This window comes from Mercenaria mercenaria, chromosome 9, assembly GCF_021730395.1.
Source record: "Mercenaria mercenaria strain notata chromosome 9, MADL_Memer_1, whole genome shotgun sequence".
Classification (NCBI taxonomy): Eukaryota; Metazoa; Mollusca; class Bivalvia; order Venerida; family Veneridae; genus Mercenaria; species Mercenaria mercenaria.
In genome coordinates, this window is record NC_069369.1 from 16,420,691 (window position 1) to 16,564,869 (window position 144,179).

Here is a 144,179-nt window from a genome sequence, read left to right on the forward strand (position 1 = left end):
GCGGACAAATAAGCATCATTTCGACATTTCGCCTCGCCGAAACGAACACACGAAATGGCAGAAATCAACCACCATAGTTACAGCTTCTTTTTGTTGTGGGCCTACTTTGCAAATGCGTGGCTCTGAGTCTGTGTTTTTAGTGCTCCGTGCTTCCGAGAAATCTACCCTTACCTATTATTATCTTTTGTTAAAATTGATTGCAAAAGGTGGTCTCTATCGTGTTCTCAAGAAATTGTGGACGGATGGACGACGGACGGACGGATAGACGAAGGACGGACGGACGAAGGGCGATCATAAAAGCTCAGCCTGTCACTACGTGACAGGTGAGCGTACACCAAACAAACAAACCCTGCACGTGAAAGCAAACGCAAGGGAAATCACTGCGTTAGCCTGTGTAGATCTACTTTCATTTTCATTATTTCTGAGAATAGCCGAAGGGTCGTCTGACGTCATTTTCTGTGAGAGTGTAATCTGATTCTGGAGTGAGTTTTGTTTTGACTTTGTGGATCTTTGGATAGCTTTCCATAACAACATTGATGTGGTTACAGTGGTAAGTTAAAGTTTGAACGCAGCTAGAGTTCGAATAGTAGATTCTATTTGTAGGAATCATGCTTATTTTTAAAAATTAGAAATAGGACTTTTTGGCTGTTTTGGGACAAAATATCAGATCATGCGGAGGCGTAGCGTGACCAATTTAGATGTGACTCGATGGGAGAGTGTTGGAGGAGGAATCCCCTCCTCCGGCGGGGTCTGGGGAGCCTCCTACGTAGAAATTTTAGAGCAAACAGAACAGGCACGTAGGAAGCATTTTCAGATTGGGGGGGGGGGGGGGGGGGGGGGGGGGCACACATTTTGAAAATCAGCCGACCTATAACGGACCCAGATCAAAGAAACGTAAAATAGCCTAACGTTTTTTTTGTTTTTTTTTTTTTTAGTTGTGCGTGCTTAGCCCATTTAAAACAATTAGAATCTACAAAACTGCAGGGCACAGCTAAAATTGACTCGCTGTCAAAAAATTGCAAAGATAATTACCGTAATCGGTCAAATTATTGGGGAGGGGTGGGGCGGTCCCCCCTGCCCCCCCCCCCACTCCCCCCGTTCCTACGGCCCTGAAAAAAGAGGGTGGATCCTGGTGACTTTTCTAACCAATACAGTAACTATGCTTCTTCAGTTTAGAACAAAATATTCACAAATAGCGGCTTGGAGTGTAAAGAAAGGTCTATATAAATTGACGAACCTTGCAAAGCTGGGTCGGGAGAGAGTGGTGGGACCTAGTGGAAGGACTTAGACTGTCTATTTATTCAGAACGAAATTTGTTATTCACAAATTAAGCAACATGAGTTCCTTTTCCAAACTTATTTGTTTTATACAAAACTGGGATTCGCTTTACATTTTATATAGAAATATAATCAATGACGGCCATTTCCGCGAGATTGCACGCGTAACCTGAAACCTAGACCTTATTCACATAAAACATGAAAGAAATGGCCTCGTTCCAAATAGTCTTTCAAAAAGAACATAGAGCTATATTTATAGATATAACTAACTACTTTGAAGTCAAATCCTCACATTGTATAAATTTTCACTGGAGTTTAAAATACTTTAATTAAAAACAAGTCACTATTTTTTCTGTAAAGTGAATTCTAGTTAAAAGTGGTCGAGTCTTTTTTATTGTTCTGTTATAAGATGACGAAAAGATTGATATCGTGACATTTATTTTGATTTTCTTCGATCGGGGTATTATCGGACATGGGGGTATTATCGGACAAACCAATGAACATCGGTCATTTTATAAGATATAATCATAAAATTGCATTATTACACCGGTCACGTGTTTTTGAAGTTTTTGCCGCCCTATTTCTAACGACTGCAGAAACAACATCGATAAAAAGTTACAAAAATGGGGGAAAATCACCTATGCAGAATAAATCTACTTCCAGTTACAGATACTAACATTCCGATATTTTTTTTTTGAATATTTCTTTGAAAACAGATACAATTATGTGCTCAAGTGGTGATTTGGCACCAATGTTTACAGTCTGTTTGATATACGAACAATGCAAGGTACATATGTACTCTGTATGACAGAAACGCTTTGCTCTCCATGGAGGCCCGTCAAGGGGTATTTTCGGGCACGTTTTTTAAATTGGGAGACTACATAGTATGTTATAATACCCCGATTGACGTTAATTACTAAAAGTTACTGTCACCATCTGTTGCATGTTTGTAATATCACAATCGTCCTAGCCACGAACATTTGATTTTCAAAACTTACAATGTCCATCAAATTTATCTCTACATTCTTGAAAACAATCAAGTAAATAATGATGCAGAGACAAAAGACTGGTGACAGATGTTTAAGCTGAAATATAAAATCTAAATTCATGAAACGATAATAAAGGAAATGTGTAGACGTCATTAGAAATAAAATATTTGCTGGTTATGAGTATTTATGACTTATGTGTATCCTGTTTTTAAAGAAATCGAGGTATTACCGTATTTTAATGGTATTGAGATGGAAGATGTGTAACTATTTCTTGCGTAAAATAATTTTTATTGATGTAACTTTCGGCAATAAATTTTGGGCAATGAGTGTCAGGGCATAAGAAGAAGGTGGCTGGTGTTGAAATTTGGTTTCGTTTTACTATCCCCTCTCACGACGGAGTGAAGTAGGGTTGAGTAGGCGCCTTGCAGCATAATGACCCGAAAAGTATATTCATAACCGTATGTTTTCCACGCAGAAATTAATGAATCTTTATAGTTTATGACTGAAGTTGAGAGTTATACTATGGCAAAGGCAACGCGGGTGACAACGCCTAAATGTTAATTTATAAATATGTTCCTTTTGCTCCAGTTGATTCTCTTTCATAATGGTACATAGATAATTTATTTTTGTTTGAGCGTAGCGAATTAAGAAATAATTCTTAGGAATTCATAGTTGTTTTAATACAGGCACAGTTGTTGTTTATCCTTCCAAATTTTACTAGCGATGGACGATTGCCATTAAGAAAATGTATTTAGGTTTAAATATGTATTTACAATAACTAGTGCAAGTAGGGCATTAAAACAAAATTTAGAAATTTTGATAGAAATTTTGATAAAAGAGCAACGGTAGTCAGCCGTCACAAAAAATATATAATAAAGTCTAGGGCCAAGACAACAGCATTCTCATATGCTTTGACATTGTCCCTACCCCCATACCCACTCCTGGGCAGTTTTTATTGCATATATGGATGTTATAGCCTTTTTATGCCCCCGAAGGGAGGCATGTTAGTTTTCAACTGTCCGTCCGTTAGTTCGTTAGTTAGTTCGTTCGTTCGTTCGTCACAACGTTAACTTTTTGCATGAAGGCACTTTACTCGCGAACCACTGCATACAGGACCTTCAAACTTCACATGCTGATAGTGCTTATTGAGTATACCACCCCTACTGACGTTGGGGTCACCAGGTCAAAGGTCAAGGTCACAGGGTCCAATGTTAACTTTTTGCATGAAGGCCTTTTACTCGCGAATCACTGCACCCAGGACCTTCAAACTTCACAAGCTGGTAGTACTTATTACGTACACTACCCCTACTGACTTTGGGGTAACCAGATTTAAGGTCAAGGTCACAGGGGCCAACATTAACTTTTTGCATGAAGGCACTTTACTCGCGAACCACTTCACCCAGGACCTTCAAACTTCACATGCTAATAGTACTTATTGAGTACACCACCCCTACTGACTTTGGGATCACCAGGTCAAAGGTCAAGGTCACAGGGGCCAACGTTAACTTTTTGCATGAAGGCACTTTACTCGCGAACCACTGCACCCGGGACCTTCAAACTTCACATGCTGATAGTACTTATTGAGTACATTACTCCTACTGACTTTGGGATCACCAGGTCAAAGGTCAAGGCCACAGGGGCCAACGTTAACTTTTTGCATGAAGGCTCTTTACTCGCGAACCACTGCACCCAGGACCTTCAAACTTCACATGCTGATAATACTTATTGAGTACACTACCCCTACTGACTTTGGGATCACCAGGTCAAAGGTCAAGGTCACAGGGGCCAACGTTAACTTTTTGCATGAAGGCACTTTACTCGTGAACCACTTCACCCAGGACCTTCAATCTTCACATGCTGATAGTACTTATTGAGTACACCACTCCTACTGACTTTGGGGTCACCAGGTCAAAGGTCAAGGTCACAGGGGCCAACGTTAACTTTTCGCATGAAGGCACTTTACTCGCGAACCACTTCACCCAGGACCTTCAAACTTCAAATGCTGATAATACTTATTGAGTACACCACCCCTATTGACTTTGGGGTCACCAGGTCAAAGGTCAAGGTGCTGCGGGGGCATTTGTCACCATTAGTGACAGCTCTTGTTTATCTTTTATGTTTGGATTTTAAATGTTACTCAGCCGAGTAACTGAGTATACCACAGAAAGTCAATGTGCATGTCACAGGCCTAAAATAAATCACCACGATAAGCCAAATGACTCAAATGAGTAAGACTTAAATCTCATATGTTTTAAATGTTTTTGTAAAGTTGGAAATGAAAAGCTATTTTATAGATAAGAATTTATTCATTCCCGCTGTTATTGAAAAAAATGTTTCAAGTTTATTCCATATCAAGGCTTATTACAAATTGAAAAACAGTGCTTTAGGGTATAGGCTTTAGCGAACTTTAGGGTATAGAGGATAGGTTGATAAATTTTGTATTTAGCCCTGAAGTATTTATAAACTCATATCATTCATTTACTGGCATGCAGACAGACAATCTGGCATACATTTTAAATGTTTGCTTGTTATGGTATTTTTCATTACTGACTTAAATCAGTGTGTAGTATGTAAAAACATCAGTAGGATGAAAAGTATTTGATAGAAATTTAAAAAGCTGAATGTTATTGAAAAGAGACTATACATTATTATTCTGGTTTATAGTAAAACATCTTGGGAAGTTAGTTTAGACGTGGATTTTAAACTAATAATGGAAAAAATGACCAAAGACTAAATACGGGATGAATAAACCCAGTAGCCGTACGAAATGCCCAGATTGAAAAAGTACCAGAAAATATATGTTAAAATTTACAATCTTGTCAGTGGAGAATGAGTCAAATTAAAACAAGCTAAATATTCTTTTATAACAACTATCATTCATGAGCTGACTTAACTTTAAAGTATTCGGATGTCTCGTATAGTAACTGGGAATGTACTGTTTTTCTCAAATGATAAAAGAAAGTATTTCTGATCCTTAAAACCGTTTTTGAAAGTCTCCAATAAATAAATTTTATTTTACAAACAAAATAGTAAATGAAATATATCTATGTATTTGTTCTTTTAATAACCTTTTGATTGAAAAATTAAATGCAAATGTTGAAGAAGTCATCTAAAACAACATTTCACAGGTAGGCTTTTAGGAGAATAAATATACCGGAATCACAGTGAAATCTTCTTAAACTTTATACTTGAGTATGGTGTGTGATTTAAAATTGGTTGATAACGGCCCAAATTCGGCCGAAAATATGGACTGAGCTCTAAATTCCGTCAAGTAATTATGGAGAAGAAAATGATCGAAGGATATGTATTGAATCTCAGCATGTTAATTTTCGCTGAAGGCAATACTGTCGTACGAAAGGATAGACAAACGGACAGACAGACAGACCGCACATTATCCCAATAACTCAACCTGTGTTTTGGGGGGCCTAAATGAGATAAAAGAATTCGGTGCCTCAAATATGTCTACCCATTCAAAGCCGCCTGTGTATACTGATGACTTACGTTGCAGCTGCTTGTAAACGGATACAACATACTGACTTTTTTTTAAAGAATAGTTCATTCAGTGGCGGACGCTAACAATGTGGCAGAAACGAGCGACCTTAGAGACAATTATTTATATATTTAAAAACAGAAGTTCAAGGGTTACTGCCGTTATTGAATTATTCCTTTATTCAGTATTGTGTTTAAACTTCGAGTTGTTTTCAGGTGATAAGCTATGTATATATTACATACAGTATTAACAGCTGTGTTACACAAGATAGATAGATATATTTCTTTACATACATTTTACAATGTTAAGAGAGAGTAAACAGCACTTAAAACAGGTACAGATTAATTAATTTCATTTATACCTGAAGTTTTACAATGGGATCTTCCAACTTCCAATTTGGACAAGTCTATTTCTTTAAATAGGGGTGTTTTGCAGGATTCTGTTTCGAAAAGCTTTATATTTAAATCCTGTTCTTGTCGTCTACTTTGGAGGCATACTACAAAACATGGAGTGGAGTCATGGAGTGGAGTCAAAATTGGAGGGGAGTCATGGAATGGAGCCAAATTTGGAGTGGAGTGGAGTCAAAATTGGAGAGGAGTCGTGGAGTGGAGTCTAAATTGGAGTGGAGTCAAATTTGGAGTGGAGTCGTGGAGTGGAGTCAAATTTGTTTTATCTATAATATTTATTTATTTATATTTTTTAACAACCTTTCAGTCCCATTCTAATTACCAAATCAGTTTACAAGTTTAATTATTTTATTAGATGAATTATTTCAACAGCATTTAACTTAAAACAAACAAGAGGAATTTATGCAAGTCAGACAAAAAATAGATATTTAAACTTGTTACATAAATATTTTAACATTTATCTAACTGATTTTGTGATTATGCATATTATTATTAATAATATTTATAATATAATTCTCTTCAAATAGTGGCATTGACCTTGATTCCAATAGCCCCCAGTGGTCTCAAATGCATTTCACAAAAATGTTATGTACATGTATTATGTAAAGTTTCACCTAAAAGTCTGTTACTTTTAATTAACAAGAAAAAAAAAACAAGACAAGAGGGCCAAGACGGCCTGTGTAACACACCATAACAGTGTTAACATGTTTTACTTAGTGATTATATGGAGACAAATATTCTGACCAATTTTCATTAAGATTGGGCCAAAAAACTTGGTATCTTGAGAGTAAACAAGCAGTTTCTTTGATTTGACCTAGTGATCTAGTTTTTGACCCAACATGACCCAGATTTAAACTTGTCCAAGACTTTATGATAACAAACATTCTGACCAAAATTTATGAAGATAGAATAAAAAATGTGCCCCCTAGGGTGTAAACAAGCTTAATTCTTTGATTTGACTGGGTGACTTAGTTTTTGACCCCATATGACCCAGTTTCGAACTTGGCCTAGGAACCATCAAGATAAACATTCAACTCCAAATTTGACTCCATTCCAAAATTTTACTGCACTCCAAATTTGACTCCACGCTACGACTCTACTCCAGGTTTGACTCCACTCCATTCCTAATTTGACTTCACTCCACTCCATATTTGACTCCACTCCACGGCTCCACTCCATGACTCCACTCCACGACTCCACTCGATGTTTTGTAGTCCGCCTACTTTGGAGTGTAGATGCTTGAAAAATGAATATATATTTAATGAACATTAGGCACGAATGGGTTTTAAAAAGATGGGTTTTTATTTAATAGAGGATATAACATGAGTGCTTTTTTCATTAATTAAAATGATAAAATGCGAGGTTCTGTCACTGTCAGTTTGTAATTAGATACTTGTTAATTCTTTTTTCATGCAAACCATGTATAATTTCCATCATGGAAACACAAAAGAATACAGTTTCTTCAAAACCCTGATCTCGTAAGGATACTTGAAGATGACTGGCTTTATTTCACGTCATACAAAATTAAGGTTTCGATGGATATTTGACGTTTTGAAATTCGAACATCGCTTAATCGTAGAAAGGAAGAGTTGTTTTACATGAAAATTGAACAGCTTATAACATAGGGAACTTATTTTAGAAAAACGACCTTTTTTAGCTCACCTGAGCACAATTTGCTCAAGTCGAGCTTTTGTGACCGCCCTGTGTCCGTCGTCCGTCGTCAGTCGTCCGTCGTCAATAATTTGACTGTTAACACTCTAGGGGTCACAATTTTGGCCCAATCCTAATGAAACCTGGTCAAAATGTTACCCTCAAAAAATCTTGGACGAGTTTGATATTGAGTCATCTGGGCGTCAAAAACTAGGTCACCAGGTCAAAATCAAAGGAAAAGCTAGTTAACACTTTAGAGGCTACATTTATGACCATATCTTAATGAAACTTGGTCAGAATTTTAATCTTGATGATCTGATCTTTAGGTTGATAGGTCAGATAAGCGATACAGGGGCTTCAGGACCCTTTTGTGTTTATGTATGTTCGAATTCCAGAAAAGGAACCACATTAAGGGGCCACACATATTTTTTGATTTGGTGACGTTCAAATGTCAAAACATCAAATACTTAACAGCGCAAAGCAAAAGTTAAAGTTTATGTCTATTTAAAACCTCGTGAACAACCGTTTTGTTTCAAATTCCCGACTTGCCTATGAAGTCTGCCGGTGAGAGAGTGTTGAGTTTTAAATGTGTATTACTTCATCCATCACCTTTATTATCCCAACTTATTGAAAACTAGTTTAAGGACTATACGATTGCGCTCTTCCGTCCGTCCGTCTGTCCGTCAATCCGTAATTCCACCCGTCCGCTATTTCGTGTCCGGTCCATAACTCTGTCATTCATCAAGGGATTTTTGTCGAGCCCGCTTGCGGAAGCGAAGACATAGTTGTCCAAATGGCTGTTCGGTGTATGTGTGTGCGTACGTCCGTGCGTGCGTTCGGGCGTCCGTCCGGATTTGTTTGTCCGGACCATAACTTTGACATGCATGGAGCAATCTCGTTTATATTTGGCATGAATGTTAACCTCAGTGAGACGGAGTCTCATGCGCAAACCGCATATTCCTATCTCAAAGGTCAAGGTCACACTTGAGGTCAAAGGTTAAATTCAATAATGACTTTGTCCGGAGCATTTCTTCTTCATGCATGGAGGGATTTTGATGTAACTTGGCACAAATGTTTACAACCATGTGACGGAGTGTCATGCGTAAGAACCAGGATCCTAGGTCTAAGGTCAAGGTCACACTTAGAGGTCAAAGGTCAGATACAAGAATGACTTTGTCCGGAGCATTTCTTTTTCATGCATGGAGGGATTTTGATGTATCTTGGCACAATTGTTCACCATCATGAGACGGCGTGTCACGTGCAAGAACCTAGAATTACTTCCCTTTGTTGTTACTATAAATAGCTTATATTGTAACTTTTTTATTACTGGTCGTAGGGAATTTCTGTAGTACAATATGCACGTTACATCCAATTTTGAGGTGTAATATTACCTATCCTTACTAGTAAGGATTTTTTAAAGATTTACTTCCCTTTGTTATTACTATAAATAACTTATATTGTAACTTTTTGCAATCATTTTTATTTATTTGGCATAAATGTTTGCCTCATTGAGACAGGGTGTCATGTGCAACTCCTGGTCTTTTTGACAGCTGGTGAGCTTGACATGTTGCCCGTGGGCATCTAGTAATATTACTTGGCAAAAAGTGGTCCCCATAATATAATGTGTCGTGCACAACTTTCAGACTCCAAGCTTAAAGGGCAATGTCCCACTTGGCAGTCAAATGTTAACATGGCATGAACAGGGTTTGTTTCGTGTCCGGTCCAGAACTCTGTCATCCATCAAGGGATTACAATATTACCTGGCATAAATGTTTCCCCATAATCAGACAAGTGTCATGCGAAACACCCAGACCACTTGCTCAAAGGTCAAGGTCACACTTGTAGACCAAAGGTCAATAGAGGTTTTTCCTGTCCGGTCCATAACTTTGTCATGCAAAAAAGATTTAAAAAATAGTTGGCACAAAATATTCCCCCTGTATGAGACGACGTGTCATGCGCAAAACCCAGACCCTTAGATCAAAGGTCAAGGTCACACTTGGAGGTCTTTATTCTTGTCCGTTGTGTAACTCAACAACCCTTAAAGGGAACTATATATTACTTGGCACAAATATACCAATCATGTGCACCACTCAAACCCCTTGCTTGAATGTCAAGGTCACACTTTGAGTTTATATGTCAATAAGTGTGTTTTTCCTGTATGGTCAGTAACCCTGCCAGCCATTAAGGGATTTTAATATTACTTGGCACAAATGGTTTTCATAATGAGATAACGTGTCTTACGCAATATCCTTATTCCTAACTTAAATGTCAAGGTTACAGTCCGAAGTCAAATGTCAATAGTTTTTTTTTCCTTTCTGGCCCATAACTCTGTCATCCATTAAGGGATTTTATTATTACCTTACTCAAATCAGGGCTCCTGATAGTTGTTTTTTTTTGGCCAATGAGTATTAACTCATCATATTTTTTATGAAAGAGTAAACTTGTAAAATCTGAAATTGACTGGGAGTAATTTTACTCCTGAAAATTTATAATGAATGTAAAAACAACAACAACAACCAGAAATGAGTTTTATAACATATTAATTGGGTACATAACACCCATGAATTTGTTTGCAGTTCAGTTTCCATTCAGTATTCATGTTTTCGCTTCTTTTTTCTGCCTTGGCTTGCTTTGGCTCCATTCCCCAAAGAATATGAAAGTTTAATATTCAATATAGATCTACAATTAGTTATATTTTTTCGGATCATTTTTGTTGGTTTAAAGATTTCATAGTGTTTGTTCGCTTTTCCATTCTTAGAAAAAGACATTTTTGTTGTTTACTCCGCAGTGGAAGTTGATATTTTAAATCGACGCTGCTTTAAAATACACTACCGTACTGTCAACATTATTCCTCAACTATTTGATTCACGGACGCAGTGAGTGTACAATAAAGTTTAACCTAGGTCTATCAAGTACCATTCAATGCGTGTGTACGTTCAATGTGGGAGAATGCCTACCGTGCCCTGTTCCATAAAGCATCCAGATGAATCAGATTTTGTTAACGCTAGAAAGATGTAATTGTGTGCGTTTTTGTAATTTCATATACGTTTTTATAATCTTAAAAAATATCAGACATGCGTATATGCATTATTTCAAAGCGTAATTTACGCTAATACGCATCTTATCTGGAGCCCTGTCAAATGTTTCTCATAATGAGATAATACGTCATATGCAATACTCAGACGACCCCTAGCTCAAAGGTCAAGGTCACACCCGAAGGTCAAAACTCATTGATCTTTCCTGTCCAGTTTGTAAAATATTTTTATACAAGCTCATGTGTCTTATGGACCCAATTAAAATATTTGTTGGTGTATTTTCTCCAGAATCTTTCCCATTTAATGGGATGATTTCTTACATTTTAGCTCGGCTATATGAAGTATATGGAGAGCTAGATCCTACTCACTGCGGCGTCGGCGTCTTTCTGCGTCCCCAGCTTGGTTAAAGCTTTTTCACACTTTTCTTTTTTCTCCTTATCTCTGTAATTACTTGATGGATGTGCTTTTAACTTAAAGTTATTCTTTTTCATCACCCACATCATATGGCACAAGGGTCATAACTATAACACCAATATTTAATGGACTATCCCCCCTTTTACTTAGAATTTCGGGTTAAAAGTTTTGATGCACTTTCACTATATCTCAGTTATTATTAAATGGATTTGATAGAGATTTGTAAGCTCACCCGAGTACGAAGTATGAGCTATTGTGATCGCTCCCAGTCCGGCGTCCGTCCTTTCGTCCGCACTTTCCTTTAAACAACATATAAACCCAAACCACAGGGCCAATTTTGATGAAACTTCACAGAGATGTTCCTTGGATGGTCTTCTTTAAAAATCTTTCAAAGCATTGAATTTCATACAGAACTCTGGTTGTCATGGCAACCGAAAGAAAAAAACTTTTAAATATTTGGTATGTGGCATCATCTAGACTAAGTGGTTTACCAAGATTAAACAAATTATCCCCCTGGGGTCACATGGTTTATATAGACTTACGTAGGAAAATTTTGAAAATTTCGTTGTCCAAAACTGCACGGACTAGGGCTTTGATATTTTGTATGTAGCATTATCAAGAGGTCTTCTACCAAAAGTGTTCAAATTACCTCCCTGGGGTCAAAAATGGCTCGCCCTGGGGTCACATGGTTGATATAGACTTACATAGGGAAAGTCTTTGAAAATCTTCTTGTCCAAATCCGCTGAGCCTAGGGCTTTGATATTTGGTATGTAGCATTATCTATAGGTTGTCTACCAAGATTGTTCAAATTATCATCCTAGGGTTAAATATTGCCCACCCTGGGGGTCACATTGTTTATATAGACATATATAGGGAAAAACTTTGAAAATCCTCTTGTCCAAATCGCTTTGATATTTGGTATGTAGCATCATCTAGTAGGCCTCTACCAAAATTGTTCAAATTTTTCCCCTAGTGTCAAATATAGTCCCGCCCTGAGGGTCACATGGTTTATATAGCCTTATATAGGGAAATACTTTGAAAATCTTCTTGTGCAAAACCACATGGCCTAGAGCTCTGATATTTGGTATGTAGCATTGTGTAGTACTCCTTACCAAGATTGCTCAAATTATCCTGGGTGGATCGGTTGCGGGTGGGGGTGGGGGACTTATGGTTTATATAGACTTGTATAGGGAAAAACCTTTAAAAAAATCCTTGTCGCAGACCATAAGGCCCAGAGCTTAGATATTTAATATGTGACATGCTCTAATGGTTTTCTACCAAGATTGTTCATATCATGATCCTGGGGTCAATATATGCCACGACCAAGGGGTCCCTTGTTTTACATTGACCTATATAGGACAAATTAAAAAAGTTTGCAAAGTTGTGAACCACCACCCGGTCATCCCCACCGACCTGGTCACACACCCTCCCCTTCCCAACCCCACAATTTCTTTTTAAAACCTTAAACCTTCCATGAATATTTATCAACATGCAAAGTTGTATCCTCCCCCACCTCGCTCCTCCACCCAATCTCCCCACCACCCTAATCATGCACCCCCTCCCCCTCAACATTTGTTTTCATTTCTCTAGATAATACACTACAAAATGCAACACCTCTGTTTACCTGCTTTTAATCACCTAAAACTAGTCTCAGAAATGGATTTCACTTACCATGTGTATGAAGTGAATAAATACTTATTATATAACTAGTACATGTAGTACATAAGTGTTTATTTACTGTACCTTGTGTTAGATAAATAATTTCTATTTTCTGACTGTTCTGTTTCCATAATAACTAAGTTCTATTTTCTGACTGTTCTGTTTCCATAATAACTATGTTTCCATTTTCCCCACTAAATTTGGAGTATTCTGTTGCAAAGTGCCACAAACCTATCAATAAATTTGATGCCATGTCCCTAATTGCTTTTTATCTGGACTTTCTTGATTATTCAGTGACTGAAACAGACCCAGATTTCCATTTCATGTCTTGGCACTGTGTTTCGCAGTCCCATTGTTACATTCATCTAGATCATATCGTATTTTATTAAATAATTTTTCAAACGAAACAACATATCAAACGTGCTTGACTGGAATGATAACATTGATAGGAGATCTATGTCTACTTCCTATAGAACAATGTCATATAGAAGAAATCCCACAAAAACTTTCCAAGTACCTGTTAAGAAAAGGAAAACTAGTGATTTCGAAGAAAATATTTACAACAAGAGGGTCAAGATGGCCCTAGGCCGCCTACCTGACTAACACACCATAACGGCGTGAACATGTTTGACCTAGTGACCCAGTTTTTGACACCATATGACCCTGTTTCAAACTTATCCGAGTTTGTAAGAAGATAAACATTTTGACCAAGTTTCATGAAGATTAGACCAAAAATGTGGCCTCTAGAATATAAACAAGATTTTTCTTCGATTTTGCCTATCGACATTGCTTTTGCCCCAACCTGTCCCAATTTGTAACCCGTCCGAGTTTTTATGGAGATAAATAATCTGACCAGTTTTTATTAAGATTGGACATAAAATGTGGCTTTTTGAGTGTAAACAAGCATTTTCCTTGATTTGACCGAGTGACCTAGGTTTTGAACCCACATGAACCAGATTAAAACTCATCCAAAATTCCATAAAGACAAACATTCCGACAAAGTTTCGTGAAAATTTGAGTAAAAAGGCCTCTAGAGTGTAAACAAGCTATTCATTTGAGTTAACATAGTGACCTAGTTTTTGACCCAACATGACCCAGATTCGAAATTTTTCAAGACTTTGTGATCACAAACATTCTGACTAAGTTGTATGAGGATTGAATAAAAATGTGGCCCCTTGTGTGTAAACAAGCTTTTTCTTTGATTTGACCTAGTGACCTAGTTTTTGACCCCTCGTGACCTAGTAGAACCCATTTGAGATTTCATAGACAAACATTCTGACCAAGTTTCATGCACATCAGATGAAAAATGCAGCCCCTATTGTACACACCAACTTTTTCTTTGATTTGACAGTGACCTATTTAGTGACCCCAGATGACCTATATTCAAATTTGATCAAGACAAACAGCCTGTACTAATTCCATGAATATCCAGTGAAAAATGCTTTATTGTATATAAAAGATATTTCTTTGATTTGACCAGGTGACCTATTTTTTTTACCCTAGATGACACGTATTCGAATTTGAACTAGATTTCTTCAAGAAAATAAATCAATCTATCCAAATTTCACAAATATCCAGTAAAAAATTCAGCCCCTATAGCATGCCCAACGTTTTTCTTTTATTTGACTGGGTGACCTAGTTTTTGGCCCCAGATGACCCATATTCGAACTTATTTTAGATTCTATCAAGACAAACATTATGATTAAGTTTCATGAAGATGCAATGAAAAATTCAGCCCCTATTGCATACAGAAGGTCTTTCTTTGATCTGGCGGGGTGACTTATTTTTGTACCTCAGATGATCCATATTCAAACTTTACTTAGATTTTATCAGGACAAACATTCTGATCAAATTATATGAAGATCCGGTGTAAAATGCAGCCCCTATTGCATACACAAGGTTTTTCATTGATTTTTAATCGGGTGACCTAGTTTTTGGCACACATGACCCAGATTCTAACTTGACCTAGGGGTCATCAAGACAAACATTCTGACTAGTTCCCATGAGTTTCAAATTTAAAATGTGATCTCTAGAGTGTTCACAAGATTGTCCTTTGAACTGGCCTAGTAACCTAGTTTTTAACTGCACATGACCCAGATTCAAGCTTGACCTAAAGATTACCAAGATAAATATTCTGACCAAGTTTCATGAAGATAAATTATAAATGTGGCCTCTAAAGTGTTAACAAGATTTTCCTTTGATTTGACCGGTTGACCTAATTTTTGACCCCCGGATGACCCAGATTCAAACTTGACCTTATCAAGACAAACATTCTGACCAATTCTCATGAATTTCAAACTTAAACTGTGAACTCTAGGGTGATAACAAGATTTACCTTTGATATGGCTTACTGACCTAGAACAAACATTCTCACCAAGTTTCATAAAGTTTGGGTTAAAACTGTGGCTCTAGAGGCAATTGTTGACGCACGACGAACGGCGGACGACGGACACCGGACGTGACCGGTCACAATAGCTCACCTTGAGCGCTTCGTTCTCAGATGAGTTGATAATTGAATTATAAACTTTTACAACTGAAAACAGCAAGTAAGTTGCATACTCTTCTATGTTTTGAAAGATGGTCTTCTTTAAGCGCCTGCATCAGAGTAACAAAATGCAACCTCTCCCGTTATTTTCTGTCTGCCTCGGTAGGAAATGTTGGGGGTTTAAGTTGTGGGAGACATATGTGTAAAATACTAGTAAATAGCACAAATACAACAAGATCTAGTCAATTTCTAACTGTGTGATGCAGTTCATTTGGGTGAAGCTGATTTTGTATCAATTGTATGAGAAGGTAACTATCCGGGAGTTGCCTTTGATTCAGTGCTAAATAAAAGAATGTTATGGCTACATTGCATATATAAATGAGCTAATTTTATATTTAAAGGCTTAACATGGAACTGACCTGAGACTTCAAAGAGTTGGGGCAATGGCTGCTTTCAACCATCAGAATTTTTCTTCTTCTTTCAACTTTCAAGACTTTTCTTCCCGCCTGAACGAACCTGATGCTATAATTGTTGAGATAGCCAGTGAGGTGACTTCGAGTCAAGGTAAGGAAATATAAATGGATAAACTAGAAATAAAGCCAATATGCATGTGCATGCAGGTTAAGGTATTAGACCCGTAATAGAGTACCTCCTTTTTGAAGAGTATTTAATTCCTACCATAAACCTACTTTGACTGCAATTTTCAGGGGGGCGTAAGTTCAAGTCTCACTGGGACCAATTTTTTTTCACTTATTTTCCTTATTTCTAGTAAGTTTTTAATTCTTTCAAGACTTATTATTGATTTATTGTAGAAAAGTGGAATATTTTCGTTTTGATAAGTGATTTCTTGCTGTTCAAAGGGAATTTACCTCTGAAACAGAAGGGGTAGAGTTAGACATCTTTAAAAATACAGAGTTACATGCGGTAAAAGTTCTCCTTTGTGCCTTCACTCTTTAGACTACATATTGTGGAAGAAATGTAGGTAGGTTTTACTTCTGCCCCAAAGTTATTTTTGAATGAAGTGAGCAAAATTCAAAACAGACCCGCAGGATTCGACCTTAATTTTTCAATGTTGGAGTTAGAATCCTGTCTCATTAAATCCGTTTACTTGAGTTACCCTAGAAAAAATGATATTGACAAGTTTTATCTTGTGTTTTATAATTTGTTTACCAATAGTTTGATGTTTCTTTTATCAAAATTAATGGTAAAATGAATTCTCTGCAAACGTTTTGGATAGTGCCCATCACTTTGAAATTTGTCTCTACTTGAGCTTGAGGAAATATCATAAATTGTACAAAGTTCATAAAAAACGGCACGGTAAAAGTTGTTTAAAAATTGCAACACAGTGCGAAACACGGTCAACTTTAAGAATATACCAAGCAAATGCCATTTTTAGCTCATCTGATTTTTTGAAGAAAAAAAATGAGTTATTGTCATCACTTGATCGGCGTCGGCGTCGGCGTTGCCTGGTTAAGTTTTATGTTAAGGTCAACTTTCCTCCTAAACTATCAAAGGTATTGCTTTGAAACTTGGAACACTTGTTTACCATCAATAGCTGACCCTGTTCAGCAAGAAACATAGCTCTGTCTTGCTTTTTGCAAGAATTATTGCCCCTTTTGGACTTAGAAAATCAGGTTTCTTGGTTAAGTTTTATGTTTAGGTCAGCTTTTCTCATAAACTATCAAAGCTATTGCTTTAAAACTTGCAACTCTTGTTCACCATCATAAGCTGACCCTGTACAGCAAGAAACTTAACTCCATCCTGCTTTTTGCAACAATTATGGCCCCTTTTGGACTTAGAAAATATCAGATTTATTGGTTAAGTTTTATGTTTAGGTCAGCTTTTCTCCTAAACTATTCAAGCTATTGCTTTGAAACTTGCAACAGTTGTTCACCATCATAAGCTGACTCTGTACATCAAGAAACATAACTCCATCCTGCTTTTTGCAAGAATTATGGCCCTTTTTGGACTTAGAAAATCATCGGTAGGACAATTTTTCTATTACACAAAAAAAAATCAGATGAGCGTCAGCACCCGCAAGGCGGTGCTCTTGTTTTAAACATTACTATTACTATTTAATACCTTAAATACTGCATAGGAAGTAAACACTTAAATTGAATTTCATATGTAATTATATCTGGCAAGTGCTTGCAAATAGTAAGATAAAATCGATGTTATTCTATAAGTTATTGGTGTAATAAACCAATTTGATTAAAAATAAAAAGAACAAAACAACAACAACAACATAAATAACACAAAACAGTCTGAAACCTTTCTGTCAGTAAATTACTGTGTGATAGGTTTTAAAAAATATGTACAGTTCATTATTGTTTTACATATGCATTAATTCCGAAAGTCTTTTTCCACCCTTTTAAGCTCACCTGAGCCAAAGACTCCTGGTGAGCTTTTGTGACCGCTCAATGTCCGTCGTGCGTCATGCGTCGTGCGTTCGTCAACATTTTCAAAAAAAAGTCTTCTTGAAAACCACTGGGCAGAATTACACCAGACTTCACAGGAATGATCCTTGGATGGTTCTCTTTCAAAGTTGTTCAAAGAATTTAATGCCATGCAGAACTCTGGTTGCCATGACAACCGAAAGAAATTTTTTAAAAATCTTCTTGTCCAAAACCGCAAGGCATAGAGCCTTGATTTTTGGCATGTGACATCATCTTATGGTCCTCTATCAAGATTACACAAATTTTGCCCCTGGGGTGAAAAGAGGCCCCGCCCGTGGGTCACAAGTTTTACATAGACTAATGTAGTAAAAAACTTTAAAAATCTTCCTGTCTAAAACACAAGATTTAGGCCTTTGATATTAAGCATGTTGCCTTTCCTAATGTTTCTCTACCAAAATTGTTCAAATTATGTCCCTAGGTTGAAAAGAGGCCCTGTCCTGGGGGTACCAAGTTTAACATAGACTATATAGATCTAGGAAAAAATCTTCTTGCCTGAAAGTTCTAGGCCTAGGTCTTTGATATTTGGTATGTAGCATTGTCTGGTGGATCTCTAACAAGTTTGTTCAAATTATGCCCCTGGGGTGAAAAGAGGCCCCGCCCTAAAAGTCACTTGTTATAATTATGAGTTATATTGGAAAAATACTTCAAAACTTATCAGATCATATTTCCTAGACTGTTAATTATAATTACCTGATGACCCCAAGCGATTAGGGATCACTTGACTGTGACCTTGACCTACTTTCTTGTTTTTAGGATACAGCCGTGAAATTTGGATGACATGTACAGTCTTGCACGCCGATTTTAAAATTGACTTTCAGTTACCATGAATATGATCTACTGACCTACCTTCTTAATATTTTAACATCAGTTTGCCATTTGAAACGTGGCTCATTTTACTCAGGTGAGCCATCCAAGGTCATCATAACCCTTGTTTTATAAATTTGCACCTATTTTTACATGAAAAGAATAAAACATTATATAAAAAGCATGCTATTATTATACAATAATATGAAGAGCACAAAGGTTAAGTGACAAGTGTTGTCACATCAATACAAAATTTATGATTTCTGTATAAATTTGTAGTAAACAAATATGCATAAAATGCAAAACATCACATCATAGTTTCATTTTCTTTCCTCGAAAAAGTAAAACCCTCTCTCCCCCTACCTTTCCCCCCAATGATAATATCAATGAGAATTTTAAGCAGTAGTACACACTTCATGAAAATTCACTTGAAAATTTATAATCATTTTGCTATATTTCCATAGCTGTGCTGTGTGCTATATACTTTAGGATTAGTTTCAACAAATATACATGTTTATGATATTTATAGTTTTAAGTAAAAACAGCTTAGAATGAGCCAGTCAGTGATGCAAGTCTGTCTTTTATGAATCAGTAAGAGTTTGGTTATGTCATATGAAATGCAAGCTTTTGGGAGAGATGTGATGGAGTCTATGGTGTTTCTACTTTTTTACAGTTTATGCAATTTTGAAGTAAACGGCAGTTTATATCGTTTTTTTTTGTTTAACGTCACATGGCGATTTCCAGCTTTTCATGGTGGAGGAAGACCGTCTCCCTCTGGTCACCATTTCAAGCACGGAATTGTACATGGGTAGAACCAACGACCTTCCGTAAGCCAAATTTATGGCCTTCTCATTTGAAAGAATTCTACACGTTAACCGAGGTTTCGAACACAAAGAAAATATTTGTTTAAAACGCATACTAGACAGATGATTCATTTGTCGATTGTTTTCGTTTGTTTAGACCCTAAAACATTGTTTTAACTGATTTTCAGAACAACATTTTAATAAATTGCTTCATCTATGTACATCAAAAATGTGTCTGGGACCTTTGCAGCAGATTCATATTTACAAAATCAATGACACGAACTTGTATATCGTAATCTCTTAAATGAGATATTAGTATTTATGTGAGGAAGCCATTCATCTGGCTTACAAAAGATGTTGGTTCTACATATGTGCCCTTCCTTGCCTAAAACAACGCACGCCCGTAAACATATATACACACGCCCGGACATCAAGCCTAAAGACTTTTGTAAACTCTCCTGGTGAGAGAGACGACTGTGTTACGACTCAAAAACAAAGCATGTACCACGGGAGGTAAACGCCCTATCCAATTCCCGCTTGGTAAAGTTGCGCGACGTCTGATGCTGATGTTGTGCGTAAAAAAGACCACATTGAGGTAGGTGATGTAAATGTTCTCGAAAAAAGCAAAATGTTATTCAACACAAATATAAAAAAAAACAAGATCAAACTTGTGAAATTTATGATTCGGCCCTAATAATACAAAAACTCCGGCGACACGAAGCGTAAAAAATATGAAATCAACAAAAAGCCAGATGCTGACCTCAGTGGTGTGGGAGACATATTGATTTATTCCTGTCTTTGTGTGTGTCTGTCTGTCACAAACCTTGTCCGCACTCTAAGTCGAACATTTCTCATCCGATCTTCACCACACTTGAACAAAATGTGTTTGCCAATAGATCCTCGGCTAAGTTTGATAGCTAGACAAATCGGCCTAGGCACTTCGAATTATGACCCTTGAATTACCGAAAAGGGGACATAATTCATGCAAAAATGCAATTACCGTCATTGGACCTAAAAGGAATCATTAGTAGTATAGGAATCCTTTTAGGGCACTTTATGTGCGCTCTAAGTGCAATCTTCACCAAACTTGAACAAAATGTGTTTGTTCATAAGTCTTTGGCCAAGTTCGTTAAGTAGCCAAATCGGCTCAGGTTTTTCGGAATTATGGCCCTTGAATTACCGAAAATCGGCCTTTTAACTCTTGTTCGCGCTCTAAGTCGAACATTTCTCATCCGATCTTCACTACACTTGAACAAAATGTGTTTGCCAATAAGTCCTCGGCTAAGTTTGATAACTAGACAAATCGGCCTAGACACTTCGGAATTATGGCCCTTGAATTACCGAAAAAGGGAAATAATTCATGCAAAAATGCAATTACCGTCTTTGGACCTAAAAGGAATCATTAGTAGTATAGGAGTCCTTTTAGGGCACTTTATGTGCGCTCTAAGTGCAATCTTCACCAAACTTGAACAAAATGTGTTTGTTCATAAGTCTTTGGCCAAGTTCGTTAAGTAGCCAAATTGGCCCAGGTTTTTCGGAATTATGGCCCTTGAATTACCGAAAATTGGCCTTTTAACTCTTGTCCGCGCTCTAAGTTGAACAGTTCTCATCCAATCTTCACCAAACTGGAACCAAATGTTTTTAACCATAACTCCTCAGCTAAGTTAATTAACTAGCCAAATCGCCCGAGGCACTTCGGAATTATGGCCCTTGAATTACCTAAATGAGCCTTTTTACTCTTCAAAGGTAGTGAGTAAAGTGTAAGTAAAGACTGACTTACAATTTAGATGATTAGGCAGTTGTGGGAGACATGCGTTTTTCTCAAAAGCAGCTCTAGTTTGAGGACAGTAGACGCTTCTAATTACAAATCAAAAATCAACTGTAATACTGTAGCGAATATCTCATCTTTTTGCTTCAAATCCTGCTAATAGGGACATAACTGACAAAATTTCATTTCCATTCCCGGGTCTCAACCTCATTCCCGATGATTTTTTTTGCCAAATCTTTCCCCAAAAGCAACATTTATTCAATTTTATCTAATATTCGTGGCTTTATTGCACGTGTTTAATCATTAGAAGCGTCACAGTTCCGGAACGTAGGCACACGAGTTAAGAGACTGGCATTTTTCAAGATTCTATATTGTTCTGACTGTTCGTGCTAAAGGGCAAGGAAAGCCTGAAAATAAGTTAGATTTATATGAAAGCCATCCTTAAGCCTTTCAGAACGCTGAAAGAATTTTTCGACATTGGATAACTAATGAAACAGATATAGCCGTTGAAATTTAAGAAAATGGCTGATCATGGAAGCAGCCATGTTAGTGAGATTACGACGTCATTTACACACTGCTGAATTCTTCATTTATGAAATAAATTTTTAAATAGTTTGATTTCATGTGTTTCTTGAGTGTAAGATGTAAAACATGGTAATTTCTTTCATTATAAAAGGTATCGAGATGTATAGATGTTCCACCTTATCACCCACATTATATGACACAAGGTGCATAACTCTGACACCAATTTTTTTATGAATTATGCCCCCTTTTACTTAGAACTTAAGGTTAATTGTGATGCATTTTCACTATAATTCAGATATTACAAAATGGATTTGATTCGAACTTAAAACAGATGTTTCACCTTATCACCCACATCATGTGACACAAGGTGCTCTGACACCAATTTTTCATGAATTATGCCCCTTTTTACTTAGAATTTAAGGTTAATTTTGATGCATTTTTACTATATCTCAGATATTACAAAATGGATTTGATTCAAACTTAAAATAGATGTTCCACCTTACCACCCACATCATGTGACACAAGGTGCTCTGACACCAATTTTTCATGAATTATGCCCCTTTTTACTTAGAATTTTAGGTTAATTTTGATGCATTTTTACTATATCTTAGATATTACAAAATGGATTTGATTCAAACTTAAAATAGATGTTCCACATTACCACCCACATCATGTGACACAAGGTGCTCTGATACCAATTTTTCATGAATTATGCCCCTTTTTACTTAGAACTTAAAGTTAATTTTGATGCATTTTTCAGATATTACAAAATGAATTTGATTCAAACTTAAAATAGAGGTTCCACCTTATCACCTACATCATGTGACACAAGGTGCATACCTCTAACACCATTTTTGCATGAATTATGTCCCCTTTTACTTAGAACTTGAGGTTAATTTTGATGCATTTTCACTATACAATGTATCTCAGTTATTACGAAATGCATTTGTTTCAAACTTGAAGTAGTTTTTCCACATCATCACCCACATCATATGACACAAGGTGCATAACTCTTGCACCAATATTTCCTGAAGTATGCCCTCTTTTTGCTTAGAATTATACTTGTATAGTGTTTTGATACACTTTATCTGTACCTCTCTTTTTATTTGATATTTTTTAACACAGACTGAAGCTATTGCGCAATATTCACCCACCATAAGAGTCATTAAACACTCCAGTGACAGTTCTTGACAGATTTAAATGCTTTTGGTACACAGGTGTAACATCATAAAATACAGGTAAAGTTCGACTTTGGCTACAAACCACCAATTTTATATGTAGTTATGGCCCGATTCCCTTAAAATGTGTCAAACTCATGGTTGCCGGACAATAACTCACAAAAGGCTTGACAGATTTAGATAAATTTTGGTACACAGGTGTAACATCATAAAATACTGGTCAAGTTCGATTTAAATTGCACATTCTTGTGGCCATGTCTTTCTTATGGTTGCCATTCTTCTGTGACAAGACCGTATTGTGACTCACAATATCAAGGTACTTCCAGCAGCTGACTTCATTAGAAAGTTACCGACATTATCGTTTGCAAGCAGTGTGACAATTAATAAGTCATATTTTGGTGTATTTTATTTTAAATATATCACGACATGCAAACTGGAGACTATTGATATGTTCAGTTTTAGCGGAAATATACTGTGGATCTATGTGCTGGTCAAAGAAATGTATAAAGATAAAGTACGACTTGTGATGTTTATTGTTTGAGAGCGATTACCGGTTTTGCAAAATTGAAACCGGTTTCACCTAGTAACCTAGTCGGATCCGATTAACCGAGTAATCGTCCCAGTCCTAACTGTGAGGATATTTGCCACTCCTGTGATAGTTCTAGTTTTACATTAATATGTAAATAAATTTCAGATATGTATCTAGAAATTTAATAAATCCGCCGTTAGGTTTTTGTTGCCATTGAAACAAAATTGCTACCATTTGATAAAATATTTGTATGCTCTTAACGTTCCTAATTTTAAGCCGATTTTGAAAATTCTTTTATTTCTTGAAATGATTCTAGAAATTCTAGCAGACGGAATTAATATAAGTACATATGTTTTTTTATTATTATTATTTTGTTTGTGCCGAATAGCGTTTTGCTTTTCTCGAAAACATACATAAATGTGTCATTATCAACGAAAATAAACACCCACCTACCTCTATATTGTATATCCTGGTAAGCAACACCAGCACAGGAAGTAGCACAACCCATTTTAAGCGTATTCCCAGCGGGAATTGGATTGTGCGTTTACCAGCGGCGTCCGCTAATCGAATGGATGAATACAGGAACCTGGTTAAACCACACCGTATTTTAGTGTAATGTATGTAAACTTGAAGTACAAGGTTCACTCGCGATGTGGTACCTAGTATCAGATTTTTAGCCCACCATCATGATGATGGTGGGCTATTAAAATCACTCTGCGTCCGTGGTCCGTCCGTCCGTCATTCCGTCCGTCCGTCCGTCCGTCCGTCCGTTAACAATTTCTCGTTATCGCATCTCCTCAGAAACTACTGGAGGGATTTTGACCAAACTGTGTCAGAATGATGTATTGGTACCCTAGTTGTGTCCCCCTGAAAAACAGACTGGTTCAACAATTTATGAGTGAGTTATGGCCCTTTGTTTATTTCTATAATTTATATAGATTTATATAGGGAAAAACTTTGAAAACCTTCTTGTCCAAAACCACAGAGCGTAGGGCTTTGATATTTGGTATGAAGCATCATCTAGTGGTCCTCTACCAAGATGATTCAAATTATTTTTCTGGGGTCAAATATGGCCCCGCCTGGGGGTCACATGGTTTATATAGACTTATATAGGGAAAAACTTTGAATAACCTCTTGTCCAAAACCACAGGGCCTAGGGCTTTGATATTTTGTATGTGACATCATCTAGTGGTCTTCAACTAAGATTGTTCAAATTATACCCCAAAGGTCAAATATGGCCCCGCCCTGGGGGTCATATGGTTTACATAGACTTATATAGGGAAAAACTTTGAAAATCTTCTTGTCAAAACCACAAAGCCTAGGGCTTTGATACTTGTAATGTAGCATCATCTAGTGGTTCTCTACCAAGTTTGTTGAAATTATCCTCCTAGGGTTAAATATGGCCCCGCCCCGGGGTCACATGGTTCATACAGACTTATATAGGGAAAAGCTTTTAAAATGTTCTTGACAGTAACTACAACATTCAAACTTGGACCACATGTATATTTTTGAGTGGCAAGATGAACCTTGACATGAGTTGACCTTGATTTTGACCTAGTGACCTACTTTCACATTTCTGTAGCTACAGCCTTCAAATTTGGACCACATGCATAATTTTGTGCACTGGAAAAAACTTTGACCTTTATTTTTAACCTAGTGACCTACTTTCACATTTTTGAAGGTACAGGCATCAAATTTGGACCATATGCATAGTTTCCTGTTTCAAAATGAAATTTGACATTGATTTTGACCTAGTGACCTACTTTCACATTTCTCAAGCTACAGCCTTCAAATTTGGACTACATGCATAGTTTTGTGTACCGAAAAAAACTTTGACCTTGACATTGACCTAGTGACCTACTTTCACATTTTTGAAGGTACAGGCTTCAAATTTGGACCACATGCATAGTTCTGTATTCTGAAATAAAATTTGACCTTGATTTTGACCTAGTGACCTACTTTTACATTTCTCAAGCTACAGCCTTCAAATTTGGACCACTTGCATAGTTTTGTGTACTGAAATGACCTTTGACCTTTACATTGACCTAGTGACCTACTTTCACATTTTTAAGGTACAGGCTTCAAATTTGGACCACATGCATAGTTTTGTATTCCGAAATAAAATTTGACCTTGATTTTGACCTAGTGACCTACTTTTACATTTCTCAAGCTACAGCCTTCAGGTTTGGACCACATGCATAGTTTTGTGTACCGAAACAAACTTTGACCTTTACATTGACCTAGTAACCTACTTTCACATTTTTGAAGATACAGGCTTCAAATTTGGACCACATGCATAGTTTGTATTCCAAAGTAAAATTTGACCTTGATTTTGACCTAGTGACCTACTTTTACATTTCTCAAGCTACAGCCTTCAAATTTGGACCACTTGCATAGATTTGTGTTGTGTACGGAAATGAAATTTGACCTTGAGCTAGTCAGTAAGTTTTGAAATTTGGAACACTCAAAAATGGCACATTGGTGGGCGCCAAGATCACTCTGTGATCTCTTGTTCTTTGTTTTCATTACACACATTTTCAGACAAATTGAATAAAACATTATTGCACATTAAACACAATGACACTGCTATGTACTTCGACCATGTCATAGATTTCTTCCGTTATATATTCCAGTTGTAAAACCCGACATAGAAGACGATCAGAAGCGATGGCTTATTGTTGGAATATGTCTGCACAGCATCATATCTCCCGCCTTAAGACAGTACATTCCTCCCGTTGTGAGCAAATTGTACAGCACTTTGAAACGCATAGACCAGATTGACAAACAAGCATACGCCAAATATCTAAAACGATATAAACCTACAAACAAAGAGCTCAACTATGAGGCAATTAACAACAACAGTGCTATACCAAAGGTGAAAGGGAAGAAAGATGTACAGAAATATAACTACAATGTAACTAGCGATGTGGACCTAACGAAGCTGTTTATGATAACCAGTATGGCCCACTATGCCGGGTTTGATGATACGTGTGACTCGTCGGCACTACTGGGAATCATTATCAATATTGATAAATTCCCTGCTTTACCAAAGCAAACAGCTGAAAAGGTATTACTCAATTCGGCTATTGTTGAATTAAACTAGAAACCGGATAATGGATTTGCTCAACTGACTACTTCTCAGAAATAGACTCGATTGAACACGCATACATACAAATTTTAGAGGGACTCTTATACATGACTACATAAAGCTAGTAAATTGCTAAGTATGCCTCCCCATTTCATAGGAGACAATGTTTTTGTTTTCGCCGTCCGTTCGTTCCTCTGCCTGTCAGCATTTTGCTTTTCCATGCTTCCTCTTAAACTCATGCCGAATGTCTATAGACATTCACAACAGTAATTTGTACAAAGTCTGGCTGTGCATATTATATATTTCAAGCACGTTTGGCTCGGATCATGTTTTTTGCCGAGTAATGCTCCTTAAAGGTATTTTTTAAAAATAATACTTGTCCTGAGTACTCCCAAACTATTGGTTAAATTTGCATGTCATTTCATAGGAGTGGTCAGTAGCAAGCCAAGTTGCGCATGTATGACGAACTTGTTCACCGAGTTATGGATCTTTTATCATTATACACAGGTTCATGTATGCAGAAATTTCTTTACACTTTATCTTTTTCATTGACGGCACTTAGATATTTAGCTCAGCTGAGCACAAAGTGCCCAATATGAGCTATTGTGATCTCTCTGTGTCCGTTGTGTGTCTTCAAAAATTTTGCTGCTAATGCTCTAATGGTCACAATTTTAACGCAATCTTTATGAAATTTGGTCCGAACATTATCCTCAAAATCTCGGACGACCTTGTTAATGGGTCATTTGGGATCAAAAGCTAGGTCATTAGGTCAAATGACAGGACAACCTTGTTAACACTCTAGAGGCCTCATTGTTATGAAGTTTTGTCAGAATTTTTGTTTCTATAAAATCTAAGATATCTTAAAAACTTGGGTCATTTCAATTTAAAAACTAAGTCACTGAGTCAAGTAATAGAAAAAATGAAAACATTTTAGAGGCCACATTTTCTGTTTGATCTTCTTAAAACTTTCTCAGAATGTTTTTCTGCAAAAAAATAGATCAAGGCTAAAATTTGGTTACCACAGGCGAAAACCTAGGTCATTAGGTTAAATCATAGAAAAACCTTGTAAACCCTCTTTTCTGTTTGATTGATATTCTTAATAAAACATTGTCAGAATGTTTGTCTCTATAAAATCTAGCTTAAATTTAAAACTGCCATAGGCCAAAACCTGGGTCACTAGGTCAAAGCATAGAACACTTTGTTTAATTTCTAAAGGCTTCAGTTTCTGATAGATCTTCATAAAGCTTTGTCGGAATGTTAGTCTGTTTGAATTCTAAGTAAAGTACAAAACTAAGTTACATGAGATCAAAAACTAGATTACAAGGTCAAATCAAGGAAAGACCTTACAAACATTCTGGAGACCACATTTTTGGGTTTGATCTGAAAACTTTCTCAGAATGTTTATATTTATACCTAGGTAAAGTTCAAACTTTAGTTAAAAACTCGTTTCTAAAACAAGGTCACTTGATCATTCTAGAAAAACAGTGTTCAGACAATAGAGGCCACATTTTCTACTTGATCTTCATAAAACGTAGTCAGAATGTTTGTCTCTGTGGAACCTAGGTCAAGTTGAAAACTGTGTTATAAAGGTCAAAAACTAGGTCACTACGTCAGTTTATAGAAGGACATTGTTAACACTCAAAATGCCACATTTTCTACCGGATCTTTATTAGACTTGGACATCCGTGGTCGAGTGGTTAAGACTTTGAATCACTTGTCCCTCACCAATGTAGGTTAGAGCCTTACTTAGGGCGTTAGATTCTTTATGCTAGGAAGCCATCCAGCTGGCTTACGGAAGATCGGTGGTTCTACCCAGGTATCCATAGGTGATGAAATAATGCAAGGAAACCATGGAGTCTTCCACCACCATCAAAGCTCGAAAATCACTATATGAGCTATATGAGTGTCGACGCGATGTTAAACAAACAAAAAAACTCAGAGACTTGGTTGGAATGTTTGTTTGTTTGACATATAGGATCAATTTGTAGCTGGGTCACTTGGGAAAAAACAGTGCCATTAGGTCAAATCCTAGAAAACTTAGAGGCCACTTTTTCAACTTGATCATCATATCATTGTTAGAATGTTTGTCTAGAAAACTTAATGCGGTTCTGTGTCATGGAAATTTACCAGTTTTGTTTTGGTAACATAAAAACTTTAACTTGGTAGAAATCTTTGCTACCAATCTGTTGGAAAGATTGTTTGGTAGAATTTGTTTGCATTTGAAATGATCAGTATGTCTGATCTGCTCCAAAACTGATGTTTGGATTTTATCCAGTCTTTTGATGAGTTTAATAGAAAAGTGGTCCTTGTATAAATGAAACCAATGTTTACTCGGTCTACTTCTTTGTTCTGGTCGGGGAAACAGTGCTAATTTGCAATTTTGCAAAGAACAATCTTGATTTTTTATTTTTGTATGGCATCATTCTTCTCAATTCCTGGTTTGAATGTAAGAACTCAATCCTTGCATTTTTGCCATGAAGTACACTCGAAATAGTTTCGTGTGCTACACATATCTTTGCTAATAGTGAACGAAACAGACTTTTCTAGGCAAAGGTAGTTGTTTATGTCATGTGAGTTGCACATGTAAACTATACTGCAAAATATATTTTATAGGTACGTGCAGATATTCGGAATCCTTGGGCTCATTGCAACTTTTCTGAGTGGGACATCATTAAGTATCAAAACTCATTCCAGCTAATGCACCAGTTTATACGGAACCTGCAACTTCCGGTACAGGATGAGACAGCAATTATAGCGAAACTGACACACTGGCAAACAAATGGTTAGTTTAATGATAATTGTGATAATATTTTTACAGACATTTAACTAGCAGGATATATATCCTCTAGCCATCTAACATTTGCTATTTCACCGATGTCTTATAGAAAACTAAAAGTACTTCTTTGAATTTAGCGTATGATCAGAATAATATGTTGTTTCTAAAATAACAGACGTTCAGCACAAAGTAAGATATTATAGAGAATCGATCCTACCGATTTGCGTCGCGATCGATCCCTCTACGGTAACATGCGATATATACCGAATGAGATATAATATCGAATTAAAAATACGGTCTTCCGGCACGTGCACAGAGCATTTGACCTCGGATTGTTTTGGAAGAATACGCTTTTTCCTTGAGCGTCATAAGCGTCCACATAACTTGTCTGAACCGCAGCGTCTTGCACATCAGTACAAATATGTACAATATTGTTTTTATATTTCAAAAATCTATCTTTAAATGGATACAAACGCATATTTCTGGGCAAGCTAGTGGACTGTAACGATTCCCGATTGAGGCATTGCCTTATTGCACATTGTAAATTACTCATTTTGCCACTTAATCAATTTTTGAAAAGTTACAAAATACACTAAAATGTCTAGAACTTACAAAGTAGGGGGAAACGTAATGAATGGAAGAAAGTGACTATAAGAACAAAATACCACCCATTTCATGCCCTAACGAAAATAGCATTTTTTTGGTGATATTTAAAGGTGGTTAATCAGATTTTGATCAGTTGATGGATTTAATACACGTCAGTTTTTTTTTCACTCGAAGTATTTTTGATCTCCGATTTTTCTATTTTTCTATCCTGGTTGCCCAGCCAAGATAGCGTTATTTTAGCATAAGTATAAATCTATTAATCACATTTTGCCTAAGGAATGATATGAATATAAGCATTATTGTATTAAAGGTGTCAAACATTGACACCATATTTTGCCGAAATTCATTAGAAATGACAGCTTATAAGATTATTATTACCCCATTTGTCTATCTCGGTTGCTCAACAAAGATGTATTGAAAATAAAATAATTTCGAAGCTACACGCTGTTTTAAAACTTGCCTTTGGGAAATATCCCAGTATTTATCAAATGCAAATTTAAAACTAGAAAGGACATTGGACAAATTCTAGGGAGTTTGTCTAAATTTAAATGCTATTTCATGATTTTAATAACAGATAATTTGATAAAGTGGCTTCAAATACTCAACAATATGTTATATTCCTATCAAACTGTCACAAAAAGATCTACAATGTAATTTTATTATATATTTGTTCTGTTGAAATTCTAGCAATTTGCGACTAAGCGTCATATTTTCTGTAAAATGTGCAATGTGTATTTTCAGTGAAATAAGCATATATGCATTTAAGGTATGTCTATTATAAAATGTTGTTAAACAGTAAATAAACTTTTAAAATGCAGATTGTCAGTTTTATTAACATTTTTAAAAATAACTGAAAAGCAAAAAATAAAAGTGGAACAAAACTTTTGGTCACACAACTGTATTTCAGTTCTTTTCACCCGAGTTCCCATGGCAACTGATGCATTGATCATAGCCTGTTTTCTATAAATCTATTGTTATACTGTATTGACTCATGCAGTACACATGTACAATACTGACGGGTTTTATAGTGTGAGTTATTCTTCGCGCCCATTTGTGATAGCTTTTTGTGTCAGATCTACTAAAACCCGTGACGACCGTGGCAAGAGAGGCGTCACGGATATTAGATTCTTCCGTGACGGAACCGATCATAAGCGAACATGAAAAATCCGTGACAAAAGACCCGTCACGGAATGTAGAGTCATCCGTGACAGAACATTCATACACTATATGTATTGAAGAAAACATAGAACCTGGACAGCCAGCTTTTGTGTAAATGAAGATTTTTTCCTTTCGATTTACAAAATTTAAATTGTTTATTTTTAAAGTTAAATCTAGTCAATAATAATGGCATCATATTAAACAACACAAACGAGAAAAATAAGTTTCACTAGAAAAAAGTAGCAGGAAAAATATCAAAGAGCAGAAAAAAGCAATATTTGTGTCTGACATCACTTTGAAAATTCCTTTTGTTTTCAGTTTGATGAATGCGCCAGAAAGAAGGTTACTTTATGTTTTATTTTATTTTAGATATCGATTTAATATATTGTAGGCATTGTTATTTGCCATATTTATTTTATATGATAGGGGATATGCCTTTTATTCCAACGAAATTACAGATACTGCTTTGTAAAGTTTATTCTAATTCTTAAACCTTTCTATTGTGTTATTTTTATTATGCTCTCGGCATCTACTGATGCGGGAGGCATATAGTGATTGTCCTGTCCATCCGTTCATCCGTTCGTTCGTCCGTCCGTCCGTCCGTACGAGGTTAACCAAATGGGACCGTTTCGTCTAGCATCAATACCCCTTACTAGAATGACTTGATACTAATGCAGATGTAACCTGTGACCATTCCTCATCTTCAGCCATCACCTGACCTCAGTTTGACCTTGACCTTGACCTCATTTTGGACTTTGGTTGCTTTATATTGGCCATCTCTTGGTTAACCAAATGGGACCGTTTCGTCTAGCATCAATACCGCTTACAAGAATGAATTGATACTAATACAAATGTTACCTGTGACCATTCCTCATCTTCAAACATCAATGACCTCAGATTGACCTTGACCTTGATCTCGTTTTCGACTTAGGTTGCTTTGTATCGACAAGGATGCCACCGGGGGCATCAAGCGTTTATTGAACGCAGCTCCTTGTTGGTACTGTAAATAAGTAAGTGTTATACAATTATTTCTGTATTATCCATAGGGATTGTTTTTCATTGCTTTTTTATTATCACTCTACTATTGCGACAACGTTTCGGCCAAGGGCCTTTATCAAGTTACAGTCTTAGATTACATATTTTATAATTATTCTGGCTAACAAATACATAAGATAAATAACGGTATATGGAATCAAAGAAGTGACGTTAACGTAAACAATATAATCTATGTACACCCGCCAAAATTGGGGTACATACCTTCTACTTAACATACATATGAGCCTTGAAAGTCAGTCATTTCGGATGAACAACTACGTAAGTCTGAATTTAAGCACAATATTGTGTGTGCAATACATTTCATTTCATATACCGAAACTTAGATATGGGTCATGATCAGTCAATAATAAGGTCACTAAGTACAAAAACACACTACAAAGACAATGTTTTTTTCTACAACATTCATGAAACCCCATCAGAATGTCTGTTTGCCAAGGGTCTAGAACTAAGACATCAGTATCGATATATCATCTTTCTATCAATACTACATACACTGCTTTTTTGGCGCGGAGTTTCCTTTTGCTGCATCTTGAAGCAACTTTCGTACTTGTATACTATAAACATGCACTTAAAATAGATAAATGTGCTTTGTATTACTCCACTGCAAAAATGAATAAAACAACATATAATGGTAGGAGAACACTGTCAATGGCACATAACCTATCTAGCTAGTATCGACTTTAATGTGGATGTGACTTCAGTATTATGCAAATCTTGCGTTTGCAATTTACACAGAAAAAAGGTTGGATAGTTCTGCCAGTTGCATCGGGGTTGGGATAAGTGATGGCAACGTCGGGGTTAGTTCCGGTGATGTTGGGGGTACTTCTGTGGGTGTCGGTGTTAGTGCTTGTGACGTCCGGGTATTTTTACATTTTGTTCGATATATATACTATAGTGTTTTGTATGTTTGAAATATTTACAAAACGGTATGTAAGGATTCGGAAACACATACAATAATTGTAAAAATATTTTATGTAACAGTAACATACTCACACCCTCTATGTAGTTTTTCTTTTTCAATTTTGAACACTTTCCCCACCGTGACCAAGCACCATTTTTGCAACACACGTATAAAACGGAAAAATGATAATTGTTCACATTTCAATAGAAATGTGAAGGAGTAAATGTCAATAAAGTCATGTTGTTTTTTTTTGTTATAAAAATATAAAAATGTCCGATGTCCTTACATTGAAATCAAAAGAAATTATCAACTTTTTAAACACTTTTGTATTAAATGGAGATAACTACAAAATTTCAATAAAACGTAATAAATAACACATTTTTAGCTCACCTGTCACGTAGTGACAGGGTGAGCTTTTGTGATCGCCCTTCGTCCGTCGTCCGTCCACAATTTCTTGTCTGCACGATAGTGGTTTCATTTATGATTTTGTTTTAACGAAACTTGCACACAACTTGTATCACCATAAGATCTTGATACCTTTCTTGAACTGGCCAGATCCAATTATGCGTTCCAGAGTTATGGCCCCTGAAAGGGTCAAAATTAGCTATTTTGACATTGTCTGCACAATAGCAGCTTTATTTATGATTTGATTTTTACCAAACTTGCACACAACTTGTATCACCATAAGATCTTGTCTCCTTTCTTGAACTGGCTAGATCCCATTATGGGTTCCAGAGTTATGGTCCCTGAAAGGGCCAAAATTAGCTATTTTGACCTTGTCTGCACAATAGCAGCTTCATTTATGATTTGAATTTAATCAAACTTGCACAAAACTTGTGTCACCATAAGATCTTGGTTCCTTTCTTGAACCGGCCAGATCCCATAATGGGTTTCAGAGTTATGGCCCCTGAAAGGGCCAAAATTAGCTATTTTGACCTTGTCTGCGCAATAGCAGCTTCATTTATGATTTGATTTTAACCAAGCTTGCACACAACTTGTGTCACCACAAGATCTTGATTCCTTTCTTGAACTGGCCAGATTCCTTTATGGGTTCCAGAGTTATGGCCCCTGATAGGGCCAGAATTAGCTATTTTGACCTTGTCTGCACAATAGCAGCTTCATTTATGATTTGAATTTAATCAAACTTGCACAAAAACTTGTGTCACCATAAGATCTTGGTTTCTTTCTTGAACTGGCCAGATCTCATAATGGGTTCCAGAGTTATGGCCCCTGAAAGGGCCAAAATTAGCTATTTTGACTCTGTCTGCACAATAGCAGCTTCATTTATGATTTGATTGTAACCAAACTTGCACACAACATGTATCACCATAAGATCTCGATTTCTTTTTATACGCCCTAAGAGACGTTTTATGTTATCGTCTCGGTGTCCGTCAGTCTGTCTGTCTGTCTGTTGGTTAGCAATTTCCCTTCCGCTCTGTAACTCTTGAACCCCTTGAAGGATTTCAAAGAAACCTGACATAAATGTTCACCTCATCGAAACGATGTGCAGAACGCATGTTTCGGATGGCTCACTTTAAGGTCAAGGTCACACTTAGGGGTCAAAGGCCATATGACTTTGTTTTGTGTGTATATTGCTCTGCATTTGCGTTGCATTGCAGTGCTCTTGTTTTTATTTGGCAGATCCTTCTTTTGTTCACTTACAATAATTTTTTTTTAATTACTTCCCTTTTATGTTACTATAAATAGCTTATTTAGTAACTTTTTTATTATTGGCCGTAAGGAAAAACCGAGACCACTTTCCTGTGGTACAACATGGATGGTACCTCCAATTTATAGGTGTATTTTGACAGAAAATTTCAACTAAATTTTCTCATGATTCTTTTGATTAAACTTGATTATGATTTTTTATGCCCCCGAAGGGAGGCATATTAGTTTTCAACTGTCCGTCCGTTCGTTCGTTAGTTCGTTAGTTAGTTCGTTCGTTCGTCACAACCTTAACTTTTTGCATGAAGGCACTTTACTCGTGAACCACTGCACCCAGGACCTTCAAACTTCACATGCTGATAGTACTTATTGAGTATACCACCCCTACTGACTTTGGGGTCAACAGGTCAAAGGTCAATGTCACAGGGGCCAACATTAACTTTTTGCATAAAGGCCTTTTACTCGCGAACCACTTCACCCAGGACCGTCAAACTTCACATGCTGATAGTACTTATTAAATACACTACCCCTACTGACTTTGGGGTCACCAGATTAAAGGTCAAGGTCACAGGGGCCAACGTTAACTTTTTGCATGAAGGCACTTTACTCGCGAACCACTGCACCCAGGACCTTCAAACTTCACATGCTGATAGTACTTATTAAGTACACCACCCCTACTGACTTTGGGGTCAACAAGTCAAAGGTCAAGGTCACAGGGGCCAACGTTAACTTTTTGCATGAAGGCACTTTACTTGCGAACCACTGCACCCACGACCTTCAAACTTCACATGCTGATAATGCTTATTAGATACACCACCTCTACTGACTTTGGGGTCACCAGATTAAAGGTCAAGGTCACAGGGGCCAACATTAACTTTTTGCATGAAGGCACTTTACTCGTGAACCACTGCACCCAGGACCTTCAAACTTCACATGCTGATAGCACTTATTGAGTACACCACTCGTTTTGTCTTTGGGGTCACCAGGTCAAAGGTCAAGGTCACAGGGGCCAACATTAACTTTTTGCATGAAGGCACTTTACTCTCTAACCACTTCACCCAGGACCTTCAAACTTTACATGCTGATAGTACTTTACGAGAACACCGCCCCTACTGACTTTGGGGGTCACCATGTCAAAGGTCAAGGTCACCAGGTCAAAGGTCAAGGTGCTGCGGGGGCATTTGTCACCATTAGTGACAGCTCTTGTTTTATGTAATGTTACTCCGTATGTAGTTCCGTAACCGCCTGTTATTGTTAGATGCGGTTTTTGGCACATTATAGAGCAATTTATTGGGAACACAATTTTATATAAATTATAAAAATCGGTAGATTGAAAGTAAAGATATAATCATTTGAGTGAGGTGTACTCGGGTATACTGGACAATTTTATGTCCAAAATATTGAGATTGTAATATGCAATTCCTTGATTCTACTATTCAACAACTAGTTTAAGTTTAAAAAGATAAAACAAAGCATGATCTTCACAAAAAACATTTGAAAACTAAAATAAAAAAGTTTATAACAGTATTAAATTGAGTGTGTATATTTTTACTCTAAAAATTATAAGTTGAGTACAATAAGCCTCTGCAATTTTGTTAGGCGCGATAATCATCATTTCAAAAATTCTTGTATCTTAAGTTGAAACTAGTTCTTAGAACTTTGATTAATCGCTCTCAACACCCGTTCCAGATGGAATCAACCTCGAGTTTAGATTTTTTAGTTGTGTTGTAAAATTAAAAATGCAATAAATAGTTTAAAACAAACGCAAACTCATTACAAATTGTTGTACCTCGTAGAAAAATGATAGAATTTTGTGATTTTACAAGTTATTCTATTTTTCTAAGACTCTGGATGCCCAGGATAAATCTAAATTATAATTATGGTCCAGTATACCTGAGTACACCTCACTCAAATGATAATATTTTTATTCCCCACCCCTTTTCGAAGGAGGGGTATATTGTTTTGCAGATGTCGGTCTGTCGGTCGGTCGGTATGTAGACCAATCCGTTTCCGGATGATAACTCAAGAACGCTTTGGCCTAGGATCATGAAAGTTGATAGAAAGGTTGGACATCACCAGCAGATGACTCCTACTGATTTTGAGATCTGTATGTCAAAGGTCAAGGTCACAGTGACTCTGAACAGTTAAACGGTTTCCGGTTGGTTACTCAAGAACGCTTGGGCCTAGGATCATGAAAGTTGATAGGGAGGTTGGTCATCACCAGCAGATTAATTTTGAGGTTAGTAGGTCAAAGGTCAAGGTCAGAGTGACCAGGAACAGTAAAACTGATTCCGGGCGATAACTCAAGAACGCTTGGGCCTAGGCTCAGGAAAATGGATAGGGAGATTGGTCATGATTAGCAGATGACTCCTATTGATTTTGAGGTCATTAGGTTAAAGTTCAAGGTCACATTGGCCAGGAACAGTTAAATGGTTTCTGCACGATAACTTGAGAACGCTTGGGCCAAGGGTCATGAAAGATGATAGAGAGGTTTATCATGACCAGCAGATGACCCCTATTGATTTTCAGGTTAGTAGGTCAAAGGTCAAGGTTACAATGACCCGGAACATTTAAAAGTTTTCAGACAATTACTTGAGAACGCTTAGGCCTAGGATCATGAAACTTGATAGGGAGATTGGTCATGACCAGTACATGACCCCTATTGATTTTGAGGTCAGTAGGACAAAGGTCAAGGTCACATTGACCTGGAACAGTTAAACACTTTCTGGACGATACCTTGAGAATGCTTGGGCCTATGATCACGAAACGTAATAGGGAGGTTGATCATGACCAGCAGATGACCCTGTTGATTTTGAGGTCAATAGGTTAAAGTTCAAGGTCACATTGAACCAGAACTGTAGAACTTTTGTTTACAGTGAGCAAATAATTTCTGTTCCTTGTGCAATTACTGAATGCATCAAGGGGGGCATTTCGTGTTCGACGAGCTCTTGTTACTTTGAACCTGCCGATTTTTATAATTTATATAGCATTGTGTTCCCAATAAATTGCTCTATAATGTGCCGAAAACTGCATCTAAAAATAACCAGCGGTTACGGTACTACATACGAAGTAACATTACATATTGAACGCCCATCGTACATTATTATCAGAAATACAGATCGAAAACGTAATGAAGTGTTTAAAATGAATACAAAAATAACTTCAGTGTCAGAATTTAGAATGCTCGTGACGCGTGATATAGTATACGAAATTTGTTTTCTGCTTATTCGTACTTACTAGTGAAATAAAAGCGGTCTTTTTAAAGATTTTATATAGGTATATAACGAAAACAGTTTATTTCGACTTGTCTCGGACACTGATAATTTTTCTCTCTTGGTGGTGATTGTAATCATAATATTTTGCAAATTAAGGCTGAATACAATCAATTTAGCATTTTAAATTTTAGCTCGATTATGCGAATTATATGGATGGCTATCCTATACTTCATCTCTCTTTGCTGCACATTACCACAGCATCAGTACGACACAAAATCCATAACTTAGGCACCACTATTTTATGAATCATGTCCACTTTTTCTTAGAATTACAGTTTAAAGTTTTGATGCATTTTACATTGTCACTGTAAATAACACTGATAATACGACTCGGATTTCATTTAAACTTTACATTTTTGGTTTATTCATTGCCCACATGATGTGACACAATGCCCATTACTGTCATTACCAATATTTCATGAAGTATGACCCATTTCACTTAGACTTTCAGTTTATATGCGATATCTTCTTGGCTTTTAGATGGATTTAAAAAAACTTAAAATAGTTATAATAATCAACATCACATGACAAGGTCTATAATTCCGGCTCAATACTAAGCCGCCTTTTTACTTTGAATTTCAGGTTAAAGATTTGATACCTTTTCACTCTGTTTCGGTAATTACTGAATGGATTGGATTCAAACTTGCAATAGTTGATTTACAAATATTGCCTTCGTCATATGACACAAAATGCATTGCATTGGCAGAAATATTCCATGAATTATACTCCGTTTATACTAGACTCTGGTTAATGTTTTGATTCGTTTTCACTCTATCTCTGTTATTTATAGGAGTTGACTCAAACTATTGTCCAACATTATCATACTTATTTCGAGGGTTGGGGAGGGAAGGTGATACTTATTATGGCGGTCTTAGCTCTAGTTTCATCAGGTATGCCCTAATTCGTTATAAAGCATCGAAATACTCGAGCGCTCTGTCTCCTCTGACAGTTCTTGCTTTGGTACTTTGATTATTGTGCGCAGATTTTATTTCAGATTTATTTCATTGTAGGAGTGCAGTTTCTACAAGGCACAACACTTGGTGTAGAGCTGGTACAGGAACTCAAAAATGAAACAAGAGCGCTAAGTAAATACATTCTTGACATTGTGCCACAAACAGGTGAGAGTTTCAAAGCTGTTCATAAAGCTATACTTTCTATGGAAGGCACTTTAAATGAAACAACTGATAAAATAAATAATCTATTGACGGATACGTCGGGATTGAAAGGCAATTTGAATGCGCTGACAGATACAGTAGATGATTTGCAAGATGCACATGAACATCATGCTGACACCATTGAAAAGATGAAGACTCATATAGAAGATGTACAATCTAATGTCAATAAAACACAGCTGGAGCTTGTTAATTCCATGCAGAAGGTTGACCACTTAGAAAGCCGTTTAGACGATATATCTTTGGGAGTATCAGAAAACAGGACTACACTACATGATACCAAGACAGAGATTGTATATGCTAGGACTGATATTGAAATTGCAAAAACCGAAGTTAAAAACACGAAGACTGAATTGGAGGATACAAAAGCTGACGTCGCTAAAAATAGAGTTGATATTGAGGAGTTAACTAAATATTTATCATCTGTAAGGCCAAATGGCAAAGTGTTTTTCTATCCCCCAGATAGAGTTTCTTCATTTGTAAGTCGAGAGGATGAATTAGAAACGCTTCAAGACGAGTTTCAAAGACATAGCAACGGCCATCATGTACAAGTTATTTGTGGATTAGGCGGAATTGGAAAAACAACCTTGTCTGTTGAATATGCTTGGACTTTTCAAAGTTTTTATCCTGGAGGTGTGTTTTGGATGTCAGCGGAAACAACCGAAGCGTTGGAAGATTCTATACAACGTCTAGCCATAGACACAAATACAGTTGGGAAAGATGCAAAAGAAACACTCACAAAGACGCTAAAATGGATGTCCTCTATACAAGATAGATGGCTACTTGTGATCGATAATGTAGATATGGAGGAAATTAGAAGTGGTGTAAAAGAATTGCTTCTCGGAGCTTGGAAAAGGAATTCAAAAGGCCATATTATAATTACATCTAGAAGGGAGGCGGAAGAAGCGGGAGATGAGTTCAATGTCAAATTAAAGGACTGCATTACACTAGATATACTGACTGAACGTGAAAGCGCTCAGTTCATGACAACTCGCTCGGGCTGTAAGAATGATAAAAACGACCACAGTCTCGAAATATTGATAGAGGAGCTCGGCGGTCTACCGCTCGCTTTGGAACAAGCAGCCGCACATATAAAAACTTTACACTGTACCTTCAAAGAATATCTAGAAAAATTTAATCGAAAAAGACTGAAAATACTCAAAGCTAGTAGATCTCGATTTAATGTATCAAAAGAACGTCAAGCTGTACGGACAACATGGCAACTGAATTTTGACTATATAGACAAGCAGTCCGAAGAAGAAGGACTAGGATGTGCAGCAGTTACTGTAATGGAAATATCAGCATTTCTTTATGCAGATGAAATTCCACTGACTATTTTGAATGTAGGTTCACCCGAGATTTTAGACGAAGATCTTCTTGACGCGTTCCAAGAAGAAATAGGAGTGAAGCAGGTTGCTGAAATACTTGCACGATTCTCTTTGTTCAGTCGTTGTGGTGGCAGTACCCTCAGCGTCCATCGGTTAGTGCAGGAGGTCATCAGAGAGAATCTGACTGATTCAGATCGGAAAGCGTTCATCTTACAGTGTGCAACACGTATGATAAACAAGGCTCTTGAGATCACGCAGTCGCCAAGAGAGGCTTTAAAAGAAGAAAATGTAGGCAGAGCTTCATTACAGATGTGGAGTAAATTAGCACTCAATGCAAATACATTAAAAACCTATCTGTTCGAGTTTACAAAGACCAATAAGGAACAGATGCATATTTGCTTTAATGTTGAAAGCACAAAGCTGTTACAAACAACTGCAATATACCACAGTCTGTTTCAACGACAAGACGAGGCGTTAGCCTGCCAAGCTCAAATGTTGAGCATCATACCGGCACTTGGCATTGCTGAATCCGATTACAGAGAACTAACATGTATAAAGATACCCCTTTTACAGAATGACAGAGAGATTATACAAAGTAGTATGACAATGGCTATGTCAACGGGAACAGAACCGTTGGTAGGAGTAGATCAAGCACAAACCGTTGTACTGTTGGATCCAGAACCATTGCGCATTATGGGAAATGACGCTTTTAAGTCACAGAAATACCAAGATGCCATTCAATGTTATACTGAAGCAATCACTGCCAGTCAAGGAAATATTGATCCAAAAGTTCTTTCAAACAGAAGTCTTGCCTACTTAAGAGTTTCCGATTATGAAAACGCTATGCGTGATGCAGATTTATGTATACAGAAAGATCCGAACGCACACAAAGCGTATTCATGGAAGGCATATGCAATTGCTAATCTTATTCGTATTGGCGTGTTGCCGAAGTCCTGGGAATCGGCTGGTTTGGCAGCTGCAGCTGTTGCCGGATACCTTAATAACCAGTGTTTACTAGAATACAGGATGAAAATTGAATATCCAGTTGTACGATTCAAAATTATAGAAGATCAATCCACTCTAGGACAGGAAATGGTTTCCATGATGAATAGGGCTTATACAACATTATTGCTACGTAAAGGTAGTTACAAGATAAATCTTTATAAAGCAGAGATCGCTACAAAAAGTGTCCAGATCATCGGTATAGAAGAAGGTGTTGAAATCCATAGCCCGCTAGGAGTTTCCTTGATCCACCCGAGTAAAATAAGTTCTAAGTTTCAATTCGAAACCGATATTAATGTATTTTTTGAAAACGTGACTTTTCCTAACGAGACTGGGCAAATATTTGTCGATGGTCGAGTGAACGCAACATTTTACAGATGTGTGCTTTCAAACGGTAGAAAGGGCTGCGAAGACTTTCCGTTTTGTAATGGTCGTCGTGGTTGTTTAAATCCAAACCCGGAGGAGTGCAGAAATTTAAATGCGTTGCAGGAAAAAGCGTCATGTCCGCATCCGAGCGGAATCGTTGGTTGTCCCGGCATCTGTGCAAAAGGGAATGGAAATGTATTAATAGATAATTGCACACTAAACAGGTGCGGTGGTGGGGGAACTCTCAGTACTGAAGGATCTGTTCTTACGATAAGACACAGTACGATCAGTAATATGAGACAGATGGGTGTTGAGGCAAGAGAAGGAGGCTTTACAGTTGCTGAAGATTGTACAATTTGCGATAATCAGTTCCATGGAGTGGCGATAGGACCGAAAGGAAGAGGGGTTGTAAAAAACTGTGTAATACAAAACAACAAAAACGAAGGGATCTGGTGCGGAGGCAATCTGGACATAGGGGAGTCCCGTTTAACACAAACATCGAATTCAGAAGGCGGATCAACGTGCATTATCTTTGATAATTTAATCTATCAAAATGGAATGTCTGGAATATCTTTGGATGGGGGATCGTATGATGTTTCTGGAAACAAAATATTTGAAAACTGGCTTTGGGGAATGATGGTGAAATCTAGATCAACAACAAACATATGCAACAATGATGTATTTGAGAACAAGTGCGGCGGCATAAGAATTGGTGTAAATTACTCAGCACCGGTCACGATAGATGGAAATACTATCCGGGACCATACTGGCCCTGCTGTTCATACAGAAAGGGTCCCCGAAACGAATGTCCTTCTTAGGTCGTTACATGAAAACAAAGGTCTAATGGAAAGGATGAAAGATATCGGTATGATGGATGATGAGAGCACTATTTTTTCACTACCACCTATCATAACATCAAGAAATGTAATTGAAAATAACAACAGAGGCCAACAACATCCACGACAAATCCTAGACCTTGTAGAAACATGCTGTTTCTGTCATATTGATTCTAACAAACTGAAAAAATGTGGGAAGTGTAAGAAGGCAAGCTACTGTTCTAAAGAATGTCAGAAACAACACTGGAAACGTCATCAGATTATATGCAAACTCATGACTGAAAACTTTACCGTGGACATAAAGATGTCAGAAACAACTAAGTGGGACGTATACTTCCAAAGCTCGCTAGGATCGAATGTAATCCGCGGAACAAACGCTCCTTTGCCAGGTTTAGGGGAGGGAACACCTCCTGACATGTCAAGTGATAGAAGATTTACTGTCAAGATACAGTCAGGACAAGAATACACCAGATATGATCCAAATAAGGATATGAGACTGTATGACCAAACTCAGACCTTGGATATATTTTTCAGAAACCCTAACATCTATCACTTAGTTTGCGAGTGTGGTGTTCTAGCTGCATCGAAATTCACCACAAAGAAAATGTTCTGTTGGGCTTCGTTTAAAAACAACGGCAAAACACTGCGTATATATACAGACACTTTGCCACCATTTCAAACATGGTAATCATACAGGCAATTTAATATATCAGATGTTCAATACACAACAAAATACCCAGTGTACATACTCATCTGTGCGTTGTTTATTTTGTAACAGATTTACTTGTACGTACAAAAGCAAACATATTCTGACGATGCATGATATACTTTTGAGACAGACTGAACTTAAATGAATTAATATGAACATGCCGACAGCAACTAGTAAGTTGCATTTATCGAAAACTTCATACAGAAGGGTAAAGGTACATGTATGGACTTTTTGTCATTAGGATTAATCTTATGAAAGAAATTAGCATTCCGTTATTTGCCCGTGATGTGGGGTATTTATGAATACAACAAACTTAATATCGGACATTTCAACATATACTCAAAAACTTGGTTAAGTATGATATAGTCGATGTGGTCTAAATGATGTTAATTAGTAGTATTTCTTGATGCAGGTAATGAACACTTTACAAATACTTAGAATAATTGAAATATGGAGACACAGGTATATACATGGTCTCTCGTAAGTAATTTACTCAAGGAAACTTGTGTGACAACAAGTAATTTTTCATAAATCACTTGTTGTGCAGCGGATGTTTGTGTGGATTACGAATTTTGTTGGCGATGTCCATTTAGTTCGAACCATCCCGATTATCCCGTATGGCGGGGAATACCAATTCAGTGAATTTGCTTGTATTTTTTTTCTTATGCATTTGATCGCTTTTTGTACCCCCCGACAACAAAGTTGTAAGGGGGGTGTACTGGTTTCAGGTTGTCTGTCTGTCTGTCTGTCCGTCTGTCTGTCTGTCCGTCTGTCCGTAGACGCAATCTTCTGCGCACCATCTCTCCTTATCCCCTTGACAGAATTTAATGAAACTTCACACAAGTGATCAGTACCAACAGTAGTTGTGCATGGGGCATGTTAGGTTCTTTTAGAAAAAAAAATTGCAGAGTTATGGGACTTTGTTTTTTTGTTACTATACTATATACATAGACAATCTTGTGCGCACCATCTCTCCTCATCCCCTTGACACAATTTAATGAAACTTCACACAAGTGATCAGTACCAACAGTAGTTGTGCATGGGCATGTTAGGTTCTTTTAGAAAAAAATTTGCAGAGTTATGGGACTTTTTTTTTTTTTGTTACTATACTATATACATAGACACAATCTTGTGCGCACCATCTCTCCTCATCCCCTTGACACAATTTAATGAAACTTCACACAAGTGATCAGTAACAACAGTAGTTGTGCATGGGGCATGTTAGGTTCTTTCAAAAAAAAAAATTTGCAGAGTTATGGGACTTTGTTTTTTTTGTTACTATACTATATACATAGACACAATCTTGTGCGCACCATCTCCCCTCATCCCTTGACACAATTTAATGAAACTTCACACAAGTGATCAGTAACAACAGTAGTTGTGCATGGGGCATGTTAGGTTCTTTCAGCGACAAAAATTGCAGAGTTATGGGACTTTGTTCTTGTTAACATACTATGTACATACAGTCTGCATATGCAATCTTGTGCGTGCCTAATCTACCAAACCCTTATACACAATTTAATGAAACTTCACACAAGTGATCAGTACCAACCCTAATTGTGCATGGTGCATGTTACATTCTTTTAGATAAATATTCTGCATAGTTATGGGACTTTGTTTTTTGTTACTATACTGTATACATACAGTCTATATACATACAGTCCACATAATTATGCAATCTTGTGTGCGTTAAATTGCAATGTACTGTGTCAGTGCATGCGGGGGGTACATTCATCACCTTTAGTGATAGCTCTAGTTATCGCTACTTTATGTAGTGTTTTTACAATTGTGAACAGAAGGAAAGAGAAGCACTGTTGATTGCTCGTAGTTTGTAGTTTGTAGAGACGGGCAAAAGGCGAAAAAATGTACTTGCTCTGTAATCATCATAAGCTGAATATAGATACAAAATTGTGTATTTGCGTGTAACTTTATCATTTTCTGGTACAAGTCACTTTCACAGTAAGCTGCGAAACACGTTTTAATCAAATGCTTTGTACAGAAACAGGAGTTTAATTATTCGATTTTCAAACTGCACCATATGTAGAAACATTAGGTTTAATATTCCATAAGCATACTTTGAAAGTCTAGTGAAATAATTTACGGAGAACTGCATATAATTAGTAAAGTTAGATTGATAAAACACTGGTTTAGAATTAAGACAGTCACAGATTTTGTAAGTTGTTTAATTATCTTGATGCACACACAGTTTTTGTAGATAAATAGTCTTAAAGTATCAGACAGCTACCGCGGTACATCTTACTGTCTCTAAAATAAAGTTAGTCTACGTTTACGTATATTAATGTATTGATTTAATTATAATTTATTTCCTGATTGTCTTTACTTTGTTCTTTGATCTATGACAGCTTAGATTATTCATCAAACTATAACTGCCTCCGGCCAAGTTTCACATTATAAATTGTAAATAAATACTGTATGTAAATATTGCACTGGGGATACATTTTCTTATGAAATAGTAGTTATATCATTATTATTTGAGCATGCATAATTTGGTATAAGTGTGCTTGTTGTAAGACTACGCGCTACGTTTTTGTTATAAGAGTATCTGTTATGTTGAATATAAGACGATCTGTTATGTTGTATAATTTTGTATGTTACAAGACTGTCTGGCATGTTGAATAATTTTGTATGTAATAAGACTATATGTTATGTTGAATACGTTATGTAGTAAGACTATCTTTCATTTTGAATGTTTCTGTATGTAATGAGGATACTGTAAATTTTATGTGTAAGACCTTCTCTATCTGCTATGTTGTTTAATTTTGTATGTTATAAAACTATCTGCCATGTTGAATATTTTTTATGTAATAAGACTATCTGTTATGTTGTATAATTTTGTATGTTACAGGACTATCTGTCATGTTGAATGATTCTGTATGTAATAAGGCTATCGTTTTGAATATTTTTGTATGTTATAAGACTATCAGTCATTTTGAATGTTTTTTTTTTAAATAAGACTATGTTATGTTGTATAATTTTTTATGTTACAAAACTATTCCTTATGCTGAATATTTTTGTATGTTATATTTTTTGTTGGGTTTAACGTCGTCATATGGCGACTTTTGTATGTTATAAGACTGTCATGCTGAATGATTTTTATGTAATAAGACTATATGTTTCAAGACTATTTGTTAGATTGTTTTAGAAATGTAACAACAATATATCTTGCTAAGAAAAAGTGTATATACAGTCCCATTTTGTTTCAAGTACTTTTGTCTTATGAAAATATTGTCTCATGCCGCTATGTAAGAGCATTGTATTGTTGATTAACAGTCATATGTTTGTTTTTTTTTTTCAATAAAAGTATTCAGTTGAATTGTCAATAAAAACCCTACATTTATTTGTCTATTCCCTTTAAATATTAAACATTTCATTTTGTTTCACAATTCCTTGCAAGAAACACAATATCCGCCAATTAGCATGATCAAATACTGTTTAAAGGCACTGGCCTCCAGATCGTTCGCCAACAACAACAACAACACAAATAAAACATATCAGGAAATTAATGCTATATTTCTAAAGAAAGCTTTGAAATTTAATTATTGACAGGCTGTATATTATGGAAACATTTGTACTATTTTTTTATTCTAAAAATCGAAAAGCGTTTATTACGCTTTACGCGAGGTAAACTGCCTTTATTATAAATATCTATATTTAACACGCTTAACACAGTTTTCCGTAGCAATATTGGCAAAGACAGCGTAAAATTTTTTATTGTCGCAGCGGCCGGAGTTCGACTCCCAACCCGGACATCTTTTTGTCTTGATTTGGCATTTATAAGATAGTTTAGAAACAAAAACTCTTTTAATGTTCATAATATAACTTCAATTTTAAAGAAAGATCTTGTTTGGCTAAAAATCTGGAGTTCAATGCCTTTAATATGTTCAATGTACAGGAACACAGTTGAATCTAAAATTAATCCCATAAACAGTACACGGTAATATTTATTAGTCATGTTTACTTTTATTTTGAATCTGTTTCATTCTGTATCCAAGCTGTGGTAATTCTTTAAATGCAATATTGACGAACATTGTTTGCTGCATAATCATTTTACTTAACATGTGGTGTTACATATATATTGTTTCGCTTGTCTTGCCTTGGGCTCATAACGGCAAATTATAGCTTTCCGTCGGACACCGAGTTTGCTCAAATGAGGCCAATGTCCCTCAAAAGAGGATATCTTATTGTTTTGAGTGAATATGGAATATATCTCATCGAGAAGAAAGGAGCATTTATACTTTCACGAGCAAGTACCTCTAATTACCACACGGCTTCTTTTTTATTTAGCGTATCAAATTAACAGCACACGAGCGTAGGTTGATAACCAGATACTAGTAGGGTATAATTTGAATACCAACCTGTTCTCATGTACACACAATTCAATTTCTTTTCTTCCAATCAATTACCTTGATAAGTTCGCAGAAACATTCCTTTTATGATTTCCCTGTTATTAAAATAAAATAAGTAGAGAAAATCATGTGTATACAGATGTACATTGATGAAAAAAATGTTGGAAATTTACTACTCTTTTGTGTAGTTCTTGTATAGGCCACATTAGTTCATTTTTTAAGTAAGTCCACTTGCTTAGCTTAGAAAGTAGAGCACAATTGTTTGCATCAAAAGGTCGCGACTTCGATCCTCAGGATCACTGTATGTTCTACTTAACAATTTGATAAACAACGGTGCCCTCTACATTCTAGTCATAGGAGTTGTTAGTTACTTCTTGTTGGGTTTAACGTCCCATCGGCACATTTATAGGTCATGTGCCGGCTTGCCGGCTTACCGGCGTTTAATGGTAGAGGAAGACTCCAGGCACTCCTTAGGGTATTATTTAACCACGGGCTGGCACCTGGGTAGAACCATCTACCTTCCGTAAGCCAGCTCGATGAAAGAATTTTAACCCTTAACCCTAAGCAAGGTTCCAAACCACAAGAGGGTAGTGGTAAGTGATTCGAAGTTAACCGCGTGACCCTATTCTTGGTTATTTGCGGAGACCAAGTCAGTACTGGCGCAGAATCCACGAGATGTGGTTAGGTAAACTGACCTTAATTATACCCCAACCAAACATGTTTGGGGGAGGGGATGCTACATAAGAGTCAGTTTTGTCCCGTCACGTCCCGTCCGTCCCGAAATCTATATCTCAGTTATAACTAAGTGGGTTTGATTCAAACTTAAAATTTATGTTCCACCTTATCACCCACATCATGTGACAAAAAGTGCATAACTCAGACACCAATTTTTTTCATGAATTACGCCCCATTTTACATAGAATTTAAGGTTAATTTTAAGGCTTCCACGTGTGGCTTCAATATATTATCAATGTATTCAGATATGCCTTCAGTAACAGAGTTATACCCAGATACAATTGGCCGTCCCGGGTAACCAAGTGGTAGTTCTGAGTTAATATCTTTATGAATTTTGGGCAAGATGTAAAACTGTGGCGTTCTGGCATCACTAGGTACAACTAAAGTATCATTAGAATCACCATTAACATTCCTACAAATAACATCTAAAACATCAGTAACATCTTTTGAAAACTGTTCAACAGGGTTATGATCAAGTTTTTTGTAGTATTATTCAGCTGTCTGTTGACTTCAGCAATATAATCAGTTCTGTTCATTACCACAATATCCGAGCCTTTGTCAAATTTCTTAAGGATTATACTATCATCATTTCGAAGATTTTTCAGGGCAGAAAGTTCATCAGTAGATAGGTTAAGTCGAAACCTGTACTTACTGTTCTTTTGAAGAAGTTCATGCGTTATAGCATCAATGTAAAAATCAAGTGTAGAGTCTCTTCCAGAAGGTGAAGTAAATATTGAATGTTTTTTCTTATATTTCTGTTTATTTTTCCCACCTTCAGCACTATCACAATCATTTTCACCATCAGAATCCTCTTCCGGCGTGTAAAAATATTCTTTCAACCGTAAACGTCTCGTGAACTCAAAAATCTCTTGTTTTAACTGTATCTCATTATGGTGCTTAGGTTTAAGACAAAATTTTAGTCCCTTACCTAAAAGTCAGTACTTACAGTTTGTAAGTTCCCTTGAAGAAAGATTTTTCACTGTCTCCTTGTCCCTTTGTATTTCTTTCTGTATTTTCTTTTGTTGTTGCCATTTTCTCCTACTTTGAATTCGGATGAATCTCCTGTTCCTTTTATTTCTCCCAGACACTTGATGAGTGATCTATGGACTCCTTGAGGCAGCTCTGTGAACCCCGAGGTTTGATCCTCGGAGACTGATTCTCGTCCCTCTTCTGTTGTTTTTCCCCCATTTTGTGACATTCGCGTAGGTCATATTCTGTGCGTTGCCTGGGGGCATCCCGTTTTTTGACTGATTTAAGTTAGTGCGAGAAGAAATTGGATTTTTTTCTGCATTTTCTTAATTTTTTCCAGATGAAGTTTTTTGTTGTTTGGCAGCAGTAGTTTTCTCTGGATCATCTCGTCTCTTTTTCTCTCTTTTTTATTGTTGTTGTTTTTCTTTTTGTTGTTTTCCTTGTTGTTGTTTTTCTTTTTCTTGTTGTTCCTCTTGTTCTGAATGTTATTTTCATTTATCTCAGGACAGAAAGTGTTGTTGACTGGAACATTTAACATCCTTTTCTGCAAAACTTTTGTAGAATTTTATTCTTTTTGGTTTCTGTTTTTTCAAAGATGTCCTGTGTGACAGTTATCCATTTTGTTTCGTTCTTTAGTTTTGCCTTCAGCCTGTTTTCCTGTTCAGTCATTTTAGGTTTTGATTCATGCAGTTGCTGTCTATGTTCTTCAGAAACCAGACGAGTTACTTCAAGCGATGTTTTCTTTAACAATCGATCAACTGCAGCTTGGAGGCGGTCATTTTCTCCCACTTGAACTTTTAAATTTACTTGTAGTCCTTTTGGAGATATATTCTGTGACAAACAATTTTCCTAAAATCTGATATGCAATGATTTTCGCATTTGAAAATCAGCAAGTCTCTCAATATTCTTTATCATTTTTTATTCTGATTCTTCCATTCTTCCGAAGGATCTGTTACAGATGCGGAGTTCTTCAGATATAATTGTAAGAAATAGATAAAGAGAAGAACTAACTCCAGAAATATACTTTTTACTTCAAAACTAACATGTTTCGTCCATTGGACTTCATCAGAGTATAATAACAAAATAGTATGACGTCACAGGAAAGTACGACGTCAATGACGACGTCAAAAGACGTTACCCATTTTGGCGTAATATTCACATATAGTATAGGATCAAAAATAGATACTTATTCCCTGCAAAAATTTTAATATAATATTATACTTATATAGTGTTTTGATACACTATATGTGTACCTCTCTTATTATTTGATATTTTTAATGCATTTTCACTATATCTTAGTTCTTACAAAATGGATTTGATTCAAACTTAAAACAGATGTTTCACCTTATCACCCACATCATGTGACACAAGGTGCATAATTCTTCACGAATTATGCCCCCTTTTACTTAGAATTTAAGGTAAATTTTGATGCATTTTCACTATATCTCAGTTATTACAAAACGGATTTGATTCAAACTTAAAACAGATGTTTCACCTTATCACCCACATCATGTGACACAAAGTGCTTAACTCTGACACGAATTTTTCATGAATTATGCCCCCTTTTACTAGAATTTAAGGTTACTTTTGATACATTTTCACTATATCTCAGTTATTACTAAATGGATTTGATTCAAACTTTAAATTTTTTTCCACCTTATCACCCACATCATGTGACACAGGGTGCATAACTCTGGCACCAATTGTTCATGAATTGTGCCCCCTTTTACTTAAAATGTAAGGTAAATTTTGATGCATTTTCACTATATCTCAGTTATTACGAATTGCATTTGTTTCAAGCTAAAAGTTATTGTTCCACATCATCATCTACATCATTGGACACAAGGTGCATAACTTTTGCACCAGTATTTCCTGAATTATGCCCCCTTTTTGCTTAGAATTATACTTATATAGTGTTTTGATACACTATATCTGTACCTCTCTTATTATTTGATATTTTTAACCACAGACTCAAGCTATTGTGAAATATTCGTCCACCATTGGAGTCACTAAACACTCCAGTGACAGTTCTTGACAGATTTAAATGTTTTTGGTACATAGGTGTAACATCATAAAATACAGGTAAAGTTAGACTTTGGCTACAAACCACCAATTTTATATGTAGTTATGGCCCCTTTCCAGCTTACAATTCGTCAGACTCATGGTTGCCGGACAATAACTCACAAAAGGCTTGACAGATTTAGATAAATTTTGGTACACATGTGTAACATCAAAAAATACAGGTCAAGTTCGATTTAAATTGCACCTTCTTGTGGCAATGTCTTTCTTCTAGTTGCGATTCTTTTGTGACAAGACCGTATTGTGGGGGTATTCGTCACTGCTGTGACAGTTCTAGTTGAGTAATTTAAATAATGTTGAAAATAGGCTTTAAACCCAGTACAACGAAAAAGCAAACAAACAATAAAACAAATTTTGTTATATAAATTAAGTCAGATTCCGAGTCAGAAAACGAGCATCATTTTGATAGGCATAAATACTTCTTTTTTTGAAAAAAAAAGCATCTGTTTTACGGAAGGGTGTCAGGGTGCCGTATTGAACTGTCACGCGTCGCGGTACAATATGTAGCACGTCGCCCAACAGTACGGTATGACGCTCAACATTTTGGTAAATGAAATGGCGCCTGTCGTACGACAACCCGACACTTACCATGCCCCCAACCGAATTCTGTAATGCTGCAACTGACAAATAATAAGGAACACGCGCCACGCCCCTGTATCGAACTCAAGACATCTTTCTTTGAAGTGTTGTGGTCAACTCAGTGAGTTAACTGGATGAACTTTTTTAGCTCACCTGATCAATTCTCAGGTGAGTTTTTCTGATCGCTCGATGTCCGGCGTCCGTCGTCTGTCGTCTGTCTGTCTGTCTGTCAACATTTAGAATGTGTATGCGATAGAGGCTGTATTTTCAACTGATCTTCATGAAATTTGGTCAGAATGATTGACTTGATAAAATATAGGCCGAGTTTGAAAATGGGTCATCTGGATTAGAAACTAGGTCACTAGGTCAAATCAAAGAAAAAACCTTGTGTATGCAATAGAGGCTGTACTTTTCAATTAATCTTCATAAATTTTGGTCAGAATGATTACCTTTATAAAATCTAGGTCGAGTATAAATGGGTCATCTGGAGTCATAAACTAGGTCACTAGGTCAAATTAAAGAAAAATCTTGTGTGTGCGATAGAGGCTGTATGTTTCAACTGATCTTCATGAAATTTGGTCAGAATGATTGCCTTGATAAAATCTAGGCCGAGCTTGAAAATGGGTTATCTGGGATAAAAAACTAGGTCACTAGGTCAAATCAAAGAAAAACATTGTGTATGAAATGGAGGCTGCATTTTTCAATTAATCGCCATGAAATTTGGTCAGAATGATCACTTTGATGAAATCTAGGACGAGTTCAAAATGGGTCGTCTGGGGTCAAACACTAGGTCACTAGGTCAAATTAAAGAAAAACCTTGTGTATGCGTATTTCTCAATTAATCTTCATGAATTTTGGTCAGAAAGATTACCTTGATGACATCTAGGCCGAGTTTGAAAAAGAGTCATCTAGGGTCAAAAACTAGATCACTAGGTCAAATCAAAGGAAAACCTTGTGTATCCGATAGAGATTGTATTTTTCAATTGATCTTCATGAAATTTGGCCGGAATGTTTGCATTGATGAAATCTGGGTCAGTTTTGAATATGGTTTATCTGGGATCAAAAATTAGGTCACTAGGTTAAATCAAAGAAAAACATTGTGTATGCGATAGAGGCTATATTTTTCAATTGATCTTCCTAAAATTTGGTCAGAATGATTGCCTTGATAAAGTCTAGGTTAAATTTGAATATGGGTCATCTTGGATCAAAAGGTAGGCCACCAGGTCAAATCAAAGAAATACTTTGTGTATGCGATAGAGGCTGTATTTTTCAATTGATCTTCATGAAATTTGGTCAGAATGATTGCCTTGGTGAAATCTAGGTCAGGTTGGAATGTGGGTCATCTTGGTCAAAAACTAGGTCACTAGGTCAAATCAAAGTAAAACCTTGTGTATGCGATAGAGGCTATTTTTTTTCAACTGATCTTTATGAAATTTTGTCTGAATGATAGCCTTGATGAAATCTAGGACGAGTTTGAATATGGGTCATCTGGGTTTAAAAACTAGGTCACTAGGTCAAATCAAGGAAAAACCTTATGTATGTAATCGGGACTGCATTTTACACTGGATTTTCATAAAATCTGGTCAGAATGATACCCTTGATGAAATCTAGGTCAAGTTCAAATATGTATAGTCTGGGGTCAAAAACTAGGTCATTAGATCAATCAAAGTAAAACCTTGTGTATGTGATAGAGGCTGTATTTTTCAATTGATATTTATGAAATTTTGTCAGAATGATAGCCTTGATGAAATCTAGGTCAAGTTCGAATATGGGTCATCTGAGGGTAAAAAACTAGGTCACTAGGTCAAATCAAAGAAAATACTTATTTATGCTCAAAATCTTTGCTCCAATTTTAATGATAATTGGTCAGAATATTTTTTTCATGAAATCACTAGGTCAAACATGTTTACGCTGTTATGGTGTGTTATGATGTGTGTCTCAGATGAGCGACCTAGGACCATCTTGTAAGCGACTGATGTTGCATTGCCTATACGATTTTAATTACTTTTTGTATCAATTTACATTGGTAATGTGTGTGTGTATGTGTGTGTGTGTGCGTGTGTGTGTGCGCGTGTGTTTAACGTCTGTTTCAACAATTTTTCCGTCATGTGAACGACGTTGTCTTCTTGTAGCAGTAAGCGCAATGCCCAACTCTATAATACTGCCTCATACACATATCACGCCATAGACACATTATATGATACCCCATCCAGGCACATTATACTGACACCGGTCTGACTAATCCTAGTACTATCTTCTTAATGATGAACGCCAAGCGAAGAAGCTACTTGTACCGTTTTTCACGTCTTCAGTATGACGCGGCCAGGAATCGAACCCAGTACATCCCGCACTCAAAGCGGACGCTCTACCAGTAAGCTTCCGAAGCGGTACACCATTGGAAAAAATTGTACATGTAACAATTATGATGAAGATTCAGCGTGTACATCCCAGTTATGTTATTATTTATCAAACTGATTGCTGCAAATGATAATATTCAAACCTGTTTTATTCCTGCATGCCACAACCTCCAACGGCCCATCTGTATGAGTATGATATACATGTGTAGCAATCTGACTACTCTTGATTTTGAAAAGAACATGACAAGTTTTGTTCCCAAATTCGTCGTAGTCGTAGTTTGACTATCTGGTCGTATACCTCATTCTAGGACAAATTCATTGGTATATACCTTTTTAGCTCCCCTGAGCAATGCTCAGGTGAACTTTTCTGATCACTCGATGTCCGGCGTCCGTCTGTCCGTCAACATTTAGCTTGTGTATGCGATAGAGGCTGTAATTTTCAACTGATCTTCATGAAACTTGGATAATAACCTTGATGAAAGCTATGCCGAGTTTGAAAAAGGATCATCTGGGTCAAAAACTAGGTAACTAGTCAAATCAAAGAAAAACATTGTGGTTTGCGTATAGAGGTATATTTTTCTTGGAACCTTAGGCCATTTAGTCTGAATGTTTGCTCAATGAAAATTAGGTAAGTTTTGACATATGTTAAATCCCTTATTTAAAAAGCAAGTTTTTCCCCAACACAAATCATAGATAAAACCTGTATATTAACCAACTTGTTTGTGTCAAATTGATCTTTATGAAAATTGGAAATGAAAGGCCTGCACAAATTCGGATCGTTTAATTATTAAGGTTATTCTGTCTAAAAGTGGTCACTGGAACAAAAAAAAATACAAAGAAAAACCTTGTGAAGAAGCTAATTGGAAAAGCTGTAGTTTTAACAATTGAAATTCTACATGAAATTTGTAGCTTAGATTTAAATGCCATTGATACAATCTAGGTCATTACAACAATGGTTATCTGGGACAATTACAAAGTGGTTCCTGGTATAAAGCAAAGAAAAACAAATGTGTTACCGATAGCGCTTAAATGTTTTCCAATATTGGCATTCAACATGAAATATGGCACAAAATGGTAACCAAATATGGACTTAAAAAAAGATACAAAAATGGTCTCTCGATTTAAAAAAGTAGTGACATTAGGTAACAAAAATTAAAGAATTTGTTACATCGATAGAGGTATATTTTACAACTTTGACCATCAGAAGTTTAAAAAAAGAATGACCCTTGATAAATCTGAGGTCCAAATTAGAATATTGGTACACCTTGGTCAAAACCTTTTGACTAGTCAATGAAATGATACAACATTTTTTGTGCGCTAAAATCCAACTTACAATTAATCATCTCATGAAATTTGGTCAGAAATGAGAAATGCCCATGTAAATCAGATAAAATATGGCTACTATGATCAATTTAATTAGGAAAAAAGAAGGCACTAGTCAAAACAAAAAGAAAACCTTGTACAGAATAAAAGGCTTATTTCACAATTGTACTTCAAAGAAATATTATAGAACTGATACCCCTTGGAAACATAGATAAGTTTGAATCAGCGGTACTCGTCAAAAATACATCTTATGGTACAAACAATGTTAAATACTAATTTTTTGTAATTTTAATGAAATTGATCAAATATTTGTTTACCTTTAAAATAATGGTAAGTGTTTAATAATTGTTATTTTATGTTGAAAAATTTGTTATCATGAGCACCTACCATCATAACAATTTCTTATAAAAATGTTATTCGTTCATAACAAAATAACTTAGGAGAGGTATTTTTACATTTGTTACTTTTTATATTATATCGGTGAATATTTAACTGTTTGTGTCCGACGCCCTAAATCTTTAAACTAAATTTATTCAGCCAAATTGGTGTACTATTAATTTCTGAAAAGGAAGTCTATCAAACTATCCATAAAACTAATTCGTAACTGTTTTCAATTATAACAACTTACCCCCCCGTTGGGATAAATTGTTTTGTCGCAAAGACAATAAGTAATTCGTATGTAACAAGAATTACATTTACAACAAACAAAATGATCAATCCTTCCCAAATTTTCCTAATATACATGTATACACAGCATTTCTTAAAATAATTAAAGTTTCGTTTTCGCCTTGAATTAAACAAATAGCCTATTTGATCTAGCGAAGATCTTTCTTACTTTGTTTTTTTCAGCATTAATGCAAGCCCAAATAATTGTTTATGGCCCAATAATTTATTGAAATGCTTCTTGTATTTTTTGTATATTGCAGTATATAGGCAATACAATATGTTTAAATCAAACATCTCTTCCATTTCTCCACATATCCACAATGATGACAAATAGGACTTTACATCTGTTTACATTTTTCTTTTGTTTTGTTGCTTTCTGTTCTTTAGTTTTGAGCACTTGTTTTGTTCATTTTTAGCAATTTTTCCACAGTTTCGTGGTGAATTCTTATTTTACTATGTTAGCACTCTTTTCGGGAGTATCTGTTAGAAGAGCTCTTTTACATTCTTTCGCCATCCAGCAGTCATTCTAAATTGGCATTTCTTATCTGGAGAAAACGCAGGCCTGTTGTAGTTGTTCGCTGCTCTTAGTGCACTATTAGATTTTATTGACGCCACTGTAATGTTCATTTCTATTCACACCAATCAGGACAAGATATATATATATCTCTACTGAATACGACATCTCCATAGACAAATTGCAATAATGTTTGTATCGCCAGAGGAGCTCTTATGGTTTAAGATGGCAGAGGTGCCAAGGCAGCTACACAAAGCCGACAATATAAGGTATACAGCGCTTAATATCGTCAGTTACATTTTGGCCATTTGAAAAATCTATATAGTAACTGGCATGGTCATTTCACTTCATTTTTAGCAGTATGCGCATGGGGTAGTTGTCATCTCTGCTATTCAATGTAACTACAGCATAGAGCCAACAATGTCCATCCCCATATGCAGCTTCCTGGTTCAATCGGGCATTTACTATGACAAAAGTAGTGTTCTGGTTTCCCTTGTCTCAAACAGGAAGGTCTAATACGGTTGTTTCCAGTCTCAAATAAAGATTCTCTTGTGAATCTTCTCTTTGGGTCAGCTGGTAGTATTACCAACGTGCCCCGCACTAATTGTAACAACAGCCCCGACCCCACAACACGTGACAATATCTAAGGTAGACAACTCAGAGAAAGCATATAACCTCTTGAGATTTTAACGATATTTAGTACAATTCCTTGCTTAGTCCAACAACATTTTTAAAGTTTTATATATTTCAAGTGTGCACATGAACCAAAAATATATGAAAAACTCGAAAATTTACTTACGTGGCCCAAAATCTAGCTTTTTGTTCTATTTTTCAAATAACTGTCACCAAGTTAAATAACGCATCCGTAAAAGATGGCGACTTTTAAAACTAACAAACACGCATAATCTGTGACTTTATATGAAGCGTCATCACTTCAATATTTGCAATGTAACAACCTACCCCATGTAACAACTATCCCCGGTCTCCCCTAGTAGTATTTTCAGACCGACTCTTTTTCCCATAGAACGAACCTTATTTCATATTAAAGCCATAGACCCCCCTCCCTTCTCACACACACACCATCTTATGATGCATAAGATACCTGCTAACATACAAATACTTAACCAAACTTTCTGTGTCAAAATGGGGCATATCTATTTGAAAATATGAAATAATGGAACCTACGCACAACATGTCGGATCGTCTAAAAAGTGTGTAAAGTTTCATTTCATTCTTAAAAGTGGTCAGTGAAACAAACATACAAATATGCATACGAAAGCTGAACCAAATGTTTTAAGTTGAAGAAGCGGCATAGCTTTGTGACAGAGCAAATATCAAAGTTATTAAACATTCATGTCGGATTCATCACAGTGAACATGTGTGTTTTAGTCCATTACAACTAGTTGTTACCGATATAGCTGCTCACATTACAACAAGTGGTTACCGAGATATCTGCGCACATTACAACTAGTGGTTACCGAGATATCTGCGCACATTACAACTAGTGGTTACCGAAATATCTGCGCACGTTAAAAAAAACGATACAAAAATAACTAGTCTCTCGCTATTCCTAAAAAGCAACTGACAAATATGGTAGACAAATGAAGTTTACAAGAATTTGTTAACATCAAGTCAGCCTCCAGACGGTAGACTGGCTTATGACCGACCCCAGAATTTAAAAAAACGAATGACTTGGATAATCTGCACCGGTCTGGCAATCAAACGTAACGTATTTGTACACCATATTTAAAAGTCCTTTTGACCTAGCTCAATGATATGTCACAGTTTTTGTGTCGATTCGCCGTAAAATCCAACTTACTAGATTTAATGCCATCCATATGCAAGGCCATTTGACATCCCAGAAATTAACGCATGAAAATGTTCCGAATGTAAATCGGATGAAGTAGGCGCTCTATGTACAGAGTTTAATTAGGAATATACAGAAAAGGCAGACTCAGTGAATCTTTTTTAATTTAACTATTAAACTAGAATAAAACAGATACAGAATAAAAAGGTTATTTCACATTGTACTGTACAATACGAGATATATTTAGACTCGTACCCAGCTGGGAAACTATATTGATATTATGGTTTTCTCAGCTGGATACTCGTCCAAATATACATCCGTATTGTACAGAACAATGTTAAATAATCTAATTGTTGTTGTTGTTGTTGTTATTATTATTATTATTATAATTATTATTTTAAAAATGTTTCCGAAAATAAATCCTTCTTAATACGTAACACATTCTTACGCATCAGTAACAAAAGTTATTACTTACAATAATAATTCTCGAATATATCGTTTATAGACAGCTATACCTTAGATGTTTAGTTTTATTACATTTAGTTACTTCTTTCCATAAATTATATTCTCTGTGATATGTCACATTTTTGTGTCGATTCGCCGTAAAATCCAACTTACTAGATTTTATGTCAGCCATAGATTGCTGGTTGTATCTAGTTTAATTTACTGAACAAGTGAATTTAGTTGCTATCAAAACTACTATATAATTATACTCAATTCAAAACGTCAACTGTTCTTCAATTACTCGTATCCAAACCGTTACACATTTGATACATGTGGATGACTAGATTGTATTTTGTCGCATAAACTCTAAATATTCGTATGTGAGACCAATGACAACATGTGCAAAAATGCAAAAATGATTCTTCTTCCTTCTAAACCGTTTTTCCTAATGATACAATTGCAAGAAATTTGTTAAAATTATTTTAAAGTTTCGTTTTCTCTTTTTTTAACAAATCAGCGTCTATTTGATCTAGCGAAGATCTTTCTTTTTACTTTTGTTAGAATATTTTAGACATGTATGAGCTAAATAATTGTTTATGGCAATGAATGTGTGTTGTATGCTCAATGTAAATGCATGACAGAATACCCCAGTGGTATGCAAGAAACAGTGAGAAGTTTTTGTCTATACGATTGAAAACAAAATCGCTTTGTACCGGTACATCAAAAAGCTGACCAACCTGTTAAAAAGTTTGGTTTTAAAGCGGCATGCCTCCAGATCGTTCGACAACAAAAAATATATCTTGAAATAAATGCTATATTTCTTAACAAGGCTTTAAAACTTAATTACTAAAAATAGTGCATGTCAATTTGTGGGAATATGGGCCGCCGTGAGAAAATTATTGAGAAATATAGAGACCTATCCCACATTGTAGATTGAAGTGAGTTATCGTAATTTCCCATGTATCTCTTTCCAGACACGCGACTGGAAAAAATTATGACGTCATAAATATGGCGGCTTAAGAAAAAATGAAAAAACGTAGGCTGCTGAATAATTACAGGTGACAACGTCTTTGAAAACTATGTTATGTTTGCAAAATTGATATATTTAGTGAAGGTAATGTTTATTCTAGCAGATAAAACACTTTTATGGAAAAGGATGGAATTCATATGTTTAAAATGAAAAACAAATATCCATAAATATAAAAAATGACGAAAACGACTGAATAACGATATTAAGTGAGCAAATGTCTGTTTTATGGCGCAGTATGTTCGATTTAAAATAGAAATAGTCTGATAATCTATCAGTACAATAGTCGATTAGCATAATTATATGTATCTATATATCCTTGTTATCTGTATCAGTGTGTCAGTTCAGTTTAATGCCCCGACACTGTGGTCAGAACTCAAAATCAATAGAAAAAATACCTGTTACAATTTTAAGAATGCTTTTTCTAATGCATTTACAGCTTGTTGTAAACTATTTTGTAGTGCAAATTCTCCTATTGAAATTGATAAATCCAATCAATTAATACATACTTCCCAGTAAAACTAAGTTAAAGACATCTACGAAAGGAATCATCAGAAGATTTCTCTAAGAATGTTTTTGTCCAGCATACTAGTAGTCTATGATGTCATCGTCGTTTAGCGCTACAGTATATTTATGTTTTGCAGAAGAAAATTTATAATACTAAAAACTACATCTTGAGTCCTTTCAGTGAACAGGATTTGGTCACTAATCACATCCCTTCATTTGTATTTTCAAGCAAAGCTCGCATATATGATCAGCAATATTATTTTCGATTCCTTAATTGCATATACAATTAGATTATGCTCGTTTCATAGATAATCTAACCTCTAATACATGTACCACTTTTAATTTATTAAATCGTATAACTTCCTGTCGAACTGATATTTACCTCATGTAAAAAAAATATTGCGACAAAGTATATGCAGATTCTGAAAAAAAACCTTCCCAGAAAAATTAAAATCCAGCAATTACAGGGTGTGCTTTCCGTCGTTTCATATGATTCCTTTACTCTTTATACCTATTTACCAAATAATCCAATGAATTACAAAATAACTGCTTTCATTAAACGCCTTTTCTTGTGTATTTAATTTCAGTTAAGCCTTTTTCTGCTTGTAACATTGCTAAAAATAAGTTCCATGTGAACGTGTGAGGCAGATTGTCAAAGCATCTCCGTATTAAACGATGTCCGGTAAGGGAATGCAGTTTTTCGAGAGATAATAAGTAATCCATGAGAACTACTTCTACCTAGCTTGTCGTATGATTTAGAAAACGTTAAACATAGTTATATGTGGCTACTATATGAAAAATAATTCTTGATGAAGTTTTCAAATACAAACAGTCAGTTGTTGCTCGAATAATTGACATTTTTTATGTCAGGGAGGTGTAGTTATTAAATGAAACTAACAATTCAAAGACTACAATACTGCATCGCTTGGGATTGATATATCTCCATATCTTAAATTGATTTACACTTTCAAGTTTATTTACTGGAGTTTTTCTCTATTCAAATGGGGATGTTCCCCATACAATCTTCTGCAAGTATATCAGCTTAGATAACTATCTGTTACTAGATACGTAGTTTGTCACAATCAGCTGTAGGTCATGTTGTTTGTCGGTTATATGCGACGTTTAATAAATACACTTTCCTTAACTTTTATATAATCTTCATATATTTGCAAGAGCGACTTCCAAGAATTCAATGAACGTTATCAATATGTCCTTTTGCAGATATACTCCTATTATCAAGTGCAAGAATATTCTACTAAATTTCACGATTGTAATTCAGACTTATGTGGGCTATTTTTTTTTAAAAGTTTAATAGCAATTTAAAAACACTTCGATTACTAAGTGCATCAAAACAGTAGTTATTTATCAATTTTAATGAAAATTTTCACAAATGATGAAATGTTTTATCATATGCGGTTCTGACCCTCTTATTTGGAGATATGTTGCATATTCGGTGTTCAATCTTTTGTCAGCTTGATGCTACACTTTCCTCTTTGATCGTGACCAACGAAAGAGGTGGACCACGCCATGACTGGTGGTTCTTAAAGGCCGAGTTGCTGAGTTGCTTTGATATTTTTCTACTTTCCTGATTTGTCGGATCCTTAATAATGTTCTGCTGGTATTCTGCTTTCTGTAACGGCATGGAGAACATGCGCAAATGATTTGTTAAAAGCTTTAAAAAGATTCCTTGAATGTATAGAACGCAAATAATCAAGATAATAGAAGACTTGGTTTGACTAAGTTTGTTCCTGAGAGGTTTAGAAAGGTGAAAAAAATCTCATGCCCTTTAGCACCAGCTTAAGCTGAATTATATTATAATGCTATTTAACGAACTTCATAATACTAAAGGACCAGAGGCTATTTACGTATTTAATGTAAATATTTACTCGATCATTTTTTTTGTGTTTCAATTAATAGTGCGCCCTCAGTCTGAATAAGACACTCAGCAGTTCGGGGATTAAGTTTACGTATAATGTTCTATAACATTGGAATATGGTGGAGATATAGAGTGTGAGCATTATTGCCAAACTACTGTTTAAGCACACCAGCATTGTTTTGCAACTGACCGTTCCAAGGCTTTGCCGCACTACGTTCCTTTATTTTACGTTTTAAGCTTTCTGTCTATTGGCTTTACTTAGTTCATGTATTTATCATGTTCTTACCTATACATGCATTGCTGCAGAGTTTTACGGTTCAAAGATGCGTTGCATTAACACGAATCAGAGTTTATCACAAATCGGATCTGTTGAGAAATATTTTCAGTTTCAGAGATAGAATGATGAAAGAAAGAAAATGAAATGATTATCCCATGCCCCTGATGCCCATCCTCCTACAATTAGCTAAACATAATTACGGAAAGCCCATAATAAACGTTTAAATGCAGGTTTGATAAATAATATTGTTTATAGATACTTTTGTTATCGCGGAGCTGAAGACGAAATAAGTAAAACGCTTTCAGTGTTGATGTCAAGTTTGAATGCATATGATTAACCAGTAATTCTGAGTAATTAAGTCGACTATTATGAATCTAACTTCAAGAAAATATCTGTTAAATTTCCACCGGCATAGTCGTCTTGATCGTACTTAAATCTTGTTTAAATAAAATTGCAAACAATGCATGTAATATGCACATGTTCTAATAATAACAGCATAGACAATTACTTGTGCCGACATTGATTTGTATTGCATTTTCGACAAAATCCTTTCCTTCTAGGTACTGATTAAAACCAGATATTAATAACGTATTTTCCCTTATTGTATGTTATATTTCTTGTAACGTTTGGAAATAACCTTATTTCAGATTCAACGCCATAAGATTAGTCGAAAATATTTTATTTCAAGAGGTAGAAGCGATATGTAAAAATGCATTGTAAATTAGGTGGGTGGGGTACAAAATAAACAATTAAAATAACTTAAATATACTTTCTACTGAGAAAGTGCAAAAATAATATATTTGATATGTCCAATTGCCTTGTTTAATAACATCATATTCGATATTATAAGCAATTTTACTAATATTTTCAATCATTATTCAGCAGTATTATTTTCGTAAACGGTCGCCATATTGATGACGTCATTTCCGGATCCAGTCGCGGTCCCCAGTAGAGATACATACATATTATTTTCGTCTTGGACCAAGGAATAATTTGGTATATCTGGCTATATTTCTCAACTACTTTCGAGCGGGATTACGAATGACCGTGGACTAAAAACTTTATGTTACGGAAACACATGAGAATTTTCTGTTTTTACTACTTTTTACGATGAAAAACGAAAAGCATTTGTCACGCTTTTACTCCAAGTAAACTGTCTCGATTATAAATATTTATATTTCGAAGTCATTATTCACTACTTCAGCTATAGCATTATTGGTTACGACGACGGGAAAATGTCTTTATTGCCGCTGCGGTCCGGGGTTCGATTCCCGACGCGGTCATCTTTTTTTCTTGATTTGGAATTTTAAAAATATTTTAGAAACAAAAATTCATATTCTAATGTTCATAATATGACCAAAACTTCAATTTGAAAGAAAGATTATTTTTTAGCCAAATCTGGAGGCATGCTGCTTTAACGAATCATGTGCATTTTTTGAAGGATATTTTGAAAAAAAAAAAGTACTGCAAACTTGTATTGACACTACTGTATAGGGATTAAAACAGTTGTTTAAGTTCAGGTTTGCCTTAAAATATTGAATTATAAAATTTCTGCGGCAGAGGGCTGTATATGGTCGTGGAACAGGACTCCTTATGATTCTAGTCTTGACAGGTGTAGCGAGGTTTGATGACAAGAAAGAGTTAATCGACAAAAGTTATTAGTAGCACTAAACCGTCGTAATTAATTGCAAATTAGGGGTATATTGTTTTGCAGATGCCGGTATGTCTGTCGGTCGGTCGGTATGTAGACCAGTCCGTTTCCGGATGATTACTCAAGAACGCTTAGGTCTAGGATCATGGAAGTTAAAAGGGAGATTAGTCATATCCAGCAGATGACCCCTATTGATTTAGAGATTAGTATGTCAAAGGTCAAGGTCACAGTGACCTAGAACAGTTAAATGGTTTCCGGATGATAACTCAAGAACGCTTAAACCTAGGATCATGAAAATTAAAAGGAAGGCTGGTCATGACCAGCAGATGACCTCTATTTGTTTTAAGGTCAATAGGTCAAAGGTCAAGGTCACATTTACCCAGAACAGTAGAAGTTTTGTATACAATGACCAAACAATTTCTGTTCCTTGTGCAATTACTGAATGCATCAAGAGGAGCATTTCGTGTACCCTGAATAGTTAAACAGTTTCTGAATGATTAATCAAGAACGCTTGGACCTAGGATCATGAAAATTGATGGGGAGGTTGATCATGATCAGCAAATGACCTCTATTGATTTTGAGGTCAGTAGACTAAAGTTCAAGGTCACTGTGACCCAGAACAGTTATATGGTTTCCGGACGATAACTTGAGAATGCTTTGACCTAGGATAATGAAACTTGATAGAGAGGTTGATCATGATCAGTAGATAACTTCTATTGATGTTGAGGTCAGTAGGTTTGAGGTCAAGGTCACAGTGACCCAGAACAGTTAAACGGTTTCTGGATGATAACTCCAGAACGTTTTGGTCTAGGTTCATGAAACTTAATAGGGAGGTTGATCATGACCAGCAGATGACCTCTATTTATTTTAAGGTCAATAGGTCAAGGTCACATTTACCAGAACAGGAGAAGTTTTGTATACAATGACCAAATAATTTCTGTTCCTTGTGCAAATACTGAATACATCAAGTGTGTGTGTGGGGGGGGGGGGGGGGGGGGGGGGGCATTTCGTGTTCTATGAGCTCTTGTTTTAATATTGCATGCATAGCTGAATGTTATAGAAATATTACATTGGTTCGAGTGGGACGGCAAACAGAAGGATACTGATATTTGTATATCATCATATCGAGAAAATTTGATGATTCATTAATGCCTAATTGTGCGCACATTTCAAAATAAAGAACAGTTGAAAAAACTGTTTAAGAAACTATGTACTAGTTCCAGTCTCTTAAAGGCTTATTGTGTACAATTTTTGGGGAAAAAAACAAAAACAAAAAACATAAAAGAAAACTCCCGGCGTCTCTTGTACTTTTATAAAAAGCACTTTCATGTAAAAAGTATCCGTGCCACTTTGAAATTACATATCTTCCCGGTTTCTTTTTTCTTTACGATTTGTTCGAGCTGGATTTTCTTTTTTTGTGGATCGTATGAAATCCCGTGATTGGTAATCAAAATTAGTCCAGTGTCCCAAAATTCAGTCTTAACATACTTTCATAAATAGTCCCTTTCCACGAAAAATATGTGACGTCAAGAAAGTCAGTTTATAAGATACAGGTAACGGGCATTGTTATTTAAGCAAAATCGTGAAACATCGGATTTGCATTTCAAATAATATAACATAGCAAAAACCTTGAAAATAGTCCTAGTATTATTGCAGTCCGGGTAAATATCGATACACCTTTCACAAATTATTCAATGCGTTCTTGCAATGTATTGTCTTCAAACTTGGCATGTAGGTAGGTGGCGATGAGACAATTTGAAGAACCGGGCCTGTTAGTCAAAGGTCACAAAGTGAGCTCAAATGTCAAATCTGTCCGTTATATTTTGTGTCCGGAGCATAACTAAATAACCATGCAAGGTATTGTCTTCAAACTTGGCATGTAGGTAGGAGGCGATGAGACAATATGAAGAACCGGGCCAGTTAGTCAAAGGTCACAAATTGAACTCAAATGTCAAATCTGTCCATCATATCTTGTGTCCGGAGTATAACTTATAACCCATTCAAAGTATCGACTTCAAACTTGACATGTATGTAGATCTTGATGAGACAATGTACAGAGAACGTGTACCTTATCCGAATTTCACGAAAAAAAGAAACTTAAGTAATTACTTACCTAAGTCTGTTTTTATTTCAAATACTTGTTTTTGCCTTTTAAGTGTCCTCAATGTTGACTTTTTCATCTATATCAGAACCGTATATGACTATTTCATAGATCAAAACACAACAATTCTGAATTTTATAGTAAACTTAGTACAGAAATAAGAAATATACTTGAGCAAATACTTAAGTTCGTTATAGCGTGCTAAACTTTGATAGATATATCATATTTGCTTGAGTGAAATAAGTACTGAAGACAAATACTACTAACCATAGTATAATTAAGGTATAAATACATTGTTATAAGAAAATATCAGTATTAAATAATAATAACTTAAGTAAAAGCACGATTTTAAAGTAGCAAACGTAAATAAGAAATTACTTAGGTTTTATCGTGAAATTGGGGCCCCAGTTCAAGAAAAACCTTAAGTAATCACTTAGCAAAGCTGTTATTTCAAATGCTTGATTTTGCCCTTTATGTGTCCTAAATTTGGACATTTTCATCTATATCAGACCGTATATGACTATTTCATAGATCAAAACACAAGAATTCTGAATTTTATAGAAAACGAAGTACAGAAATAAGAAATGTACTCATACAAAAACTACTAACCATAGTATAATTTAGCTATGAATACATTGTTATAAAAAAATCAACATTAAATAAAAATAACGTATTACGGTGGTATGTTTAGGACATGCAATTATTTTTTTTAGCATTAAGTTATCTTGAGCGATCAACATCTTATCTCGTGCGCGCGACATCTTATCTTGAGCGATCAACATCTTATCTCGAGCGATCAACATATTATCTTGAGCAATCAACATATTATATCGAGCGATCAACATCTTATCTCGAGCGATCATGATCTTATCTCGAGCGATCAACATCTTATTTCGTGCGCACGACATCTTATCTTGAGCGATCAACATCTTATCTTGAGCGATCAACATATTATCTTGAGCGATCAACATCTTATCTTGAGCGATCAACATCTTATCTCGAGCAATCAACATATTATCTTGAGCGATCAACATCTTATCTCGAGCGATCAACATCTCATCTCGTGCGCACGACATCTTATCTTGAGCGATCAACATCTTATCTCGAGCGACTATCATCTTATCTCGTGCGCACGACATCTTATCTCGTGCGCACGACATCTTATCTCGAGCGATCAGCATATCATCTTGAGCGATCAACATATTATCTTGAGCGATCAACATCTTATCTCGATCGATCAACATATTACCTGGAGCGATCAACATATTATCTTGTGCGATCAGCATCTTTTCTCGAGCGATCAACATCTTATCTCGAGCGATCAACATATTATCTTGAGCGATCAACATATTATCGTGAGCGATCAACATCTTTTCTCGAGCGATCAACATATTACCTTGAGCGATCAACATATTATCTTGAGCGATCAACATCTTTTCTCGAGCGATCAACATAGTATCTTGAGCGATCAACATATTATCTTGAGCGATCAACATCTTATCTCGAGCGATCAACATCTTATTTCGTGCGCACGACATCTTATCTTGAGCGATCAACATATTATCTTGAGCGATCAACATATTATCTTGAACGATCAACAAATTATCTTGAGCGATCAACATATTATCTTGAGCGATCAACATCTTATCTCGAGCGATCAACATATTATCTTGAGCGATCAACATATTACCTTGAGCGATCAACATCTTATCTCGAGCGATCAACATCTTATTTCGTGCGCACGACATCTTATCTTGAGCGGTCAACCTATTATCTTGAGCGATCAACATATTATCTTGAACGATCAACATATTATCTCGAGCGATCAACATCTTTTCTCGGTCATCTTATCAATATATATTAAGGACCTTATTTCGTGCGCACGACATCTTATCTTGAGCGATCAACATATTATCTTGAACGATCAACATATTATCTTGAGCGATCAACATATTATCTTGAGCAATCAACATCTTATCTCGAGCGATCAACATATTATCTTGAGCGATCAACATATTACCTTGAGCGATCAACATCTTATCTTGAACGATCAACATATTATCTCGAGCGATCAACATCTTTTCTCGGTCATCTTATCAAAATATATTAAGGACCTTTGTGTGAATTAAGATCATTAGTAAAAACATACGGCTGCCACCGTTTTTGTTTTTGTTCCGATTATACTTATAACCGTTTCACATGTTGCAGGGTTAGAAATTTAAATACGCAAACTGATAAAAAGGCAGCAAAGAACCATGATGATGCAAAGAAATAAATTTAAGTCCTTGACAAAAAAAGAATTAGTATGTAGGCTTCGCCCATATATGAAAGAATTTCCTTGTTTTCCCTTAATTCATGCATGCAATTTTTCTGCGCGAATTTATCAGTCGAACTGAAATTTCTTGCTATTTTAACATGCAGTATGCATCATTGGTTATGTTTATTTGATTTTGAAGATAGGATGACTAATTATATGCATTGCTCTCCCAAATGATTTGATAAACTTGTACATGTGCTTGTGGGAAGTTTAAATAACAGCGGAATAGGGGGGGGGGGGGGGGGGGGGGGGGGGCCTAATTAACAACTTGTCCGTATGTTTTACTGATGACCTAAATGCACACACACAAAGGGCCTTAATATATATATAAATAAGATGTCGTGCGCTCGAGATAAGATGTTGATCGCACAATATAAGATGTTGATCGCTCAAGATAATATGTTGATCGCTCAAGATAATATGTTGATCGTTCAAGATAATATGCTGATCGCTCAAGATAATATGTTGATCGCTCGAGATAAGATGTTGATCGCTCAAGATAATATTATGATCGCTCAAGATAATATTATGAACGCTCGGGATAAGACGTTTATCGCTCAAGATAAGATGTCGTGCGCACGAAATAAGATGTTGATCGCTCGATATAAGATGTTGATCGCTCGAGATAAGATGTTGATCGCTCAAGATAATATGTTGATCGCTCAAGATAATATGTTGATCGCTCGAGATAAGATGTTGATCGCTCGAGATAAGATGTTGATCGCTCAAGATAAGATGTTGTGCGCACGAGAAAAGATGTTGATCGCTCGAGATAAGATGTCGTGCGCACGAGATAAGATATTGATCGCTCAAGATAAGATGTCGTGCGCACAAGATAAGATGTTGATCGCTCAAGATAAGATGTCGTGCGTACGAGATAATTTAATCTAAAAAGAAATAACATATGTCCTAAACATACCACCATAACGTAAACAATAGCACTATTTTAAAATAACAGACTTAACTAAGTAATTACTTAAGATTTTTCGTGAAATTGGGGCCAGGTCTGTATGTTTAAAATCAAGTTCATAAATTGGGCTTAAATGTCAAACCTGTCCATAATATTTAGTGTCCGGAGCATAACTTTTTAACCATTCCAGGTATTGAATTCAAACTTGAGATGTAGGTAGGTGGTGATGAGACAATGTGTAGAGTGCATGAACTAGGGTGGTAGGTCAATGGTCAAATCCATGGCAAGATTCCTTTTTTGTGAACTTACAATTTGTTTTCCTTTGTTGTTATTATAAATAGCTTATTAAATAACTTTTTGGTCAAGATGTTAAAATGAATTTTGTTTTAATAGGCTGAAATGTTTTAGTCATCCGTGAGGTGTGTCCGCAAATAATGGGCCCGGCATATTGTTACTCTTTGGGCTTCAGCATTCTAGAACCCTTTTGGTGTATATTGCCCCGCTTGGCGGAGATCTTGTTATCACTTTCTAATTCATACCGGAATGATTTGATCATTTGATATTTGTAAATAGTTTGGACCTAATAAAAATGATTAAAACGGTATAAATATTTATAATAAATATCTTGTTATCACTTTCTAATTTATATTGGAATGATTTGATCATTTGATATTTATTAAAAGTTTGGACCTTATAACAATGAGTAAAACGGTATAAATATTTATGTTAAATGGTAGAAATCAGCAAAACTAACATGATAATTTTGTCGTTTAGCTCGGGAGAGACCATATTGGACAGGTCCAAACACAAGGCTACCGATGTAGTTACCATACACTGTTATGGTATATTGTAACCTTGTGAGTTCGGGCTTCGTCTTTCTTTGATGTTTCCATTTTATAATTTTGAGCTCACCTGAGCTGTCCGGCGTCCGTCTGTCGTCTATCCGTCAACATTTTGCTTGTGTATGCGATAGAGGCTGTATTTTTCAACTGATCTTCATGAAATTTTGGTCAGAATAATAATCTTGATGAAATCTAGGCCGAGATTGAAGATGGGTTATCTGGGGTCAAAAACTAGGTCACTAGGTTAAACCAAAGGAAAACCTTGTGTATGCGATAGAGGCTGTATTTTTCAACTGACCTTCATGAAATTTGATCAGAATAATAACCTTGATAAAATCTAGGACAAGTTTGAAAATGGGTCATCTGGGGTCAAAAACTAGGTCACTCGGTCAAATCAAGCAAAAACCTTGTGTCTGCGATAGAGGCTGTATTTTTCAATTGATCTTCATGAATTTTTGTCAGAATGATGACCTTGATGAAATCTAGGCCGAGTTTGAAAATGGTCATCTGGGGCTAAAAACTAGGTCACTAGGTCAAATCAAGTTAAAAAACCTTGTGTATATAATAGAGGCTGTATTTTTCAATTGATCTTCGTGAATTTAGGTTAGGGTAATTACCTCGATGAAATCTATGCCATATTTCGAAATGGGTCAACTGGGGTCAAAAACTAGGTCACTAGGTCGTATCAAAGAAAAACCTTGTGTATGCGATAGAGGCTGTATTTTTCAATTGATCTTCATGAATTTTGGTCAGAACGATTGCCTTGATAAAATTTAGGGCAGGTTGAAATATGGGTCCTCTTGGGTTAAAAACTAGGTCACTAGGTCAAATCAAAGAAAAGCCTTGTGTATGCAATAGAGGCTGTATTTTTCAATTGATCTCTATGAATTTTGGTCAGACTGATTGCATTGATAAAATCTAGATCAGGTTAGATGATGGGTCATCTGGGGTAAAAAACTAGGTCACTAGGTTATATCTAAGAAAATACTTGTTTAAACTCAAGAGACCACATTTTTAATCCAATCTTAATGAAAATTGGCCAAAATATTTGTTTCCATGAAATCATTAGGTCAAACATGTTTACACTGTTATGGTGTGTTTCTCAGGTGAGCGACCTAGGACCATCTTGGCCCTCTTGTGTCACTTCTCGCATGACGTATTTTGAATGACATGCTTCGAGTAAGTAAGGTCGTGTTGCATCACCCAAAGATGCGAGTTCTGCTTACGGCCTAGGCTAACTCTAGTAAGTAATCGTACAGAATGAGCAGGGCAAGAGCAAGGTCTAATACTGTGATTGATCGGTTACTTTATAGGTGGGATTAATTTATATTAGAATGACAGCTACCCATACCCTAGAGCCTTACATACGCGGACAATGATAATTTGGGCAATTTTGACCAATTCAAGGGCCATAACCATGGAGATACTGGTTTAAACTGGCTAGTTTATCAAACTTTGCCAAGATTTTATAGTTATGCCGACCCTTTTTTTTCGCCTGCCACATCACCCACCCACCCTTACAAGCTGAAAACACAATACACGCCGTTTTTCGAACGTGCGTATGAAACGCTTCTTTGTTTTAAACTTTCTACGTTTGAGAGCCATGTTTCTAGAAGGAGATAGCTACCGTGTAATGCGTCTTCCAGTTGTTTAAGAAAACGATACGTAAGATGCTGTATCACGTCTGAAAGTGATCCGTTATTGTTGCAATGGTATTTGACGTGAACCGTTGTCTAACAACAAGGCATTGTTTTTGTAGCAATATATGTATTACTCTGAGAATTATCTTTCTCAAAGAATTTAGAATAGAAGACTTTCAAAATGATAACATGTTTGTTGGCTTCATTGTGTGCACGTAATAGGTCATATCCTTTCTCTTTCAAATCAACTGAAATTGGTCTAATAAACGCTAGTAACAAATCTACTCTTGATAAGCATCTGGTATTAGAGAGTTTTTATGTAGTGTGTGCATTTTTGAAGCACTTTTAGATAATGACGCTTTCGGTTTTCCTTTACCCCCGGGTACATCTGCAAACGGATTTGACATTGCGCCTGTAGTTGACATGAATTTATTTAGAATCGATAAATAATGCTTGCGCTGACTGTGGATTCTTTGATAGGATATAACGGGCATTTAATATTGAATTTAAAAGTATAATTATATACTGACGTATCAGAAGTCAACATTTTATATAGAACTAAGATACTGTTAAGGAATGGTTTTTTTTCTTAAATATTTTTCTACTTTAGAAATTTTAACTGAGGCAGCTGCCTCGATGTGTCGCAGTGTGGCTACGGGCCTGAACAGCCATAATAAAGTAATCCCTTTCAGCTTTTGAATTTAAGCACATTTTTAAACTACAAAATTATGTTATAAGTTATATATTATATTTAAAGTACGCTGATAGTTTAAATCATAACATTATCGATCCTCCTGCGTATAGCGTTTCGTATGTCTCTAATAGTAACTGTAGCTTGCGTAGTACAAGATGGCGGATAGAGATTTTGGAAAATGGTATGTGATGTTTATTTTTTAAACACGCTGTTAAAGAGACCTAAACGTACTCGGCGCACACCTTTGAAGTATATATTGATTGTCTGTATAATCGTTTCATTTCAATACACTAAGTCAAAATTAATGTATAAGTGTTTTATCTCATTAAAATCGAAACAGGAAGAGAAAACTAGAAAGAAATCGTTTTTTAAAAATATATCTTGAACAGAAATGTAAAAATGAGGACTGTTGCGCAATCAACTTGACTCAGATGTATGTATTTTTCGGTTCTTGTGGCGTCACCTGTAAATATCTATTTATCTTTTTACTTTTTGTTGAAAATGTGTCCTTGAAAATGAGACAAAGTAACACAATTAAGGGTATAGTGTTGAACTTTCTGTTTTGCTGTTACCAAAATGTTCCAGCATAATTTTCATACAGATTCATGCAAAATGTTAAAGGGTGATTTGAAAATTAAACTATACTGTATAGAATACAAAAAAGATTAATATTAATAAAGTGGAAAAGAAGAATTTTAACCCAACGTGGGAAGATTACTGCATGGTCTCACAATTTAATCAACTCATCCGTGACAATACTCAGTCATCTTAAGGTAAATTCCCTCTATCGCCAAATATCGACAATTTTGGCTTTAGTATAATAACAAAAGCCAATTATTAATCAATGCTACCTTTGCAGTCCAATAAATGCATAAAGTCTAAAAATAGCACAGTGGGTTTACTTCCTTTTTTACTGTGCGCCAGCTTATTTCCAGTTGACGTATTACAGTTTAATTAATGCTTCGTGATAGTATTCACAGATCTGTGTTATCAAGATGAATATCAAAACAGATAAGATTGAAAAAAGAGAGATTTGTCTGAAATGAAAATAGATCTACTTATGACTGTTTCCTGATACTTATTAAATATGTTAATTTTTTTGATTTTGTCTATCAAATATTGGCTACGACCATTGAGCCTGAAAGGGAAGTAATACTATCTGCTAAAAGGGTATAGTGGATCAAAGTTTGCCACACATGTCTGTGCTTATGTTGTGGCCAATCCCATTATTCTGTAAAAGGGTAGTGTTAATTAACAAAGAAAAATCTTTATAAAGCTTCAGCAGATAGGTTACAAAAATTGTGTTTTCAGGATATTGGGTACATGTACTACATTGGCAAGCTCCGGACACTAAGTAGCTTGAAACAAATACCATCTCTGGACTCATTACCTCATTTAGCCAAGCCGTTCCATTTTAGAGGGAATTTTATAGTGCTTGTCTTTACAATTTTTCTGTGACGTTTTACTTTTTGATGAATAAAACCCCTTGAAATAGATTAAAATTCTCTTTTGAAGCATATTCAGCATAACCCGTTTCGGGGACACATTTATTTTGCTTGCCCTGAAGAGGTGTTCTTGTTCGGAGGTACTCAGTGTGTAACTGATAGAAAGAAAACAGTATGTTAACATTTATTATGCGCCCCCAACCCCCTCTCTTCGAAGAAGGTGGGGTATGTTGTTTTGCAGATGTCGGTAGGTCTGTCGGTTGGTCTGTAGACCAATTGGTTTACGGATGATAACTCAAGAACGCTTGGGCCTGGGATTATGAAAGTTAATAGGAATATTGGTCATACCAGCAGATGACTACTATTGATTTTGAGGTCAGTTGCTTAAAAGTCAAGGTCACAGTGACCCGGTACAGTTAAACGGTTTCCGGATGATAACTCAAGAACACTTGGGCCTAGGATCATGAAAATTGATAAGGATGTTGGCCATGACCAGCAGATGAACCCTGTTGATTTTGAGATCAATATCTTTCAAGTCAAGGTCACAGTGACCCGAAACAAGTAAAGGGTTTCTAGATAATAACTCAAGAACACTTGGACCTAGGATTATGGATGTTGATAGGAAGGTTGGCTATGACTAGCAGATGACCTGTATTGATTTTGAGGTCAGTAGGTCAAAGGTCAAGGTCACAGTGACCCAGAACAGTTTAACTGTTTCCGGATAATAACTCAAGAACACTTTGGTCTAGGATCATGAAAATTAATAGAGATATTGGTCATGACCAGCAGATGAACCCTATTGATTTTGAGATCAGTACCTCTCAAGTCAAGGTCACAGTGACCCGGAATAAGTAAAGGGTTTCTAGATGATAACTCAAGAACACTTGGACCTAGGATTATGAAAGTTGATAGAGAGGTTATCCATGACCAGCAGATGACTTCTATTGAATTTGAGGTCAGTAGGTCAAAGGTCAAGGATGATAACTCAAGAACGCTTGGGCCTGGGATTATGAAAGTTAATAGGAATATTGGTCATTCCAGCAGATGACTACTATTGATTTTGAGGTCAGTTGCTTAAAAGTCAAGGTCACAGTGACCCGGTACAGTTAAACGGTTTCCGGACGATAACTCAAGAACACTTGGGCCTAGGATCATGAAAATTGATAAGATTGTTGGCCATGACCAGCAGATGAACCCTGTTGATTTTGAGATCAGTACCTTTCAAGTCAAGGTCACAATGACCCGAAACAAGTAAAGGGTTTCTAGATGATAACTCAAGAACACTTGGATCTAGGCTTATGGAAGTTGATAGGAAGGTTGGCTATGACTAGCAGATGACCTGTATTGATTTTGAGGTCAGTAGGTCAAAGGTCAAGGTCACAGTGGCCCAGAACAGTTTAACGGTTTCCGGATAATAACTCAAGAACACTTTGGTCTAGGATCATGAAAATTAATAGAGATATTGGTCATGACCAGCAGATGAACCCTATTGATTTTGAGATCAGTACCTCTCAAGTCAAGGTCACAGTGACCCGGAATAAGTAAAGGGTTTCTAGATGATAACTCAAGAACACTTGGACCTAGGATTATGAAAGTTGATAGAGAGGTTATCCATGACCAGCAGATGGCTTCTATTGATTTTGAGGTCAGTAGGTCAAAGGTCAAGGACACAGCGGAACAATTAAACAGTTTCCGGACTATAACTTGAGAATGCTTTGGCCTAGGATCACGCAACTTAATAGGGATGTTGATCATGACCAGCAGATGACCTCTAGGTCAAAAGTCAAGTTAACAGTTACCAAATAATTTCTGTTCCTTGTTTAATTACTGAATGCATCAAGGAGGCATTTCGTGTTCTACGAGCTCTTGTTTTCTTAATTTCTGTAATCTATTAATTGAGCTGAAAATCTTTATCTATTTGATTTTATTTGATCTTTTTCCTATTAAGAATTAAAGCTTTCTAAAACAGAAATGACCGAAGACAGTGTATACCGATACATCACTATATATTTTCCTCTTTTTTGTCTCTGTATTCATTTACAAACTTACCTTTGTCGATGCAGTGGTCGTAAATTAGTCAGTATTTTACAACATTTCAGGTGGGTTGACATATATTTTGGTAAAGATTAATCTATATTTAGATTAATAGTTATTTCTATTTTTGGATTAGTTGTGTGATATATTGCATCATTAAAATGGAGGTAATACAATAATCAAATTATAAATGTATATGTAAGAATTAGAAAACAAGAAACCTATAAAAATATATAAGTTGAAGAGAACTTACATTTTAGTGTTTTGGGCAAAAGTCAAGGTCACAGGGGCCGGACCCTTGAAAACAGTTTCTGCCCAATAACTTGAAAATCACTTGTCCAAATACACCCTTCTAAAAAACTGTAATTTCGACAATATTCAGTGATGTTTTTAACAAAATAATAAATTTGTTCTTGTTATGAAAGGTGTAGAGTCCGTAGTCCATCTTAAAGATTTCAAAATGTTTTATATGCAATATATAAACCTTTTGTGTACAAACATTCAGTAAAATCTTGGTAAACTGTACCCAGTACAGGACTTTAAGACATTAAAGATGTTGCATTTTGTTTTTATCAAGAAATTAGAACTGGCCATTTGGTACAGTAAGGTGATTTATTGCGTTAATATTTACTGTTTCCCTCACACAGTTTGAGAGACGTCAAACCGATCGTTTCCGCTCAATAACTATTTAGGGCTGAACTTGACTATAGGTTGCTTAAAGTATGACCATGTTTGGGATTGCATTTTGATTCAGTGGAAACAAGATCAATGTCACTGTTATAAAAATAGAAAACAAAACAAGTTTTTGCTCCATAACGTCAGTTTGGATTGATGTATTTAAACCTGGGCTATAGTTAGCTTACAGATAGCTTACAGAAAAACAAGGTTTGAATTGTATGTAGGGTTAGTACAATCAAGTGTAAGGTCACCACAGCTTAATTATGATACTAAATTTGAAGATTCCACCTTGGAACAGTGGGCTGAACTGACGGGACGTGGTTCAATCCCGGACTGGGTCAGAGTTATGAGGTGACAATGAACCAAAACTCTACATGATCATATTTTTTTTTAATTATATTGGATCGTATTTGAAATCCTTCTCCAGGGCATAACTCGAATACTATGTAAGGTATTGACTTGATACTAAACCTACTTTCAACACAATTACTAATCGGTCAGTATTTATTGTATTACTATTTTGTTGATAATGCGTGTATTTACAAGGAATTTCACATACCGACATTTGAATAGGTGCTGCAGTGAATTCGACGCCCCAGAATTAGAAGGGCGTAAGTGGAAAATCATAGTTTTCGGCAAAATGAAAAAAACTGTCTATGACAGATACGCCCTTCTAATTCTAAGGGAGCAAGTGGACGTTTCTGGTACAACAATTAAGTGCAGATACGCCCTTCTGTTACTGGGATTCTGAAAAACTTTTCACTTACGCCCTTTTATTATTGGTGAATTTGGTCAACACAGCAGTTTGTGATAAAAAATTTTTTTTACAGACTTATGCCCCTTGATGTGTAGTTTAAAAAAATGTATGATTCATAAAAGGGCGTAACTAACACTTACGCCCTTCTTATTCTGGGGCGTCGAATTATTGATTTATTTTCGGCCGACTTACGACCAACGTAACCGCATAGGTCTTTTCACCAATATAGCGTATTTTGCATGTACTGGGCATGTGCACCACTATGCACGTGTTAATGAACACTTTTGGCATTACTGACGGAAGTCCTACCAGGAAAAACACATATCATCGTGAAATTGACACAAGAGCAACGCGTCCGGGATGTCGGGATTTTACAACAAAATTCAAAATCGGTCACTTCAGTGAATTGTACTTGGGTTAAATTCCACCAAATGAGCATGAGGGTAGGTTAAAAATGGAAATAATCATCAAAGTAACGGCTACAGTGAAATTATATCGAAATTCTTATGAAATTGCAAAAATAATTACACACGTGTCGTAAATGTGTCCCGGCTAGCAACGTTCCGACAGCTCATCGAGTTGCTCTTGTGTCAATTTCACTATAACATGTGTTTTTCTAGTAGGACTTTCGTCAGTAATGCCAACAGTTTAAACGAACACGTGCATGTTGGTGCACATGCCCTGCAAGTGCAAAATATGCAATATTGGTCAAAACACCTATGCGGTTAATTTGGCCGTGCGTCGGCTAAAAATAAATTAATAATTAACCGCAGTACCTATTCAAATGTTGTTATGTGAAATTTACATACATTATTAACAAAAAAGTAATATAATATAAACTGACCGATTAGGAATTTTATTGAGTGTATTCATAAAGATCACTGACAGGGAGTGGAGTGTTAAAGAACCACAACGCTTGCTGACCACATTTCTCCTTGACTGAAAAGCCCCTTATGTAATTTCGGGAAGCATACATTGGTGTTACCGATCGCCTTGTATATCGTGCCGTTTGTTACCTTACAAATAGTAGGGTATCACCTAAAGGCGAACATCGGCACTATTCCAGAAGGAAAATGCCTTTGTACATGTTTTACCCTTCCCGTAGCTATACTATGTGAACCATTGCACCCAACTGGAAAATATATCTCACTCAATACGAGCAGTTCGACTAATGGGTACTATGAATATTGAACAATCGATAATTTATCTTCCGTTACGCATCAGTCACATTTTATCAAAATTTCTTAACGCGGAGATATTCCGCGTATTGTATATTTTTGTTACCGTTAAAGCAAAAATGGATAAAGTTCCCAAGTCATTTTGTCCCACTGTTTAACAGTCAGGCATTTGGTATGATGGTATTAAATGCCTCCGCTACTATTTTCTATATAAAATTAACAGCTTATAACATATTTTTTATCAAGATTTCTAGCCTTTCACTTCCTGCGAGACTACCCTTGTCTTGAAGGTCTGTCTTTAGGCAATCAAAATATACCCTAAAAATATGGGGTTGACCATAATGCAGTGAAACCATGGTCACGTGACTGAGACACGTGATGAAAACGCTAATATTGCGTAGGTAGACATCAGGAAATACCTACTTTCACTTTCATTTTACAAGGCAGCTTCAAATCAACGTTTGAAGCATATAACGTAGCTTAAAATCATCTGCGAACATTCCTTTTTACAATCAAGCATCAATAAAGCTTATATCTGGCATGAAAATAGCTTTTACTAGGCGGGAAAATTGCACTATATATTGATATGGTCTACATTCGAGTGGACCACGGAGGCATATCCGGCTAGCTGCCCCCTTCATGCCTATAAGAAATACCAAAGTTTTCAAAATCGTTCTGTTGCAGTCATTTATTGTACGTAAGTCAATTGTCAAGAATTTTGCCAACTTTCAGTTTGAAAGAATGGCTACTGTCGGAATTATGCCCCATTCAGACAGACAGTCCACACCTGCAAAAAAACGTGTCAGGGGCATAGATAATGCCAATTTTTCATTAAATATAGTATCATACGGCCTTACTTTTCTTATTTCTAGAATTAGTTTGCAAGAAACAGCTAGAAGTACACGAAAAATAATCGATTTCTGTCATTCTTACCTAAAATGGTGTCGCTGATGCAAAACTGAGATGTGGGGAATCACCTTAAAAATCAGAATTTTGCCTACTATCCGAAAAATATCTCAAATTTGCCCAAAATATGCAAATGATATGCCACGTTTGTCTTAAAATGGTGCTTATTGCTCAATTCTGATCAGAAAGTACCAGTTTTACATCGGTTGAAGCAATTTTCACGAAGTGCGAATTTTTCATTTTAGGTATGATGGTATTAAATGTCTCCGCTACTATTTTCTATATAAAATTAACAACTTATAAGTTATATTTTTATCAAGATTTCTAGCCTTTCACTTCCTGTGAGACTACCCTTGTCTTGAAGGTCTGTCTTTAGGCAATCAAAATATACCCAAAAAATATGGGGTTGACCATAATGCAGTGAAACCATGGTCACGTGACTGAGACACGTGATGAAAACGCTAATATTGCGTAGGTAGACATCAGGAAATACCTACTTTCACTTTCATTTTACAAGGCAGCTTCAAATCAACGTTTGAAGCATATAACGTAGCTTAAAATCATCTGCGAACATTCCTTTTTACAATCAAGCATCAATAATGCTTATATCTGGCATGAAAATAGCCTTTACTAGGCGGGAAAATTGCACTATATATTGATATGGTCTACATTCGAGTGGACCACGGAGGCATATCCGGCTAATTGCCCCCTTCATGCCATTTGCTCATCTATGCATACACTTTTTAGACTTCGTTTTGAAGAATCTGTGTTCTTCCAAACGTGGTTATACCTACTGAATCATTGACTTTGTTGTACCTTTAATTATTGTTTATTTGTATTTACCAGATGTAAATGAGTGAACGGATAAATGCAGAAAAATGAGTGTTCATGTAATCAACATGCCGATACTTTCATCAAAACTGCACGACCTTGAATTTAAACCTCTGGTGGTCGATATTGCCGACGGGGACGATCCGAATCAAGGTAAGTCAGTCAGTCAGTACTTTAATAACTCATAAGGTGATATATTGTATTCATATATAATGCTAATTGCACTATTTTCTTGGTGCACAAAATTGAGAAAAAGCAGAAAAGCCTTGATCGCATTAGTGTTAATACTGGTAAAGAAGCGAATGTATCACAGAAGTGACGCACCGGGATATGCATATCAGATATATACGCGAGACGGAATTTTGATTTACTATGAAAACAAGACTCAGACTCCAAACATTTTAGTACGGTGGCCAATAAGGTCTACCATGCACCCCCACCCCCCACCCCGACTTTTTTCATGGGTACCAAATTGTTCGGCAGGACTAACTCTTTCAAAATAAAAACTGTTCCCATGAAAAAACTCTTTTGAACTATATATGTTTTCACTGTTTCCGTGGCAACCGTTCATTTTTGGAAAGGACAACCATATAGATGATAATCAGTCATATCTTGGTCAGTTTTGGTGATAAATCAATAAAAATGGTGTCAAAATGGAGCTAAGGCATTGGCCTTTAAATAGCAGCATTTTATGTTAATAAACTAATTTGCATATTCATGAATATTAATGAGATTTTTTTACAAAATGACAAAATTTTGTTAAAAAATCATATTTTCTAAGTTTCAAATCAGTTTAACTGTACCAAACAGCTTTGATCTGGCCTCGGTGTTTTTGATATATTATTTTGTTACTCTTATGGTATTTGTTTTTAATCAAAACTGGATGTGCTTAGCTAATTTGCATAAAATGAACCAGTGTCACAAACAACGAATAAAATTCTGAGATCACTAAAACTGAATAAAATGATATAATTAATTGTTATCAACGAAATTACAATTTTATGTGGTCTATAATGTTTGTAGACTTAGAGTTAACAATTTATTGAAGGAAGAATAAAAATGTAACATACATTACACATGTTACGTTACCATTTCAACAACCTTGTTGTATCGCATCAATTATTTAGAAAATATTCCAGAAACATAATTAATATTACTTATTTTGTACTATAATAATACAATGTGCTTCCTTACTTGTCAGACAGTGTGATTTGTTTTCGTAACACACTTACCACTACCACTGCTTTTTAGAAAGAAATTTTAAGAAGAAATTGAAGCCCAAGTTGTCACATACTGATTTATCTAAACTGTTAGCGGTAAGTTTTAAGAAGGGTTTCTTTTGTTATTTCAGAAATTGCCTAAAATATATATTGCACCATCCGTGTAACTATAATTATAGATGGAATTTCAATAAAACATACAATAATATCCGTCTGTGCGTTCATAATATTATGATCATACAGCAGATATGTGCAGTCTTCCTGTGAGTAAAAATCAAGTTTTATAAAAGGTAATTTTTTGAATTTTTGAAATAGTAGCATTATAAGAACATATACAAAACCAGCCCTAGCTCGATAGGACGAATCATAGCGTCTTGAGTCAGATATCTGGATGACTTCCATGACGATTCAATAAAGATATCATGTCTGACGGAGAACTTGGCACTTGCCTGTCGAGAACTGAGTAGTTCCGGTACAAAATTCAGGGACACTTGTTAGGTTAACTGCTCAACATTACATGACTGAATTTCTTTTGCAAAGCTGTGCTAAACCAAAACTAACAATTTGCTGAAACAAAAGAAAATATTCAGGTATTTAAGTAAAAACTAAAAGCTTAAAGTTTAGATTTAAAACTTTTACCAGGTTGTCAAAACTGTTTTAGTGATACCAAAGCAAGACAAGAAATATATAAAACTTTATAGATATAAAAAAGAAGACTATTTTAGTCATTTTGAAACATTTACTAGAATGACAGAATGTACATACTTTTTGTGATATTTTAAATTGTACAGACAAGGACTAAATTGTATTATGTGGTGGAATATTCAGGGATATACCGGAACATTAAGAGAAACACTACTAAGAGAAACTTATATAATGCATCAATCTTAACAAATAAAGTTTGATTATCACTTAAGTTACGCACCAAAGGTTATGACAAAGTCATGACCTGTCTTTATCAAAAGTTCAAACTGTAGCAAGAAACTGGAGAGCATGATACGTATTGCTTCAGAATCAAAGTGTAATCAAATGTTATTCATAAAAAATAAAGTGATTTTTGAGAGCCTATGATCTTCTTTTGTCATTTGCTTTCTATTTTATAAATAATATGTTATAAAGCAACATATTATTCATGACAGCTAACCAACAAGAGAGCAAATATGCTATATTAGGTAACAATAAAGTGAAAATATCGTAAGTCACATCTTAATCAAGACGTGCAGAATGTGATTCTTGTAACACTGCTGCCTCAAATTTTGTGCAATTCATATTTTTTAGACATTTCATCTGATTTTAGACCCAGATTTTAACCAGTGCATACACTATTACAATAACAGAACACTGTTTAAACTAGTGCTAGGGTGTGAGGGCAATTTCACATTTCACTACATCTAACGAACAGACACAATCAAATCAAGTCACCTATCATTTTGCTAGGTTGTATTGTTATGCTTCCAAAGGATCATCTTAAAAAATATTTGCTATCACAAAAAATCTCTAAGTGCCATATGATGGTTGTAAAAAAAAGTCTCCTCGTACTCGGTTTCAGTGTTGTTAGATTTTCTTACTTAGATTTTATTTACTAAAATAGAATTCCTCTTAAGCCAGTGCTAGGGGGTGTAAGGTGTGTTTCACACTTCATTACCTCTCATAAACAGACTTGATCCAACTGAGTCTGCTATTTATTCGCTTGGTTGCGTTCTTTGCTTCTAAAGGATCTTCGTAAAGTCTATCGTAAAATGTTTTCAGCAACTCTGAAGTGTCGTTCAGAAGGCACTCAGTATCTTCCTAGAAGTTTTGAATAGCATTATGTAATTGTTTTCTTAACAAATTTGGTTTTCAAACACTTAAACACATAATATTGTTCACATTCTTGACAGCTTTTTTTTGCAATTTCATAAGTTTAAATCTAAAGACTACCAAAAGTACCTGAATATTTAATTTTGTGTTTTTAGTTTTTGGTCAGTGCTTCTTTTCAACAGTGAATATTGAATTAATAAGCCCATAAATATCTCAGTACAATGCACGTTTTTCTGAAACTCAAAAACAAAATGCTTTATTTCTCATGTAAATAACTGCATAGATACACTTCACAATCACACAAAACAAGATAAATATTCCATTAAAACATTTTCAATGAAAGGCAGCCCCAAATTGTAACCCTATTATCAGTGTATGGATGCTTGCATAGTTAGTATACATAATTAATATATATAGAATATACACATCAATGTACATAAAAATACATAATCAATGTAAAATGTAATTATTGACAACAATATTGAAACCATCAAATAAAGGAACAACAGAATTAAGAAACTGATTTTAGAATAATCAAACTGATAGATGCATTAATTCAAAATGAAAAAGGAACATTTAATGTGTAATGAATGTTTCAGATGATTTCTTGATTGACAAAAGTAAAGAAACATGTTAGAATTAATACTTTAAAGTTTTAACAAATCAGTGATATCATAATACTGATAACAATGATTCAGATTTCTTCCTACATATTTCTTAATACAGCAAAATACAGTGGTAACGTATCTTAAAGCGCCGTTATGGAAAAAATCTCATTGCTTATGAAGTATGGAACAAAACTGTTTTGTAAGAGTATTCACTAACTTGATAACTAAATATTCCTCTACTATTATCTGAGAAAATAACGATACAATAAAACAAGATTACTGGAATGGTAACGTAACATGTGTAAAGTAAGTTACAAACAGATTCCTTCTTCAAATAAGTATGTACACTGTATTTTCATATGATACAGCACAAATAACACAAGTTTATTGATCACAGCTTATTTCATCATGTTGTTCAGTTTTAGTTATATCTTGTTTCCAGAGATGTCTGTTTTAGCATAGATTAATTTTATGCAAATTAGCTAAAATACCTAATGTAGAAAAAATTAAATACCTTCAGAGTAACAAAATACTATTCTAGAAAACACCGAGAGACATTAAGACCGGATCTGATCTATATTTTCTAAATAATTGATGTAATAAAACAAGGTTATTGAAATTGTAACGTAACATGTGTAAAGTATGTTACATACTAATTCCTCCAGCAAAAAGGTGTTTAAACTAAATTTCCAAACAATATAGCTCACATAATTATTATTTTATTGATAACAATTAATTATATCATTTTATTAAATTTTACTGGTATCTTGTTTCCTGAGACGTTGGTTTTGGTAGTGGTTAATTTTATGCAAATTAGCTAAACATACTTATTCTGTAGTAAAAAAATTAACATCAGTGTTACAAAATACTATTTAAGAAAACACTGAGAGACTTTCAGAACAGATCAAAACTGTTTGGTGCATTTAAATTGATTTAAAACTTAAATATTATTTTCTGATAAAATTTTGTCATTTTGTAACATTCTCATTAATATTCATGAATATGCAAATTAGTTAATTAACATAAAAATGCTGTTATTTTAAGGCCAATGTTTTAGCTCCATTATGATACCATTTGTATTGATTTATCACCAAAACTGAACAAGATATGACTGATTATCATCTATAGGGTTGACCTTTCCAAAAATGAACGGTTGCCTTGGAAACAGTGACATTATATAATAGTTCAAGAGTTTTTTTCATGGGAACAATTTTTTGTTTTGAAAGAGTTGGTCCTGCTGAACAATTTGGTACAAATGAAAAAAAGTCTAATGGGGTGGAGGGTGGGGGTGCATGGTAGACCTTATTGGCCCCTCCTATTTCCACAAAAAAAAACCAAAAAAAAAACAGGAAGTGAATGTCTCTCATTACAAATATCACACTGGTGACGAAAAATAATCTTACATAAAAGGCGATTGGCGAATTAAAATTTAACTATTTCCTCTGTTATCATTAATGAACTCAAAATGTTCAATGGCGTGGAAAGTTACTGATGAAGAAAACGTGTTCAAACAAAGTGGCTTCCATTTCGGGCGTTCATTTTACACCAAGAACCAAGCGTGCCCCATGAAATATTGCAAAATAAATTGTTTACATTGAACAAACAATTTAATTGCGACTCTTAAATAGGATTCTGTTGCAATATTTACACCATTGAACGTATCAATTTATAACTTTGCGCTTGTATCTGGTTGTGCAAATCATTTTATGTAATAAAATGTATTAAGGTACATTCTATCATCAAAATATTGACATTTTAGTGCTTGTCTTTACAATCTTGTTGCAAAGGTTTACTAAAGCTATGCACTTTGTAGCGTGTCTGTTTTTTGGAAAAATATCTGTGAGGTATTATTGTCACTTTTCGCCGAGGTCGGTTAGGATTTTTGTTTAAGTCCAATTGGTTTTTCTTCCTTTTTGTTTCAGTTCTCTTTTCTTTTATACAATAGATTTGACGGTCGGCATTAAATCTCCCGCACTGAGCGTACGCACGCATTGAATGTTCTCTGTTAAACCTATGTTAAACCTAAACTCAGTACGTGCGTACAGCCAATAGTGGCGATTCAATACACGTACTGTGCCATATGGAAATCTTTGAAAATCTTCTGTGAAACCGCTAGTTTGATTTCAAATTAATTTGACAGCAGTAGTCCTTGGGTGGCTCTGTACCAAATGTTTTTAAGACATGTTGATTTGTAAAAAAAATATGGCTGTCTAGAGTGGGGCAAGTTTTCTCTATATATATCTATATACAAATTTTAAAAATCTTCTCCTCAGAAGCTGATGAACCAAATTTAAAATTATTTCACACACATTTTTCTTGGGTAACCCTACATCAAATTCCTTCAAAGTGATGCTCAGATTATTATTTTAGCTCCCCTGTTTAGGATCGTCTGTCCACAGTTTTTCTAAAGAACATCTCCTAAACCACCAAGCCAATTTCTATAAAATTTCTTAAGAACGTTTCTTGGGTTATTCCCTTTCTATCTCTTCAAATCTAGGCCATTCCTTGGAAATCTGGTTGCCATGGCAAAAATCTTCTGCTCCGAAACCTCTGGCCCGATTTCATAACAACTGGATAGCATTGCATCTTAATTGACTCTCTACCCTACCAAATTCCTTCAAATAATTTTTTTTTCGTTAAATAATGGCCGTCATGGGGCGAGGCTTTATTTTCCTGAATGGTTATTCAGAAAACTTCTCCATTGAAACTGCTGGCTCGATTTCAAAATAATTTCACAGCAGTGTTCCTTAAGTGACTCTTTACAAAAGTTCGAGTAATTCTCTTTCGTCGAAAAGTAAGGCTCTCAGGGTGCAGGGCTAGTTTTCTTTATGGCTATACGAAACTTCGAAAATCATCTCTTGTGAAACTTCTGGCTTGATTTGAAAATAATTTCACTGAAATGCATATGATTCTTAGAATATCCTCTTCTAAATTCCATCAAAAACTTTGTTTCATTACAAAACATGGCTTCCAGGTGGCGGGGCTAGCTTTCTCTACATGGCTTAATAGAAAACTTTGGAACTCTTCTCCATTCAACCTGCTGGTTCGATTTCAAATATATTTGAGAAGTATACCTTAGGTGACGCTTTACCAAATTCCTTCAAGCCTTGTTGATTTGTTTAAACACGTGGCTTCCTAGGGTGGGATTAGGCTTTTCTAAAATGGCTAAAATGAAATCTTTAAAGTCCTTCTCCTCTGAAGCTGCTGACCCTCTACCCCCATCCCCACCCTAACACCCCTAAACACATTTTACCCACCCAAATTTATTTAGTGGAAACTTTAAAAATCTTCTTGTCAGAAAATACTGACCCTATTTCAAAATACTTTCACTGATATTTTCCTTTATTTACCAGAACTGTTCGAGCAAGCTGAGTAACTCAGATGAGCGATCAAGGGCCATCATGACCCACTTGCGGTATTAACGGTCGATTTCGCAAGACGTTAAAGAATACATTTATAATCTTTATTTTCATTCGTCATAAAATAATGTCTATAAATACTTACACTGTGTAAATCGAGATCTCTTACCAAAAGATAGCATTCCTATCGAAAACACGTAAAGAATCTACCACGTTAAACTGGTACATCATTCCATTTACTGACCTAAGTCTAAACATGTCTGAAGATTTACGTTTCTAATATTTTGTTTCTTATGTTTGACTCAATTGTTATAAATAAACAAACATGTCTTTTAAAAACAGAAAAAAGTCATAAGAATGCACTCATTTTATTATCCCCCGCTGAAGGCGGAGGGATATAGTTTTGACATTGTCCATCCGTCCGTTCTTCCGTCCATCTTTCCGTCCGTCCGCCCGGAGCCATATCTAGGAAGTGGTTTGGAATATTGAAATATACATATTCACCAAACTTCATATACATATTCACCATTATAGGGAAGTTTCAGTCAGATTGTTGAAGTCACACCAGAGTTATAGCCCTTAGTAGTTTCTAGTGTTAACTACAATGTATATAGGGTACTTTCTGCTTCATAACTTGTGACATATTTGACTTAGAACTATGAAACTTAAGCTGAATTTAGATCACCATAATGTTGTAGTGCAAACACAATTTCGTCAAGATTTCTTTAGAAATTTCAGAGTTATTGTCCTTTACTTGTTTAAAAATCCACATATTTGTTCGTAGAATTTCATTAAACATTTCATTTTTTCCGTGAACATTAATTATCAACATGTGAAGTTGTGTCACCCCCTCTATTAAGGACATCTGTAGTCTGTTATTTTAAGTTCAAATGCAATGAAATTATTTGCTTCTAAGTATCATCCTTAACTTTTTTCCCGGATATATTTCTTTGCCATTCCTCACCACAAACCCATTCGGTGGGGGAATATCGATTCATCGAATTTACTTGTCCTCTTTTATGGCCAATAAACATGTTACAGTTTGGACAAACCGTGATTAATCTCGATTTTATGCCTGAATGAAAATTGAGTTGAATGAACTCACTTTTAACGTAAGCAAATATCAGCAACATCCTTCAAATAATTACATGCGATCAGTGAAATGAAAGTGAAGTAGCTTTGCAGTGACTGTACTATGATTACACTTCTTATCAAATAAATGTTTTCTGGGCATAATACCGTGCAGGAAAATAAAAGGAACAGTATAAACTAATTATTTTACACTACCTCCCTAAGTCATAAACTCAGATATTGAAGATAAACAGAAACGGTGGCCTATTGTTGGGACATGTCTACAAAGCGTCTTATCTCCAGCCTTAAGGCTATACAAACCACCCGTGGTGAGAACAATGTATACCAGACAAGATAGAAAGTTTTGGTTATTTTTTTCACACGCAAAATAAAAGTCATTCTAAATTCAAAATGGCGGAAATACATAAACAAAATGGCACCACTATCAGGTTACCTTAGCCTTATCGTAGATGTTCTGCTTTTATGTATTCCAGTTGTAAAACCCGACATAGAAGACGATCAGAAGCGATGGCTTGTTATTGGAATATGTCTACACAGCATCATATCTCCCGCCTTAAGACAGTACATTCCTCCCGTTGTGAGCAAATTGTACAGCACTTTGAAACGCACAGACCAGGTCGACAAACAGACATACGCCAACTATTTAATACGATATAAACCTACAAACAAAGAGCTAAACTACGAGGCAATTAACAACAACAGTGCTATACCAAAGGTGAAAGGGAAGAAAGATGTACAGAAATACAACTACAATGTAACTAGCGATGCGGACCTAACGAAGCTGTTCATGATAACCAGTATGGCCCACTATACCGGGTTTGATGATACGTGTGACTCGTCAGCTCTCCTAGGGATTGTCATCAACATAGATACGTTTCCACCGATAGTAAAGTCAGTTGCAGAGAAGGTAAATGTATTTGTCATATACCTATATAAATTCTACCAAAAATACAGCTTGCATTTCTCAAGGAAATACGAACAGGCTGAAAAAATCCCGTATTGTACTTTAGTATGCATGAGCTGACATAATCATATAAATAGCGCGTACAAAAACATCACTCATTTCATTTTAACAACAACACACTTTTAAGATTTCGTTTTATTAGAAATAAACAAACAAAAAGATGGAGACGGACACGTTTTCGTTAACGTAACAGAACAAATTTACAGAAATGAACTTCTGTATTGAACTTCCTGTCTAGACGATGCACTCTTAATGTGCATTATTCAAACACATGCAGTGGTACATTTGTATTGTTTATTTAATTTAGAAAAATCACATTGTACATTTATCTTGTACATTCTAGCGTACACGTGTAGTTGAAACGACGATTGACATACATTTCCATATCAGCCAGTGAGAATATATTTTTCGTCTAGACCGGATGTTACTAAATTGACCAAGATAATATGCCAATATAAACATTCTGACTGAGTTCTGTTTACGTTTGATAATAAATGCTTAAGTTATTAAGTTGTCTATGACATTTTTCGAAAATTTAAGTACTTCAGGGGCAATAACTCAAGAGGGACTGTGATTGTCCGGCTGGCTAGTTATCGAACTTGTTTGAGATATTATGCCGATAGATAATGTAGCCAAGTTTGATGAACACTGGCTATGCCGTATCCTAGTTACACACTGACAAATTTCGCAACTTTAAATAATTCAAGAATCATAAATCATGAGTGACTCTAAGTATTCGGCTGATGATATAACTTATCCAGGATAGTATGCTATTAATGTTGTAACTATGTTTGGTAAACATTGGGTAATGACTTCTAAAGTTAGAGATCGGATACTATCAGTTTTTACAATTTTGAGTAATTCAAGATTTATCGAACCGAGACATTACGCCTATAAACATTGTGACCAAGTTTGATGAACACTGGATAAGAACTGCCCAAGTTAGACAGCAGACACCGTCCATTTTCACAATTTTTAGTAATTCAGTAACGATAATTCGGTAACTTCGTTCAACGGGCGTATTAAGATATAGCTGGTGCCATCCCTAACATGAAACTAGCCATGTAACAATTGGTCTGGCTGCTTAACTGAAAATCGTTATCCAGAACCAAATACCGTGTATTAGATATTAGATATTTCATTTTATTCGCATAAGGTGCGGACTGATATTCGGAATGACTGGGCTCATTGTAACTTTTCTGAGTGGGATTCCATGAAGTACCAGACATCGTTCCAGTTGATGCACCAATTTATTAGGAATTTGCAACTTCCTGTCCAGGATGAAGCATATGCACTCGGACAGTTGACTCATTGGCAAACAAATGGTAGGTATTTTCGTCATAAATTTTAATTTTATGAAATTCTGAATAAATATTTCTTAAAATTTTATAAGTCCCCTACTGGTTAAAAACCAGTTTCGGGGACTATAGGAATGCGCTTTACCGTCCGTCATTCCGTCCGTCCTCGATTTCGTTTCCGGTCCATAACTCTGTCATTCATCAAGGGATTTTAAAATTACTTAGCACAAATGTTCCCCGTGATGAGACGTATCATGCGCAAAACCCGGACCCCTAGCTTAAAGGTCAAGGTCACAATTAGAGGTCAAAAGTCAACAGGGCTTTTTTTCCTGTCCGGTCCATAACTCTGCCATCCATGAAGGGATTTTAATATTACTTGGCACAAATGTACCTCATAATCAGACAATGTGTCTTGCAAAACTTTCAGACCCCTAGCTCAAAGGTCAAGGTCACACTTGGCAGTCAAATGTTAACATGGCATGAACAGGGTCTGTTTCGTGTCCGGTCCAAAACTCTGCCATCCATGAAGGTATTTTAATATTTCTTGGCACAAATGTTCCCAATGATGAGACGACGTGTCAGGCGCAAAACCCGGACCCCTAGCTCAAAGGTCAAGGTCACATTAGGACGTCAAAGGTCAAAAGGGTTTTTTCCTGTCCGGTCAAGAACTTTGTCATCCATCAAGGAATTTAAATATTACTTTGCATAAATATTCCCTGTGATGAGACAACGTGTCCTGCACAACACCCAGAACCCTAGCTTAAAGGTCAAGGTCATACTTGGAGATCAAACGTCAGTGGGACATTTTTCCTGTCTAGTGTATAACTTTGTCATGCAAAACAGGTTTTGAATATTACTTGGCACAAATGTTCACCACTATGAGACAGAATGTCTTGCGCATGAACCTGGTCCCTAGGTTAAAAGTCAAGGTCACACATAGACGCCAAAGGTCAGATACAAGAATGACTTTGTCCGGAACACTTCTTCTTCATGCATGGAGGGATTTTGATGTAACTTGGCACAAATGTTCACCACTATGAGGTACTCTTGTTTTTTAGAATTATGTCCCTTTGTTGTTACTATAAATAGCTTATATTGTAACTTACTTATTACAAGCCGTAGGGAAAAATCGAGACCAGTTTTCTATGGTACAACATGCCTGTTATATCCAATTTTTAGGTGTATTTTGACCTAATTTTTTTACTAAAAATAACTTATATGATACCTTTTTGATAATCGGCCAAAAATGCTATCTGAAAACAACTATAGGGTTTTATATATACAAATTTTAATCCAAGTGTTTTGTTTATAACAGATTATATTTATAGTACAATAGTGTTATACATTATTGACAGATATCAGTTCATTATGTTATACTGCAGTAGAGAAAATTAGGTGCCTTCCAGTAGGATACTTTGTATTGCATGGCAATACTTCATTCACTTGTTTATTTTACTGCGCAAACCTTACTGGATGTTTTGCGTTCTTCGCCGAACAGATATACTAGTATTGTGGATTTTTGTGCAGATTTCAATATTGGACTATGTGTAATTATGAAATATTATGATGAATATATCATTTTTAAAGACGCGTGTTAGCTTTAGCGCGATCATCTAATCAAATCAAGATTTGCATTTACAGGGATAAAGTTTCTACATGGGACAACACTCGGAACTGAGCTCGTGCGAGAGCTAAGAAAAGAAACAAAAGCTATTAGTAAGTACCTTCTAGATGCTACTTCGCATATCGATGAGGGTTTTGAGAAAACGAAAGATGCTCTAAATAATGTACAACAAGCTTTAAATAAGTCAGACAAACATATTCAGACGATAAAGGAAAATGTTGAAGACATCGAAGTAAGCGTTGAATCAATCAAAAATAAACACGAAGAGCTTGAAAAAAGATTAGACCAACAAGCAGATCACATTAATTTGGATTTCCGAAATGTCAAAGATGACGTCTCATCAACACAACTTCAAGTTACAAGCCTCGAACATAGTTTACAGAAAGCACAGAAAAACATATCAAAAACCTGGGATAATGTAGAAGATGTACGGTTGTGTGTTGCAGAAAGCAAAACTGAAATTAAAGAGATAAAATCAGAAGTTAAAAATATTCAATCCCAACTTGGCAGTACAAAGTCGGAACTCACAAAGGCAAAAAGCCATATGAATGATGTAAGTATGGACATTAAAACATGTACAACTGAACAAGAGAATATTAAAGTGGACTTGCAAGGTACAAGAACGGACGTTGCCACTAACAAACTCGATATAGATGACATTAAAATATATCTATCAACATCAAGACCTGTTGATAAAGTTTTTTTCTACCCTCCAAATAAAATTTCTACATTCGTAGGAAGAACAGAAGAGTTAGAGCAAATTAAGCAAGAGTTTTTTAAAAGGAGCAACGACTGTCATATGCAAGTAGTATGTGGATTAGGTGGCATTGGAAAGACAACTCTGTCTGTTGAATATGCTTGGAATTTTCAGACATATTATCCTGGTGGCGTATTCTGGATGTCAGCAGAAACAAATGACGCCCTGGAAGATTCTTTACACAAGATAGCCCTTGACACCTACAATGTCGGAAATGATGCTAAGGAATCAATGCGGAAAACTATTTCGTGGATGTCTAAACTACAGCAAAGATGGCTTCTTGTAATAGATAATTTAGATATGGAGGAAATCAGAGGAAATGTCAAAGAATTGGTGCTAGGGACATGGAGACACCATTCCAGAGGCCATATTATCATTTCATCAAGAAGAGAGGCAACAAATGCTGAGGAAGAATTCCATGTAAAAATGAAAGACTGCATAACATTAAGTGTATTGACTACGCATGAGAGTTTAAAGTTTATGGCGGCACGCACTGGTATAAAAGAAGTAAATGACGAAAGTGCTTTATGTTTAGTAGAAGAACTAGGTTGCTTACCACTTGCATTGGAACAAGCTGCTGCTCATATCAAGGCATTATCATGTACATATAAAGAATACCTTGACAAATTCATGCAACTGAGATTACAATTGCTCAAGAATAGTAGACCTCTTTTTGATATATCGAAGGAGAGAGAAACAATACGCACAACATGGCAATTAAATTTTGATTACATTTCAAAACAGTCAGAGAGCGAAGGATTTGGTACAGCGGCCGTCACTTTGATGGAAATATCAGCATTTATGTACGCTGATGAAATACCTCTGTGTATAATAAATACTGGGTCACCAAACATATGTGAGGATCATTTACTGCGGTGTCTACAATATGAACTTGGGAAAAAGCAAATGGGAGAAATTCTTACACGATTTTCGCTCTTTCGGAGAAATGATGACGATTTCACATTAAGCATACATCGTTCAGTACAAGAAGTTCTGAGGGAGAAGCTAGAAAGTTCCGAGAGAAAAGCCATTATCTTCCAGTGTGCAACCCGAATGATCAATAAAGCACTTGACGAGACATGGTCACCGAATGATGCAATAAAAGAAGAAAACGTAGGCAAAGCTTCTTTACGAATGTGGAGTACGTTGGCTCTTCATGCTAATACATTGAGGAAGTTCATGGTGGAATTTACAAAACAGAACCCAAATCATCAGAGCATTTGCTTTAACACTGAAACTACAAAACTGTTACAAGCAAGTGCGATATACCACAGTCTATTCCAACGACAAGATGAGGCCCTGGCATGTCAAAATCAAATGTTATGTATCATACCAGCAGTTGATATTTCAGAAGGTTCTTTTAGTGCACTAACGTGTGTAAAGATTCCACTTTTGAACAGGGACAGGCTTATAATACAGAGCAGCATATCAGAGACGTTGAGTCAACCTTCTTCAATTGGCAACAGTTCAAGCATCAGTACCCTGCAAGATTCAGAAATACTACGAAAACAAGGAAATGCATCTTTTAAAGCTATGAAATACCAAGATGCCATACAATATTACTCACAAGCAATCAGGCAGAATCCTGATAATGTAGATCCAAGGCTTTACTCAAACAGGAGCCTAGCTTTTTTGAAAATAAACAATTATGAAAATGCATTATATGATGCTAACAAGTGTCTTGAGTTTGAGTCAATGTCGTGGAAAGCATATTGTTGGAAGGCTCTTGCAATTGCTGGCCTGATACGCACTGGTGTCATATCAAGATCTTGGAAATTGATTGGCATGGCGGCTGCCGCATTGTCTGTGTATAAAAATGCGGAATGTTTTTATCACGCTGAAATGCGAGTTGAGTATCCTTTTATTATGCATCATATCGTTGGAAAGGAAAATGAATTTCAACAGTTAATAAATTCTCCAGTTGATCTTTCGAGCGTCATCTTATTATTGCGGAAAGGTGTATACACTATAAAGGAAAGCGCTATTTCAAAGAGCGTTCGAATAATTGGAATAGAAAAAGATGTAGAAGTTGTGAGTCCTCTCATCTTATCCATGGGCGATTATTTCTTCATTACTGGCGCATTGTACGGAAGAAAACAGATAATCGATGCATATTTTGAAAATATTTCATTCCCAGAAGAAAGTGGACACATATCAATAGGATATGGTGCGAATACAGTTTTTCATAAGTGTTACTTCAAGAATGGAATAAAAGGGTGCGACGACTTTCCACATTGTAAAGGGGGTAAAGGGTGCGCTAATACTGATAGAAATTTATGTAAAGTTTCCAGTGAAAGTGAAAGTGAACAAGAATACTTTGGTTTTGTCGGATCTGGAAAACCTGGTTTTGCTGGCGTAATAGTGCATAGCGGAGGTAAAGCGTTTCTTGACAAATGTGAATTAAACAGATGTGGCGGTGGAGGTACTTTATCTGATGGAGAAGGATCTGTTTTGGAAATACGACATAGCGTTGTATGCAATATGAGGCAAATGGGCATTGAAGCGAGAAATGGAGGTTCCGCAGCTGTTATCAAGTGTGATATTGTAGATAATCAGATGCATGGTGTAAATATTGGGCCAAAGGGAAATGGTATTGTTTGGAATTGTCAGATACGAGGCAACGGAAAAGAAGGGATATGGTCTGGAAGAATATTAGAACTCGGACAACAACGTTTAGATGGTATTTCAAAATGCATCATTGAAGAAAACTTGATATATCAAAATGGCATGTCAGGATTGTCCTTAGAAGGAGGCTCATACAGTATCAGCAAAAACAGAATATTTGACAACTGGCTTTGGGGAATGATGATTAAATCGCGATCTACAGCTTATATATCCAATAACGACATTTTCGAGAACAAATGTGGTGGAATAAGAATAGGCATAAATTTTTCCGCTACAGTGACAATGGATGGAAATACAATTAGGGACCATACCGGGCCAGGTATTCACATCGAAAAATCGTTTGATACAATAGTGACAAAAGCAATACAAAAAGACATGGCTGAAGCAGTTGAATGCATAAAAGACGAAATAACAGTTTACACTATACCACCTATTATGACTACAAGAAACATACTTAGTAACAATGATAGAGGAATAAGAACGCAACGTCCACAGTATACACAAAGTCTCATAGAAACGTGTTGTTATTGTCGTATCACATCAGATGAGCTGAAAAAATGTTCAAAATGCAAAAAAGCAGCCTACTGTTCTCGGGAATGTCAAAAGAATCATTGGGAACGTCACAGACATCTTTGTAAATTACTGCGTCAAACGTTTACAGTAGAGATGAAAATATCGGAAGTACAGACTATTTATCAGCACAGCGGTTTTTCTGATAATATGACGTTTCTTAAGTCAACCACTGTTCCCTTGCCTGATTTAGGCAAAGGAACACCACCAGATGTATTCAGTAATAAAATGTTTATCGTCAAAATACAGTTACAGAAGGAATACACAGGCTACAACCCGAACTTATTACTTAGAGTTTATGATCAAACACAGTCACTAGACATTGTATTTACAAATCCACATTTATACCACTTAGTTGTTGAGTGCGGAGTCTTGGCGGGAACACAACTGACGATAAAGAAACTTTATTGTTTCGCCTCATACAAAAACAGAGGCAAAAGTATATGCTTTCACACAGAAACGCTGCCACCATTTCAACATAGATGGTAAAATAGAAACAACAAGAATTGAGGAAGTATCAAAGTGGCATGTGCACTAAACAGTGAAGTTTGTCTGTAATTTTGTGCGGCACCATCTTATCCTTTCTGCTGGATACCATTAAGCGATGAGACATGAACAAGTGCACTTACCTCATTCTGGATATTTGAATGACGATATATTTTATCCGCAAAAGCGTGCGTTTTAGATGTCTCCTCATAAATGAGACATATATCACTGTTGAGTAATTAGACTGGTAGCGATCTGTTTGGATATGATCAATATGGCTCAAGCAAAATAAAAAAAAGACAAAAACATCTCGTAAATTTTGCTGAGTTCTGCGTTAAACACATGTTTTTACATCAAAATTTATTGCTATCACTAGTTCCATTTTAACATATAGAACGATGAAACCAGTCTTATTTCTGAAGTTATTACATGATAAAAACGCGCAGATTATGATAATCAAAAAGCAAACACGAAACTTTTTAAATGATATTTTAAAACATTTTCCAGTTGTATCATCAGGAAAAACGGACAAGAAAGAAGAAATATTTTCAAATACTTACCAGGAAGTTTAGTATTTCTAAGAAAAAGTCAGACACGTGTGTCAAATGTGTATAACATCATTTATTTTCAAATAAATATCTTTATGGCGGCACGACAAAACCTTAGGAATTGTCCGGAATTGGGGCGGCTAACTTAGCTACTGTAACGAAGTGTTTATATCATGGTTCACTAATTTATACTAAACTGATTCGCTGTTATTATCAAAAGACAAATTTCAAAGAAAAAATACGCATCACAAAACTGCAGAAGGTTGTTATTGATTGTTTTCAACAATTTACAATTTCTTTCTGATTATATTCATATATTAGACTATAATCTTTCCGACAGACGTCGTATATCGGTGATATTTTATCCCAAAATGTTTCGTACCGAACGCCAAATAGTGTTTTGGAGGAAAATGGTCAGTAGATCTAATTGGATATACGTGTTTTAACGTTTTGCGAGCAGAATGGATACACTAATTCTTGGGACTTCACATGTTAACAGACTTCGATCTTATTTTTATCAGTGACATGGCTCAAGCTACCCGATGAATTTACATCCAGTCGCAACAGTGCGTTTTTTTATTATCAGGTGGACATATTACGGATAGTGTTCATGTTTGTCAGTGGGAAAACGCTATTTCAAGAAGTCGGCCTGAACTGTTAATATTGCATGTAGGTGGAAACGATTTAGACAGTCGGCAAATTGATATGATTACGATTGACATGTTAATCATGCAAATTATTTAGTTGGCAAGTATGTGGCGCATACGATATGACATACGCATGACATTATTATACAGATACTTCCTCGGCCAAATCCTCGGTACGCTCTCTCAAAATTTTACCGGCAAAGTGTTGTCGTGGCAAACCAGATCCTCAAGACAGAATGTTCACATATTAATGGGATTGCATACTGGAAAGTTCGTGGGGTGAAAGCGTGTGATGTTGACATATACGCTGATGGGGTACATTTCAACGATATGGGACTGTTACGTTATTTTAGAAGTATCAGAGGAGCTTTGATTAGTTCCCACATTAGTTAATTTCTGCTAAAAATGTATGCATTTCACGGTGTGAATTTGTTTTTGATGTGCAGGATTTTGGAATTCATTCAACACGTGTGCTATTCAAATCAGGAAGAGTTTTCATATTTACTCAATTGATTTTTGTCGGTCGGCCTGCATCATCGACTTGTTTTACGAGGAGCTCAGATATACATTCGACAACATTGATCTTGTACTTTTGTCGAGTGGAAAGTTTTGATATTACATTCTAACAACACCATATTGTGTATAGTGTTGGTGCTTTTATTTGTAGGGTTGACATACATGACATATGTTGCATTTTTGAATATAACACGTAGGGTGAAAGCACTTGATGTGTTTTGTGTGTATAGTTCCCATTTTACATACCCCTTTCAGGGCCTCACTTCGTGTGAGTCTGCTTATTAAATATAAATTTGAATTATGTAAAGTTTTCAGCAAACGTTTAGCTTTATTTTGATACCAACCATTGATAACAATTTGCAGAAATAAAGAAATTACAGGTAAAAAAATCCTCAATCCTTTTCTGTCCGGGTTTATCATCAGTACCAGTACAGTCAATATTTTTGTTTCATTTTCATAGTGTCAATTTTAATTGAATTACCGAGTAATGTGGTTACAAATTTATTTAGGCTATGGCCAGGTGTTGCTTGTTTAAGCTATTGGTGACTGTTTAAATGCCATAGTCATGACCTTATTGCTAAGGTCAAATACATATTTCATGCCTTATCTTAAGGCGGTTAATCATGTATAAGAATAGGGCAATGAGTTGTAATTTAGAAATATTTTTGTTTTATTTACATTGTGTCAATTTTAATTTGCATTATCAGGTATTGTAGATAGTAATGTATTGAAGGCTAGGGACAGTTGTTGCTTGTTTAAGCTGTTGGTGGCTGTTGAACTGCCATAGTTGTGACTTTATTGGTAAGGTCAGGTTCATAATTCACGTCTTAGTTTATAAATGTCATTGATTATTGCTAAGGTGGTTAATTATGCCTTAACTCTAGGGTAATAAATACTGTACTTATTAACTTAAGGTGGTTTATTAATGTCATTATTTATTGCTAAGGTGGTTATTTATTGCTTAATTCTAAGGTAATAAATACTGTAATTATACAGTATGTAGGATGACACTGCTTGTTTGGTTTATTGCTTGCGCAATATGTTGCAGTTTTTCCGCCCTAACATTTGATTTCATTAAAATTTTGCTTAGTTTAGCAATTACAAAATGCTAGTTGTATTGTGTAATTAGCATTATGTTATGAAGTAACATAAAGATTTGTCATTTATTATTAAATGGCTTTATTCATTCACATCCGTGTTGTTACTTTCTCGCAAATCAAACGTAGAAAAACTTCCAATGAACCAAGTGTCAGACATAGAACATTATTTATTTTCAAATAAATACCTTTATGGCGGCAGGACAAAACCGGAATTAGGGCGGCTAACTTAGCTATTGTAACGAAGTGTTTTGATCATGAATCACTAATTAATGCTAAACTGATTCGCCATTATCATCAGAAGACAAATTTCAAGGAAAAAATACGCATCACAAAACCCGCCCTTCCCACCCTTATTTTAATAACAATTTCTGATTATTTTTGCATAACTTTCATGTACTAGTGTTGGCCCAACATTTTAAGTCATTGAAATGTTTGCGTACATTTTGCAATTTTAAAAGGTTAGTTGAGTCAACATTTGATTTCAGTAGATCTTGGCTTTTTAGCAATTTTAAAGTGCCAGTTTCTGTTACTGATCCGTTGGTATAGGCCTAAAATTTTCATGGTTCTTACATTGTGTAATTAGCATTTATGTTCCATTGTTTGAAGTTTTACGTTTGTATATGTAATGGTTCCGACAACAACTGAATTCATACTCTCAAACCAAAATACACCCACAGTTATATCCATTGCTATTTTTTAGGATAATAAGAAGTGGCTTTTAGTGGAATCGCGATAGAGGAATGGCATGACAGGAAAATAAGTAAACATATCGTAACATAAAACATCTAAGCTAAATGGAGAACTGTGTATAAATGATTCGAGAATTAGAGTTATAAATCAGTTTTTTTAACATTACGCTAAAGTTTAGTGTTCATTTGTCTACTGCAATTGTGGTTTGCTTTACCTCGAATATTTGAAGAATAAGAAGTCTGTTACACTCACCCATTTGTCCGCTTTGGCGTCATGTTGTATGTAAGCAGTCGATTTATTGATGCTTCACACAATTGTTACCGTGATAACTTGACATGCACTGCTTTTGTTTCATAACCCGGTTTGCTTTCCACAGACTTGTTCTCCTCTTTCGGCTGGGAATTTTTAACATTTTAATGCAGGACTATGTGACAACTAGCAGGAATGAATTGAAACTTCACACGCTTGTTTATGCTATGATTTGACATGCAGTGGTCAAGGTTCAAAACTATTGTTTTACTCCTTTTCCCACTTTGCATTTTTGTAACGTTTTTGTTCTTGGTATTCACTTTTAGGAGTGGATTGAAACTTCACACACGTCTTCACGCTGATGATACGGCATGCACTGCATTGGTTCCATAGATCTATTTTGCCTTTTTAAAAACACCAATGCCCATATTTGGACTCAGTAATTTTTTTGTTTGTAAACAAGTATCTCATTTAGCAAAACAAGAGGGTAGGATAGGTGGCCTTACTTACATTTAAGCAAAATTGTTGACCCTTTTGTATTTGTTTATGTGTTTATGTCTTTGATTGAAAAAATGTTTCTTCTGACACTAATGTATTAGCGGAATTGTATCCATTCTTTCAAATATTTTACCCAGGATCTTTTTTTTCGGCTCAAATAACTCTTTTGTCCAGAAAATAATACTCTAATCATTATTTAGACTGTTCACTTTGATTCAGCTGACTACACATAACTAAAATATGTAATTCCTACTTGAAGTTTGTATTCTTAGTTCCGCTGCCAAAGAAATGGACATTTTTCAATCTATCCGGGTGTCAGAACAGAAATTTTGACCTACAAATTCTCATAAAGTTAGAAACGAGTCTTCCCTATTGCAGTTAATTGCATACATATTTGATTTTCAACATTTGTATTGAATCATAAATATTGATAGTAATTTATACATTAACACTATTTTATCTACACAGATTATTATATATATGCTCGCTATTTATTGACGATTGTCAGTACAACCCGCCCGATTAGCTCAATAGGGAGAGCGTAGATCTACGGATCGCGGGGCCGCGAGTTCGATCCCCGGGCGGGCCGTATGTTCTCCGTGACGATTTGATAAAAGACATTGTGTCTGAAATCATTCGCCCTCCACCTCTGATTCATGTTTGGATGTTGACCTTTACTTGCGGAGAACAGGTTTGTACTGGTACAGAATCCAGGAACACTGGTTAGGTTAACTGCCTGCCGTTACATAACTGAAATACATTGAAAAACGGCGTTAAACGACAATAACCTATGTCTGGGGGATAAACTTTTCGGAGACAAGCCGGATAAATTAAAGCTCAGAAACACAATAACCAAATATTCTATACATCCTGTGTTTTCATTAAAAATGATTTTCAAGTTACTTAAACTTGCATTTAAAGGTCCATAATGCTTTAAATTTTTATCTTATAAACAAATGAAACAGCTTCCCAAATCGTGATGTTATGCGTACTTGCATGGTTAGAAAAGCACCACTGTTAATGTTATAGTTAGAACATTAAAGGGAGGTAATAAAAACAATAGATTCAATAAAACATTCTAGTATATTCAGCAATATTCAAACCTTTGACAAATGTTAAAGGAGGTAATTATCAGAAATAAGATTTAACAAGAAATTAATGTATTTTATGTCCATAACGGACAACTATTGTCTGCAGTAGAGGCACTACAAAAATCACAGGATGGTATGAAAAAGTTGCTAGAAATAAGATTGATAAGTTACGACATGAAATGAAAGCTTATATTGACACTAAAATAAAAGCGTTACAGGATGATATCTCCTTAGCCACTGGTAGAGAGGCTTCGAGAATTGACGAGAGTGTGACTACAATTCAGTCATTGAAAGGCCGCATCGATACCATGGAACAGATTGAGCGATAAATGACCAGAGTGCAAACAACGGAACACGGTAACCAGGATAAAACAGTGCATGATCAACGGTGGTACTGACCTAGCCAGTTGGATGACTCGGACATCTTCGTGATAGCTAGTGGTGTGAAATCGGAGCCAGGCGAAAACCTTGTTCAAATGGCACAGGAAATTATTAATTCGCTTTGGAATGATGTTACGTCACAGGTTGTCATCACAGGCGCTATAGGACTCGTAAAAATATCGTTTCGTTGTCTGAAAGAAAAAGAGCTTGTTCTAAGGAATAAAATGTCCTTGAAAAATACGTTTGATTACAAGGAAGTATACCTTAAAAGATGCAAATCGCACGCTGAAAACTTATTAAATGCACGCATTCTACTTTGACAATTGCCGGACGGTGGCCGTAACCTCAGATTAAATGGATGTGGACGTATTATTCAGCAGCGCGTTCAACGTGAAACCCCCTAGAACTGCAATAGTGATACATGTAACTAGGATTTACCCCGTCCCAGCGGTGCTATAAGCTTAGCGCATATTAATGATTTGCGTGTCGCAATATCCAAGCTTTAGAGTCTGATATAATTACTGTATGCGAGACCCATTTACGTGACCAGTAAGTTATCAATGTTTATGGTTACAAATGGTATGGATACAACAGAACAGAAATTCATCGCAATACCCTTCCGGCGGCGTCGGAGTACTAGTCCAACAGTGTATTACATAATCATATAACACAGAGTTTGTAGATAGGTCGTTTGAAGGGATACTATGTCTTAAATTTACTGATCGCGCTACAGGCATAGACTTTCTTGTATATTCACTGTTACTTACCCCCAGAGAATTCCACAAGGGGCCGAGACGCTCAAACTTTTTACACACATTTATTAACACAGATGTATAGTTATTATGATATTGACAACGTTTTCATTGGTACCATTTGTGATTGTGACACTATTTCAACACGTCATATTCTTGATAAAACTATTAATAAACACGGGCATGAGTTCATAGATTTTCTCACTGATGCGAAGTTATGTGTTTTGAACGGCCGTTATGATCATGGTAATTGTACGTATAGGGGCCTATATGTGCTCCGCATGATACATTTACTAACTGTAAAACATTTAAAATGTAAACCGTACAAGAGATCAAAGATCAGCACGGTTTACATGGTTTACATCGAAACGGTCACGCTTACCGTTGGGAATTAAGAAATATACCACAGGATTTTATGGACAGTGAAAGAGCAAAATTAGCTATTTTAAATATCATTTCGTAAATTGAAAACACACGTGAAAGACAAGATAACATTGCTTTAGTAAACCAGAACTTATGTAACGTTATTACAAGTAAAATGGTCAACACTATTCCTACTTGCAACAGCACTAACAGATCAAATAGCACAGCAAATCATTCTGGAATAGCGATTTACAAAACTCCTGAAATACTATGCGGACTAGGGAACGAGAGTTTCTTATGTGTACTGGAAATAACCGCATGCGTTTTAAGCTTAGGATGGATTATATAGCTTCTAGGAATGCATTTGATAAGTTGCTTTGACAGACGGAACGTACATACAGACAATGCAAAGAGATTGATATTGAGGAAACCTAGACCCAAAATCCAACAGAATTCTGACGGAAAATTCAACGCTCAGGTCTACGGAAAGATAAGACAATACCAATAGAAATTATAGACAATGGCATTATTATACAAGATGAAGATGCTGTTTTTAACAAGTGGAAAAAATGACTTTTAAACAATATATAAAGTCTTGAAGACAATAGCGATTTTGAGGATTTCGATTACAACCGTGCAAAGGTACACAGACGCCTTCTCGAAGTGAATATTGAAGACCCGTTATATATGCCAAATGCATATTTAAATGGAAACATTAACGTCGCAGAATTGTCACAAATTATCATGCATGCAAAACAAAAAAAAAAACAACAAACAAACAAACGGTTCAGCCTGTAGGATAGATAACATACCCTACGATATGTTGAAAACCCTACAGTTATTGCGGTGCTTAGGGAACTTTTCCAGCTGATATTTGATTTTAGCATAATACTATCAATATGGAGAAAGGCAATTATATGTTCTATACTAAAAGGTCAAAACTCAGACAAACGGATACGGGATAAACTTATTATCCTGTATAATTAAACTGTACAGTTCATTCATAGCAAAGCAATTAACTAAGTACCTGGAAGAAAACGGACTTTTAGCAGATGAGCAAAACGGATTTAGGGCCAGTCGATCGAATGAGGACCATAGTTTCGTATTTAACTGCCAGGTTAAAAACAACTCGAACGTTTTTACAGCATATATCGACCTGAAAAAATGTTTTGATTTTATTGACAGAGAAATGTTGCTATATAAGCTGTTACCACACAAAAGTATTGGAAAAAATGTAAAATTCTACGAAGAACATATACGCTAGTTCCGTGTCATGTGTTAGAATAAATAATAAAATGACAGACTGGTTCAACTGCTCAACTGGTGTAAAACAGGGGTGTAACCTTTCGCCAACATTATTTGTTATATTAGCCAGTATGTACAAGAGGTCAACGATCTTGACGTAGGAGTCACAATAGAGGAATCTAAAGTATCTATCCGTAGTGTTGATAGCAGACACGGAAGATAAGTTACAGACTATATTGAACACATGTCACGAATGGTGCAAACGCCTGAGGGTGATTATCAACACCGTAAAATCAAAATGTATGCACTTCCGGCGAGGCAGAACACAACGATCGAACAATATCTTTAAGATAGGTGACAATGTGCTTGAGACAGTTGGTCACTACAAATACCTCGAGTGATTTGCACTCTCTAAAGAAGCTGGTCGTGCATTAGGAAATCTAATCAGTAAGATCCACCATCTCAAGGTGTTTGGCTTCAGGTCATTTGATAAACTATTTAATTCATGTGTCGTACCTGTACTAGATTATGGTGCCTCAATTTAGGGCGGAAAACAGTTTCAGTCTATAGATAATGTTAAACATCGGGCGTTAAGATATTTTATGGGTGTTCATCGTTTTACACCAGTCTTTGCTCTTTATGGTGACAGTGGATGGATACCAAGTCTATACAGAAAATGGAGATGTGTTTTACGCTATTGGAACAGATTTCTTGGGATGAATGACGAAAGACTGACTAAATGTATATTCAATTTGTAGAAATAACTGGTCTAGTGATGTGAAACAAATGTTTGAAAATTTACCGTAAAAAGTGCTATAAATATATCGAACGCTAATACCATGAAAAGAGATTACTACGCTAGAAAGTGATCAGCTGATATACAAAACGTGTCAAAGTTAAGACTTACAGTTGTTTAAAAGAGATGTGTCATGTGAAACCTGTTTGACAATGAACTTAAGAAAGTGTGAGCGGTCATTGTTATGTCAATTCAGGTGTGGTATTGTAGATATATAGGTGAACCAGTGAATTTAAGACTATGTAGATTTTGCTATTGAATTCAGTGGAAGACTAGAGACACTTTTTGCTTGAGTTCGAGCTGTATAATGTATTTCTTCCAAATATATTTGGAGATATCTTGCTAAATGATAATTACAATCGTTTAACATCTGAAAACAAAATGTCGTTTCTATTAAATTATTACCCAAGGAAAACAGCGAAGTATATTGTTAAAGCATATCTCCATAGATGCGGTATTATGTATAACTTATAACTGCTTAAGGATATTGATTATGGATATATGATAACTATACAGTTCATAATAATACTTTTCGCTGTATGACACTCATTTAAGATGTATGTTTTTGAATGGTCATATATTGTATTTATTGTCGTATTACTGTATAACTGTTTGACATAAACATTGCCCTATGATAAAACATGATTCAAACCCGCAAGTTATAACTAGATTGTATTGTGTCACGGTATAGAACTTGAATATTAAAACGGGGAGAAAGTCTGTAGGCGGCCGGGTAGCTCAGTCGGTAGAGCATCGGAAGGGTATCCCGAGGCCCCGGGTTCGAGTCCCGGTCTGGCTGCACATTTTTCTCACCCTGTGACTTTTGGCGCCCAACGTAGAACCGTGACGGCATTACACTGGTTAGTCTCCGACGCCTGTAATTGCTCATATAGAAAGTACCCGCTGAAATTCGAGGACGAATTTCAAAGTGATGGGGAAATATGTCACGGTATAGAACTTGAATGTTAAAACGGGGAGAAAATGTGCAGCCAGACCGGGACTCGAACCCGGGGCCTCGGAATACCGTTTGCACATTTTTTCTCACTCTTTGGCAATTGCACTTTGTATTTCAATATTGGTATTCTATTTGACCACATATCGGTATGTTTCTGTTATAACATGACTTCTCTGATATATATATATATTTGATTTGTATGCCATTTGTACATACTCACATACATATACATGTTTGTCATATCTATTTATTTGCATATATATCATTTTCTTGATTACGATTAAATTTAATATATAAGGTGACTTATAGGTCCACTGGGCCGGGTGCTTTTAAATACATGTTTATTGTATAAATTGTTCTAATTACGAATGCACATGTCACTATAATAAACAATTTCTTATCTTTCTTATTTTACTATATAATTATTGTAGGACTTGGAAATTTAAGGTCAATTGTGAAAAGACAGAAGTCATGGTTTTTAGAAAAGATGGAGTTATTTGTCATATTATCTATGTTAGCCTGGGAAGCCGTTGATAATTCGTGCTTTGTTAGTGGAAATCATACCTCATATGCATTAAAGTCAAGTCAAGTCAAATATTTTATTGGCATAAACACATATATGTCCATCGCCAAATAACTTTGCGGCGGTTTATACGTTTATCTACAGTTAAATAATTACAATAATAATAATTAAAGTATTACAAGAACAGAAAAGTGTAGTGTAAACAATTTCCATGATAACATATCTCTATGACATAAATTTAACATACATAAACAGAACATCAAAGACATAATTATAATTAGCTAATTTCATTTCTTTTTTGAGTCGCCATGTATATATACTTTGCTAAATTAACAATTACATTTCTCTGTGTAGATTTCATTATTGTTTTAAATTTGTTGATATTAGGCCAAGAACAATAATATCTAGGTAAACATGTTTTTCTCAAATCATTATAAAATGGGCACACTAATAAAAAATGATACTCTGTTTCAACTTGATTCGTATTACATTTAGTACAAACACGTTGGCTTCTTTCAATATTTCTAAACCTCCCCTCTTCGATAGCTAATTTATGTGGGGAACACCTAAACCTTGATAATGCTATACAATGTTTCACATTATTAACACAAACTAGATATTTTTCTAGAGAAAATTCCTGTTTAAATAAATTGAAACATTCCAATTAAGAGAAGGTACTAAGTTCTGCACACCATTGTTGCAATTGTTGATCATATATTCTTTGTTCAATATTTAAGACATGTGTATTTGTAACATTTTCAGTATCCCACAAATATAAAAAACCTAAATCTGACAACAAATTTTTAACATTTTTTGACCAATCATTCAACAGATTTCCATTTGCATCTCTTAAAAACATCAGTCTATATATTAAAGATCCCACTAAATTTGCGCTAATTAGTGTTAATTGGCATTCACTGAGTTTCTGATATTATCAATGTCAATTTGCAGATAGAAAAGAAAAAGAAATTGTCAGACTGGATTCCCAGGCTAATCATATGAATATGTATTACATAATTATATGTATAGGTATATGTAGAATGCATGAGTGTAATTTTCTTCGTAATCTTTGTAATTATATATTGATATGTGTCACATCTGTATATGTATAGATATGGGTTTGTTATTGCTTTCATGTATGTAAATTTATTTATTATATACTGATTACAAATTCTAATTTTTACTCTCTTTATACTGTCAGTAAGAGTTACAGTGTTTTGATAATGTCAGAAATATCTATGAGTTTTTTTCACGCAAACTAAAATAATACTGAAGTTCAGGTAAATCGAACACTTCTGGAGTAGTTACTGCTACGAGTGTCAAATTTGTAACAATTGACAGTTAAGTATTTAGTGAAAGCATTTTTTTTATGTCAGTGGACAGAAATTTCACATATTTATTTTTGACCTTCCAAAACAGAATTTAAAATTCTAATTTAAAATGTTTGCATAGTATGATGTCCACAACTGCATTACTATATCATGTATTATGTAAATTGTATGTCATCATGAGTTTTGTAACTTATATGAATGTAATAATGTTATCTTATCTGATCTTTAAATGAATTTTGATCGAGAATGTTAATATTTTGGTCTAAAACGTATCGACATACACGATACCTTTGTCAATATGTATCCGTCTAATCTACATACGTGTAAAAGTCAGCATTTCGAAATGGACAAAAAGCTGCGAACATGCTTAGAATATGCCGCGAACATACCCACTCTGGGATATTCGCCGCTAGCCGCGAACATGCTGCCATTGATTTGACACTAGTTCGCGGGATATTCGCCGTAAAATCAATGATTGCGGTTTATTCGTCAAAACAACATAAAAGATTGTAATCTTTTGGTAAACTGTCCATGAAGAACTTTGAATCCAGCAGGTCGATTGTAGATCAATTAATTTGTAACATTATCTGTAAGGTCACAGTATGAGTCTGAATAAGTTAATTACAACGAATTGTTTTGGACTATATTTTGATGTATTATGTATGCATTACAGACATATATGTTTGATAGGAATGAAGTCTTACTTGCTTTATGATCATAATTCTTTTCGTTTGTTTTGCACTATTTCTGTACAAGCTAGCTTGTTGGCAATATATGACTAGATTTATGCTTGGTAATCATGGTTCTTATCTTGTTCGCGGCATGTTCGAAGCAACCTGTTCATTACAAGTTCGAAGCAACTTGTTTATAAAATGATCGCAGCAACTTGTTTGCCGGAAGTTTGCAGAAACTTTTTCGCGGCAAATCTAATTTGCCTGTGAACACCAAATGGACATCCCGCGGTCAAACTGTGTCTATTTTTAAGTGTTCGCTGCATGTTCGCCAGATATTTGCGGCATGATCGCGACAAGTGTTCGCGGCAAACTATAATATTTCCGTAACGGAGTGTAGCGGCTTTTGAAGGATTTTTCATTTGCTAATAAAATAGAGACGGACATGAGCTATTTATTTTGCACTTTCAACAATATTTTTATATATCTCATCAATTTTGTTATCTTAGTCCATTATATCGATGTGTGTAAATTTCAAATTATTGTTTTTATCAAATGTGTTCGAAACGTTTTTATTTAAAGTACATGCATAATAATATATAAAACTTAGGTTATTAGAAATGAGCGCGTGCAAGACAAAATTTGCTGATTTTAATTACACAATAACCGGCTAGAGTCCTGCGAAACTGCTTGTTTTTAAAGTGTCCTAAGACTTTTATACTGTTTATAATATGGATGCCATTGTTTTGAACATAAAATTAAGTTCATGTACAATATTGAAAGCAGTACTTTTCTTACCATATAATTATGCACCTTTTGTATCTGAAAATCATTATGAATTTAAGCTAACTGCCTAGCAGGGGCAGCTGACTGCTCGATTCCGAGTCGGACGCGATGATTTGTGCAGTCTTCGGATTCTGATTTGCAAACATAAAGTAAAAATCCATAATTATTGTATTTCCGGCATTGAATTGTATTTTTAATTAAGAAATAATATATAGCAGGCTTGCGGAATAATTCACGAGGCTGTAGCCTGTGTGAATTAAACACGCTGCGTCTATTCGTATTGTTAAGATATGTTCAAACATGGTTCTGCTAAATATTAGTTCGACTCTAATATTTCTTTTTTGTAAGCAAACAGATGAAACAGGGAAGCGCATATATGGCGCCAAATATAAAATTGCATTTTTGGGGAAAATGACACCTTCAAGGGCAGATAATTGTTATTTACTTAAACTTAGCCACCAACTAGGTATGTGCATTTTACATAAAATTAATACGCATTTAATGTACATTGTATGTTATTAATGCATGTATTTTTTAATTTGAATTGAAACAGCTACATTATAAAACTAAGACCTTATGTTTTGTAATTTACTTCTATGTACTAATAAACATAACAAATTTGCTGCAAAGTCAAGTTTTATCTTAGGTTAAGTTGCCTGTTGGATACCCATCCGTGCCAAGCAAACTGACCATAATGCCTCTTAATTCAGAAAATAGATAAACGTTTTGTCGTGCTGTATTTAATAGCATTCCTTTCCAGATGTCATAGTATTCGATTCAAGTGCAGACAGCTAAAATCTGCGGAAGAGTCAACATCGGATTCCTTGAGCGGTTCCGTTGTAAGAAGTTAAACCTCGGCACAGGAATACTGTCAAACAATACTGTTCCGATAAGGGGAAGTAACACTGTGTTGGAATTTAAAAAAAAATATATGGTAATAGCAAATACAAACGTGACGGTCTCACATACCTGATGAAGTTTGTAAAAATCGTTGCATAAATATTTCTTTTGTAGCAGAAACAAGACGGCGTCGTTTTGATTAAAAAAGACTTCTGGCAAGATTTTATTACGTCACTGGCCTCAAGCCCGGATCCAGAAATATGTGACGGTGGGGTGGTGGGGGGGGGGGATGAGGGGGGGACCAGTTTAGAATGGAGTCGTTTCCGCCGAGGCGTATAGCGCCGAGAGCGGGTAAGCACGGGGGAAGGAGCACCTCTGCCCATGTTAGTGGGGTCAGGAGGGTCTCCCCCTCCCCCGCTTTAAATTTGAAATGGTGGCCTGGTGGGGATACTCCCCTCATTATTGTGGGGGACAGTTGGCTCTCCCCCCGGACATTCTTCAAATACAGGTATGAAATGGTGGCCTCTGGTGCATTTTAGGTCTAAATTTTGAGGAAATGGAGGGATTACTCCCCTCTTGGTGGAAAATTTTGAAATATAGGTATGAAATGGTGGCCTCTGGTGCGTTCGTTTCTGGGTATACACTTTGAGAAAATATTATTCCTTTTCCAAAATAGTTGGGTGCATCTTTGATGGGTATAGCCAACTTGGGGGAGGGGGCACGGGCCCTCTCGGTCCGGCCCTGGATTCGAGCCTGGGCCAAATAAATCAAAATCTATTATACACTCGATTTTGCCTTTATTTTTGCATGAAAGCGATGGCCCATAGTCGGTTAATAAAATAAGTGTTTCTGTTCTGTTCTATTCTATTCTGTTTATCTTAGAGAAAGAGAAAATAGATCTAACATGACATATCAAATTATATTAACATTTTTCCTGTCTGCCGTTCCTTCCAATGAAAATTATGACGTTTACTTTGTATTAATTACAATATCCCTATGCATTCCGTTGAAAATTATGACGTTCATTATGCTAGAACCGCAAAAAGAAAGGCGCCAAAATAAGATCGCTTAGTAATTACGTGCCGCTGTTTTGACGATACCCTCATGTAGTCAGGAAGAACGTCCCTTAGATGACGTCACGACATATTTTAAAGTGAAAAAGATGGAAAGCTCAGCCGTATACACCGGCTAACCCGGCCGATCACACCGGCTACCCAGCCGCTTACAACAACTGGCTGCTTACACCGTATACCCTGGCCGCTCACACCGACTACTCTTGCTGCTCACATCGACTACCCTTGCCGCACACACCGACTACCTTCTGTAACCTTGTGCCAAATTAATCATATCTTCAAAGAAAAAAATGTTTAAAGAACCGTTATTCTCGCTTACTGTTGTCAGGCACATATCTTTAAAGAAAAATGTTTAAAGAACCGTTATTCTCGCTTACTATTGTCAGGCACAATAACATAAGTGAACAACTAATATTTGAATGATTCGACGTGTATTCATGATTTTCGTATCTTAATGTACTGTAATGAAAATTGCAATATAGGGATAATACACGTTTTTCTTCGAAAGGGAGTAAACAGAAGAGGGAGTATATACCACATGTTCCTCTGCGCAGGAATAAATCTTCGTCCCTGGAAAGCATTTTATTACGTCTAAGGGTAAAAATTGCCTGTTACTTAAGATATCTAAGGTAACATTAAAACAAACCAGCAACTTCAGTGACCATAATCCTCTCACTTCCATCTGGGAAGAAGATAGAAATATCATTGCTCCAGCTTCCATTAACTAAAAGAAAAAAATCAGAGATTGCTGAGATGGAGTATTTTACTCCAAGAGTATAAATTAGATATTCAGCATATCAAGGGCAAAGATAACCTTATACCAGATGCCCTATCCAGGATCTGAACCAAGTGCGTGAATGTTATTTAACTGGAACCTTCCATGATGCCTAAATAGGAAGCTGTCTGAGGACAGGGCAGAATCTAAAGTAAAGTCTTATTGGAAAACTTTCCTGTTTCTTAATAGCAAAATGTTCTGGACATTTAACATTTGACGGATATACATTAACACTGTGGATTTAAAAGAATCATGGTTGCAGAAAAGGTTTACATTTTCTGGTTATACTAAATTCAATTTGGAATTTTGTGAGGAATTTGGAATTATTACTGTTTGGATTTAAATTTGACCAGGAGAAGATTTGGACTTTACTTGCATATCAGAATTGGACTTAACAGCTAGTTAATATTTTTAAGGTATTTGAATTGTTACTTTAATAAATAAATTTGTTATTGTTCATCAACTATAGGAAGCATTGTCGCAATTAACTATACTTCAAAGTGCTGAATTGCCAAAGCAAGAGCTAGACACTCTATTCTTTCAATAGTAAAGTAATTTTTCTGGTGTTTATAAAACGTCTTTGAGAAATAACAGACAGGATGATTAATTCCAGAGTTGTCTTCTTGTAACAATACCCCACCAGCACCAGTATCACAAGCATCTACTGCTAACTTAACTGGTTTTCAAAATTTGGTGCCAAAAGGACAGGTTCACTATTTAGTATGGCTTTCAATTTTTCAAATGATTTTTGACATCTATCATTCTAGATAAATTTTGAATTTTAAGTTAGTAAACTTGTAACGGATTCAGCCACTGGCACCAGACCAAACAAAACAATGCCACCCCTACCCCTAGGTATACTATAAAAACCATGGTCATGAACGGGAAAATAACTAACACATTTCAATCGTACATTTCTCACCTAAAACGCACAGTTCGATGACTGGGAATCAAGCATTTTAAACAAACGGTAATTTATCTTCCGTCGTGCACCAGAAACATTGTCTCCATATTTTATATTGCAGAGATACTCCACGTATCTTATGCTTCCGTCAACATTACAGAAAAAAACTTGCGTGAACTTCCCTTATGAACATCCGGTCTAGAGATCACAGCAGTGTGCACATCTTAGGCGAAATATTGATGTGAACATAATGCTAAAGTTTAGGCTGAACAAAATACTTCTCAAATTCAAACATTATGTTTAAACATGAAAATATTACATCATATTTGATATGGTACCAAATGTTTCAGAAAATATTATGTTTTAGCAATTTGTAACATTACATGGCTTAAAATATGCAAAAATTGTTTAATGTCAATATAGTTGTTATGTTTATATGTTCAGCTGCTGAATAAGTGTCGTTTTTTATACCCCAGATTTAGAAAAACAGGACGCATTACGTGATGGCACGTGCGTCTGTTTAACCGTCTGTCTGTCATAATTCGTGTCCGGAGCATACTTTTATAACCATTACAGGTATTGACTTTAACTTGGCATATAGGTAGATGGCGACGAGCCGATGTGCGCAGCTTTTGAACCGGCTCTTTAAGTCAAAGGTAAAGGTCACATTAACATGATTAACATCTTTTATTATTAGCTAGCATCAATTGACACGTAACAACACAAGTTAACGTTTTAAAGATACTTTATTGAGCACCACTGTGGCAATCTAAGGCTAACTGAACTATACATATGTTGACATTTCTTATATAGACGTGATTTCAACCCATGTACCTCGTCGCTTTCTGACATAATCTGTCAGGTAAAACATATTACTTAAGTTCATAACTTTGTCCATTCCCTATCTCTGACATATCTACAACTTATTATGATAAAATAAGGCCCAAGAAAATTTCACCTGTCATTAGAGTAGCGACAACAAATATAGTGTTTTCTTTTATACAATACACAATGTTTATAATTTAGTTAGAACAGAGAAAATCGTATAAAATCGTATTTTTAAATCCCAATATTCCAATTATTTGGTAGAAAAATCCCGTAATTCCACACTATTCAGTAAAACTGCATGAGAAAAAATAGTTGGCACTGCATCTTTTGTGTGACCAAAGCACTTTTTTCCGCATTGAAACATGAGCCGTTTGTAAAATATGAATGCACCCCATTACCTTTCCCCACAACGATCCCCTTGATGACTGTCCCATTTTCAGTCCCAATATTACCATGAACATTGACAGACCTACTGATCCCTAACAAAGAAAGGGTCATCTGTCGAAGGCAGTCATCAAAAAAGATTAAAAGAATTAGGCGAAAGGGTTCTTAAGTTGCTGAGCGGAAGCCATTTTCAGCCTTGTGGTAACTGTGACCAGGAACTTTGAACTATTCATAATTGACCCCAAAATAATAAGGGTCATGTATTGATCACAATGATCCTATGAAGTGAGGAAACTGTTTTCAGTTTTAATACCATTGTGACCCTGACTCCCAAAATAACAAAGTCATTTTTGATAATCATATGAAGTTTGATAACTGAAATCAAACGCCTTCTATGGTTATTGAATGGACAATATTTTAAATCTCAAATTTTTGTTGTTGGGTTTAACGTCGCACCGACACAATTATAGGTCATATGACAACTTTCAAGCTTTGATTATGGAGGAAGACCCCAGGTGCCCTTCCGTCAGTATTCCATCACAAGCGGGAGCTGAGGACCACCGACCATCCGTAAGCCAGCTTGATGGCTTCCACAAATGAAGAATTCAACGCCCCAAGTGAGGCTTTAACCCACATCGGTGAGGGGCAAGTGATATGAAGTTAACCTTAACCTTAACAGTGCGGCCATAGAGGCCCCTTTTGTGACATGGGCCTTTGACCTCTCAAACAAGATGTGTTTGTAAAACAAATGCACCTCATGATGGCCTCCTGAGATCACTATGACCTTTGACCAACTGACCGCAAAAGCAATATGGGTTATCTATTGGCCACAGGCAAACATAAACTGAATCTGTTTTATTTGATTAAACGCCTATTTTTACGGAAAACATATTCAATGGCGTTTTACAAATACATAAAAATACGACAAAAAAAATTAAGATATTTAATGACATATAACATAAATGAGCATAAATATCATTGTGAATAAACTATTTAGTAAGCATTAATAAAAAAAAAAAAAAAAAAAAAAAAAAAAAAAAAAGATCAGACATCAGATAAGATTAATAAAATATTAGAACATTAAGATACGGTAAGACAGCAAACATCCTCTGAAGTTTGACGCCTGACGGCTAAGGCGTTCTTCAGTTATCGATACAAAAGCATTTTTAGTCTCAAGGTCACTGTGACCTTGATCTATTGATCCCAAAAGCAATAGGGGTTATCTAGTGACCACAGGCAAGCATCCTATGAAGACTTACCATTGCGAGTCAAAACGTTCCCTAACTGATAATCACATACCAACCGGCACACAGACTGAATGACAATGCATAGAACATTATACCCACTCTTCTTCAAATGGGGGCATACAAATATAACAAGTTCTGTAGTTATTAAGGCAGGGGTCTGTTTTGTCATCTTTGTAGCAGTTTTATGTGGATGTAACTATGAGAAAATTAGTTTATAGAAAACAATAATAATTCCATGTAAAATGACATTAACTGTTTATTTTTTATAAAGTTATGTACACTTTAAAACAATTGAAAGAAATCGAGGTGGTTTCGTAGGTTTGATATGAATTAAGCACTTAGAATTATTTGTAAAAGTATGCATATATATGATGCTGTTTTCTGGATTCTCAGCGCCTTCAGATTTTCATTCCGTCGAATTAACATATTTCTTGATCACGAGTGTTTTTTTATGATTAAGTGTTGCAAAACAAATCTTATTTATAAATAAAGTACTACACAAACATTTTCAGTCTATGTATAATATGTTATTCTGTACACTACGTACACAAATTCTCACAGCATAATAATCATGTTGTGTCATTTGTTTCACATCATGGTGGAAATTTAAACTCTAATGGTCTGTGGCAACATATTCATAGGTGTAACTGTCCAACTTAAATTCAAATCTCATCATGAACATTTAAGTTTAACATAATGGAAATCTTTTATCCACTCCTTGGCCTTCCAACCTAGGTTCCCCTGGAACTTTAGAGTTTATCTGTCTAGCAATGAACATCACACTGTGAATGTTATGTTTTAAACCATGCATTGCCTAGTGCTTTACCAGCTCAGGTCACCATGATTCTGGGTGCTATACTCACAGACATAAGTTCTTAGGACAATAACTTGCACGCATATGGGATACGTATCTGAAAGATCTGAAACAAAATAATAACAAATAGTTAAACATATGTCACTGAACTATACTTCAACATTTAGTATAAGATGCAAATTGTGATTACAATTCTCAGTTATGTTTGTCACATATATCACCATACAACTTAGAGAATTAACTAATCAAGTCTAAAAAGACAGAAACAAGTGTATCTACCTTACTATTATTGAGTTTTTACTTTGAAGCAGAAATGAAGGGCAAACAACTCTTGGTTAAATTTTCCTGAAAACCACCAGTCTTGAGATAAAATACAAAACAGAAACAGTAAAGTAATGTTTTGTAATTTGTCAAATATCCTAGTATATTGTGGAATATGGATCATAGAAGTAACTCAAGCAATACCTAAATAAGACTCAGATTACAAGCTATAGGTATGAACCTTTTGCATAACATGTTGTAACATTTGCCATGTACTTTAATACTCTCTGATGTATGGAAGATAGGGTCTGGACAACAAGTAGGACCCAAACCATAGAGATGACACATCATATTTTTATGAGTAATTGTGAAATGTAGAATTTTAAAATCCTTAAATGAATTACATGGTCTGGTCAAATGATTGATGCAACCGTTGATCTAAGATATAAAGACCTCGATATTCTGCTGCTTGACATACTTTCATGTTATAGTAGCGAGTTTAAGTTACAATATGAAACAAGAACAGTAAACCCTTTAACTTAATATGACCTTGACTTTGCAGCTAAGATCATAGGTGTGTCAACTTATGAATGAAACTATTCCTGAGTTTGTAATCCAATTCAACATTTAATAGCATTTCATTTTTTATACATGCACACTGTGAAAATTACAGCAAGAGCTACATGTGCACATGTGATAACGGTCAACAAAAAAGTTGCAACAATGAAACATCTGACATATTATGGATGAGGCAATTTAAAGTCCTTGAGCATGTCATGCATTTCCAAATATTTCGCTTTAATTCATATGACCAGAATGTCACAACATACACCTTTCATACCAAATCACTTTTCTCCAGCAACTGTATTTGCAAATGGAATATGAACATGTTTGACGGGAACTGAAGACTTTTAAGCTCCTTTTTTTTGATAGACTGGTCATTGTGTCACAGTTAAACATCATTTGTTGGTTTTATAATGAAACTATTGTGTGAGTATGGTTAAAAAAAAGCTCTAGCAGACACTGTCAACTTTTGACTAATTGAAGGGTAAAAACTTAAAATTATAGCCAGTTATTGAACCTGACCAGGATTTTATAGAGATAAGCATTTTCTAAAAAATTGTTTCCAAGACAAATTACTCAAGTTATTGAGTGGACACTTAATTTCACCAGTCCGTCCAACCACCAATAAATAGTGAATAGATATAGGTTTTTTTTCAAAATGGGCATATAAAAAGCAAAGGAAATAACAGAGAGTTTAATGGCCTTTAGTCTATCAATCAGCGTTTACTTAGTAGCAAAGGCAAATATGTTCAATACTATATTATTGTCTTACTGAAAAGAAACGAAATTTAGTAACACTTTCACAACTGACCTGTGTTTTATTTTTACATCCTCGACACTCACATGTCTGGTTACAGAGGTTAGCAATGGCAACAAGACCACAAAGGTTACACAGATGAATGGATATGGTGCCTCAAACAATCTCTCTCGAAAAAACTGTGCAGCTGACAATCCTTCTCCATTTCGCCAAAACGTAAACCTCCATCCCTGAAAAGAAGGCATTTTAAATACAATTGATGTACATTTACATAAAAGTCCTAATTTTTATATTAATTATAACATTCTCCATGATGGTAAGTCTGCAGTTTTCCACCTCTTAAATGCAATTTCTATAGTTTCCTTTCCTTTGAAACAATTTAAAAATAACCAATAAAAACTGTAGGACACCAAAATGCAAACTTGTCATGCAAATATCCAAAATTTTAAAATGTGTTTTTTATATTACCTTTACTAACAGAAGAAAAGTTGACTATAATTAGGAAAAACTAGATGCCCATGGGCAACATATCGAGCCCATCCTTTGATCCGTAAGTGTGACCTTGACCTTTCAAATACTTACGCCTGACAGACTGTCTTATTGAGGCAAACAATTGTACCAAGTTATTTAAGAAGTCCTCAATCAATGGCTGAGTTACAGCCTGTACTCGAAAAACTGCATCAAGTTTAGACCTTTGACCTCTAAGTATGACCTCGACCTTTGAGGTGGGCATCTGGGAGTTGCACGCGACACTTTGTCTCATTAAGGCAAACATTTATGACGAATAAAAAAACTCCGTCTCAATAAATAAATAAATATAATAAATTTAAATATATTTTACAAAAACAAAACTGGTTTCATAGATTTTTTTTCTTAAAGTAATTCCCAAGATACAGTACATATCTTTATTTTGAAAATAAAATCAAAGCATTGAGACGTCTGGTGGTTGCTGGTTTTGCTAGATTTATTTTCTGTTTAAATGCCAATCTATAAATATACATGAATGAGAAACAAGTACAAATGTGCCTCATATCTAAGATGAACTCTGCCTGACCTAGCGTGTGATGTAATAATGGGCTGAAAAACCTTATCATTGATAGATCTTATATAATCTAAATTGCCAGTGTGAATGGCTACAGGTTGAATCAGAACTGCTTGATCATTGATAATTCATCCGCATTGTTCATGAATGGGACTATTTTGTGTAGCACATGAACATCCTTTGGATGTAATTTGGAATAAAATAAAGATGCTATATGATTGTCAGAAATACACTTGTAACTTTGGTAGCAGGGTAAACCCTCAACACAAAAGTCACCGATGTAAATATAAACATTATGCCTGTAATTTCCCAAAACATGCGTTTTTTTTGTGCCCCCATGAGTGGTGGGGGCATATGATTCCGTGCGTCCGTCCGCCCTTCCGTCCGTGCATCCGTCCGAAGTTCGTGACGCGCCTAGCTCAAAAAGTATTTGATATAAATTAATGAAACCTTGCATGAGTCTTTATCATGATATGAACTTGCGCACCTCCTTTTTTTGTCTGGCTCCGCCCCCTATTTTTAAAGTTATGGCACCTGAAATAGTCAAAAATGCACATTTTCACCTTGTGATACGCCTAGCTCAAAAAGTATTTGATATAAATTGATTAAACCTTGCATGAGTCTTTATCATGATATGACCTTGCGCACCTCCTTTTTTTATCTGCCTCCGCCCCCTATTATCAGAGTTATGGCCCCTGAAATAGTCAATAATGCACATTTGCACCTTGTGACGCACCTAGCTCAAAAGTATATGAGATAAATGGATGAAAACTTACATGAGTCTTTATCATGATATAAACTTGCACACCTCTTATTTTTGGCTGGCTCCTCCTCCTATTTTTAAAATAGTAAAAAATGCACATTTTCATCTAATTATGTGCCTAGCTCCAAAAAAAAATAAATAATGTAAATTCATGAAACCTTGCATGAGTCTTTATCATAATGTGACCTTGCACAATTGGCATTATTCTTGAGAACCTTAGGGTTTATTATAAAGTTATGGCCCTTGAAATAGCCAAAATAGTGGATTTTTGCTTGTGATTCTCATAGCTCAAAAAGTATATGGTATAGAATAATGAATCCTTTTCATTAAGTTTTTTGAGGCTATACCCCATTAAGACTGCAAACATTTAAATTATTTCCCCTTATTTGTGACAAATGTACCAGTGGGGGCACACCCTGCGTCCTACAGACACATTCTAGTTTGAACTTCATAATGACAAAAGCTGCTTTTTGTACAGCCTGAGTGGACTGATAAATCTCAAACCTTAAAACATTTTTAAGGAAGCAAGTTTTGCTAAACAGCAGTCATTCATTATACCCTGAAAATATTACTTGGATATTTATTCCATTTCAGATGTATTTTTATGCTCAGTTGTGATATAAAGATTCTGTAATATAAAACACATTTTTTTGCATGAAGGATCAGTATCTCCTTTAATTATAATAAACATTTATTACAAACTTCATTAGTTTATTTCAAGGATTTATTACTGAATGTATGAGTTTATACCTAGCTCTACCCTCCATGGGCTGTCTGTTCAGAATGAGTGGATTTTATCGTCCTTCATATTCTTGAGACGTTGGTAGCAAGTTGGTCCCCAAACACCTGGGCATTCAACTTCCTTCCATTGATACCATTGAACAAAACCTGTACATAATAATAATAGTTTGTTTCTAAATAACCGTTACAGAATATCGCTGCCACACTGCAATAGTGATTAAAATATCAAAACTTAGAAATCTTAAAACTTATGATCTATGAAGTTACATGCTCTAAAATATGGATATGAAATGAAGATACAGGATTAAAAGTTAACTGTACTAAACTAAACAAAATGTATAATTTTACTGGGAATAGCATGTGGATTGATGATAATGTTGAGTGTAATTCCTTTACATGTGAAAGGCATATCCTAGATAATGTAATTGCAGGATCCAGATTTGCGGACGGATAGACGGACGGACGGACGGACAGACGGACATAGGGCATTCCTATAGTCCCGTCCGGTGTTCCACCGGTAGGGGACTAATGAATTTATACATGGATTCAGCAAATGTAAACAACATGTCAGTACATATTGAAACATTTTATTACCTCGCAGAATGGTTTCGTCAAATAAATGTGGTTGTTGAAATTAAATCATGTGGTGAAACATATCAGAACTGTCTCGAATGCAGTGATAATTGGAATACTTCGGAACCGGTGAAGCGTAGAAACTGGCAAACGAACTGTAGTATAGTACTGTTGACGTGGCAAGTAAAGTTCAAAGCAGAGGCTAGAGTTCAACTTCAACTTCAACTATCTACTGCCGAACAAGCGTCAAGCGATTATGACTGGCAGGCGCTGTTAGGAAACAGTGTTTTAGTAAAAATGTTATGTGCAATGTTAAAAAGATAAAAGACCGAAAGTATACAGTTAAAATCAGCGGATTATAGTATTTAGAGAGACTGCGAGTCCAGCCCGCTGACTAATGTCTGCAAATTGGGACAGGAGTTCGAATAGCTTCTGTATGAATTATGCTTATTTATGAAAATTAGAAAAACTATATTACGGTAAAACCGAAGGTTGTTCTGTCTATAGATAATGTGTACATGTATATGTCCAAGTAAACCTATATACCGTTCAACTTGGGTAGCAGATGTCGGTTTTTTCTAGTTCTTCGGACTTCCGAGCGATGTGGCCAAGTCAGACCTCTTCTGATATCTTACGAGATGCAGACCTGAAAATAAAAAGATACCTGTTTACATCTTACTTGAAGAAGAAATAAAATACATAGTAAACTTCATACAAAGCATAGAATTTTAAATCCACAAGCCACCTGAAAGATAATTTCAGCCCGCGAAAATACATGACATTTCAGCCCAAATTAGCCATTTTTCCAAGTGGCCTTAAAATGTTAGAGGAAATGATAGAGCCAAATGGTCACTTGCATTCTGTACTCAGTTTCAAGTATTACTTGCAGAGCTGGACAAAAATACCTGTCAACCGATTACTTTTTTCACTATTTTCAACTGTGTGAGGCCTATATGATATTTGACAGTTCACGAGAAGCTGAATGCTGATAATGGTATGTACGCATTTCAAGCAGCTATACGAAAATAATGCCATCAAGCTTACATTCGCATCTGCCAGAATTTCTGCAACATACCATTCTTAAACTTGTTAATCAGAAACACACATCAACAAATATTTCAAACATCAAAACAGCCTTTACTTCAAGGTTTTATCTCTAATGACAGATTTTGACCTGGCCAATTCGAATATGTGGCTGGAAACTACCAACTGCTACCTTGGGAATATGTTTTATACCTTCACCGTTTTTTATTGTTGTTGTTTCTACCCTTAATTTCCGGAACTACTGCCGCGCAGTTCGCGCAGTAAATAATTTTCAGGACGACATTTGATAAAATAAAATTGCTTATGAACGATCCGGCGCCGCATTACCGTTATAGATATGTGAAAAAGAAAACAGATTATTCTATCGTATTCTAACGAGTTGAAAATTCGCGGTATTAATGGAATTTATGTTATTCGGGTTTCTTCATGTGACGATGTAATGGATGATTCAAGCGGCCCGCTTTTTGTTTCCAATATTGAATAATAATGTACATTACAGCAGTGTTTGAATAACAAAATCATCGCCAATTTATTCTTTTTTAATGTATAAAAGGCAATAATTTCAAAAATGTCAAAGTAAAACGAATTTTGACACACTGTCGTAACAAAATTTATTTATTTATATACATTATTTTATCACAAAAGTACGTCACACATACCCATGGCCCAATGGTTAGCGTACATGCATGAGGTCCGAAGTAAGTTCGAATCTCGTCAGATGCTGCTAGTTTTTTTTTCTGCTTTTTGTTTTGTTTTTTTTTTTCCTTTTTTTGCTTTAGGACCAATTTTATTTTTTATTGATATTTATCTCAATTTTTGCAAATATTGGATTAGAAATCAATAATGTGTATAGTTAACCAATGTTCTGTCTGTAAATTTTGAACAAAAATTCAAAGGCATGGAAAATCATTTATCCTGTCACTTGCAGTATTTTCGACCCGATATCAGGGTGCCGTATATCTTTTTTGATATACCGTCAGTTGATCATGTGACCAGTGATATACGGTCAGTTGATCATGTGACCTTATGATCGATATTGTTGTCATAAGAAATTTTGCAACGAAACCATCACCATTGTGTTGGAAATGTCCGAACTAAGAAAATGAGTGGTCAAATAATGAGTTTTTATTTAAAAACAAAGAAGTTATTGCGATTTTGTCGGTGATTACGTCATTATATAAGTGACGTCATTACGAATATGACGTCATTAAAGCGGTTGTCGCACACTTATTTTTGTAAAATAAATTGCCAAATATCGGAAAATGAAGTCATGACAAGATAAATAGAATAACAGGTTAGTGCCTAAGATGGAGAAAGTTTAACTGGCTCGGCTACGGACGTTATCAGGTTCGCCTTCGGCTCACCCGATAACCTCCTCCTCCTCGCCAGATAAACTTTCTCATCTACGGCACTAACCTATTATTCTCTATATATTGCATATCTCCCCTCCTTTCCACAGACTTTCACATATATTGCAACTACTTTCTCAAAAAATCAATTCATTGACTAAAGTTTTACACTTGGAAAAAAATGTTGGCTATAAACTTAAGAGGCCCCAACTACGATCCCTATCGAGCTAAGAAATTAACCTTAATCATATTAAAAAAGGCCCCAGACTGTTAGGAGTTAGGTAAATTAAATTGGATTTCTTGAATTTCGACCAACAGTGTTTGTGTTATGGATAAAATTCTGGTCAAGAACTTTTTAGAATGAATTTGAAATAAGAATTTTACATGTAAATGGTTGTTGGTCATTCTCACAGACAAGAGGTTTACCATAGCTGTATTAGTGGGCCAAAATTTGTCCTAAAAGAGTGTCATTTGAAAAGGGAAAATTTTCTATTTAACTGGTTTCTATTATCATAATTAGTATGATTAACCGTATAGCGGACATATTTTAGTTATAATTAATTCTCTTAATCTTTGTGCCGTAGTAGACGTACTTCTTTTTATTTAGAATATAAATTTTGCCAAACTGAGTTGTAATTTTAATGTAGTCTGAGAATCATAACAAACTGATATTACATTCAGGAATTATGGATTATCATTAATGCAAACAATTGTGTTAATAACTGAATAGAAGATTAAACTTCATAAAAAGAATATGTAATACCAGGTAGTTTCATTAATTTACGATAACACACCTTCTTATTTTTTTTCATAGGGCACTAATGTAGCGGAATCATAATAAAAACGGGCCAAATTCGGCCAAAAATGGACCGAGCTCTTTTGTTAAATTCCATCAAGCAAATTCTGGAGAAGAAAATGCCTGAAGGATATGTAGATCTATGTTAAAACACAACAGATCATATTCCTTAGCTTCAAATGGATACATAACCATCTTTTGCTAAAGGTAATACTAACCTACGAAAAGACAGACAAACAGACAGACAGACGGACCACACATGATCCCAATAACTCAACCTGTTTTTTTTCGGACCTAGGTGAGATAAAAGAAATCAGTGCCTCAATGTTTCCGTGATCGTATGTCTACCCATTCAAAGCCGCCCGTGTATACTGATGACATGCGCAGTTAAAAGAAAATGATTATCATGAATATCTGGTTATCTACTTTCTGTTGATCTATGTAAGTATAATTATATTTGTGCTATTGGTATTTCATGTGCTTTTCTTCTTCATTAAAAATATTATATTTACGTTGTAAAGTCCCTTTACGGCTGCTTGTAAACGGATACAACATATTTACTAACTGTGTTTTTTTATAGAATAATTTATTCTGTTGCTGCCTATCAGTGGCGGACGCTAACACAATGTGGCAGAAAACGGCTACCTTAGGGGCAACTATTTATATATTTAAAAACAGAAGTTCAAGGGTTACTGTCGTTATTGAATTATTCCTTTGCTATTAGTATGAGTTCATTCAGTATAGCGTTTAAACCTTTCTGTTGTTTTCAAATGATAAGCTATGTATATAATACATATATCCTGCAGATCTATTTTCCTAATGTTAACAGCTAAATGGGAGTTAAGTTGCATTAGATCGATATATTTGTATACATACAAACTCAGTAGAGCACAATATGACCTTATAGACAAATATTTATATGTATATCAAAATAAAAAGCAGAAGTTAAAGTGTTACTGCCGTTATTGGAATATTCCTTTTCTTTTATTTAGTTCATGCAGTATTGTGTTTAAACATCGAGTTGTTTTCAGGTGATAAGCTATGCACATAATACATGCAGTGATAACAGCTAGGTTACACTAGATCGATAGATACATTTCACAAATGATAAGAGAGAATAAACAGCACTTACAGGTTTAGCAGTATATCACAAAACAACAGATTTTTTTTTTAGAACAGCATCTTGACAAAAAACTCATCTGTCCAATACATGTTTATTGTTCTGTCCCATAGAGTTGGATACTTTAAATATTCCAGAGGAGTTGTCCTCCTTTAAAAAATGCCATTTGTAAAGAAATAAATAAAACTATGTTTTACTTATATATGTTTAGTCTAAACACTGGTACGTTGTTGCAAATGCATCAAAACGAAGACTTGTAACAGCATTTTAAAAATGGTGAGTTTTTATAGGCGCTGAACTGCCCAGAAGTGTTGTCCCTTCATGCAGTCCCTTTCCGGAAATCAATAAATTTATGAGTAAATTGACAATGGCTTTGTAGAATAATATAAACTTTTTATATGCTCAATGCTTTCGTTCGTTATTCGTTATGATTTGATGACGTTCGAACTTTTTTCTCCGAAACATGGACTTAACTCTTTAAAAGGTACAGATTAAAAAGATGATTTATTATTAAATAGAGGATATAGAAGCTAACATGGGTGTTTTTTTCATATTAATTTACTAAACGAGTTGATTAAAATGATAAAATGCGAGGTTCACTGTCAATTTGAAACTAGATACTTGTTAATTCTCCTTGCATTTTTCATGCAAACCATGTATGATTTCCATCATGGAAACACAAATGAATACAGTTTCTTTAAACCTGATCCAGTATGGATACATGAAGCGTGACTGTTGTCACATGTGCACGTGGAACTTGTGTTTTATTTCACGTCATACAAAATTTTAACGTTTCGATGAATATTTGACGTTTTGAAATTTTTGAAATCTCCAAATCATAGAAAGGCTGTCCGTCCGTTATTCCATAATTCCATCAGTCCGCAATTTCGTGTCCCGTCCATAACTCTGTCATTCATCAAGGGATTTTTAGCTCACCAGAGCCAAAGGCTCAGGGTGAGCTATTAGGATCAGTCACCGTCCGTCGTCCGGTGTCCGTCGTCCGTCCGTAAACTTTTAATTTAAATGACATCTCCTCATAAACCGCTAGGCCAATTTCATCCGATCTTCACAGGAATGTTCCTTGGGTGAAGCTCTACAAAAATTATTCAAAGAATTGAATTCCATGCAGAACTCTGGTTGCCATGGCAACCGAAAGGAAAAACTTTAAAAATCTTCTTCTCAAAAACCAGAAGCCTAGAGCTTAGATATTTGGTGTGAAGCATTGCCTAGTAGATCTCTACCAAGTTTTTTCAAATCATGACCTCCGGGTCAAAATAGACCTCGCCCCAGGGGTCAATTGATTTTACATAGGAAAATCTTCAAAAAATTTCTAAAAATAAACCAGAAGGCATAGAGCTTAGATATTTGACCTGTAGCATTATCTAGTGAACCTCTACAAAATTTGTTCAAATCATGACTCCCTGGGTCAAAACTGACCCCGCCCCAGAGGTCAATTAATTTTACATTGGAAAATCTTCAAAAAATTTCTAAAAATAAACCTGAAGGCCTAGAAATTAGATAGTTCACGTGTAGCATTGCCTAGTGGATCTCTACCAAATTTATTCAAATCATGACCTCGAGGTCAAAATTGACCCCGCCCCAGGGGTCACTTGATTTTACATAGAAAAATTTTCAAAAATTTTCTTAAAATAAACCAGAAGGCCTAGATCTTAGATATTTGACCTGTAGCATTGCCTAGTAGACTTCAACAAAATTTGTTCAAATCATGACCCCCAGGGTCAAATTGACCCCGCCCCATTAGGTTTCTTGATTGAACATAGAAAAATCTTCAAAATTTTCTAAAAATAAACCAGAAGGCCTAGAGCTTAGATATTTGACATGTAGCATTGCCTAGTGGACTTCTACAAAACGTGTTCAAATTGTGACCCCCGGGATCAAAATTGACCCCGTCCCAGGGGTCACTTGATTTTATATAGGAAAATCTTCAAAAATTTTCTAAAAATAAACCAGAAGGCCAAAATCTTAGATATTTGACATATGGCATTGCCTAGTGGACCTCTACAAAATTTATTCAAATCATGATCCCCAGGGTCAAATTGACCCCACCTCATGTTCCCCCATTATCAGACAGAGTGTCATGTGCAACATCCAGGACCCTGGCTCAAAAGTCAAGGTCACATTTGGAGACAAATGGTCAATAGGGATTTTTCCTGCCCGGTCCATAACTTTGTCATGCAAAAAAAGATTTAAATATTAGTTAGCACAAAATATTCCCCTGTATAAGACGACGTGTCTTGCGCAAAAACCGTACACGTAGCTCTAAGGTCAAGGTCACACTTGGAGGTCAAAGGCCAACAGGGATTTATTCTAGTCCGTTGTGTAACTCAACAGTCCATAAAGGGATTTTAATACAACTTGGCATAAATATACCCTATAATAAAACGACATGTCATTTGCAGCACTCAGACCCCTATCTTAAATATCAAGATCACACTGGTATAACGTGTCATTCGCAACACCCTTATTCCTAACTCAAATTTCAAGGTTACAGTCCGAAGTCAAAGGTCAATATTTTTTTCCCTTTCTCTGTTATTACTTGACTCAAATATTACCGAAGGTCAAAATACAGCATTGATCTTTCCTGTCCAGATTGTAAAATATTTTTATACAAACTCATGTGTCACATGTGCCCAATTTGTTGGTGTATTTTCTTCGGAATCTCCTTTAATAGGATTATTTCTTACATTTTGTTATATTTTCCCACCAGTTTCTAAATGAAGATTTTTTTATATTTATTGATGTATTATTAAGAATTTTGAAGGTTTTTGTATATGCAAATTTTAATACAAGTGTTTTATTATATTATATCTATAGTGGAATATTATTTAAACATCATTGATTAGTTGCCTTCCAATAGGGACTTTGTATTGCGTGGTTTATAGGATTGATGACAACAAATGACCCATAAAGTCAACATACTGAAATCAGCTTTGTATTACCTGCTAATGACTTACCTTAAGCGCATGTTAATTTTTTTATAGCATGACGCTAGACGTTAGCAATGGTTGTTAGAAAAGTGTATGAATCGACATATAGGCGGATGACCGTTCTCGTATTGACAAAGTTTCCTCAGATAGGTGAGTATTATAGCCCCAACTGTCTTTAAGAAGCTCATGCATTCATTATTCAGGGGGACTCCTTACAAATGTAATGATCATACTTTACAATTTGAATGTAAATGCATTCAGAATACATCTACTCATTTTATCTAGAAGACTGACCGGGCCATGAAAAGGACAGCAGTTTCGGTCAAAAAGTAAATGTTGACACAAATCTGGTACTTATGATGTTTATAGAAACGGGAATATTTGAATTATAAAAGCACTATAATGCTTTCAGGTTGTTGTTTTTTAAATTTGTTTTTGAATGTTGGCGGGACCCGTGAGAAGGGAAAGAATGCGCCGTGATAAAAGCAATATTTTTCCATTGTCTCGTGTTTGTGGTACAGTTAACATTATCATGTACATCTAGGAAGTATTTTGTTGTTTGGGATATGAAAAAGATATCTTAGGGGAATAGTGGAAAACAGCATACTTTTTGGACAGTGGAATTACGGCCTCCAAAACGGCCTAAAAACCACTAATTTCAGAGATAACTAAAAACAGTTATTAGAAAAATACGTTGGTCAACCAACCGGAGCCTATGTATACATTATATGATTGACCAAGCAGGCAAGGGAGTCTTCAACTTATAACGGCATTCTCAAAGGACAGCTCCTGTTCCCATTATCATGCTTTGATTGACAACAGTATCAAATCTGTTTGTCTGCCCAACTGGGATATAAAAGCAGGAAGGTGGCGCTGAGGCATGTTTTATGACAAACATCAGAGAACCCTTTTTTGAAATCCTGAAAGAACTCCTGAATAAAAAATACACAATTTGTAACCCGTCTGAGTTGTCATTTTGACAGAGTTTCTTGAAAATTGGAGTAAAAAAGGCCTATTTTAAAGTGTAAACAAACTTTTTCTTTGATTTGACCTGGTGACCTAGTATCTGACCCTTCGTGGCCTAGATAAAAACTCATTTAAGATTTCAAAGACAAACATTCTGACCAAGGTCCATGTACATCAGATGAAAAAGTACAGCCCCTATTGCACACTCAAACTTTTTTCTTTGATTTGACAGAGTGACCTATTTATTTACCCCAGATGACGTATATTCAAATTTCACCTAGATTTGATCAAGACAACAATCTGTTCTAATTCCGCAACCTGTTCTAATGCAGCCCCTATTATATATAAAAGAATTTCCTATTTTAATCCATGTTTTGCCCTAGATGACCCGTATTCTAACTTGACCTTGATTTCATTAAGAAAATCAATCTGTCCAAATTTCATCCAGTGAAAAATGCAGCCGCTATAGCATACACACTGTTTTTCTTTTATTTGACCGGATGACCTAGTTTTTGGCCCCAGATGATCCATATTCGACCTTTTCTTAAATTTTTTAAGACAAACATTCTGACTGATTAAGATTCATGAGGATCATGTGAAAAATTCAGCCCCTATTGCATAAATGCTTTTTCTTTGGTTTGACCGGGTGACTTAGTTTTTGACCTCAGATATTCGATATTCAAACTTGAGCGAGATTTTATCAGGACAAACATTCTGATCAAATTTTATGAAGATCCAGTGTAAAATGCAGCCCCTATTGCATACACAAGGGTTTTCATTGGTTTGTAATTTGGTGGCCTAGTTTTTGAAACACATGACCCAGATTCTAACTTGTCTTAGAGGTCATCAAGACAAACATTCTGATCAAAATTTCAAATTTAAAATGTGGTGTCTAGAGTGTTCACAAGATTTTCTTTTGAACTGTCCTAGTGACCTAGTTTTAACCCGACATGGTCCAGATTCAAACTTGACCTAAAGATCATCAAGATAAATATTCTGATTAAGTTTCATAAATGTGACCTTTAAAGTGTATACACGGTTTTCCTTTGTTTTGACCGGGTGACATAGTTTTTGACCCCACATGACCCAGATTCAAATTTGACCTAGAGGTTACAATGACAACTATTCTGACCAATTCTCGTAAGTTTCAAGCTGACCCAGTTTCGATCATCTTGACCTAGACATTATCAAGACAAATATTCTTACCAAGTTCCGTAAACATTGGGTCAAACAAGCCTCAACAGGGAAATGTTGACGCACGACGCACGGCGGACGACCTACACCGGACATGTCCGGTAACACCACTCACCTTAAGAACTTCGTGCTCAGGTGAGTTGAAAATAGGATTATGAAATTTTACAGCTGAAAACAGTAAGTTGCATACTCTCTATGTTTTGAAAGATGGTCTGCTATTAGCTACTTTAGCCTCTGCGTCTGAGTTACAAAATGATGCAGCATCATTATGGTGTTTTTTTTTGTTGTTGTTTTTTTCGTGCAAAAACAAAAAACACAAACAAATACAACAAGATCTAGTTAATTTCTAAATGTGTGATGCAGTTCATTTACATGAAGAGGATTTTGTATCAATTTTATGAGAAAGTAACTATCCAAGAGTTGTCTTTGATTCAGTGCTGAATGAAAGAATGCATATATAATTAAGTTAATTTTATATTTAAAGGCTTAACATGGAAATGACCCTGTGACTTCAAACAGTTGGACTATGAGTGCTTTCAACCATCAAAATTTTTCTTCTTCTTTCAACTTTCAAGATTTTTCTTCCCGCCTGAATGAACCTGATGCTATAATTGTTGAGATAGCCAGTGAGGTTACTTCAAGTCAAGGTAAGAAAATCTGAATGGATAAGCTAGAAATAAAGGCCGTATTTTTCACGTGCAATATGCATGTGCATGCAGATTAAATACCGCATAGGAAGTTAACACGTAAATTGAATTTCTTATGTAATCATAACTGGCAATTGCTTGGAAATAGTAATATAAAGTCGATGTTATTTTATAAGTTATTGGTGTAAAAACAATTTTATTAAAAAAGAAAAGAACAAAACAACAACAACAAAAAACATAAATAGGACAAAACGATCTGAAACCTTTCTGTCAGTAAATTACTGTGTGATAGGTTTTAAAAAATATGTACAGTTCAATATTGTTTTACATATGCATTAATTGCGAAGGTCTTTTTTATTATTTTATTTTTCTATATATAAATTTGCATCTATTTTTACATGAAAAGAATAAAACATCATACAAAAAGCATGATATTATTATACAATAATATGAAGAGCATGAAGATTAAGTGACAAGTGTTGGCACATCAATACAAAATTTATGATTTATGTAAAAATTTGTAGTGAACAAATAAGCATGAAATGCAAAACTTCACATCATAGTTTCTTTTTTTTTTCATCGAAAAAGTACTAAAACCCTCTCTTCCCCTCTATTTCCCCCAATGATAATATCAATGGGAATGTTAAGCAGTAATACACACTTCAAGAAAATTCACTTGAAAATTTATAATCATTTTGCTTTATTTCCATAACTGTGCTGTTTGCTATACATTTTATGATTAGTTTCAACAAATATACATGTGTTTGATATTTGTACTTTTAAGTAAAAGCATCTTAGAATGAGCAAGTCATACATGCAAGTCTGTCTTTCATGGATCGGTAAGAGTTTGGTTATGTTATATGAAATACGAGCTTTGGGGAGAGGTTTGATGATGTTGCTTAGACATAGTCATATGAACGTTTCTACTTCTATTTTTTTTTTTTTTTTTTTTTTTTTTTTACATTTTATGTTATTTTGAAATTAACGACAGTTAATACTGTTTTTGTTTGGTTTAACGTCTCACCGACACAGTTATAAGTCATGGCGGCTTTTTAGGAGGAAGACCCACAAGTGTCCCTCTGGTTATCATTTCAAGCACAGATGGGTACCTGGGTAGACCCACAGACCTTCCATAACCAAATTGATGGCCTCCTCATTTGAATGAATTCTACACTGTAACCGGTTTCGAACATACAGAAAAGATTAATTTGTTGTTTTTTTAATGTTTAGACCCTTAAACATTGTTTTAGCTGATTTTTATTTATTTCAGAACAACATTTTAATAATTGCCTCACATATATGGCTGGGGCATTTGCAACAAATTCATATTTACAAAATGAATGACATGCACTTGTATATAGTACATCTCATAACTAAAATATTAGTATTTATATGAGGAAGCCTTATATTTTTTTACAAAAGGGTAGTTGTTCTACACATGAGCCCGTCCATGCCTAAAACAACGCCCGGATGGGGCTAAACTCTCCATATGACCTAAATTGTGTCGTTTGTCCCTAAAGTTTTACAAAATATTAAATTCGTTGGCGAGCGCCTTTAGTTTGAACAATATTTATTTCAACATACATACATGGGGTCTCTGTGGCCGAGTGGTTATGCTCGGAGCGTTGAATTCTTCATGCTGGCTATCGGAAGGTCGCTGGTTCTACCCAGGTGTCCGCTCGTGATGAAATAGTGCACGAGGGGCACCTGGGGTCTTCCTCCACCATCAAAGCTGGAAGGTCGCCGTATGACCCATAATTGTGTCGGTGCGACGTTAAATCCAACAAAATAAATAAATAAATAAATGAATAACATACATACATACATACATACATACATACAAGAGGTAAGTCGAGAGTCTTTTGTAAACTCTCCTGGCGAGAAAGACGATTGTGTTACTTCAGTCAGAAACGGATAAAGTTTGAAAACTACAAATGTAGTCAAATTATTTACCTTGACAGAAATTGTATTTGGTCAAACTTATTAGAAATAAATGCAACATTTATAATAGACTTAGAGGATTGATTTTATGGCCAAGTGCTTTACATTTAATGACTCTAACGACTGATGCCAGTCTACATTTATCATAAGATGACTCAAAGTTCCACGCGGTATTCGAGCAACTGGCTGTAATGAAGCATGTATCACGGGAGGTAAACGCGCTATCCTATTCCCGCTGGGAAAAGTTGCTCGTGTTGTGCGTAAAAAAAGACGAAATTGAGGAAGGCGAAGTAAATGTTCAAAACAAATGTTATTCGACACAAATATGAAAAAAAAACACACCAAACGTGTGAAATTTATGATTCGACCATAATAGTACAAAAACTCTGGCGACACGAAGCGTTAAAAGGTATGAAATCAACAAAAAACCAGTTGCTGACCTCATTTGCCTTATTTAACGACATCAGACGCTTCTAATCACATATCAACTGTAATACAGTAGCGAATATCTCATCTATTTACTTCAAGTACAGCTAATACGGACATATTTGACAAATTTCACTTCCATTCCCGGGTCCCAACCCCAATCCCGATTATATTTTTTGCCAATCCTTCCCCAAACATTTATTTAAGTATGTCTAATATTCGTGACTGTATTGCAAGTGTTTGATCATAAGAAGCACGTAGGCACATGGGTTAGGAGACTGGCATTTTTAAGGATTCTATGTTTCGACTGTTCGTGCTAGCAGTTTTCTTGATAGCAGAGCTTATTCTTAAAGGGCAAGGAAGGCTTGAAAATAATTTAATTTTATATGAAAGCCATCCTCAAGCTTTTCATAACGATGAAAGAATTTTTGAAATCGGATAACTAATGAAACAGATATGGCAGTTTGAAATTTAAGAAAATGGCTGATCATCGAGACGGACGGAATTAACATAAAAACATACGTTTATTATTATTATTTTGTTGGTGCCAAATAGCATTTTGCTTTTCTCGAAAACATACATAAATGTGTCATTATCAATGGAAACAAAAATCCATCTACCTCTATATTGTATACATTTTTTGTACCCTGAAACGGAACACCAGCACAGGAAGTCGTACAACCCATTTTAAGCGTATTTACAGCGGGATTTGGATAGTGCGTTTACCACCTGCGATGTACGCGGCGTTCGCTAGTCGAATGAAAATGTACAATCGGACGAATACTGGAACGGAGTTAAACCACACCTTATTTTATTTTAATGTATGTAAACTTCAAGTGCAAGGTTCACTCGCTATGTGGTACCTAGTATCAGATTGTTATTGTTTTCATTGCACGCATTCTCAGACTAATCGAATAAAACATTCTTGTACATTAAACAAAATAACACTGCTGTGTATTTCGACCATGTCGTGGATTTCTTTCTGTTATATATTCCAGTTGTAAAACCCGACATAGAAGACGATTAGAAGCGATGGCTTATTGTTGGAATATGTCTGCACAGCGTCATATCTCCCGCCTTAAGACAGTACATTCCTCCTGTTGTGAGCAAATTGTACAGCGCTTTGAAACGCACAGACCAGATTGACAGACAGACATACGCCAAATATCTAATACGATATAAACCTACAAACAAAGAGTTGAACTATGAGGCAATTAACAACAACAGTGCTATACCAAAGGTTAAAGGGAAGAAAGATGTACAGAAATATAACTACAATGTAACGAGCGATGTAAACCTAACCAAATTGTTTATGATAACCAGTATGGCCCACTATACTGGGTTTGATGAGACGTGTCACTCGTCGGCACTACTGGGAATCATTATCAATATTGATACATTCCCCGCTTTACCAAAGCAAACAGCTGAAAAGGTATTACTAACTTCGGCTATTATAGTCCTTAATTGTGTTGCTACTCTTGTGAGTTTCTAGTTGGGAGGGTTAGAGGTGGTGGTGTATATTTATCTTATCACTTCTGTCTGAGTCTATCATCCGCACATCCATGTATTTACAAATGTTTGTATTGATATAATTTAAAAAGCGGTATAACATACTTCCATGTTAGTTTCAGGTTTGATTCAGCTGTCTTTCTCAGTTTGTTTAAACATTTCACCATTTCATTTTATGCATGACCCATATGCAAAATTGACCTCTAAGTTTCGGTATATGGAATGAAATGTATTGCATACGCAAGGTTGTGCTTAAATTTAGACTTACATAGTTATTCATCCAAAATAACTGAGTTTCAAACTTAGCAGACCATTATTCTGATAAATGTCTAATCAGGAATGTGGACTCTATATGATACATTCAAGTTAAATGATGAGGAAGGACTAAGATGTACACTGAATGAAACACAAAGAACAACAACATAATTTTACCCCGTTTAGGGGCGTGAAGCTCGCATTTTAAAGGGAACAAGAAAATTATAACCCAAGCGTTATATTGGTGTATTTACTTAGAGGGTATTGTTGTTATTGTTGTTGTTGTTTTCTTCACCTCCTCCTTAGGACAACAGCTTATGAATACGCAGCAATGAATATTGACTAAACAGTTCACTATTATAAACACCTTTACTACCGTATACAGTCAGACTATAATTAAATAAATAAACAACAAGTGTTTAGGTAACACGACCTGTCTGTGAAAATCGCTGACAGGTCAGATGATTTTTGTCTATATGATTATATGCAAAATAAATCTCTACCTACCTACCCTCACAAAAGTGGGACGCGTAACAGCAAACAAACAAGTTTTGAATCACGGTATCATATACTGATCACCTGGTACTTTGGAAGGACAAACGGTCAATGCTGTGCAATCAGCCATCTCTCAAGAAAGACCATTGTTCTGATATTGCTAAAGGTCAGTCTGTAAGAAACCTAAATTAAAACAACAGAGCTAGGATACTACAATTGCAAGTCGCCTTGGTTCACCAGTTCTTGCCTTATTGTTAGGAGACATTTGTAAAATGTTTGACTATAATTATGCATATCAAACATTAAACACATGAATACTTAACTTAAACGAGAGGGCCATAATGGCCCTATATCGCTCACCTGTTGCACTTAAGGACAAGAATGTCAAAAAATCATAATCAAGATCAATCAAAAGAATTATGAGAAAATATAGTTGAAATTTTCTTAGACTTACTTCAAATAAAATTATTTTCAAATGAGGCCAGTAGTTTCATACAAGAAGTTTTCTGTATAGCCATATGGGAAAGTGAGCCCCTCCCCCAGGCGGCCACTTTTTCAATGAATCAAAACTATTTGAAGGAATATGGTAGAGGGTCACCCAAGAAACATTTGTGTAAAATTATTTTGAAAACGGACCAGCAGTTTTTGACAAAAAGATTGTCAAAGTTTTATATAGGCATATAGGGAAAATAAGCAAAACCCCTTGGGGGTCATGTTTTTCGCTGAATCAAAATTATTTGAGGGGAATATAGTAGAGGGTCACACAAGGAACACTAGTCTTGTGTAAAACTGTTTTGAAATCAGTTTTCTATATAGCCATAAGTCCAAAGGACAGGAGCAACAAAGGGAAGAAATTTAAACAGAAAGAAAAACAGAACATCTAACAAGGTACAGGTATGTCAAAATACACCTAAAAATTGGAGGTACCATCCATGTTGTACCACAGAAAGGTGGTCTCGGTTTTTCCCTACGGCCAATAATAAAAATGATACTAAATAAGCTATTTATAGTAACATAAAAGGGAAGTAATTGAAATAAAAATATTGTAAGTGAACAAAAGAAGCATCTGCCAAATAAAAAGAAGAGCACTACAATGCAACGCAAATGCAGAGCAATATACACACAAAACAAAGTCATATGACCTTTGACCTCTAAATGTGACCTTGACCTTTAAGTGAGCCATCCGAAACATGCACGTCGTTTTGATGAGGTGAACATTTGTGTCACACGGTGTATACCCATATCGGATCACTCTCTGTAGAAAATGAGAAAACGGATCCCGCTCCGTTCATGCACAGGACACTCTCTGTGCTAAACAATGAACCCCGACGTCAGTCAGCTCGGAAAATCAAATTTTTCGTCCTAAACACATTTTTGTGCATAAAACATATGGCCCACGGAATGGCGTAGCTATATACCATTGCATTTTTATTGTTACATTTGTTTTATCAGTTGACACAAGTCCAAACGTTAATGGAATATAGCCGGAGGTACTGGCTTGGATGAAAATCGTTTTATGTTTATGAAACTTATATACGTCTTTCCTTGAATATAGCAAATATCTAATACATTAGATGTGAAGCCGTTGATCCTATCTTATTGTAAATACCCAATATGTGGATATATTCATTATATTTCCTTAAAAACGCTCTACTTTCGATTTCGTTGACACGGGATCCCTCTCAGTCGGCTCAATTTTGCCTCACAGGATCCCTCTTGACTCTCTACACACGGCACGGGAACCCTTTCGGACGCAATTATTTTTCTATCGGCACAAGTGCCCTCTCAATTTAACTTCAATGTTAGAGTTATGAAATGGTGTTCCTATTTAAAAGCAAAACAATAATTATAGGTTATCAGCTATGCACAAGTGTTACAGCGGAAATGGATAGTACGAAATTTCGAGTTACTATCTTGCCCTTTTATCAGCAAAATTTGAACGTCCGTCCGTCGTCAGTCAAAGGCCAAAAATGAAATGGACGACTTTGACTATTCAAAGTGGAATCATCTATATACACATGTAGGGACTTGAAAATATACTACAATACATCAATGTATGACCTGCTATAGCATCTAAAGCTACTCCAGATTTCAAACTGTATCCAGGATATATACTCTCATTTACATGTGTAATATTTTCATGTGTTAGGGGCTCGAACTAGGTCGAAAACCTTCCAGACATGGTGAAAATAGTGTAATAATCTAAGTTTGAATACTTCCCCCGGTCACCTTCCATGACCCAACCTCAAAATCAAGGTCTGTCAAGGTACCCAATCCTGCAATCTTGGTTAGACTCATAATTACACTTTCATTTAGGTATTCTATATTTCATTGACATATTTGCTCAAACTAGTCGGAAACCTTCCAGACTTAAGCATGGTTTAGGCACCTGAGGTCTTCCTCCAACATAAAAGCTGAGAAGTCGCCTGTGTCGGTGCGACGTTACACACAACAAAATTAATAAATGAGCCGTGCCTTGAGAAAACCAACATATGGGGTTTGCGTCCAGCATGGATCCAAACCAGCCTGCGCATCCGCGCATTCTGGTCAGGAACCATGCTGTTCGCTTTCAAAGCCTATTGCAATTAGAGAAACTGTTAGCGAACAGCATGGATCCTGACCAGACTGCGCAGATTGTCGCAAAGCCACTATGTTGTTTTTCTCATGGCATGGCTCAAATAAAGAAACATTGTCTAAATAGAAATATTTTCTATGAGCAAACGCTGCCATATGGCCCTGTAAGGCTACCCAATGACTACACCAGGTACCTAATCTTGGCCTGGACCTATACATCAACGTAAACTGTAGTTAGTAACTCGAAATTTCAAGATAAGTAACTCGAAATTTCGAGAGAGTAACCCGAAATTTCGACTTAGTAACTCGAAATTTCGAGATAAGTAACTCTAAAGTTAGTAACTCGAAATTTCGAGTTAATAAATGACATACACCTGGCACTAATGCTCTACCGTAGGTATCGGTAAATTTGATAATAAAATTTAAATATGAATGTTATGTGAAATTGCTGATTTATTTTCAATTTAAAAGCATATTAAGGGAAGTAAAACCACCATGATCTATACCCTTAGAAACAGATGTTGTTTTCAATAAGAATACCATCTCAAAATTCTAAGACTGAAGTTGAGGGTACCCATGCCGATAGAAAATTTTGTAGAAGAGGATTCCCGTGCCCGGTGCAGAGAGTCAAGAAGGATTCTGTGAGGCAAAATTGCACTGACTGAGAGGAATCCCTGCATCAACGAAATCGAAAGTAGAGCGTTTTTAAGGAAACATGATGAAAATATCCACATAAAGTGTGTTTACGAGTAAGATGGGATCAACGACTTCACATTTAAGGTACCAGATATTTGCTATATTTAAGAAAGTCGTATTTAATTTTCATAAACATCGCATGATGTTCATCCAAGCCAGTAACCTCCGTCTACATTACATCTTCGTTTGGACTTGTGTGAACTGATAAAACAAATGTAACGATAAATAAAGCAATGGTATATAGCTACGTCATTCCGTGGGCCATATGTTTTTATGCACAAAAATGTGTTTAGGACGAAAAATTTGATTTTCCGAGCTGACTGACGTTGGAGTTCATTGTTTAGCACAGAGAGTGTCCTGTGAGCGAACAGAGAGGGATCCGTTTTCTCATTTTCTACAGAGAGGGATCCGATATGGGTATACACCGTGTCTAAGGTTTCTTTCAAATCCTTCAAGGGGTTCAAGAGTTACAGAGCGGAAAGGAAATTACCAACCAACAGACACACAGACAGACGGACACCGAGGCGATAACATAATACGTCCCTTCGGGCGTATAAAAAGGAATCGAGATCTCATGGTGATACAAGTGTGTGCAAGTTTGGTTAAAATCAAATCATAAATGAAACCACTATCGTGCAGACAAGAAATTGTTGACACACGCACAATATCAAATTCTGGCCCATTAAGGGACAATAACTCTAGAACCCATGATGGGATCTGGCCAGTTTTTGAAAGGATCCGAGATATCATACCAGTACAAGTTTTGTACAAGTTTCATCAAAATTGCATGCAAAATGTGGTCTCTATCATGTTCACAAGAAATTGTGGACGGACGACGGACGGACGGACGAAGGGAGTTCACAAAAGCTCACCCTGTCACTACGTGACAGGTAAGCTAAAAGATTAAAATAATCAAAGTATAAAACTAAAAATATAACACGGTTTATTGATGTTTGTTCCAGATGTACGTACTGTGTAATACGTTTGGTGTTGATTGCCGAAAGAGGAATGGGCACAGCCATGCCTACATTTAGATCATTTAAGGAGTTGCAGAGTGAATTACAAACTTAACACATAGAAGCAACGACATATTAACAACACGAAACACAACATACAACAATCCTTAACAAATGCACAACAATCCTTAACAAATGCTTAGAATTATTACAGAATTATTATAACACTTGCTAATAAACATACCAATAAAAGTAACATAAAAAAGTGCATGCACCAATCAGTATCCGGAATAAAAAGACTATAATCCGCTGTCATATGAAATAAATGTGGCAAATAACAGTGCCTACTATAAATCAATATTAAAATAGAATAAAAAATTATTACACACGAAAAAGGTAACATATTCTTTCTGGCGCAAAACGAAATGGATTTTCCACGTGATGTCCAACACAAATTGTTTTCTTTTCTGCTCTTTGATTTCTTTCCTGAAAACTTATTTTTCTATTTTTTTTATTTGTGTTGTTAAATCTGATGCCATTATTATGGGCCAGACCAGATATTAGAAATAAAAATTTGAAGTTTTTTAAATCGAAAGGTAAACATCGTCATTTTACGACATGTACGACATACAAATTTTCTACTTGATCTTCAGACTTGGTTGGATTGTTTGTCTGTTTAAAATCTAGAATGAATTTGTAACTGCTTTGTTTTTGGAAAAACATAGGTCATTGGCTCAAATCATAGAAAACTTTGTTACCATTGCAGAGGCCACTTTCTTAACTTGATTATATTGAATTTTTGTCAGAATGTTTGTTTGTATAAAATCTAGGTCAAATTCAAAGGTTGGGTACCTGAGGTCAAAAGCTATGCTACTAGGTCAAATCATTGGAAAACTTGGTAAATGATCTACCTGATTTACATAAAATAAGGTTAAGGTGTTTGTCTCTATGACATCTAGGTCAAACTAGATACTATGTTAAAAAAAGTGAAATTAATAACACTTTAAATAGTATATTAGTACTACCTTACCGTATAACGTAATAACTGGCAAACAAATGCATCAGTAAACAGAATTTTGCTATGGCAAATGCTACATTTTCTTCCTTTTTCAATCAATCCTTTTTTACGACCAGCATTATTTACATTGTGTCATTTCAGCATGAGGCAAAGTAAGAAAACCCCTCCTAGTTTATTGAACACCATTTTATTTCAGATTGGGAATGTAGTTTTCTGAAGGAAACTGTTATTTCCGCGGGAGGTAATTAAGTACCACTTGTCTCAAAATTATTTAAGTATTGTAACGGAACTTTATGTTGAGCCTTTCCTCAGGCTTGTAGGCAGAGGCTATTACTGCATTTGTTTATATATCACGCTATTTGGATAATATTTTTAAAATGGTGTCCGTTGTTTTCGCTCTAATGGTTAAACTAGGTTAAGGTATTAGAGTACCTCTTTTTTGAAGAGTATTCAATTCCTACCATAAACATACTTTTACTGCAATTCTCAGGGGGCGTAGGTTCAAGCTCTACTGGGGCCATTTTTCCCCCCTTATTATTTTTTTTCTTGTACGTTTTTACTTCTTTCAAGACTTATGATTGATTTATTGTACAAAAATGGAAAAAATATAATTTGATAAGCGATTTCTTGCTGTTCAAGGTGAATTTACTACTTAAACAGAAGGGGTAGAGTTACACATCTTTAAAAAGATTGAGTTACATGCGGTAAAAGTTCTCTATTTTGCTTTCACTCTTTAGATTATATATCGTGGAAGAAATTTAGGTAGGTTTTACGTCTGTCCCAAGGTTATTTTTGAATGAAGTAAGCAGAATTTAAACAGAAACACAGAATTCGACCTTATTTTTTCAATGCTGAAGTTAGAATTATGTCTCATTAAATCCGTTTACTTGAGGCACCCTAGAAAAAATGATATTGACATTTTTATTTTGTGTTTTATAAATTGTTTACCAATAGTTTGACGTTTCTTTTATTAAAATAAATGGTAAAAGGAGTTATCTGCAAACGTTTTGGATACTGTAGTGGCCATCACTTTGAAATTTGTCACTACTAGTGCTCGAGGATATACCATAAGTTATACAAAATTTATAAAAACGGCACGGTAAAAGTTGTTTAAAATTGCAAAACAGTGCGAAACACGGTCACTTTTAAGAATATACCAAGCAAATGATATTTTGTAAACATTACTATTTCGGATCTAATTACTTAAGTCTGCAGTAAAGCAGCTATTACCATTGGAGCGTTATAGCAATAACAGCAGTATTATTGCTATAACTTTCCTCTAACTTACAAGTAACCGCCCCGGTAGCCTAGTGGTACAGCGTCCGCATCGAGTGCGGGAGGTCGTGGGTTCGATCCCCGGCCACGTCATACCAGAGACGTAAAAATGGTACTAGTACCTTCCTCGCTTGGTGCTCAGCATTAAGAGGGAAGTATTAGGACTGGTCAACCCGGTGTCAGTATAATGTGACTGGGTGGGGTATCATGTCACGTGTCTACGGCGTGATATTCCAGTAAGGCAGCACTATAAAGTTGGGCATTGTGCTCACTGCTACAAGTAGACACCGTCGTTTATATGACTGAAAAATTGTTGAAAAAGACGTTAAACCATCCATCTTGGCTTGCACTTTGATCCTCATTGGGGTGCTGTTTGGCCACACACATTTCCTTTACTTATCCAGACTTGGGCACCTCTGTAGAATGTGATCAGAAGTGTGCTGTTCCAGGCCACAGGGACACAGCGGAGAAGGAGACAATTTAAGCTTTGTGCACCTGTTATGTCCTGTTCGAAGCCTAAAGATGATGACTTATTATGAGTTATCTCTGGAAATTCACGATAAACAACAAAACTAGCTATAAAAATACACACCGAAGAGCGTCGTCGGCTGAATGCGCATGAGTACCAATTTCCGCTCCTTCGTCATATTTCAAAGGAAGCCGATACATTTCTGTTAGTCAAAGGTAGGCGGCGAATCCTACACGACTGACTCTGCAATGGTGATTGGTCAAACGTAGATTTCACACTATGTCAGATAGCGTCCATGAAGAGAATTCTTTGAAAAAAAGAAACCTCAGTCGGTCACTCCACTACGTTCCGTTTCCCTCCTATATATATATCGCCTTATTTTTTCACGGCGAATTCACTTCTTAAACTCCATCTATAATATAGAAGGGGAAAAACTTAAACACATCAAAGGACATCAAAAGCATTATCTGACA

At 35.6% G+C, this 144,179-nt stretch overlaps 3 protein-coding genes across 3 annotated transcripts in view; all 3 read left to right on the plus strand.

Moving 5' to 3' along the window:
- The first annotated feature begins 469 nt into the window (after positions 1–469).
- Positions 470–47,956, plus strand: LOC123546576 (uncharacterized). The gene is made up of 5 exons (XM_045332985.2): positions 470–550; positions 15,808–15,970; positions 26,103–26,536; positions 29,171–29,339; positions 39,004–47,956. Exons 2-5 carry the CDS (start codon positions 15,850–15,852, stop codon positions 43,383–43,385), a joined length of 5,106 nt encoding a protein of 1,701 aa, XP_045188920.2. The 5' UTR covers positions 470–550; positions 15,808–15,849; the 3' UTR covers positions 43,386–47,956.
- Positions 47,957–73,236: 25,280 nt separating this feature from the next.
- Positions 73,237–111,085, plus strand: LOC128559416 (uncharacterized). Its single transcript, XM_053550902.1, has 5 exons — positions 73,237–73,269; positions 80,933–81,070; positions 89,470–89,903; positions 91,117–91,285; positions 92,900–111,085. Exons 2-5 carry the CDS (start codon positions 80,965–80,967, stop codon positions 97,321–97,323), a joined length of 5,133 nt encoding a protein of 1,710 aa, XP_053406877.1. The 5' UTR covers positions 73,237–73,269; positions 80,933–80,964; the 3' UTR covers positions 97,324–111,085.
- A 14,500-nt stretch (positions 111,086–125,585) lies between these two features.
- LOC128559417 (uncharacterized) overlaps positions 125,586–144,179 on the plus strand; it is a 22,544-nt gene continuing 3,950 nt past the window's right edge. Inside the window, exons 1-4 of the mRNA XM_053550903.1 lie at positions 125,586–125,658; positions 129,340–129,435; positions 131,930–132,092; positions 135,458–135,891. Of these exons, the coding sequence (XP_053406878.1) occupies positions 135,772–135,891 (120 nt within the window). The 5' untranslated portion in view covers positions 125,586–125,658; positions 129,340–129,435; positions 131,930–132,092; positions 135,458–135,771. The remainder of the gene's footprint in view (positions 125,659–129,339; positions 129,436–131,929; positions 132,093–135,457; positions 135,892–144,179) is intronic.

What these genes read in the sequence shown, in the direction of transcription:
- LOC123546576 (XM_045332985.2), top strand. Translation starts at nt 15,850, where the DNA reads ATGGCTGCTTTCAACCATCAGAATTTTTCTTCTTCTTTCAACTTTCAA. An exon ending in TGAGGTGACTTCGAGTCAAG is followed by an intron (nt 15,971 to 26,102) that starts GTAAGGAAATAT and finishes TATATATTCCAG; the next exon opens with TTGTAAAACCCGACATAGAA. An exon ending in GACACACTGGCAAACAAATG is followed by an intron (nt 29,340 to 39,003) that starts GTTAGTTTAATG and finishes ATTTCATTGTAG; the next exon opens with GAGTGCAGTTTCTACAAGGC.
- LOC128559416 (XM_053550902.1), top strand. Translation starts at nt 80,965, where the DNA reads ATGAGTGTTCATGTAATCAACATGCCGATACTTTCATCAAAACTGCAC. An exon ending in CGGGGACGATCCGAATCAAG is followed by an intron (nt 81,071 to 89,469) that starts GTAAGTCAGTCA and finishes TATGTATTCCAG; the next exon opens with TTGTAAAACCCGACATAGAA. An exon ending in TAAAGTCAGTTGCAGAGAAG is followed by an intron (nt 89,904 to 91,116) that starts GTAAATGTATTT and finishes TATTCGCATAAG; the next exon opens with GTGCGGACTGATATTCGGAA.